General features: G+C 42.6%; 3 protein-coding genes across 20 annotated transcripts; 1 reads left to right on the forward strand and 2 right to left on the reverse strand.

Annotated features, from left to right (window-relative positions):
• Positions 1-10923: 10923 nt before the first annotated feature.
• Positions 10924-17325, reverse strand: ZCRB1 (zinc finger CCHC-type and RNA binding motif containing 1). 4 transcript variants are annotated; one of them, XM_053406277.1, is made up of 9 exons: positions 16884-17325; positions 16054-16132; positions 15324-15413; positions 14714-14742; positions 13985-14096; positions 13784-13891; positions 12708-12832; positions 12531-12606; positions 10924-11160 (listed from the first exon to the last, which is right to left on the reverse strand). In XM_053406277.1, the coding sequence occupies exons 3-9, from the start codon at positions 15405-15407 to the stop codon at positions 11032-11034; spliced, it is 663 nt and encodes a 220-aa protein (XP_053262252.1). In that variant the 5' UTR covers positions 15408-15413; positions 16054-16132; positions 16884-17325; the 3' UTR covers positions 10924-11031. The 4 variants fall into 4 exon arrangements, with proteins under 4 accessions (XP_053262252.1, XP_053262250.1, XP_053262251.1 ...); XM_053406275.1 differs by having other exon boundaries at positions 16054-16135; XM_053406276.1 differs by lacking the exon at positions 16054-16132.
• A 255-nt stretch (positions 17326-17580) lies between these two features.
• PPHLN1 (periphilin 1) lies at positions 17581-46125 on the forward strand. Of its 13 annotated transcripts, XM_053406262.1 has the most exons (14): positions 17614-17682; positions 18204-18305; positions 19329-19374; positions 20577-20744; positions 22076-22161; positions 24414-24449; positions 24989-25054; positions 27672-27845; positions 28533-28594; positions 37119-37369; positions 38874-38956; positions 40853-40972; positions 41644-41784; positions 45436-46125. In XM_053406262.1, exons 4-14 carry the CDS (start codon positions 20666-20668, stop codon positions 45625-45627), a joined length of 1290 nt encoding a protein of 429 aa, XP_053262237.1. In that variant the 5' UTR covers positions 17614-17682; positions 18204-18305; positions 19329-19374; positions 20577-20665; the 3' UTR covers positions 45628-46125. The 13 variants fall into 13 exon arrangements, with proteins under 13 accessions (XP_053262236.1, XP_053262239.1, XP_053262244.1 ...); XM_053406261.1 differs by lacking the exon at positions 18204-18305 and having other exon boundaries at positions 17581-17682; XM_053406264.1 differs by lacking the exon at positions 18204-18305 and having other exon boundaries at positions 17581-17682; positions 37119-37330.
• A 786-nt stretch (positions 46126-46911) lies between these two features.
• On the reverse strand, positions 46912-120721 carry PRICKLE1 (prickle planar cell polarity protein 1). Of its 3 annotated transcripts, none has more exons than XM_053406258.1 (8): positions 120518-120721; positions 61217-61403; positions 60149-60262; positions 58411-58548; positions 57886-58089; positions 50908-51094; positions 49458-50315; positions 46912-48711 (listed from the first exon to the last, which is right to left on the reverse strand). In XM_053406258.1, exons 2-8 carry the CDS (start codon positions 61334-61336, stop codon positions 47867-47869), a joined length of 2466 nt encoding a protein of 821 aa, XP_053262233.1. In that variant the 5' UTR covers positions 61337-61403; positions 120518-120721; the 3' UTR covers positions 46912-47866. The 3 variants fall into 3 exon arrangements, with proteins under 3 accessions (XP_053262233.1, XP_053262234.1, XP_053262235.1); XM_053406259.1 differs by lacking the exon at positions 120518-120721 and adding an exon at positions 69798-69996; XM_053406260.1 differs by lacking the exon at positions 120518-120721 and adding an exon at positions 69794-69996.
• Between the last annotated feature and the right edge of the window lie 23458 nt (positions 120722-144179).

Consider the following 144179-nt stretch of genomic DNA (forward strand, 5'->3'; position numbering starts at 1 on the left):
CTTAAGTTGTTGCCACTTCCTTTGATTACAATAATTAGCCCAGACTATCCTGCATTTATATAAACCCAAGAGAGCAAAGGGAGTCAATGAGGCCTCTTTTAAGTTCCTTCCTGCCTTATCTATTGTGGCAGGTTGGTATTCTACAGAATGATAGGCACAGTCTACAAATGAGTTGGTGACTGTGGGATTGCTTGCACAGGTTTTGCATCTTCAAAAGGATATATGGAAAGAGTTGCATTTTGGTGGGAATATGGGATTGCTTAAATTACACTAAAGTGGAAGATACTGCATTTTATTTTTTTTGATCCGCAAAACTGATGTGGAAAACATAAAATTGTATTTAGCATAAATGAAATTTATTTTTTTATCTATTATTTAGTTGAAATGATCTGTTTACCAATTAAGTACATCAGCAGGGAGACATCGTCTTTGCATCTCACACATCCATTCATCCTCTGATGTAGCCTGAAGCGATGATGATCAATTATTCAGCAAGGCATTTTAAGCTGCATCCATCCTTTCATAGCATGTCATCAGCTAAATTGCAAGCCACAGCAAAAGAAAGAAAACAAATATGATATTTCCTAAGCCTCTCTGAAACTTCAGTTGCTAGAGGAGGGTTTCAACGGAGTCATCAGCGTTGCTAGAAGAGAATGCATTCCCAGTTTTTATGTGCTATTCTCAGAATGAAACACTGCTTCCAGTTGTCCAAACATGCAGCCTTATTAATTAAAAGAAACAAAAAACCCATCAGTCACACTGCATTATCTCATATCTTTGCCTCCAGACAGAACTGACGGCATACCAATAGGACTAGAAGGAATGGATTTCAGAGTGACTGCTGGTCTTATTTGAACAAGGAACAGTAATAATCCGTCCACCTTCTAATGTTACAGACCTTGACCTTGTAGGGAAAACTGTGCTCTGATTGTACAAAAGGCAACATCTTAAAGTCAAGTAAGCTGCACTGATGATTATTTTTTTTATCTGCACCTCCTTCAATTACATATTGTGCTAGACTTGTTTTAGTTTCTGTTTGCATTAATAAATTTAAAAAATGTATGCAAGATTAAAATTAGCCAGCATATAAATGGAAATTGACAGCTACAGATAGGTAAAAGGTAACGGTAAAGGACCCCTGGACAGTTAAGTTCAGTCAAAGGTGACTATGGGGTTGTGGTGCACATCTTGCTTTCAGGCCAAGGGAGATGGTGTTTGTCCACAGACAGCTTTCCGGGTCATGTGGCCAGCATGAATAAACAGCTTCTGGCACAACGGGACACCGTGATGGAAACCAGAGCACACAGAAACGTTGTTTACCTTCCCCTGCCGCAGCGGTACCTATTTATCTACTTGCACTTGCATGCTTTCGAACTGCTAGGTTGGCAGGAGTTGGGACAGAGCAACGGGAGCTCACCCCATTGAGGGGATTCGAACCGCCAACCTTCTGATCAGCAAGCCCAAGAGGCTCAGTGGTTTAGACCACAGCACCACCTCATCCTTATCTCTAACCCAGGGTAGGGCCAGAAAACCATCATCCCTGAGCATTGGCTGTGCTGCCTACATTGATGGAAGGCCAACAGCATCTGGGGTTGTTACAGGTTCTTTGTCTCTGCCACTAACACCCTGCCTAAAAAAATAGTAATTTTCCCTATACCTCTGGAAGATGCTCAGAATAAAACTAGAACGAGCTAGGGAGCTGCCACAACAAATGCCTCTAAGAACTCTGACCATTTGCTCAGTGGCTCTGCTTCTTTCTGCTTGTATATGATGTTCTACTTTGACTTTCAGTACAATGAAATGATAACAAAATCAATTATGGGATTCTTTTGATTCTGTCGAGAAGTAATCTGGGATGTTATCTTGTGCAGTTGTTTTCTGTACCCTCTCCTTGCCAGTTTCTGTTGCCCTTGTTTTTATTTGTAATTTGTGAGAGTTCCCAAGTACTCCAGAAGCAGCTAATGAGTCTCCTGAAATATTTTTACAATTGCTTATTGCAGAGGTTTTCAACCTTTTTGAGTCCACAGCTTCTTTGACCAGCTACATTCTTTCTGTGGCACCCCTGTGGGGCTCAGGAGCCCAGTTATGTCAGCCCTTGCTTGCAGAGCTGACAGCCCCTCACCCCTTTTTGAACACCCCCCTTGTGGAGTGTTCCCTCAGCCTCCTCTCCTATCCCCTCGCCTTGGGAGTCCTCTGGGAACCCACTTCCGTCCCAGTCTCTGAGCTACCGCCCCCCCCGCCCCAAAGAGGGGTGCCTCCTCACACTGCCTCACAGGTGTCTAGAAAGAGGATGCCCCCAGCCTTAGTGGCCCTACAGTGACTGGCCAAAGGTGAACATGAGGCCAGCACCTTACCTTGGGAAGCAGCAGTAGCAGCAGCAACAACAGGTGCTGCCAGGCTTGCATGGTGGAAAAGCTCCCCTTTGGTGTTGGACGCTCAGCTCCCAGGCAGGCATTGCACACAACAAGCACAAGAAAGGCCAGCACAGTGTCACGGGCAAGATGGCGGGGTGGGAGCAGGAACAAGAGTCCAGAAGCCAGGGGCCGAGGGTCAGGAAGCAAGGAGTCACGAAGTCAAGGGTCTGAGGTTCGAGAAGTCAAGGGTCCAAGGGTCGAGAAGCAAGGAGTCAAGAAGCCGAGGTCCGAGGATCAGGAAGCAAGAAGCCAAACGCAGCAAGGCAGGAAAAGAGTTGCTGTGGCAAAGAGCCGAAGGGAAATGCTGACCTTATATCCCTTCCTGGCTCTTGCCACCAGCTGCAGCGACATACCAAGTGGCCTCCCCTGTGCGGCCACGCCTTGCCTCTCCAGAACAAACTTAAGAAGGCCCTAGTCCTGCGAAGCCCTACAGGTCACAGGGCCTGGCTCCTGCACACACTCCTGACACACAGGGCCTGTCTGTATACCCGGCCTCCCACTTGTCTGTCAGTTCCCAACAACAAGGGCTGGTGGACTGGCTGGCTGGGCTCCCTCACTTGCTTACTCCAAGGCCGCCTCAGCTCCTGGCAACCAGCACCCCTTGGCCAGCCCCAGAGGGACCATTCGCCTGGGGAGCTTGTAGCCAGGGCTGCTGCAACAAACAGCTGTGCAAGCCTTTGGGAGGCAGAGACTCAAGAGTGCATCAGAGGAGGGAGGGAAGGAAGAGGGACAGAGGCCAGTGTTTCCTGGCATCACCCCTCCCCATCATTCAATGCACCCCAGGGTGCCACAGTACACTGGTTGAAAACCACTGGCTTACTGCACAATCCTATATGATATGAATCCACCTAACCTCTATTGAACTCAATGGAACTTTATTCTGAGTGGGTATTTATAGGATTGCGCTGTTAATTTGAGTTCACATAGTTGTTATTTATAAAGTGGCATCAACGTCCACGGCACTTTCTAGAGTGTCATAAACAAACAATCAGACAAAAACCAGACCCCTCCCACCAAGGAATTTACAATCTAAACTTCAATTAATTATTTTTATGAAATTTCATAAAACAGTTAAAATCCACCTTCCTAATAATAATTGTAAATCATCACCCATACAAACCTAGCCACAATGTTTAATCAGTCAGCAGCGAAAAATACAGTTAAAAAAATATGTATAAACATTTGTTCAAGCTGTATTTCACAGCCTTTCGATATAATGTGAATTCTATATACCTGTTAATAGCCACAATTATTATTATTATTTTGCAAGGAAAACGCACTAAAGGCATAAAAGGCTCAAGGTCCTTCACAAAGATAGATCTCTTTTTCTCTTGCAGAGCCAAATTGCTTTTCTCTACCTTTGAGGCATCAGTATTTTTCACACGTTTAATACAGATCTTTGACACACTTTCCCCCACCCCTTTCATGTATTATGTTGCCATGGGTGTTCTCGTCTTTTGCCTGAAATGCCAACGTGGATAAGTGGCTATTATCTTCCTAAATTTATTCACTTTAGTAATAAACTCTGCTTGAGCTGTTACAGGTCAGCCAGCCTCTTTAAAAGCTATTAATATGTGACAGGCATTAAATTAACCTTTAGAGTAAGGGGTGGCTAGCATGCAGCCTCCCAGATGTTGTTGAACTCCATCTCCCATCAGCCCCAGCCAGCATGGTCCATGGAGTCTGCAGTAACATCTGGAGAGAGACAGGTTAGCCATCTCTACTTTAGGGTGAAAAATCTTATTGACTCTTAATGGAACAAATACTGCCACAGGTTCATTTTCAGGAAGTCAGCTGTGAATTACATCTTGCAAATACTGATGAGAATAAGATTGCTCTGTGCAAAACCCTGTAAGGAAGCCAGGTGTTAGGAGAGCTCTCTATATGTCAAGAGCGGCTCCAAGGCCAATACAAGCATTTCCAATCAAGCGTGCCTCCTCTTGAATGAATAACCTGGGATAAGGAAAGTGATAAAGGTGTCCAACCCACTGAGTTTGGTTAGCCAGGACTGGGTGGCTGGCCAGGGCTGGCCAAAACACACAGCTAGAAACAAGATGGTGGCTAGAGCATTAAACTAGGCTCATATCAACAACATACTGTATATTTAAAACCCAGTAACAGTGGTACCTCGGGTTAAGTACTTAATTCATTCCGGAGGTCCATTCTTAACCTGAAACTGTTCTTAACCTGAGGTACCACTTTAGCTAATGGGGCCTCCCACTGCTGCTGTGCCACTGCCGCACGATTTCTGTTCTCATCCTGAAGCAAAGTTCTTAGCCCGAGGTACTATTTCTGGGTTAGCGGAGTCTGTAACCTGAAGCATCTGTAACCCGAAGCATCTGTAACCTGAGGTACCACTGTATATCACTTCAGCACTTGTGACAGGGCAGATAGATAGTCAAAGCTGGGGGAAAATTTGGGAGAATCGTACATTGCAAATGCTGTCTATAAGAATAAAAGAAAATGATTATAAATTAATTTGGAGATGGTATTTAACACCAGTCAGATTAAATCAAATAAACAAGGCATATTCGGGGTTATGTTGGAGGGGATCCCAGGAAACAGGGAATTAGGTTCACGTGTGGTGGGGGTGTAAATATGTACAATTTTTTTGGCAAAGGGTGTTTAAGGAGATAACAGAAATCACTGGGTTAAAGCTGACCAAAAGTCCAGAGGTAGCATTATTATCAATTTACGATGGGGTGGAAGGTTCACAGCCCATGAAGGACTTGCTTACAAATTCATTGACAGCTTTACGAATTATTATAGCTTTAAAATGGGGCAAGCAGAATATAAAATGGAAGAATGGTATAAAGAGGTGTGGGATATAGCTATTTTTGATAAATTAACATGTGCCGTTAAAGTCGGATGGGGAATATGCAGGAGAAATGATTTTGAGGAGATATGGAGGGTGTTTGTAGAATTTGTACTGTTAAAATGGAAAGGGGTCAAACCATCGCAAGAGGGGTTGAAATTTTGGGAGTTTGGATAGTTACAATGGAATAGTCTTGGTGGTGGGGTGCACATTTTTATTCTTATTGATTTATGATTATTACTTTGTCAAAATAATAATAACAATAGAAACACTCATGGCTTTCCCTCAAATAATCCTGGGAACTGTATTTTAACTCTCATAGAGCTACCATTCCCTGTCCCCAGAATAAACTAGTTCCCAGGATTATTGGTGGGGAAGCCAAGACTGTTAAGATGATAGATGAGTGCTTTAAATGTATGGTGCGAGTATCATTTAGGACTTGGGAGACATAAGGTCATAAAGTGAACCAGGATTCCTCCATGGCCCTGGTTCAGTCTCTCTCTCTCTCTCTCTCTCTCTCTCTCTCTCTCTCTCTCTCTCTCACACACACACACACACACACACACACACACACACCTGTTGTGAAAATAAATGTTATTTGGGGCTTTTTTCAGCCAGAACTTGCCGGAACTCAGTTCCAACACCTTCCAGGTTGGTGGGGAAAACTCTGTAGGCTGCTTTGAGCTGCCTGGGGGTAAAAATGGGAAATAAATTATAGCTACACTTTGAGCTGCAGAAAAATCAGTATAAGGAAGTCAGATCTGTAAGCTTGGTATTCAAATAAATAATTCAAGTGAACTCTAAAGACCCTGTGCTACCTAAGGGTCTCGCATCCTCCCCGCTAACAACTTTCACAGTTCACCTCAGCCTCTATGTATAGGGATATTGGAGATGACATTAGTTGGGTAAGGACTGACGGTTGTGTGGGTGCATTATTTGTGTCTGCTGAGACACAGAAAAAATTGTTTGGGCTCTGTCGAACTCCTAAAACTGCTTGTGATCTGTTTTACTACAAAAGTATGCACATGCTCATCCCTTCTAATCATATGCATAACGAATGAACTGAATATTTGAGAGTAAGTTTTGACTAAACCAGATGATTAGTGCGAAAAGATGGAGAAATGTAAGCAAAAGTTGAGCTTAAGTAAATGGATAACAGGGAAACAAAACAAAACATTTAAGAAAGCTCAAAGGGTAAGAAACATGACTGTGCTGTTAACAATGTTAAAATAGAAATCATATATAATAATAATAATAATAATAATAATAATAATAATAATAATAATAATAATTTATTTATTACCCGCCCATCTGGCTGGGCTTCCCCAGCCACTCTGGGTGGCTTACAACAAAATATTAAAATACAGTAATGCATCAAACATTTAAAGCTTTCCTAAACAGGGCTGCCTTCAGATGTCTTCTAAAAGTCTGGTAGTTGTTGTTCTCTTTGACATTTGATGGGAGGGCATTCCACAGGGTGGGTGCCACTACCGAGAAGGCCCTCTGCCTGGTTCCCTGTAATTTGGCTTCTCGCAGTGAGGGAACCGCCAGAAGGCCCTCAGCGCTAGACCTCAGTGTCCAGGCAGAACGATGGGGGTGGAGATGCTCCTCAGGTATACTGGGCCGAGGCCATTTAGGGCTTTAAAGGTCAGCACCAACACTTTGAATTGTGCTCAGAAACGTACTGGGAGCCAATGTAGGTCTTTCAAGACTGGTATTATGTGGTCTCGGTGGCTGCTCCCAGTCACCAGTGTAGCTGCCACATTCTGGATTGGTTGTAGTTAATAATGCTCCATAAATTATACCATGCTCATTTACCATATCCAGGATCAGAAGACAGCAGATAATCAGTTTCATGTGGACACTGGAGATTAGGACTGTTGTCTGAAGTGCTATTTTGGCATGCCTAAAAGCTTGCGCATAATTCCCGTCCACCTAGTAGAAAAGTCTCCTATGTCATGCCACCTTGTCGTGCAAAACGAGTGGTTGCTGTTCTTTGTAATCCAGGCCTATAGACCTGCCTTTCTTTCAAACATCCCCCGATGGATTATTCCAAAGTGCAGCAGCTTGCAGAACTGAATCTTTTATCTGCTGCCTTGTGAATTATAATAAACGCAGTTAGTTCCAGGAAGTCATGTGATCGCTTGCAACATATCACTGTTGCTATGATGTCTAAACTTGGATGTCCTCTAACTTCCCTTAGCTGCATACTGATAAGAAAGGGCTACAGGGGATTGGTTCACTCTGGTACAGGATTCTTTCCCCACTCCCCACTTCCAAACAGTTGCCTTTGATGGTCTTATAACCTTGGTGATGCATTTGATCTGAAACTCTCCCGAGGAATCATCATATTAATCAGACAGGAAGATTCCTACATTGATGTCTCAGGAATTGCTTCAAGCTAGTATGACCTCTATGTCTCACCAGGGACTAAGCCTTTCATATATGCTTTTATCTCATCCTGTTGACCTAATTGCTATAACTCGCTGCTTGCTGGTTTACTGACTTCATCTCTCACTCTTTTTTGGGGGAGGAGAAGGACAGGAGAAATACACCTGTGCAAAAACACAGCTGCTAAGAACACATCAGAGAGCCAGGATATATAACAATTTGGCATAGTAGAATATTAGTTTTCAAGCTACTAAAATTTTATGAAGCAGGAGCCCCTCTTAGTACCGCTGCTGATACCTACAGAGTATGGGAAACCCAATAGAATGCAGTCGTTTTACAGTTGTGCAGGTTATCCAGCATCAGTCCTGAGCCTTCTTTTTCATGTTTTCTGTTGCCTTCTAATAGGAGTATGGAATCTGTGACCATCCAGATGTAAATGGGGGTTTATAGAGCAGTAAATTCAAGTGCATCAGGTTGAAGCCTTTTTGGCTCACAACTCACACAGCACCACAGAAGTTTCACTTGGGCCCTTTGATCTCTTTTATTTCCCATTAAAGTTGATCTAGGATAAACTGGAAACACCACTTTGGCTGGGATCCAAACAATGCACAAGTATGGCAAGCTACTCAGTATGTTTTTGGATTTGATATCCCCGCTTTATCACTACCCTAAGCAGTCTCAAAGCGGCTAACATTCTCATTTCCCTTCCTCTCCCACAACAAACACTCTGTGAGGTGAGTGAGGCTGAGAGACTTCAGAGAAGTGTGACTAGCCCAAAGTCACCCAGCAGCTGCATGTGGAGGAGCGGAGACACGAATCCAGTTCACCAGATTACAAGTCTACCGCTCTTAACCACTACACAATGTCCACCTCCTTTTCGGCCCCCTTCCTATCACGTTCCCCTTACGCTACCGAAGGCCACTTCCAACCCCTTCCCCATTTAGGAGAAGCTTGCCAAAGTGACAGGGGTCAACTTCCACAAGCGAGGGGTTTGTATGTCGAGCTAACACATTGCTACATAAAAATCCCAACAACAAAAACAACAAAACTGTAAGGGGTAAACAAAAGATAAAAACCAGCAAAAGCAAATGTACACAACTAAATGCCTGGATAGACTTGCTAGAACAAAAAAGTTTTCAGCAGGCATTTAAGATAGTACTGTTAATAGGCAGGACCTTCCAATGCATAGGTACTGCCACATCTAAATGTTGGCTTCTCACAGACGGGGGACAAGCATTATGCAACATCTGCAAAAGTGCAAGCTTTGCTGATTGCAGAAGTCGAGTATTGAACTTGAATTAATTTGATGTTAATTTGTTAATTTTTTTGAAAAGAAATAAAAATTAATTGGCTAAAATATAAAAAAATAATTTGGATCTAATTTTAAATGCCTTGATTCGGAAGCGCTGTCTCCTTCTGAATTTTATTATTTCAAGCTATATGTGAAAGGGGTATAGATCTCACCAGCAGAAAAGTTTGCACGCTGCAAAGAGCTTCCAGGCTAACAGCTTGCTTGGGTAAGGACCCATATCTATGCACATTTATTTTAAATCAAGGGTGCACACAACCCAAATCAATCAGAGGACCATTTTCACAGTGTCAACTGTGGATAGGAAATCTACTGCAGTTGTAACTATTTCGAAAGCTGTTCTATTGACCTCTTTTCTCTCTGCCGTTTACTCTTCCCTTTATATGAAAGATCTCCCAAATTCTTCCCTTAATCCTCTTGTCTTTTCTCTCATCCCATCCACAGTGCTCTTGTACTTCTTAGCTTGCATTCTTTATTCTATAATGCAAGTTCCTGTTTCCCCGCTTTCATTTCACCACCAGACATCCTTTGCCTCTGCACCCCATGTTACCTTCTTATGCACCATTGCCTACTTTTTCTTCCTTCAGTGTTTTTTTGCTCTGTCTCCACCAACCATATTTCCTCACTGATTTCAGGGGCAACTGATTTCAGAGCGGCTTTCACTCTCACACCACAAGGAGCCTGCATACTGTTTGCAGAATTATACTGTACACTCTGCTTTAAATATTTAGAAAAAATGTGAAATTCTGAGTCTGCTTCTTTAAAACAATGCCCAGTTCGCACGAAGATTTCTATACCATTCACCATGCACACTCACATGTTTCTGGTTTTTGTGAATAACTATGAGGATTCTTTTTTAAAAGTGAAAGCAGGTTCTCAATACAACCACAAACACTTACCGGTAAATATGCTTTAGAGCTAGCAATGCCACAAGACACATGGGCCACTTAGGACACCACAGATTTAAGTCCAAAAATTTTGACATCCATGCCCTATATTAAAGAGGTATTAGAAAATACAGATAATTGTTCAAGGCAAAACAATTAAATGGGTTATTGTCCTGCACAAATCCAGGGCTATGAAAAATAAACTGATCTTTCTGCTCACCTTGTGTCATCACAACCCTTCCTCATTAGATTTCCTTTTTAATTTGATGCTTCCAACAGCTGGGTGGTCAACCAAGTGTTAACTTATTGTACTATAGTCGGGTGGTGGTGGAGGGAAGTTCCTCCAAGAATTAAATTATAGGTTTACAGAACACCACTCTCAAGGCATAAGGATGGGTTGGGGAGACCAATGACTGAAACTCCTGTTGTCTTTTTTTTTGGGGGGGGGGTTGTAAAAGCAACCGTGAGTTGCCCAGTGGTGGGTGGCTGCACCACGGAGGAAGGAGTGATGGTTAACCCTTTGCCCCAGGCTGTGGCTCTGTTCCTAGTTATCTCCCACCTGGTGTTATTAGCTTTAGATGTGGGGAGGGAGGGGCAAAGGGGAGAAAGACACATTGCTGGTTTTATTATTCAAAGAGGAAGACACTGTGACAGCCATCCCACCTGTCATATTTAGTTCGGCCCTCAGATTTCACATACCATGTCCAAACTATAACAAAGAACTGATTTAGATGTATATTGCAACACAGATCTACAGCATAATTTCAGAGTTATGTGATTGTAGCCAACTAAGCCCTACTTAGAGCAGACCTACTGAAATTAATGGGCCTAACTTAGTTGTGTCTATTTATGTCAACAGGTCTACTCTGAATAGGACTAAAACTGGATGCAACTGGAGTTTACATTATGTCTCCAAGAGTGAAATTCTCTAGGTATGCCTTAAGAGCTTAGAGCTGCTTCTTCTAGAAATAAATGCCATGTTTACTGTAGCATGTTTGAGGATGACATAGAAACAATTTAGTTCATGGTTTTAAAATAAGATTACAAAAACTGATAAAATGCTGTGCTTTTCATCAGAATTTATAAAACAAGAAATATCTGATGTCCTCAAATTACTGTTATTTTTATTTACAATAGGAGAGAAGTCTTCATAGCATCACAAACACATGTAGAATAAAAGAAGCCTACATTTTATAAATGTACATGGTATATGAATCAGTCACTAAGTTCTTCCTCGTCGCTAAAATATGCACTTTTTTTGATCCGCGGTCGTCTTGAATCAGAGGTTGAGGCCTCTTCTTCTGCCTGCACCAATTTTTGCTGCTCTTCCTCAATTTTGGCTTGCTACATGACAATTGAAGACAGAGAGTTACATGAAATTATGTAATTCGAAATATACTTATTGACGAGCCAGTCCTTTCCTTGGTACTACACATTGCTTGAATCTGCGCCATTGCCTCGCCTGCAACACTGAGCCATTCCCTCTTATGCAATCTTCCTTTTGGAAGGATTAGAAAAATTACTTCCCTGGCCATGGAAAGATTTTCAGTGCAAGATGAATTACTGTTGACAAGTATTGTAAATAACTAACACAAAATAGATCCCACTATGAAGGCAGATGGCCTCCTGCTTGTACATGATGAATGTCTGTCACTTACTTCCCACCCTGAAGAGCTGCTGTAGATGGTCCCTTGGCCATTTGGAGTTGCTTTTCGGGAGATGACGAAGGAAGATGCTACTCCACTTGCTATGTGACTAGAAGCATCTCTCACTTGCATAGCAGGGTATTTTGACTCAAATCACTGTTCTGAAGTCACACAGTTTAACAGAAGTGTGGGATTTGCATCTTGGCTTCTGAATCTTTATTGCTAACACTATAATGATAATGATTTCTCCAGGAACCCAACGAAGCAGAATACAGTGTTTTCTAAAACAACAACCCACACTGAACTAAACAAAACCCCATTGCACCCAAATGTCAGGTTTTAAAACCATAGGATAGAGTCAGGGCATTTGATCAAAATCTAGTCCCAGGCAACTGGTGATGCATAAGAATTGTTGACCTCCAATGGGAAAGAGAGAGAAAAGAAGGAGAAACTAGTTCTCAAGGAGTGTCAGCTGTTATGTTTTACTGCACCTCGTGGCATTGTGGAACTGAAGGTCCTTTTTCAGAAGCTGTCTTAGACTTTCTGTAGTGGCCTGCACAAATATCTGAAGCAGTTTGCACATGCACCATGAGGAAGAATTTGGGAAATCCACTTCAGGAAAAAAATGTGCTTCAGGAAGTCCAAGATTGCTCCCAAAGAAAGAAGTTCAGTTCCAAAACATGTTGAGAACTACAATAAACCTTAATAGCTGGCACTTTTCCAAACTAGTTTCTCCCTTTTTGCATTCTTTTTGTGTTTTTTCTTGTAACTAGCCATTTAACCAGGGACAAGATGAGCATCATGATGTGAATCGTGATAAATCCCCAGTTGTCCACTGGCTACATGTACAGATTATCCTGGAGAGCATAGAAGAGTTTGGATTTGATGTCCCGCTTTATCACTACCCGAAGGAGTCCCATAGCTTTGGAAAAGAGACTAGCACCAATTATGACACTGAACAGAAGCAAGCAGAACAATCCCTTCCTGTACATTCTGGATCTCTCCAGCTTTCCTTTAAAAATTAGAATGCTAACATTTAATTAGAATCAAAATAGGTATTTTTAGTACCTGGAAAGCTATAGCTTGACTGAGGCTATCAAGGGCAGGGTCTTCTCCTTCCTCTTCACTTTCTGGTTCTCCCTCACTATGCAGCAAAGAAAGAAAGGAAAGACACCCAAATATATCTTATAAACTCAAAAGAAAAAAATGGGGAAATGAAAGCTGCTTCATACATCTTGCACTTACATTTCTTCTTCTTCCTCTTCTTCTTCTTCAATTGCTTTCTTTCTTTTCTTCTTTTCTTTCTTTTTTGGTGGCTCACGCTCCCCTAGCATGTTCTTAGGACATGCATAGCTTAAATGCCCCGTTTCCTTAAGAGAAAAGGTATATATATTTGTGAACAGAATTCACAGAAAAGCACAACAGCACAACAAACAAACCATTATGCTAACTAATTATTTATTAATTCTTGAAGTGTAAAGAGGTTCTAGGGTTTCCCTGTTAGGAAGTCATTCATCCAGAAATGGAGAAGATTCCAGAATAGTCGTATATAAGTGGGAGAGGCACTCTGAGCATGTGTAGCTTCAGCTGGAAGGGCCGATAAAAGGAGAACTTTCGTTTTCACTTTTTGCAGACAAATGACCACCAAATGCTATCTGCAAACTGATGCATCATGACTGCCTATGGACTGTGTTTGCCTACATCGTTGCTAAAAAGAAACAGGAACTGAAACTTAAGTATGCCATTACAGCTATTGCTATAATGATTATAAATAGTGCTACCATGATGCGTTTATGACCAGTCAAGCAATAAATCACTTGACTGAGTTTTATGGTGTCTGTGAGTGTTTCTTCTCAAAGTGTAGCTTCAATTGCTGACCACCGCTTCCAGAAACTCTGCTAAATGGAAAGCTTCTAACGAGGTGCCTACACACGAGTATACTCATGCAGCAAAAGTGTGAAGGACTGTGACCTTTAATATTCCCCACCTCACAAATGCATATTTTGAGAAAGTGGGCTTATGCCTCAGGTATGTGTTACTCTTTGGAAGAGACAGTGTAGTATTTGCAAACACTTAAAAACAAAAGCATGAACTAGAGTGCATGTGAATATTAGCATACGAACTGTGATAAAGCAAGAAGGAATTGCCATCTGCAAGCTGACTTTTGAAAGTTATAGTCACTGCTGGAAAATAATTCTAACAATTTATCTATCAATTTAATAGTTGGCAATCCAGAAGTGTGCTTCAAGCTGAACTGGTTTAAGAATAAGAGCGGGACCAAAAATAAATACTTCTGCTAGAGACCTTATAAATATACTCACTCCACATTCATAGCACTTTGATTTGTCATAGTAGTTTCGCCTGCGGATGAATTCTGCAGCTCTTCCATTGTCAATAGCAATACTTGCTTTTATTACTCTTCCAAACAGCTAAAAGCAAGTGGCAAGAAAAGCAAATACAACCTTAAGTTTTCTGAATGAATCAAAAGCTTCCTCATAACAATGTATGCTGTCGTCACTCACTTGTTTATTGTTAAGCGTCCGAGAACAGTTCTGTGCTGATTCTTTATCCAAGAACAAAATAAAAGCAACCCCTTTGCTCTTTCGTGTGTCTTTGTCTTTCATAATTGTCACTCTGAAACATAAGCAAGTTACTAATATGAACAAAAGAACAGTGTGTTTACATATCACTCAGCATAAAACTGCACTTTTTGAATTATTTGCTCTTTAACTCGTTTTATATGTAACGATCATTACAATACAAAGCTTGTTAACAGTTCATATATCATTGAAGTCCTAAGTGGTTTGAGACCAGGTTATAGGAAGGATCACCTTCAATAGTATTAGCCGGCTGAAGCTTTAAAGCAGGGAGAGGAAATCTGTGCCCCCCCCCAGATGTTGTTGAACTCCCATCAGCCCCAGCAAGCATAGCCAATGATCAGAGACAATGGGAGTCAGGGTCTATCACCACTTCAAGGATCACAGTTTCCATATGTAAAAAAAAAAGAATTCTAGCCATCTAAAATACGTCTGGATGAGAAATAGAACTGCTCATGTTTCTCTAGCAGGACAAAAAAAATCATTATCAGATTGCTCATGAATGCATAAATTCCTATTCCCATTCAGAGATAATGCTGCTGGCTTGTAAATTTTAAATGATCTACCCTAAATGTTACATGTGAACTAGCTCCCTATGTTAATTGTCACAAACCATAATTAAAAATATGCAATATATGTCAAATCTATACTCACTTAACCACTTTGCCATATTTGGAAAAAATCTGAAAAAAGATATAAAAAGGGATTTTAGCTGTTTAGGTAAGGCAATGTGTAACAAGAATGCAAGTAAGTGTTTTTTCCGCAAGACGAGAGAAACAATGTAACATGCAACCTACGGCTATGCACAAAGTAGCTAAAACTTGATATTTATTTATTAAATCTCTATACCACCCTTCATCCAAAGAGTGGCTCACAACATAAAAATACAAAATGCGAAGACAAAATACATGAAAAACAAAAACAAATCAATAACCCCCCCTCCCACAAACACATTTAAAACGCCACAGATTGTCTCATTATAGAGAAATGCCTAAAGATATGTAATGAAGGAGCCAGGCAAGCCTCCTTGGGGAGAGCATTCCACAGATGGGGAACCACTGCAGAAAAGCCCTGTTCTCGTGTTGCCACCCTCTGGACCTCTTGCAGAGGAGGCACACAAAGAAGGGCTTCAGATGATGATCACAGGGTCCAGGCCAGTTCATATGGGTAGAGGCAGTCCTTGAGGTACTGGAGTCCTGAGCTGCCTAAGGCTTTATATATCATACTTAAACTTCATATGTAATTTCGAAGTATTCGTGCTTACTCTGTATAAGTCACTGTTTGTCAAAGAGAAGGGCAAGTTGGACACGTAAACTGTGCTTTTGCTTGGTGCTAGCCCTCCACTCATTTTTTTCTAGAGACCAAAAAGAAAAAATTAGTTAACTTTAACTTAGCTAATTAACACACCATTTTATAAACTATAGTCATGTACAAAATTATAGACAGCAAAGACTTCATTTTTTTTAAATTTATATTTACATGCTTAACCACCCAGACCAACTATCACTCCAGAAAGAGGTCAGGATAGGAGGCAGGAGATAGGCATCTAGCCTGTCCAGACACCTCCAAGTGAGAATCCCGCTCCCCAGCAAGCCAACTACAATTCTGGCTGCAGTAACATCTAGGAGCAGAAAGGTAACAAACCAGTTTTTCATTCTTTTCACCATGGTGTTATGAGGAAAGATTTGGGCTTCTTAGTTTAGAAAGAAGGCAAGTGGTGGGGATGTGATGAAAGCTTATGAAATTATGAAGAGCATAAAGAAAATGGCTAGAGGGAAGTTTTTCTTTCTCCCATAATACTAGAACAGGGGTGGGGAACCAATGATGCACCAATCCATTCTGAACAGCCCATCAATCTCCTACTGTTTTTCTTGGTGGCAGCAACATAAACACCCACCCACACAAACCAGCGTCCAGCATTCTCTGCAACTCCTCTTTTTCCTGCCTTTATGAGCAGCAGTGGCAATATAAAAACTTTTTTAAAAAACACAAACCTGTCCAGTCAACAGGGAACGTTCAATGGTTGGCAACTTGCAGTGTTCTCAGCAGTCTAAATTAAGACATGGACGGAATCTTCTGAAATGAATAGACACCAGTGTCACTGCTTGGAGGACATCAGAAAGCTCAGCCAACATTGGAGATTGTGTTCTGTACCCTGCCTTTGCTCCCTTTTTGATGGGGCTTGGTAGGGCAGCTTGGTTTCCCTAACACTCTGTTGGGAAAGGTGATGGCCTCTGCTTCAGCTGAGTGGGGGAGAGATTGCAGGGAGATGATCGCTGTAATCTCTCCACCCTGAAGAGGGATTGTGTTTTGACCTATACGTATGAGACTTACCCTGTTCTAGAACCTTGAGTTGTTCAAAGAAGCCGAGTGGTAGAAAGGAAATATTTCTGCACACAACATATTGCTATGCTGTTAAAATTGCTGATGGTCACCAACTTAGTTGGCTTTAAAAGTGGATTAGACAAACTCATGGAAGTAGTCAAAATTGCTATGAGCATGCCTCTAAATACTAGTTGCTGGGAAACTAAACTTATGCTCTGTGGTTGGATTCCCACAGGCATCTGGGTGACCACTGTGGGAAATTGGATGTCATCCACCAAGCAGAACCTTTTTCACAGCTTCATGAAGACGACATGAGAGCATGCGGCAAGTAAATATTCACCCCCATTTGCGCCACAAATAGTATGCAACTGATCTGTTAACAAAGTCCATTCAAAGATACAAGCAGTACCGTTTGGCAATATCATGGGTAAATCTAATGGCTTGATTTTGTTACATATTTCAGCAGTTTTAAGTGAGTAGTTAAAAGTCTGAACCCTACCCCTGGAAGCGACAGGTGGGCTTCATTAATCTCTGCTTCATTGGACAGCAGACTTCACAAGGCTGTCACGAAGTGGAATTGACAGCTCGATTAGGTCTTGCTTCCTCAGATGTCAAGTCCCTCACAGGGATTTCGATGAAGACTTGAGGGTGACGCGCTCTTGCAGGACTACTGCGCTGGAAGGGCTTTTAAGAGATGGGGCGCCTGGTCTCTACTCCAAGTAAACCCGGAAGCAGGAGGGTCCGAAGCACCCACTGGGGATGCGAAGGGTTAAGGACGCCGCCGCACACCTCCGAAGGTAGGAACTGAGGGACTCACTGCAGCCCAGAGAAGCCGCTCAGTCCGGCCAAACCATCGCCCTCACTTCCTCTGGAGCCGCCTCCCCCTCCTGTGGTCACGAGCGTCGCCCTCCCTCTAGGACGCCTCACGCCTGGGCGCCTTTTTGATGACGTAATAAGCACGAGACTCCCTGTTAGGGTAGCGGCGGGAGCGGGGGGGGGGAGCGGACAGACTCGGCCATCCAAAGTCTATTCGTTTTAAAGGACCCTCGTTTCCGGGTCCCCTTTGAACGCCGCCCTATGCGAGGCAGCCGCTCCTTTCCCGCAACTCTATGGCCGCTCCTCTTTGTAAAGCTCTATTGCGGGAGGTCTATTGGCAGGGCTCTCTAGGGTAAACTTCTCGGTTTGGGACGGGCGACGAAGGGACGCGCAATCGACGCGCGTTTCCGGTGACGTCACCTAACGCGCCGGAAGTGGGTTAGGGACAAGCTCCGTGTTGTGGCGGTCTTGACAGGCGGCGGGTGAGTTGGTTGGTACAGTACAAGGGATTATGGAGGGTGGGTGGGGGGTGGGCGGGAGAGAGAAAAAAAGGAGCCCCCCCTCCAATTTCCCATGGCCGGACTCCTTTTTTGGGAGGCGCACGCGCAGAACGGCGTTGCCCGGCGCTTGGGGATCCCTGGGAGCTCACTCCGACTCCTGGATGATGCCTTCGGTTTTCGCCCGGTCCGTTGGCCCGGCGGGGCTAAAATCGCCTCAGGAGACAAGGGCCAGTTCGGCTGAGGTGATAGCCTTGAGCCAGTCGGCCGCAGCCCTGCGCATGTGTCCTCGGAAGGAAGCCCCGCTGAGGGGAATGGGATTTCCTCTTGCGGCAGCGTGGCACTTCGGGAGCCGCCTGCGGGCGAGCGGATTCACGTGTCCCTCACTCAGACGTGGTGTCAGGGGCGCAGTACTACACGTCTACTAGCAGCACGTCTTTAAAAAACACGCCGGCTGCACGTTGAGTCCCTTTGCTGCTGATTCCGTTCCTGGGTCTCTTTAACAGGAACCCGCCGCCTAGAAATTCCGATGAGACGTCGAAGGGTTGAGAAATGTTCCACCCGGTGAACTTCTGTTGCAGCCGCGTCTGTGCAGAGTTGCAATAATAGTATTGATTTTTTTTAATTTATAAGCCGCCCATCTGGCTGGGTTTCCCCAGCCATTCTGGGCAGCTTCCAGCAAAAATACCTGAAACGTGCCTTGCATACGACAACAGAAGTGGAAGAGGGGAGAGCTGCGTTACTCTTAACAGAGCCCAAGTTGCTTCCAGTTGCCACCCTCCTCCTTTTCTGCCTTGCTGCAAACTGAACACGCTTGTTGTAAATTAAACACAATTTATTGTTTGTGTTGGATAATAAATGTGGACCACCCACAAGCCCTTGCCCCATCTAACTAAGGGAATCCACACACAGATCAGGAACCAGGGGTAAAATAGATGAACATGCATGCATTAACTTCGCATGATACTCTGCTTCATGGAGCCAGCATACTGGCTTCCAGCCTTTGGCTTCCGCTTTGTGTGTGTGAGACACACATACCTGCATACCTCAGCCTCCTCGCCCTTTTCCTGCATACCTCAGCCTCCTCGCCCTTGTACGAGCCTATTCTCTTGGAGCTTTTCTTGACACAGCCATCTCATTTTTATATGTGTCATGTTACTATTAGGGGAGTAATACTACTGACCAAAAGGCTCTGCTCCTCAGATGTCTTCTTTTCCTGCATGGGGTAATCAGTGTTATCGTCCACCCACCCCCATCAGCAGCTCCTCAGATTCCTGGAAACTGACTCCAAGAGATAGATGACCGTACAGAATTACTTTTGAGGAATTCTGGAAATGAAATTGCTTTTTTGGCTTGTACAGATTTTAGAACCAAATCTTGGTTCTAAATGGTATATATGTGCTGAAGCAGGCACCATATTAGAAAAGATATCCCTACTGGTACTGGAGGGTTCTGTCTCCTGACTGTCAGTAGTAGCTTTTCAGAAGTATTGTAGAAGGTAAGGGAGAGTGGAAGAGTCCCCTTGCACAACTGTCTTCATGTTCATAGTTCTTTGGCCCCAACTTAATGTTATTTTGCTTTTAATTGAGATAGATTCATTCCCCCTTTACATTTGTTTTTAAAATACACAGGAACGAATTTATTGGGATTTAAAACATTGTTGAAGAAAGAACAAAAGTAAGTGATTTCAAATGCTATGTCTGTTGAACTAAGATTAGTTCTGATAACAAAGCTCTTTATTTTACACAGTGGGCAAAAAGTTTTTTGAAAAAAATAAAAGCTATAATTGTGGTGTGTTTCAGATTTTTTTAAAGTTCTGCTAATGTTAAGTGAAGAGTTGGGAACCATCCTGGACAGATTCTGGGGGTGCAGGGGAGAAGAGGAAGGGGAAGTTCTGTTATGTCAATGGAAATCCATTCTCCTGGCACACAGATAGCATTGGATTCAACCCACGGCCTCTTAAAAATGTGTTAAGTAAAATTAAATCATACCCAAACATAAACATGTTTGCTCTCATCTGTTAACTGAATTGATGTATTAGCCATCAAAAAATGAGTTAAATGCTGCTCTTCTGTGTAAAATATGTAACAACCTTAGTAAATACAATGACACAATAGGTCACTTAGAATTTTCAAGCGAATATAATATCTATTTACCCGATCAATCATCTTACATGTCAGATATATGTAGTATTTGGTCATTGCAAACAGATGTGCTTTAATTATTACATAAATTATTATGCGCACCAGGTCACAAAGTTTATGTGGCTGGATTCAAACGAAGGTGAATCCATGGAAGGAAGAAGTCCTTCTGTGAATTCAAGGGCCTATGATCCAGTTGGGGCATCTACTCACAGGAAGGAGGTAATTTTAACCAGTTCTGCCTCTCTTGTGAACCACCCACATGTTTTAGAAGACCCCCAAGCCCTTGGGAGAAAGCCTTTAGTTTAAAAGATAAGTGAGTGAAAACTGACTTCCTCTCGCCTTTCTTTAGCAGGGACTGAGAACTCTTCTCACAGATACTTTGAATAAAACCTATGTAATTACGGGGCAATGTCTCACTTGCATGGGGGTTCTGTTCTAGGTGTGCATCACTGGGACATTGCAAGCTAGGATTCCCCTGTTCTGCTCTCCCTGTTCCCTTTTGACATGTGTGTCAGCGGAAACATGCACAAGTGGGGAATTGCCTGTATGATGTTCTGAAATTATTTAAATCACCTATGTGTGCTGAAATAGAAGAGCAGTGGACACAATTGAAAATGTAATATTAGAATTTCACTGTAAGCATTGAAATTAAGATGAGATAAGCCATAATAATGAACAAACCTAAATAATTGTTTGGCTTTTTCATGCCGTCTTCTCTCTTTTCCCATATGGTAGTGCCAGCCTGGACAATACAGCTAGATTTGGACTAGCCACAAGGCTGCAAGTTCAGTCAGTGAGTTTTGATTCAGTGTTTTACTACAAGAATGCATACAACAGGTACAACAGTAGTTCTACAGGACAGCTTAAGAGTGGGTTTAAAGCCTACTGACAGCTTATCAAAAGGTAAAGGTAAATTTAGTAAAAGGTAATTGAGTCATTGCAGAGAAAATGAACAAGCCTTGTGTAGTGTATAATAACACTTTTAAAACATGTAAAGTTATTTTACCCTTGGGAGTTTATCTCACCTAGACTGAATAGCAGGTAATAATTACGGAGGTTGTGGCATGTCAACTTTTCTAGTTACATTTGGTGAGACCAATTTAATTTAGCTATCTATAAATTAAAACCGGCCCACTTGTTCCATGAGAGCCTACTGATTAGTCACATTGCAGGAAAATGCGGATATGCCCCAAGGATTATTATCAGTTCTCCAAGGCACAGATAATTGCATGCCCTCATCTTTCACACCTTTGACAAATCCTAGTTTGCATTTATGTCATAAATGAGAAAATTATGGCTTGTGCAAATAGCAGACCATGCTTTAGTATTACAGTATGTGAGCAGGCTTTATTTTTACAAGCTCCCTCCTTGCCTCATGACACTTTTAGTGGAGTTCAACAAGTCTTAAGCTCGTGTCCTTTGCCACTGCTGCACCAAGGAGGAAACAAAGCAAAGTATAGCTTCTTAGGGGAAGTAACCCCCAAGCCAGAATTTGGCTTTTTTTCATCTATAGCAGCAGCAGGAGAGGAGCTGTGTGAGAACTTTTGAGGAGCATACACTAGCACTCTGCTCATTCACATTAAATCATAGTTTATTTTAAGCTATAATTTAATGTGCTATGCAAACCAGGCCAAAGAAGCTTTGAGTTAATTATGTGTAAAATGAAAAATTGGCATATTTCAAATCCCGTATTTTTCACTCTATAAGACGCACCAGACCACAAGACGCACCTAGTTTTTGGAGGAGGAAAACAAGGAAAAAAATATTCTAAATCTCAGAAGCCAAAACAGCAAGAGGGGTCGCTGCGCAGTGAAAGCAGCAATCCCTCTTGCTGTTCTGGCTTCTGGAATAGCTGTGCAGCCTGCATTCTCTCCATAAGACGCACACACATTTCCCCTTAATTTTTAGGAGGGGAAAAGTGAGTCTTATAGAGCAAAAAATACGGTATATAAATTGTCCTAAAATTCTGCACCAGCAAATCATGTCAAAAAAGGATCCTTGAGGTATACTGTTGAATATTTACAGGCAAATGATTAAAAAGAATGTTAATGGCATTGAGAAAGTTTTATTGAAATCAGTTGATGCTCCCAGATAAATAAGTGTCAACTTGGTGTATTAGAATCTTGGGTTTTCCAAGTATAGGACAATGTATCTCATGAAAAGTAGAAGATGTATTCAGGTACTTGTACCATCACCCAAGTTTTGACTTTAGGTAATAAAATCTTTATCTTTAGTGGCATACAGAAGAGATGATGTGTGGTCTGATGAACGATATGATTATGATAGACTTCCGCGAGAGCGGCTTCCTCCACGTCCTGATGTAAGTATAGTGCCATTAATCTGCATTACGTATTTCCTGCTCATAGTTCTTTGTCTTTATCGTTTTCTTTTCCCAAATCTTTTATCTTGGACTATACACTGAGGATTTCTATTAAAGACACCGAACATGTAACCAGGGGATGCGAGTCAAACTCAAGCAGGGTAATATAGATTGATGTTATGAAAATTGGAATAGGAATCTTGATGGCAGTTCAGTGTAAATTTATCCCATATGTTTGGAAATTCAGTAGTCATGGGTTAATTTAATGCAGGAGCCCCCTTTTAGGGCTCAGGGACACATTTGGAAATCTTAGAAACTGTCGCGAGCACCACAAATTATTTATTTAGACTTTTAATTCTCACAACTTGCCATCAAAAACAGGAGGCAGCCAATCCCCCACCACAGAAAGAAAGAAAGGCGCCAAAGGAGGTGGCTGAGGGTACCACATGGGGACGCTAGGTTTTAGGTAAAATGTCCTTTATTGGGCTGTATTGGATCACTGGGGAATACTTTACCTCCTCTACCTCAGTCTACCTTTTGGTGGATGTTAAGAGTAGGCAGAAATGAATTGTTTTGGGGGCAAATTGCTAAAAATGTGGCTAGATTTTGTTAAATTGCAAAGAACAGAGTTTTTGTTAAGTTCGTTCCCAAATACCCCTGTTGGGCATTGTGAGACTTTCAAATGGTAGTGAAGCCGCCACCTAATAATAGCCATGCATTCTTTGCGCATAGGTCCTCTCGCTATTTGCTGGTCTGTGAATCTTTCTTCACACCCCATTTTTTTTAATGATACGTTTGTAACCTGGAAGAAAGGATGTGAACTGAGAAGTTTACAGTTGACAGTAAAAGGCAACATTGCAAAGTTTATATATATCTATGGTGTGTGTGTGTGTGTGTGTGTGTGTGTGTGTGTGTGTGAGAGAGAGAGAGAGAGAGAGAGAGAGAGAGAGAGAATTATTGGGAGTTGTAAAAACTTAAACATAAAGCAATTTTTATTTAACAAAATTTATATACCACTTGAAATCCTGTAAGCAGTTTACAAAATCAATATTACCTTTCTCTTTGAAAACATGGTTATTATATTGGATTGAAGAATTCAGAGAGTAGATATTGGCTCTTCAAAAAGCCAATTAAAATCACATTTGCATCCCAATCCTCGGCAAGTCCATTCAGAAATAAATCCCACTGATTTCCATGAAATGACTCATGAGTACTTTTGCTCCCCAGGCTCAAATCCTTTCCAGAAGCAGAGGGCTTTTACCAGTCCTGTCCTGAGGACAAATACAGCCTAGCATAGCTGCAGAACTCATATTGGATCAATAGAGTTCTGAAATAGTTCAGTACTACCCAATCCATTTCTGAGTTGGTTTTCTCTGATGCCTTAAATGTAAAATGGCTATGTAACGCAAGGGAGCAAAACATAGAATATCTTAGATGCAAAGGTTAGGTAAGAATACAAGTCTGATTAAAAAAACACCTGTGTGATGGTTTAGGAACCTTGCCAGTTTTATATGGCAGACTTGAACATTTGGATGGTTCAAAGACTCCTGCCTTTAGACCTCACTTGCCTCCCCAGTTACATCTTTATCTGTGTAGAAAAAAAGTCATATCAGAATTAGCCTTTATAGGGAGAAAAATTGGAGCAGCAATGGAAATTTATAATATTTGCATGTTTTACCCCTAGTCAAGATACAGTTTTGACATACTATATCTTAGACTTGAATAAAATGTCAAAACTGTTCAATATGAATTTCTTCTATGAAGAAATTAATATTAAATTAAAAAGGGCATTGTTAAGCAAATCCCAGCCCATTTCCAATGACAATTCAAAGTGGTGGTGCTTCCTTTTTAACGCCCTACATGGCTTATCTAGCTGAACAAAGGAGTGTCTGTTGTCACATCTGTCCATGCCATGAGGTCATCTATAGATGTCTGTGTTCAAGAACATTTGATGTAAGACCTCTTGGTTGTGGCACCCTGCCTTCGTAATTCCATCTACAGGAAAGGTTTGCCTGGTGCTTACATTATCATTTCAGTTCCCCATGCCTCTCAAATCATTTAGTTATTTAAATGTTGCTTCAATTTCCTGTTTTATCATTGTTTATATGGTATAATTCCCAGAATTCCCATTTTGAGAACTGTTGTTGAAAACGTGGTATAGAAATATCCTAAATATACGAATTCCTTTAAGCTTTAGTGATAACAAATGGGATTTTTAAAAAAGAAAACTTTCTAACTTTTTTCATTTACAGTGTTTGACGAAAGTATTTGACAGCGTAGAACACCAGGTATTCGTACTAGGTTGTCATTCTTTTTAAGTTTTTAAGGTGGCTTTTGGTAAATCTTGATGGTTTTACTTTTGTGCACCTTTTTTTCTGGCTTTCACATATGGCACTGTTTGTCGTTACCAAGACAAACTGGTAACTACCATTTGAGCACTCTTCTTTGTCAGGTGTGTTACTCTGGGAGAACTGGGCACTAAGGTTCCTCTGCAACTGTCCAATATATCTGCATGTTGTGACACTTGGCCAGGGGTGAGCAGCGTAGAAAGGCTTCAGAAACCTGGAAGAGGTTCTGGCTTCAGTCTCTCCCTCCTTCTTATACACAGGGGAGGGTACATAAGCTTAAGGATCCTGTAGTGAGACTAATTCCTGAGAGCCCCCAAGGGCAGAGAAGCTGCCCCATCAGCAGTAGCTGGAGTGGGAATTTTGTGGAGACTATATAACTGCAACACATTAGGGTAAAATAAATCAAAGGAAGTAAAGGTCAAAATACAAACTCACTGAATTTTCTTCTGGTTTGTGATGCTTCTTAATTCCTTTTACAGGAGTCAGAGTGCTCTTCTCATTTTCAACGGGCTGGAGATTGGATGAGATTGAACGACATATATCTAGTCAGTCAGTTTTTTCTGTTTTAATAGCTAAGCAGCAGTAGGATGTAAAAATTGGCAGAACTGCTCTTTGACTAACAATTACTCATTCTATGATGACAGTAATAGTTTACAGAAGCATTTTTTAGCTAAGGGTCAGTGCATTTCAATAATTATTAAATGATTTTGAGGGATCTGCTTTTGGTCCTTTAAATGGTTTTATGTTTTCAATACAGTGTTACCTTGGTTCTTGAACTTAATTCATTCCAGGAGTCCATTCGACTCCCAAAACTGTTCGAAAACCAAGGCACAGCTTCCACTTGGCTGCAGGAGGTTCCTGCACTCAAGCGGAAGCTGTGTCGGACGTTCGGCTTCCTAAAAACATTCGCAAACCGCAACACTTCAGGAGCTGATTTGTTCTGCAACTAAGCCGTTCTGGAACCAAGGTTCCACTGTACAAGAAATGCACATAATTATCGCTAAGTTCAACTTTATGTATTCCTGAATATTTTCCATACACAGAATAGTGGATGGATATCTATCTTTGCTATCAATATAAAAATTAGATGTCATGTGTTTTTTTATTTCTATTCCCCAACTTCCTTTAAGGCAGAAGTTATACTAGTTTTGAAAAGCTTAGAAAAATCATTCACAGTAAAAATGTAAAATGTGTATTACCAAAGGATTGGGTCCAGATTTCCTCCTCTGAAAACTGTAAGAGCTCTTCAGTTTGCAGAGGGAATTGGAATCATGCAGATGCTCACCTCTGAATGAAAGATGGGGAGAACATTTTCATGTATTAGCCTACTGTCAGGGAACTGCCATCGGAGCCAAGAGTGGAGGTAAAGCTCCCCAACGATGCAGGAGAAGGGACCAGCAGGGAGAGAGAGAACACTTCCTTTGGGGAAGGAAATCGGCGTGACACCAGGAAGAAAGGGGAGCAGGGAAGGACTTCGGAGAGATGGCTCCAAGACTCTTCCACAGAGACCAGCGGGGAGAGCCCAGGACCTCCGCTGGCTACGCCCACTCTGCGCAGAAGACTTCCGCGCAGGGAGGCTAGGCGGAGACTTGGCGTAAAAGAGCTTTTATGTTGGAAGAAGTTCAGGAAACGCCCACTGACGGATTCTGCCAGTGACTGACACAGCCACGGAGAAAGGGCTGTCCAGCCAGGGAAAGGTTTAGCCAGACAACGTTGCCTAGAGCAGCAGCCCCCTTACGCACGAGCAACCCCCAATTCCCTTTACACCTACTTTGCACAGAGTTCAAGAGAGCAGGTTTTCCGGACTTCGCAGAGGGGAAAATAAATTTGTGATAGTTTTCTCTCTGCCTGCTTCCTCTACTGCAAGCATAATCTCGCTGAGCACAATTCTGGATCCAACCCAATATATTTTATTAGTTTGCCGAATTTTGCACTTCTTTTAGAAGAGCAGTTCTAAAGGATGAAGTGCCTTCCATCAGCTTCAGCTGGTGAGCCACCTGCACCCCTATCTGGACAGGAATAACTTTAACTTCTGTGGTCTGTGCTCTTGTAACCTCTAGATTAGATTACTGCAATGTGTTATATATAGGGCTGCCTCTTAAGACTGTTTGGAAACTTCAGCTGGTGCAGAATTTGGTGACCAGGCTGCTAAGTGGGGCAAGTCAGTTGGAACATATTATATTGAACCTGGCTCCACTGCACTGGCTGCCAGTCAGTTTCCGGGCCCAATTCAAAGTGCTGGTTTTGACTTACAAAACCTTTAGTGTATCAGGACCGCAATACTTCAAGGACTGCCTCTCCCTATATGAACCAACTCAAACCCTGCAATCATCATCTGAAGTCCTTCTTTGTGTACTTCCCCCATGCAAGGTCTGGAGGGTGGCAACACAAGAACGAGCCTTTCCTGTGGTGGCTCCCTGTGTGTGGAATCCTCTCCCCAGGGAGGCTCGCCTGGTGCCTTCATTAAATACCTTTAGGCACCAAGCGAAAACATTTCTGTATAACCAGGCCTTTGGCTGATTAACATTCTGTGGTCTTTTAAATGTGTTTGTGGTGGTAATTGATTTGATTTGATTTTGTTTTATTATCTGTTTTGTGTTCTCATTTATCTTCGGAGGAAGGGCAGTAAACTAAACAAGCAAACAGAACAAGTATATAGTAACATTAAATTATTGAAAAGGAAACATAATGGAAGAAGTGTGTAATTTTAGATCTCAGGGTGTGAGTTCCAGTGTCATATCAGCAGCGAGGTTCTCCTAAATCTGCCCACAACGTCCCCCGTGCCCTCAAAATCCGCTCTGCTCTGGAGAGTCCTTCACCTCTCTAGAGTAGATTTTGGATGGTATTGGGAAGGCAGAAGGGGGAAGAGGTGACACTGGAAGTCCCAGTGGATTTCCGTTGTGCAAGCAGATAGATATAATTAGACATTGCCCTAAATATGGGAAGGCAACTGTAAATTAAGTAGTGGTAAAATCTTAATAGAATGGTGGAAGAAACTGGGCTATTTTGGCATAACTACTCTTTATCCTGATCGGGTATGTGTGTGTGTGTGCGTGCGCGTGCGTGAGGAGGAGAAAAAGTGGAAATCCCTGTGAGTTGCCTTGGGTGGGCTCTCACTGCCCTGAAGTGGCTTAGAAATAAAACACCATTTCACCTTTTTAGGAAGACTATGCTCGAGAAGTCAACTTTGCAAACAAGAAACCACCACTTCCAGAGAGACCTGGGGAAGGAAGCTACAGTAGATATGAATATAGTCATGCTCCTGTTGGCTATAGAGATTACGGAGACGGCCGCGGTTTTGCCCACGAAAGAAGAAGTGGACCACCACACAGAATGGTAAATTAAATTTTTGCCCCTCGCTGGAAATTGTATGCTCCTGATGGGTTTTTTGGGCTTCTATCTTAAATTAACCAGCTCAAAGAAGTGGTACCTGAATTTGCACCTCAACCACCATGAAACTTTTTATGTAATCACAATAGGAAAGCAACCACAATGCTTTGATTCTATTTCCTAAAATGTAACACACTAGGGTACCCTTAAAATGGTGCATCAAATCTAGCCTCCTTTTTGCTCATTTCTATAATGGATTTTCATAGTTCCAGGGCACCTCGTTTGGAGGGTGGCTATTACTGTTGTAGAAGTATTGTCTCGGTCTCATCAGTCTATCATTCTGTGTGCCTAATGAAACAAGCTCATCAGCAACATGCAAATTAAGATCTAATCTCTGGATTTAACATTTGATCAGTGCATTCCGCTCCTTGCCCCTTTGGGGGAAATAATTTTGGTTTCATAATACTTAGCAACTTCAGTGTCTGTGAAAGACCTATAGTGTTTTATATATTGTTGAGAAAGATTCTCAGCAAAGAACTGCTCTAAATATTTGTGAGAGGTGTGGTGAAATTGAGAGCCCTACTACTATGTGGATTGTGTTTAAGGTAAGGTAGAAGACTGATGAAGTTTTAATTCTTCAAACTGTATCTTGCATTATACTCAATTTTGCATTGTACAATTTCACTTTTATAGGATGATCCTGGATATAGATGGCAAAGGGACGACCATCCTGCTAGTCGTCAGCCTGATTATAGGTAACTGTGTTTTTAACATGAAATAATTGTGTTTTAATTGCATGCACTCCTGAATTTTTTAGAATTATTTTGTTGATATTAAAGATCAATTTGTGCATAGCAATTTGAATGCCAGGTCTACAAATATCTATCATCTATCTATCTATCTATCTATCTATCTATCTATCTCTCTCTCTATCTATCTATCTATCTATCTATCTACCTACTATCTACTATCTATCTCATTGGCACTTTAAAGCAAGGGTGGTAGTATTCATACTGTTCTGCAATGACGCTATAAGTTCCTGAACCATCTTTACCGCTAAATACCTTGAATTCTACCCATGTTTCTGTGTCTTTGACAGTATTTTTTTATTATTTTGATTGTTGGTGTGCCATGCATCAGTAGTGAGAGCTATTTTTGATATTTGCTTCCCAGCCACAGAGCTTTCTGGGACCTGAATCCAATGTTTGTTTGGATAGGATGGAAACTTTTAATCTGATGGGGGAAATAACTTTATTGCTCTTGTTGCTACTGTACTTGATTGGACTCTGCATAGTGGATGTTGGGGAGGACCAGATAAGATTGAACACTCCCTCCCCCCCCCCCCCGGTTTGGTACAATATGGCCTGGGTGCCATGGCATGGTAAAATGCCTACCTACCGTGTCACCTAATTCATCGGGCTCTAGGACCTATGAATGCATAAGCTCTTATGCTGCCTGGAACCTTGATTCTGAAAGCTATGCGCGCCAGCTATGGCTGCAAGAGTTGGTAAAAGCATTAAAATGTGTTTTAGAGGTATGTTCAAAGGGAGAGGAAGAAACGGTAGTTCTTCCACTCAGTAACGCTATTATTGGAATGGCATTATACGATTATCCATTGCTGGAAGCCACAGGAATTCTTGCAGGTTTCCCACAGGGATATGGTTGGCCCTTCTTGAGAAATGAATGCTGGGCTAGATGGGCCATTGGCCTGATCCAGCAAGCTGCTCTTGTGTAAGGATGATGAAATGTTAACAGGTACAAAGAGAAAGGGGGATCTCCTATAAGCCGGTGTGAACTGGTGAGAAATCAGGATTGTAGTTCAAGGTTGGTCAGGTAATACCTGCCTTAAATGAGTTCAAGTTCTAGGATTCCCAGTTGGTTAGAGCATGGTGCTGATAATACCAGAGTTGCAGGTTCGATCCCCTTATGGGACGACTGCATATCCCTGCATTGCAGAGGGTTAAGCTAGATGCTCCCCAGGGCCTTTCCAAATCTATTTCCAGTTCTATTATTCTAGTGGAATGTGCAGGTGTACTCTTGGGACTGCTGTCTATTGTCCTTGAGACATCTTTGACAATGGGTAACTAACTTCCAAGTCCAGAGATACTAGAATAAATTATAAATCAGTTTGTAAGCATTTTGATCCCAGTGTAGTGATTAGTTGATGGCAGCATGAATTTGTTAAGAATAAATCCAGCCAGGACGTCTTTTATTTTATTGGGTTCCTAGCTCAGTGGATTATTGGAGTGCTGTGGATGTAATTTATCTGGATTTCAGAAAAGCACTTGGCGGAGTTGCTCACGGCCATTGGGCAGGAAGTGCAGTTGAACAACCGTGAGAGGGCTACAGCTTAGATCAAATCTGTGCGTAGATAAAACTTCACTGTGTTTTCATAGCTTGCCAAGAGATTTCAGCTATTTTTATCTGCAGATCGTCCAAGTGTGTTTGGTTTGTAGTTCAGACTTCAACCTGTGGAGGGCAGTGGTTGACTGGCAGAGGGGCAGTTCTGTTCTGTCAGTTTTAATATAAGGGACGCGGGTGGCGGGTCAGTTTTAATATAAGGGACGCGGGTGGCGCAAGGGACGCGGGTGGCACAAGGGACGCGGGTGGCGCTGTGGGTTAAAGCCTCAGCGCCTAGGACTTGCCGATCGAAAGGTCGGCGGTTCGAATCCCCGCGGCAGGGTGCGATCCCGTTGCTCGGTCCCAGCGCCTGCCAACCTAGCAGTTCGAAAGCACCCTAGGGTGCAAGTAGATAAATAGGGACCGCTTACTGGCGGGAAGGTAAACGGCGTTCCGTGTGCTGCACTGGCTCGCCAGATGCAGCTTGTCACGCTGGCCACGTGACCTGGAAGTGTCTACGGACAGCGCTGGCCCCCGGCCTCTTGAGTGAGATGGGCGCACAACCCCAGAGTCTGGCAAGACTGGCCCGAATGGGCAGGGGTACCTTTACCTTTACCTTTTTATCTGCATCAATGTGTGTGTCTACAATGCTTTATAACTCGAGGGTAGATAGAAGTGGCTGCCTGTGAGTCCCATGTTGAAATGGATGCTGTTAGGATTGCTGAAAAATTAAGGAAGAAATATATCCATCATAATTTTACTAAAATGCATCAATATCATATATATTTAAATATATTTAAAATAAGAAGAACATTCTGTGCAACAAATATCATGATCATGATCATGCTTTAAAAAAACAGAAAAAGAAATGAACTATTTACTCAAAAGAAGAAACAAAAACAAACTGTATTCTAGAGAATATTAACAATTATTGGTGTTTAAATGAAAACTGCTCTTTGATTTCTAAAGTAATAGCAATATTTTTCATTCTGTGTCCAATTTTAGTATCTCCACAACAGCTTTACCAGTATTTGTATATTGTTTTACTATGCAGATAATTAATAAACTTATGCCAAACTGTCCATCTTCATTAGAATCCTGTGCTGGTTAGCTTGTTTCCTTTCTTTCATAGGTGGTGCCTTCTGTCGTTCGTCCCCCCGCCCCATATTTGGAATTAAAATTATTGCTGCCACCAGTATATTCTTTCTGTCACCATAGTTCTTTCTTTTTAAAGCCCTCTCTCTTAGGTTTCCCAGTAGAATAACAGTAGCGTTTAATTCGAATTTCTGATTTCATCTGCCTTCCTAATTACTTCAATTTTTTAAAAAATGGTAAAAGTTTTCTATTGCTTCCACATCTGTAGAATGTTGTGGTCTTTCTTGGTATATAAACATTTCCCCCAGCTACCTTTGATTCCTGATTTTGTTTCATGTATTTTCGTTAGACTGTTACAGATTTTTGACATTTTTGTTGAAATTGTATTTTGAATTGTATTATGAGAGGTATGAATTAATTAGAATTACCCTGAAGTGACATTAAGCATCATTTCGTTTGTAAACATGGCCTGTTAAACTGTAGGGAGTTTTTGTTTGTTAATGTTATGTATTTTGGTATTTTTATATTATAAACTGCCTTTTGATCTTCGGATGAGTGCAGTATTGAAATTTAACAATCTGACAAACATTTAATAGGTTTTATTGCTTATCTGAATAAATTAGTTATAAGAAACTGCATTGGTGGGGGGATTTGGTTTGCTTCTAAGTTCATTCCAGATATAATTGTATCCATGACTATATTGGATAGACTACCCTCTTGGACTTAATCCAATGTCCATTCCTTCAGTGATACCCCTGTTTGCTTTTCTGCCTTGTGGACTTACAGGTGATCAAAACTTTAAGGACTTAACATCATTATCTATTTCCTAAAACCTACCACTTCATTAAATGTCATAGATTGAGTGTTTAAAGAAAAAAAAAATGGCATGCACTTTAAATCTTTGTCTTTTCTAACTTAAAACTGGATCAAATGGTAGACATTGTTTGAAGTGCAGTAGTGACCTCCAATGGCCAAACAGAATAAATATTACATTTGAGCTTCTCTTGATAACAGGATCAAATCAATAAATACAAATCAACTTTGAATCAGTGTCTGTGAAGTTATACTTAAGATTCCGTAAACCTGATGCATTTCTGCTGCTTCATGTGAATAGTGAAGCTTCCTCAGTTTTGACTACTATATTTCTCAGTCGTAAGGAAAATCTCTTCCCCCCCCCCCTCGCCAACACATCATGAGTTCAGATGAGGGTCACTCATTCCAGGTGCATTTTATTTACTTCTGTAATAGCAAAGTACTGTATGCTCTTAGCAGGGAGAAATTGGGATGGAGCTGATTAGGATCTTCGGGGAAAGGGTGGCTAATAAATGCCATTGTGTGATTTATTGGCATGTGGATTGGCCTGCTCTCTCATCAGATGAACAGTTTTAACAAGCCTTGGAGAAGTGTTTTTACGTCTAAAACCTTTTGAGAGAAAGGAGTTTTTTTGTGTGTGTTGCATACGTGAATGCCAAAAATGGTTTTGGTGCTTAAGGAAACCAGCGCTTCCTTTCCATCTTTCACATACTGTCACAATGTCTGGATGCGTTCCCTGGGTCTATTCCATGACCTTGCTCCTAAAAGATGCATTTGCATGAAGACTTGCTTTGTTAGCAATGGAGTAAGAGGCTATCAGCAGTTACTTCTCCTCTTTTTGTGTTTTCTGGATTACTTGACGTGCTTTAAAGACTAAAAGCAGTTCCATTTTTAGGCAAAGAGCTAGTTTATATAGATTTTATTTTGGTAGTGTTTAGCTGGTGAGAAGCCATTTAATATTGATATTAACAGTACAAGATATGAATTCTGCTCTTTATTAATCCAAGGCCACTAATAGTATTTTTATGTTTGAAGGCTAGAACTGAAGAAATAGGCATATTGTTTAGTATTCCTATTCCATGGTTGACTCATTTTTGCAATCCTAAAGATGGACATATCTGCAAAGTTGAAATTCACACTGGAAGTTTTTTGGGGGGAGAGAGAGAATATTAGATTCTATTAGGTGCTTTTATTTAGAATTTGGCATGCTGCTACATTAAGTGCTTCATAACAAAAAAAACCTTGTTAATGTAGAATGTTTTAATGCAGTGCATTTAAAAGTAGCACAAAAGGGATCGTTTTCTTCGCTGCCGCCATCAGCAGCTGAAAAAACAAGAGAGTGAGCAAACATTTGGAGATCCAAGTGACTTCTTTAAAGAGACTGTCACTGCTTCCAGAGCATTGGCTCTGGGAAACACAAACCCTCTTTGTGGAATGAGAGAAAGAACAACACTTTCAGCACCACAAGCCTGTAAATTTAAGCAGCTAAGGGGATGTTGAACATCTAAGTAAAGCTATTCCCACCCTGCCAGTAACTTAAAATGCAGTCCCAAGTGTGTTTACTCAGAAGTAGGTCCTATTTGAACACAGTGGAAGTTGCTTCTTAGAAAGTGGGACCATCGTTTGTCTTGTCTTGATTCTGCTTCCGCCAACTTGCTGGCATTCAATTCTGCTTTACTTATTAGAGCAAGCATGTGACGAGGGCTTGAGCTTTGTCATAAAATGAGTTTATTCATGTTGTGAAACCTAGGTCCCAACTATTTGCTCCTAGAGCTTAGTTGCCTTTTTTTTAATGCCAAGCTTCCTTTGCTAATTGATGCTTGCCCCTTTAACCAGTTTTTGTTGTTGTTTATTTGCCAACCATATTTTTCATATGCTAAGAGGTGTTTGTGGTATCTGAGATAACGCATATGGCTCTCATCGACACCTTATAACTCTTGTGAGAGAATGAAACAGACTGTGTGGAAGGTTTGTAGGCAATTTCCTTTTGAGGAAAGTGAGAAATTAGTTCAGTAGGAAATAAAACCAAGATTCTAAGGAGGTGAAGACAAAAGACAGAAGCGATAAGGCGTGGAAATGTGAAGAAAATGCTCCTATGAGCAAGGGACAGCAGGATGTAGGCAGAAAATGGACGGATGGGAGGAGACTTCACTTTGTCTCCCTACCGCTGTCTTGGCAGCAAGAGAATGCAGCCATTGGTTGCAACCAAAATGTCACAAAATAGTGACCAGGCTTTCAGGTCCTTTAGAGCACATTGGGAAGTGCATGCATACCTGAAACTGAAATTGATAGATACTGGCACAGTTATTTTTGTATTAGTGGTGCAGACTGTTCATTGCATTCCTCCCCAGAGCCTAATGCTTGCATTCAGCATTGAAGGCGCTCTGCAAAGTGTACACTAGAGGGCTCTTTCCCCCCATTTACCATTAATTTAACTGCTGCATCTCCATGTGGCTCTCCTTGGGTCATACACTTAAAGCACAAACTTACAAAGAGACTGAAGTAAAGCAATAAAATAACCCATGTTTCAGTTTGCTTTAAATATCTCCCTTTTATTGCATGGCAATATAACAGCTGTAAAAGCCCAGTGAAGATGTGAAAAAGTTTCAGGTCACTTGAATGTATTTCCTGGCTGGTCCATGGACATTCCTAATCTAGATCTAGTTGGTGTTGGTTTCCACACTTCTAAACTTTATGTGAATCTTCACGGTTTGAAACTTGACTCTAGTTTTTAATGCAGTTTTTTCCGGTACGCTTGAGTTATTGCCCAAGTACACCCCAACTTTTGGCTGTTGGATCTTTTGATGGAATTTTGTTTTCATAATCTTTTTTTAATGACCCTCAATCCAAACTAGTGTTTCCCAAACTTGGGTCTCCAGCTGTTGTTGAACTATAGCTGCCATCATCCCTGACCACTTGTTCTGCTAGCTTAGGGATGGTGAGAGTTATAGCTTATAAGATATGAAAATTTCATGTTTCTTCTCAAGGTACCTTATTTCTAGGAGGGATACATTAGACTGCCCTATTGGAAACCAACAAGGCTACACCAACCTATGCTAAATGTTGATCTCCCTTTGGATGTTGTCAGTTTAGCCATATGAGAAGATGAATGTCTATTTCAACTTGAGAATGTGAAAATATCCATGAGTTTGAAAGGAAAGATTTGCAGCTATGACAGATCAAGGGCTGTATACCGCTACGTTCTACTCTGAATAGACCTGTTGAAATTAATAAGGTAAAGCTAAAAAGGTAAAGGACTCCTGGACAGTTAAGTCCAGTCAAAGGTGACTATGGGGTTGCAGTGCTCATCTCGCTTCAGGCCGAGGGATCCAGTGTTTGTCCACAGACAGCTTTCCAGGACATGTAACCAGCATGACTAAACTGCTTCTGGCGCAACGGAACACCGTGACAAGTCCCAGAGCGCATGGAAACACTGTTTAGCTTCCCGCCGCAGCGGTACCTATTTATCTACTTGCACTGGTGCGCTTTCAAACTGCTAGGTTGGCAGGAGCTGGGACAGAGCAACAGGAACTCACTCGGTTGCGGGGATTCAAACCGACCGATCGGCAAGCCCAAGAGGCTCAGTGGCTTAGACCACAGCACCACCCACGTCCCTGGCTTTGAAATTAATAAACCTAAGTTAGTTGTGTCCATTAATTTCAGTCGGTCTGCTCTGAATAGGACCAGCATTCATTGCAATCCAATGAAGGTTGCTATTTATCCTTAGAAAGGTAAAGTGAATATGGAGAAGATGTGATTTACCAAATAATAATAATTTATTATTTATACGCCACCCATGTGGCTGGGTTTCCCCAGCCACTCTGGGCGGCTTCCAACCGAATATTAAAAACAATACAGCGTGTTTACGTCTCAGGCTGCCCCTTTAGAGTGTTTATCCTGTCTTCTGCACTCATCTCTGCGCTCTGTGCACTGCACTTGAATCAGCCTCTTGACTCCCTGAGAATAATTTTCAGCTGAAGAAAATCACAAGTAGAGATGTATAAGACATTAGAGGAAGTTGGAGGAAGAGCTCTGCTGGATCTCACCATCCTGTTCTGGCCAACCAGATGCCACGGGGAAGCCCACAAGCCGGACCTGAGTGCAACAACATTCTCCCCACTTGTTTTCCCCAGCAACTGATACGCAGAGACACACTGCCTCTTGACAGTGGAGGTTGAGCATAGCCATTGTTCCTAATCACCATTGGTAGCCCTACCTCCCACAAATGTATCTAATCCTCTTCTAACGCCATCCAAGTTGGCAACAATCACCATGTATTTTACACCGATGCTTTTCCTTCTCGGATAATACTAAATACTTTAAAGCCCTTCACGGCCTAGGACCCTCGTACCGACGGGACCGCCTCTCCCGGTATCCCCTGTGGAGGACCTTAAGGTCCATAAATAGCAACACCCTAGAGGTCCCAGGCCCTAAGGAAGTCAGATTAGCCTCAACCAGGGCCAGGGCCTTTTCAGCGCTGGCTCCGGCCTGGTGGAACGCTCTGTCTCATGAGACCAGGGCCCTGCAGGATCTGATTTCTTTCCGCAGGGCCTGTAAGACAGAGTTGTTCCGCCTGGCCTTTGGCTTGGAATCAACTTGATCCCCACCCCCTCTTTCCTTTATCCTTCTGTGATGGCACTCCTATTTGGGGACTTCCCTGGCTTTTTTCTGTCCCATGTAGGATCAGTCTGAATAGTTGGCCTTGGTGAAGATTTGACGTTTTCATCCCCAAAAAGTTTTTGATTTGAGTTTCTATTGAAATGAGGCTGCATTTTAATGTTGTATTTTAATCTTGTTTTTAAGTTGTATCTTAATCAATTGTTTTATATCTGGTGTTAGCTGCCCTGAGCCTGGTCTTGGCTGGGGAGGGCGGGGTATAAATAAAATTTATTGTTATTATTAATAAACTGATTTGTCTTGGAGGAACGATTCAATAGAAGATGGGTACTTGCTTCAGATATTTAGTTATGTGCTCCTAGAATTTTGACATTTATTAAGTAATTTTAATTTCTTCTTATGGGACTTTGAAAGGGACCTGAGAGACGGCATGCGCCGGAAACCCGTCTATCCTCACTATGCGAGAGATCGATCCCCGCATAAGAGAGATTCTCCTTACTTCAGGGAATCGCCGGTCAGCCGAAGGGATTCCCCCCACAGCAGATCTGGGTCCAGCGTCAGCAGCAGAAGTTACTCTCCCGACAGAAGCAAAGCCTATGCCTACCACCAGTCCCAGCATAGCAGAAGTATGTCATCTTTACCTAAAATAAATATTTCTCAACAAGGTAATAGAGGATGGATGGAAACTGACATTAGTGAGCTGGCACTGACTTCCCCTATATACAAGGTCGCAATGCTAAGCGCTTGAGGGAATTCAGCTCCTCGCTCTAAGGTTTGTAGTTAGTTGCAGACCTGCACTTTTTGAGAAGGCTCTTTGATCCACAAGTTTCTATGAGTCCAAAAGAAGGCAGGAGTTGATTTTTGCCCAGTTCCACCTTCTTCTGCAGTTGCCATGTATTAAAGGTAAAGGGACCCCTGACCATTAGGTCCAGTCGTGACCGACTCTGGGGTTGCGGCGCTCATCTCACTCTATAGGCTGAGGGAGCTGGCGTTTGTCTGCAGACAGCTTCTGAGTCATGTGGCCAGCATGACTAAGCCGCTTCTGGAGAACCAGAGCAGCGCACGGAAACGCCGTTTACCTTCCCACTGGAGCGGTGCCTATTTATCTACTTGCACTTTGACGTGCTTTTGAACTGCTAGGTTGGCAGGAGCAGGGACCGAGCGACAGGAGCTCACCCCATCGTGGGGATTCAAACCACCAACCTTCTGATCAGCAAGTCCTAGGCTCCGTGGTTTAACCCTCAGAGCCACCTGCGTCCCATTATATCATTACAAAGGCTCCTCAAACTCCTTTCAGCAAATTTTGGGCTGGTGCGTGGTCAGCACAAGGAGAAACTGCCCCAAATTGCCTCCCCTCACCTCTTCTGGTGCAGAGATCGCATATCACATCCTTTCTCTAGAACAGATTTTGGGCTGGTGCAGTGGGAAGGCGAGGAAGATGAAGTCCCATTGTATGAGTGAAGTCTGTCCGACTCATGTGCAAAAACTGCACAGGATAAAAGGACATGTCTATACATCATGGAAGCTTTGGGTTTATGCAGATTGAACCAACCAATTTTGCTAGTATTTTATTATGTGTGATCATGTGATTTATAAAGGCAGTGGAATGCATTAAAGAATCGCTTGATAGCGGAAGAGGTGATCACAGGAAAGCATTCAAAGTCTGGAAGCCTCACGTAAGGGATATTTTGAGATCCTTCATTTGCTTTGGGTTTACATTGAAATTGCTTTGCATGCCTAAAAGTAAACTCCTCTGCTGATTTACCCAGATGCAAGTCTCACCAAATTCAATAAGGCTTACTCACACAAAAGTGGGTCTAGTATTACCCAGCTGGTGAAAAGGTGATTCAGAAATATTAATTTACCGTACGTTTATTTTAAAAGTAAAGGAACAATCATGTACATTAACAACACAAGTTTTCAGTATTTTAGATGATTTAAGTCCGTGGAGGTCCAAAGTTCTGTCCTCACCCCACCCCAAAATCTGATAAGTGGGCTTGGATGGATAAAAGTCCATTTCAGGTTTTTACAGAGGAAGGAGAGACAGTCTAATAATCCACCATATAACTCAAACAGAACCCACTGCCATTACGCAGCTGTGTAACAGTTTCATTTTCAAATGCTTTTCTTCATATGACTAATAAAACACTTATGTTGTTGTCCATTTAGGTAAAGAGAAAAGCGCCTCTCAGTCCTTGAAAACGTCAAGAGATGTCTCTCCCTCAGGAACAGCAGCAGGGCCACCTTCAAAGGTGAATTCATTAGTAGACTTCAATAGTAAAAGATAGTAAATTAAATGCAGGAAGTCTCCGTTACATCCTGGCCTCTTTGTTTTAGATTTTTTCGAATATTAGACCTGCATTTGTTTTTGCCTTTTAAAGTTCATATTTATACAACTCTTATAATGTGCATTCTTAAGGTGTAAGTTTGTTGGTTGTGCTAAGGGAGGGTGAATTCCTTCACAGGTCTTAGCAGATGTTCAAAAGTTTGATTAAGCTCTCTCCCTGGTCCTATCCTTTTTGCAGTGGTTGTTGGCAAAAAGTCCTCTACAACCTGGGACTAGGATAGCTAAAATATAATCTCGCCCATTTTATACCCAGCTGATTGCTGCATTCTTTATTGAGAGGGCCTCAACAAACCCTCTTAAGCGGAGAATTTTATCCAAGTCTGTTGGATTTGAAATTGTTTTTATTGCTGATGGTTTTTTATTGTTCATTTGCTTTAGGATGTTTCATTGGAAGTGAGTCATAAATGAAATGAAGCAGGCTTAATATTTCAGTAGTTGTTGAAAACATTTCTTTTCTTCCAAGTCTTCCTCGGTTAGTCTTCCCCCCCTCTGCCATTTTTAAATTTTTGCTGGTTTATATGTTTTAAATAGTGTTTTTATTATTGGTTTTCTTTTATATTTTATTTCTCTACCTCAATCAGCCATTCTGTAAATGTAGTTTATAAATTTTGAAATAAATAAAATGTACTGTTCTCCGCCTCCTAAACATGATAAGTAGATGGATCATGCAGGAGACCTAGTCCCCCCCATGTCTCCTGTACTCTTGTCCTTCCCTTCATTGGTTTGCTTTACATCTTTATCTTGCTATCCAAGATTGCCCTCTTAATGTGAATTTGAAACCAACTTCCAACACTGGTTTCAAATTCTGGTTATGAAGACAACTTGCTGGCAGTAACCATAGTCAGCAATGTTTTTATATTTTGCAGAAAGCTGCCCAAGAGTGGCTGGGGAAACCCAGCCAGATGGGTGGGGTATAAATAATAAAATTATTCTTATATATATTCTCTATAAGGGGAAGGAGCATGCAAGCCAGTTCGATGCTCCTGAGCTCTTAAATGTTCAGTAGTTTGGGAATACAATGTCAACTCTGAACCATTATTTGGTACTTACATTTAATTTATTGCTCATGGGTTGTCCTTGAAAAGTATCATTGTATCTCTGAAAAATTGGACCTTTTGTATCTTTCACAGAGTCCCTTCAGCTGTAAATTTCTTTTTCTTTTTCTAGAATGTTAATATAGAAGCTAGTTTTTGTAGCAGTAACGTTTTGCAAGTATTGGTTTTTTAAAACTGCCCCTTTAAGCTTCTCTGTGTATTTCAGTGCATTTGATGTGGATGTATTATTATTATATATATTTATCTTCCTTCTGACACACCCTCTCACCTTCTGGGCTCTCACCCAGGATCCAGACAAATTCTCCGCTCACCCACAAAAGTCTCACAAAGCGGAAAGTCCCTAGAAACAGCGGACATCGCCCTAGTCTCTCACTCGAGACTTGCTTTTTATGGGCAGGCCGGGGGCACTTCCTCAGGCTGCCCACAGCTGTGTCCTATTTTGCTGCCCCTCTCCACACCCAAATCCAGGTACAGCAGGTTTGTTACATTAGCAGCCACACTCTGGGCACTGGCGGAGGAAGAGGAGTGCCGGGGGGAGCACACAGCCCCTTGGCAGCACAATCCCGGTAGGGTACCATCGTGGCAGCCCCCCGCCCGCGCGGGGCACCACGCTCCTGCAGGCGGCGTGCTCCACCCCCAGGACACATGCCACACCCCCAGGACACGTGCCACACCCTCAGGATGTGTGCCAGCTCCGCCTCGCCTGCTCTCCGCCACTGACTCTGGGGTTTCTTTTTTCTCACTAGGCCTTAGACAAAAGTAGCCGCTTGTCAGAAAAGGAGCTTGCAGAGGCTGCAAGTAGGTGGGCAGCTGAAAAAGCAGAGAAGACAGATACAAGCAGCGTACCTGAAATTTCAGATTATGAAGTAAGTTAAAAACAATAATTTGCCACTGTGCAGTATTTGGCTGTCTTACATTTTCATGTACATCCAAATGAGTGACTGAGCAAAACTCCAAACTGGTCTGATAGCAGAGCCATGTAACCGGTATTCAAGTAAGTTCTACTCAGAGTAGAGCCATTGAAATTAATGGACCTAAGTTAAGTGGCTTAATTTGCCAACTTTATACTATAACTACCTTTGGGAATTACACTATTCTACAAATTTGGGTCTGGAAACCATTGCCTGAATAGTGAGTCAGACTTCTTGATAGTTCTGATTCAGCAGTTTCACACTTTGAAATTCTTGTTCCTTTTCTGCAGTAAAGGAATTTCAAAGAGAGACTTTCCTGTCATATTCCATATGCAGCCTCTCAACTAACACTGTTTCTCAGTTCTCACTCCGTCAGATCCAGAATACAAATCCATCCTCATCTGAAAAACTGGTTTCTCTGAGATTTATCTAGGAAAGAAAATCTCCAAAATGCTGAGAGCGCTCCTCCATAGCAGGCACAAGACTATAACTCTTTGTCTTTTTGCATCCTAGATTCAACTGGCTTTTGCTGCATTGTGTCAATTATGTGTTTTCCTTATTCTCTCATTCCTGCCCTTACACAGATTGTACATTAACTGCATCAAATTACTGTACCTTTCTTAAAGGCTGCATCCTCAGAACCGTTATATGCAGAACGCCACGAAGAAACTGGCGCCAGCATACCAGACAATAATGAATTGTTTGAAGACACCCCACATGTTAGTCGTTCCAAAGCAATCGCAGCAAAGACAAAGGAGATTGAACAGGTAAACCTCACCTCTGGTAGTTGTTCTCTGATTCTTTGTAATTATTGTTTATTTCATTATTAAGTTTATTTAGGATGGAATCCTGAAAATCCATAAGAAGAAAAAAATCCTTTTTAAAAAGACTTGCATGGTGGCTGCAAGTGCTTTAAAACTTGCATGAAGGCAAGTCTCAGGGTTAAAAAAATTGTTTAATGACTAAATGAGTCACTGTAATGGGGCAAACATGGGTGCTGCCATGTGCTTCTTTAGCACACATTTGCTTTTGCTGGACAAAATTATATTTCATAGTTTTGCTCCATAGTTTTGCTAGCTAAGAATGTAAATGACTTGATGTTATTGCTTCTGTTAATTTTGGGGGAAACTGTTTCCATTCCAAAGCTACAAAGACCAGAAACTTCTCACAGTGTCTATACAGTAATCTCTTTATCATAGGAGTGAAGCTGCAAACCTCAGATATTTATGCTTCTAGAACAATAAGATGATACTCTTCCACCCCAGTTGTCCAGTCCAGACTGTTCAGCAAATGCAGGTGCCTATTCTGAATCCTTAAATGCTTCAGAATTAAGGAAATGATGCAGTCCATTACAGAAAATTAGTAATGACTAGCTTTCACAAACATTGCATTTGTATTTTGCTCTTTTTAGTTCTAATCTGGTATTTGAGGTGGCTTGCCACCTAAAGTGGAGTCAAGAGTGTGTGAAATGAGGAAGGAAAAATACAGCGTATATTAAAAGCTAATCATTCTAAGTCTCTATGGCATGTGTGTAGTGGTAGGCCTCATAAATACGTGCTAGACTGAATATATGTTGTCAGCAGCAAATTGCATTTCTCCATGTCTGCTAAAAATGGGCTGCTTTTGTTTCCATACAAGCACAATAAACCCCACCCTCACTTAACCTTTGTTCTCCTTTAGATGAAGTCTAAATTAAATTTTCTTCCTGTGAGGGGGCTATAAACTTGAAACCAGAATCATTAATGCATTTCTAGCTATCAAATCAATACTAAGCAAACAATTTTTGTAGATAAACGACACCCTTCCTGTTTTCACAGAGAAGCAAATTCTACTAGGAAACGGCGTTGGTCAGTTTGCTACTTTTAAAATAAACCATTGAAGGGTGGGGTCCTTCCTGCAGTCAAAAGTTTATTACTCCCTAGTTGTATTTTGAAATGTTTTGAGTAAAGCTGTTTGCCCTTTTGGAAATCTTTGGAAATCGCTGGAAGTGGTTTAATCAACATTTTAAACTGTTGGCTCAAGGATTGCTTCTTGGTAGCGTAAAACACTTTTGTGCATGCAAGCTGTATTACCAAAACATAGGTGGATGACCTGGGCAGAGTAGATTTGACCTAGTCAGGTACTTGGTGTAGCACAAAGCAAACTATGATTGTGTCTTGCCAGGAAACCCATCTCTTCTGGGCTGGGATATAACGTCTATGCCTAGTATTGGGCCAAAGAGAGAGAGATTAGGGCTGCTATTGGTGTGCTACCCTTCCTGTTTCCCTGGCTGAGGTGGTCTTGGGTGTGGTGTTGGACAACCCCAAGTACATGATATCTGTAAGAACTGTGAAGCTGTCTTGTCGCCGAACACTGCACTGTTCAGGCTCTGAATTCTTTAATTCAAAGTGTTTTGTATTTTCCGCCAGGCTCCTGTTGGTAGAATCTGTTGGTAGAATCTTAGTAGAATCAGTGGAGAAATCGAAACTTAAAAACAGCCATGACTCGCCTTGTAGAGCCAGCTCTAATTAGATCTTTGTAGATCCCTGAAGTCTGTCCACCCCTGGCTTACAACCACCCTGCAGTTATTCATTGCTTTTGCCCTCCATGTTTCAGACCTCCACATTTCAGCTTGAGCTGAGAGTAGCTTGAAGCAGGCAGAGCAAATATAGACCAGAGTTAAATATTGCAAGTCAGGAAAAACTGAAGCGGAGGCTGGTTTGGATTCCTAATCCCTGTCTTCCACATCTCTCAGTTTGCAGCAAATATCAGTTCTCCCCAGTCAAATCCAGCACTCGAAGTTACATATAGAAACTTTGTACTCCATTGTCTCACACTTTTTTTTACATGTACTAAAATAGGGAGGAAACTGTGTCCAAAGAGCAGAGACTAACATTTGAGATTTTAGGCAGAGTATCAGGGCACATTGCAACATTTTGTGGCTAGGCACCTTTTATTTGTGTGTAATACAGTTAATTAGCTGCAAACTTCATACAGCTATTTATGTAACTTGTACATATAGATCTTTATATAGATCTCTACATCTTTATAGATGTTTTGAAAGTTGGACTTAACGTGTTCTTAATCTGAAATCACCCTCCATTTGGCCTGCAGTTTCGGCAGAACTGTGTTCTTTTTATATTTTTTAACCAGGTCAAATAAATTCAACTGCAGTACTAAATACATGCAGTTTGCATGCATTCCCATTTTACATATTCAAATTCTGTTGTGTGCCTCAATAGCAAGCAGGTGGGATAGTTGAGTTGTGGTGGTTTCTGGAAATGGACAAGTAGTGAATCAGACAGACAGGATGAAGGCCAATAAACAAACTAAATCCTGACCACCCAGAGTTTGATTGTGGGTTTATCTGGCCAGAGAGATGTATTTGCATTCCTTCTAAAGGATCAAGTTTGCAGCCCGGGTGCTGAGATACAACTTTTCACAGGAGGCCTAAGCAGCTTCTGTGCCATGGACTTAATCGGCTGCTCCTGGGTACAGGTTTGTGCATGATCTGGAAACCTTCATATTGAGCTGTTGCAATGTGTTGTACATCATGACTTCTCCAAGTTTGGAAACTTGTTAGTTCAAAATACAGTTGCAGGGTTGCAGACTGGAAACAGCTATAGGACATATCTCACCAGTTCAGATCTCTTCAGTGGTTGTTGGTCTTTCTCCATGCCACTTCTCAGTATTTGCCTTTTTTGCTGGGCCCTAGGTAGCTAGATTGAGATTATTCTCCCACCAAACTATGACACTCTTTGGGAGCCCTTTTCAGAAGTTAAGCTGCTGGTAGTAACCAGAGAAGGTGGCTCAGCAAAGTCCTCAAAGTGGCCTGTCTAATGCTGTCGCCTAGTTTTGTTTTTTCAAGGCTAGATGTTTGGCTTTTGTTTTCTCAGGTCTTTGAAAATTACAAATCAGTCTTTTGGGTTTTAGTCTGATGCTGTTATTTTCTGTATGTAATGGGGAAATACACACTACACCAGTGTGGTGTAGTGGTTAAGAGCCGTAGATTCATAATCTGGGGAACTGGGTTTGTGTCTCCGCTCCTCCACCTGCAGCTGCTGGGTGACATTGGGCCAGTCACACTTCTCTGAAGTCTCTCAGCCCCACTCACCTCACAGAGTGTTTGTTGTGGGGGAGGAAGGGAAAGGAGATTGTTAGCCGCTTTGAGACTCCTTAGGGTTGTGATAAAGCGGGATATCAAATCCAAACTCTTCTTTAATGTTGTCATTAAGTTGTACTGTTTGGGGAAACTCCAGCCATTACTCCTACCTTAAGGGGAAAGGGCACAGAATGACAGCTGCCAGTTTTTGGAAATTGAGATAAAGTTCTGTACTTTTCTGGAGAGTGTCTGTTGTACCAGTTAGCCTACTGTTCTTTAGTGTGGATGATACATTAATATTGCTGTATTTCATGAATTTCAAAAAAATCATTTCTAGGTGTACAGACAGGATTGCGAAACCTTTGGTGCTGTAGTGAAAATGCTGATTGAAAAAGACCCTGCGTTAGAAAAACCCATCCAGTTTTCCTTGAGACAGAATTTGCACGAGATTGGTGAGAGATGTATTGAAGAACTTAAGCACTTCATTGCAGAATACGACACCGTCAGGCACGAATTTGAAGAATCGTAAGATCAACTTGGGATTGTCCATATGTAAATTGGAAACTATTTAAAAATTGATTTCCCATCAGCATCTGCACACTTGACTGCATAATTCTTCCTTTGTAGTAATCTATTTTATTATTAACAGTTAAGTAAATTCCTGAAGAAGGCGAAAACATGTTTGAGGTATTGTTATGGTCATTTCTGAATTTCAGTGCAGATGTACATTCCATGTATGCAGTATACATTAGAACATGCTTAACAAAGTGACATGCCCCATTACCAAAGCTAGCTACGTATATACAGTAGTAATGGTGGAGTAAATTTACATATGTGTTTAGGGTAGTTTTTTGTTTTGTTGTAAAACTAAACTAAAAAGTAGCCTTTTGTAAACTGAAATTAAACAAAATACTTCTGAATAAGTTGGCAATTTGCCTTTTTAAAAAAATTCTTTAATCCTAAAAAGAATCGAAGAAAAGGTATGCTGTTCGTGTTTTCATTTGTGTACATAAAAACATATTTCAGATTTTGTGTGTGTATTTTGTGCGTATATATGTGGGGTAGCATAATCACTTGAAGTGGTATTATACGGACAACTATTTCCAAAAGTGTCAGGGATGCTTAATGTGTGCATTTCTCCCCTCCACTGATACGGGAGAGTGAACATGTGTTACCTTGCTCATAGCTTTCACCTGCAATATGGGATTAAGTAAACTACCTCAAAGGATTTGCCAGTGTGTCACTTAGTGTGGATGACATCACATTAGGATCAATTAAGTCATAATTGACATAATAGTTGTCCACATAATCAGTATAGGCAGGTTGAGCATATGCTTATGAACTGTTGACATGGTTGTGGTAGATCAACAGCAAATAACAGATTGCAAATGCTGCTAAGACGCAGACTTTCCTTGGGTATTAGACAATGAGCTGAAAGATGTCAGTGCCTTTCGTAGGAAGAACATCTGCATTCTCTCTCTCTCTCTCTCTCTCTCTCTCTCTCTCACACACACACACACACACACACACAGTCTTCCTTTGACAGCATAGGGGCCATCTTTACTGCCTTTTGGTGGCTTGGTTGCTACTAGGAAACCTGCTGCAGAAAGTGGGACTCTATAGCCCAGCTATCAAGCAGCTTTTAACACTACCGTGTAGCTGATTTAATTTTCAACTACTTCTATACAACATGGGCTATTTCACCTAGTCACAATGGTCAGATGGTCATTTTAAAGCGTATTATTAGATTCAAGCCTGTCATATGGAAACAGTCAAAATGAAGTGTTTTGTTGTAATGTTGCTTCACACTTAGTTGTCTTAACCCATAAATAATTCCTTTAATATTACGTACCATAGCTTAAACAGTATTTACATAGCTCCTATCATGCAAAACAGAGCTTTTCCGTCAAAAATTAAACATTTCACTACTTTAAACTTATGAACATTTAACAAACCCCTGCCTGACTCAAACTGCTGTTAAACCCTCAAACAAAACAAATGGTATTTTAAACAAATGTCTTGCAATTCAGGGATATAAAAATAGTCTGTTAAATCTCAACTTTACAATATGTACATTATTTGCACCGTTAAGTTACAAATACAGATTTAGCTATGAAATACTACATTATAAATATCAGATGGCTCTAATTTTTGCTTATATGCTACATTTGGAACTTGGGGTAGTGTTTCAAATATACAGGATTCTCAGACTCATTTTCACAAAAGTTTAATATAAGCAGACTCACTGACTTAATGCAATTAACTTCATAAGTAGGGGCTGTAGCTTACACCATATTTTTAAGGGCAAGGAACATCATATATTTAAATTAATTTAGCTGAGGGTCACTCAGATACAATGCAAAGCAAATAGAATAGTCAATCTGATACGCCTTTTACCCTGTACAGAAACAGCATTCTTGCTTAGCATCAAAATGGTTGGGCTACAGTAATATCTATAGGATGAATAGGGTTGCACACTATAATTGAGATACTGTGTCTTAGCTAGGCAACAGAAGTAGCAGGCAAGTTCTAAACCTAAGATACTGACTGGCATTCTTGCTGGTAAGGCCCTCTAAAACCACATCTGACCGCTATTATAAACTCTTTCAATTTATTCTTCTACTACTCCCTCCTGATTCAACTGATTATTGACTGCAAGGCCTTTATAGAGAACATGGACAAGAGACTGCCCCGTTACAGGTTACACAAGTTGTTTTAACCATTTATGTACATAACATTTGAAGAACAGTGAAGAAACAGTTCAAAAGTTAAGAAATTATACAGTTTTTGCCTTTGGGAGGTTTTCTCTTTTTCGATTTGGTTACCCTCTGTCCAAACTGAGAACTGGGGAGTTCAGCAGTCGGGCTGGAAAGGATATCTGTATAGTAGGGGTATCTGACTGGTCGGGGCTGTGGAATGGGCTGTCCTAAGAAGTACCCTTCTTCTTCAGAATCGGAGGAGGAGGATGAAGACGAGCACCAAGAGTCTTCCTCCTCTCCAAAAAATCCAAGAAACTGGTCCCTCTGGTTCCTCATTGTGTAGTCAGAGGCAATATGAGTATATTGGCCGTATGGGTTTGGAGTGTATGCTCGAATGGCATGACCTTTATTCTGAACAAACTTATCATAATCCTGAGGAGAATAAAAATTAAGTCTTTCCTTTGGCGGAGATTTTTTTTCTGCAACCAAGTGAAGCGCATTATCGGACCTGGACTTCCTACTCCTCCTGCGGCGATGCTGGTGTCTCTTCCCAGGGTCTTCAAACTTATAAACACGCCTACGAGTCCTTTCACTCATAGGAGGCTGGCGGATTTCGAGATTCTCGTAACTTCCATTATCGATGACATCATCTGAAAACTTGACTTGCTGAGGTCTGGTCTGCGATTTGGATCTTCTCAGTACTGGCACGTGCATTGGCTTTTCCTCTGGCAGCGTCTTGCCTTGGCATAATTCAGAACTTAAACTTTTTAAAGACTCTGTACTCCTATGAAGCATTGAGGAGTTCAGAGTGCCCATGTTGCTCATTTTCTCACAATCCTCTACTTCCAGCTCTGGGTAGGTTTGTAAGGAATACAAGGAAGGTCTTGGTTTGACTTCTCCATCAGCTGAAGCACCTAAGAGGAATACATTATAATGAGGTAGGTTTAATGAATCCACCACCATTATTTCCCAACAGTTCAGGTGCAAGTGTTTATACATTTTAGCTCTCGCTACGTTACTCAAGTATGGGTTATGAAGGATAATGACATAAGAACGGTTGGTTTAATCCGGCCCCTGTGGCAGTTTATTTCCTGGGGTAAAATCAACAACTTCAACCCTAAAAAAGCTTCAACAACTTTGGAGTAAAATCATAAAAGAGCTCAACAACTTCAATCCTAAAAAAATTGTTAACAATTGGTCGGCCCTCTCAGCCCTTCACTTCATCAAATCTGGCCCTCATTGAAAAAAGTTTGGACACCACTGCCCTATAGTTAGTAGAAATCGTAGGTCCTTATCTCCCCTACCCAGTTTTTCCCCTTTGTCAGGCTCAGCTAAGGCAAAAGGGAGGAGGAAAGCAGCAGCGGAAACTTATATGCAGTGTTCAGCTGGCTAGTAATGGAGAGAGAAGAAACCTGTATCAAAAGACTCCTATCTCATCAAGTCCCTCTTCCGTGATCTTAAATTCCCATGCCTCAACACAGGTGGTATCTGTACAACAAGCACAAGAGAAAGAAAGAAAGCCTTGCCCGGAGCATACCTCTCGCAGCCTACTAGTAAGAAGCAAATGTGTTGGGATGAATGCTAACTATAGATTAGGCATCATTGGTGCTTTCTAAATGGAAGTGCAAATCACAATATTACGTTCTCTTGATCCTCTTACCTGTGATATTAGATAAAGCCAGGGAATCCATTGAATCCCGAACACACTGCTCTTGTTTCAGGTTTGACAATCTCTCCAGCGAGTCGTCATACCATTGCTTTTGGTCATGTTTGTACCTAGTTGCGGCATGTTCCATGTCCAACTCCTGGATTTTCCTGCTGCTGGCAGGGCCTGGGTGGCTACCATATGCAGAGTCGCCTAGGCCATCTTGGGACTGTGCCCAGTACATATTTGAGTGGTATTTCTTGCTCGCTAGGCTCTGACTGTTTTTCTTCATCTCTGCTCTGCCTTTCACCATGCTCTCGCAAATCCACTGCTCGTTTGATCTAACATCTGCTTCCACCGGCTGCTGAAAAAGGCCTTTGTCGCCAAACTTTAGGAGCAGCTGAGTCATGTAGTCTTCATGCTCAGCCCATTCTTCTGGATCATCAGGCATTTCCTCCCGCCTTCCTTTCCAGAGCTCTTCATCAGCAAAGCCTACTCCTTGCCTTGAAAGACTTAAGTCATCCAGCTTCCGTGAGAGTGTATCATCAGCAGTGCTAGAAAGGCCAGGGAATTTGTAGTTCAGGGCTGGGGACAAGAGGAGAGACTGCCTGCACTGATCTGCTGACCGGCTGCTTTTCCCCATGCGAACGCTTCTCCTGGAGTCTCTCGAGCGGGCAGACTGGAAAGCAGAGTCGGAAGAGTCCGAAGCATGAACATCCTCTCCCAGACTGCATGACTTGGAGCAATAAATCTGTCCTTGCTTGGGAAGGAAAGGGCAGCCAAGTAAGGAAACTTTGCAGTGAGCGCAAGAAAAGCATGTTTCTGTGGCATGCCAATGTTGTCCATCGTAAGTCATCTGAGCGTGGTCAACCCCTGGTTAAGAAAAGGAGTAGTTGAGATTATTATTTTTTTGTGCATGTCTGCTAGAACCATGCTGGTGTCAATTAAAAAAGAAAAAATCGGAGCCACCCTGCTGAAGACTAACAGATCTGTTGCAACAAAGCTTTTTGTGGCACCAGAACCCACTTCACAACAGTGGATGGATGAAAAGTTTTCACTTGGCGGTATACCAGTTTTCAGAACGAGCTGTTCTATGCTAATTTAACACAGCTGAAGTAATAAAAGAAACTCATACTTCATATTAAATCAAATTGAAATTGCCGGCAGACTAGTTCGGCAAACATGCTGGAGCTTCCCCTTGAAGCCTTTCATCGAGTATGGTGACTTTGAGGTCATCTTTCTGAGATTAAAGTCTACTAAATGTTTATCTTTTAAATTAACAAACTTGGGAGATTAAACCCTGCCCCCTCAAAAAACAAAACTCTAGATGCCAGCTGTCCCCCCCAAACAAGCAACACTTTAAACATTCATCTTCAGAGACCCCTTCACCTACAGATTAGAAACTTGAGCTTCTAGCTTAGTTTGTAGTGTACCCATTATTTTTCCTGTGTTAACATACACTTACCTATGTGTTCCCCACAAGTCTCACAATACTCTGCGTAGAGGGACTCAAAGCAGCCACAACAGAATGGGCGCCCGTCCTTCATAATGTATCTCTGTCCTCCAAGAATGGTTTCACACTCAAGGCAACAAAAGTGTTTCATGTGCCAGTGGCGACCTTCCGCTTCTGTGCATTCATCAGCAAAAATAATCTAGGAGGGGAAAAATAGTTTAGGCAAAGACGTGGATAGCACAGTTGCAGCCACTATATTTAACAATATTCTTTTGCAAGGAACATTTCTTCAATTTACTGGAAAAGTTAATGTGTGAAAAGTCAAGAGAATCTTAGGGCGGTATTCAACGTTGTCAGAGGCTCAGGAGCAGAAGAGCAGGGGAGAGAGCAGATAGAGAGCGGAGGAGAGGAATCAGAGGGGAGCGTAGGGGAATATGACAGTGGACCGAGAGATTCCATGAGCTTCTCCAGCGAATCAGAAGATTCCCAGGAGAGGGCGCCTATGGTAAGGGCGAGGCGAATCCCAGAGGGGACGATCCATAAACAAGGAACCAGAGGGGAGTCCCAAAGGAGCAGCGGAGGAGTAGGGCCAGTTTCCCCACCAGAGCACAGTGGGGGGGAAGAGTCACGTGAGCCAGGTCCAGCTAGCCTCCCCGAAAGGGGGAGCAGTGACACAAGTGTAACGGTCAGAAGGAAAGTGGGAGGCTGCGCGCGCGCGCCAAGTTCAAATGTGGAGGAGCGCGGGACAGCAGAAAACCCGGATTGGGAGCCAGGTCCTAAAGCCCGAAAAGAGGGGGGGGAGGAGTCGGGAGAATCAGCGTCAGAAGAATCTCGGAGGGCAGAGACTCCGACTAGCAGAAGGACCCAGAGAAAGAAGGAACAGAGGAAGAGGTGGAGTAAAGCTAGAATCTTAAGCTGGTGTCAGGGGGGAGGAGATTCAGATGGGACTTCTACGGTCTGACGGATAGATGTAGCGTTGCGCGCTGCGCGTCTGGAAATGAGACTGAACTTCAATAAAGACTTTTAAACTTGAGCAAGAAGCAGCGTTGGTCTTGTGTGAGCTGGGACCTTGGGCAGCGCTGACAGTAAGTCCCATCTCAAAAAAACTCTGCAAGCTCACGAAGATAGGCAAAGATGACTACAGAGGAAAAAATCAAGCAATTGCAGGAAGCGGTGTCAACGCTCTACGCAGAATTGGCTGCGTCTAAGAAAAAAGAAGAAGACACAGCTGCGCTCTGCCAGGATCTGCAAGCCAGGTGGGACAAATGGGGAAAGGAGGGGCAGCTGGGAGCCAAGCCGGAGGGAGTTGCCCTCGGGAAAAGGGGGGCGAGCCTTGTGACCCATTTTGACGGGAACCTGCAGCAGTACCCTAACTTCAGAGCAGAAGTAGTTTTCACGCTCAATTTGCTTCGGAAAGATTTTAGAGATGAGGAGGAGAAAGTGGGTTTCATAATCACTCATCTGCATGGGGAAGCTAAGTCGTGGCTGCGAACCTTGTTACGCGAAAATGACCCCGCCCTCAAAGATTCAAGCGCCTTTATTGAAGCCATGGACGCTTGCTTTAAATCAACGGTGGATGTGGATGTCGCTAGAAGGGAAATGCATGGATTGCGGCAAGGAAAAGCAACGGTGCGCCAGTATCATTCCCGCTTTTTTGGGTTAGTAAATGTGCTGGGCTGGCAGAAGGACTCAGCTGCCGTCAGGGATCTGTTCTGGGAGGGGGTGAATGGAGCCGTGAAAGATGAGCTGGCGAGGGGAGAGAGACCCCAAAATACAACAGAAGTTGTCCAAAGGGCGCTCGCAATTGGGGTGCGCCTGGAAGAACGCCCGTGGAGCAGGGAGGAGGGGGGAAGAGCAAACACGTCAGTTAGAACGACTCCCTTCCTACCCAGAGAGACAGAGCGCGCTCAGTCCACGCCTGCTCTGATGAGGGGAGAGGAGCCAATGGAAATCGGAGGTGCAAGGGCTCAGACAGCAAGCAGAGCCCAAACACCAGGAGCAGTCAAGGCGAAGGCTCCTAGAGGGAGCAGGAAGTGTTACATCTGCGACAGTGCACTGCACATGGCCAAAGAGTGTCCCCAGAGGCTCCAGAAGCACACTGCAGCCTCAGCAACTGTAAAAGGAGCAATTCAGCAGGAGGAGCTACCCCAGGGAAACGGAGGAGCCTGGTTGGAGACAACAGCACTGGGGGTCAACCAGGCGAGTCAGTGAAGCAGCCCCCAGAGATTTTGCAGCCCACAGACCTCCTCCCACCCAAACCAGTGGTGCAACTCACCGCATCGCTCCAGCTGCCCGATGGGCTCACCCTGGAGGTCCCTATTACCATTGACTCTGGTAGCAACGCAGACTTTGTAGGGTTGGACTTCGTCAAGCAGCATCGCATAGCACTCCTGCCAGCCACGACGCCCCTAAATGTTGTCACGGTAGATGGCAGGAAGATACTGGGAGGAGAGGTGGTACAGCAGACACCGCCTCTGGTGATGCAAATTGGGAACCACCGTGAAGTCATCAGTTTCAACGTCACCCACCTGTCGGACACGCCCATAGTGTTGGGCATGAGTTGGCTGGATAGGCACAGCCCGGCATTAGCGTGGTACCAGCGGCAATTGACCTTCTGCTCTTCCTACTGCGCAGCGCATTGCATCCAGACCTGCCAGGAAGAGGAGGGGCAAGAGGATGCACCGCAGCTACACCTAGGCATGGTGCAAGCGGTGCCCAACAAGTACAAGGCCTTTTTGGAAGTCTTCTGCGAGAAGGAAGCAGACAAGCTGCCTCCCCACAGACCCTACGACTGCAAGATTGACCTCCTGCCAGGGGCGACGCTGCCGACTGGGAGACTGTACTCCATGTCTGAAGACGAAATGCAAGAACTCAGGGAGTTCATAGATCGCAATTTGAAGCGGGGATTCATCCGGGAATCCAAAGCAGTGGGGGGCAGTCCCGTGTTTTTCGTGAAGAAGAGAGACACGCCCGAACGGAGGCTCATAGTGGATTATAGAATCATCAATTCCAGGACAAAGCCCACAGCATTCCCCATGCCCAAAATTGACGACCTGCTCGCGACGGTGAGGAAGGGGCGGATCTTCACCAAGTTGGATCTACGAGGGGCCTACAACCTTATACGCATGCGGGAGGGCGACGAGTGGAAGACAGCCATGTTTACGCCTTTAGGAACCTATGAATACAGAGTCATGCCGTTTGGTCTCCAAAATGGCTCCCATTGTTTCCAAGCTTTCATGCACCACGTGCTAGCGGGACTCCTCTACAAGAAGTGCGTCTGCTTCTTAGATGATATCCTGATCTTTTCGGACTCGCAGGAGGCGCATGAGAAGGACGTCAAGGAGGTCCTGCAGAGACTACGGGAGCACAGACTTTACGCCAAACTGGAGAAGTGCCAGTTCGACACGACAGAGGTGGATTTCCTGGGCTACAAGCTGTCCGACAAGGGACTTGCCATGGACAGCGCCAAGGTCCGCTCAGTGTTGGACTGGAAGAGCCCGCGCAACCGGAAGGAGGTCCAGAAGTTCGTCGGTTTCGCCAACTTTTATCGCAAGTTCATCAAGGGGTTCGCGAAGGAGACGGCGGCCATCACGGACACCCTCAGCTCCAAGAAGAAGTAGTTCACCTGGACGGACCAGGCGGAGCAGTCCTTTCGGAGGCTCAAGCGTCTCTTCGCGTCCGAAGAACAGCTGCTACACGTAAACCCCAGCAAACCGATGAGGGTTGAAACGGACGCCTCGGACAGAGCGGTGGGGGCGGTCCTGTTGCAGCAAGATCCGCAAGGGGACTGGAGACCGTGCGCATTCTACTCCAGGAAGCTCAGCACGTCGGAGCAGAACTACACCATCTGGGACAGGGAGTTGCTGGCCATTCATGCAGCTTTCAAGGCGTGGCGGCACCTCCTCGTCGGAGCCAGACACACAGTGCAGGTTCGCACGGACCACAAGAACCTGGAGTACTGGCGCACGGCGAAGTTCCTGAACCAGAGACACATCCGCTGGGCGGAGTTCTTTGCAGATTTCGATTTCCGGATAGAATACATCCCGGGAGACAACAACGTCATGGCGGATGCGCTATCCAGGAAGCCGCAGTACCTCGAGGAAGCGGCACCGGCAGCGGCCAAACACATTTTCGCACCAGAGGTGTGGGCGTGCGCTTCAGCCGCAGTGGACCTGGATGCAGTCCGTCGCGCGCTATAAGCGGATTCGTTTGCGCAATCCAAGATGGAGGAGGTGCGAAACGGCACAGCGAGGGACGACGAGTTCCAGATACGCGACGGACTACTCCTCCGCAAAGGGGCTCTCTACGTACCGGGAGACGACCTTCGCGCGAGAGTCTTGCAGCAGCTGCACGACGCGCCCAGCGCTGGGCACTTCGGCAAGGACAAGACGGCGGAATTAGTCACCAGGGACTTTTGGTGGCCCAAGGTGCGGGGAGAAGTTGCGGATTACGTTTCCAGGTGTGACACCTGCCAAAGGGCCAAGCCAGTACACAGGAAGCCGGCGGGTCTGCTGGAACCGCTGCAGACGCCGCTCGAACCATGGGAGAAAGTGGCCCTGGACTTTGTTACAGATCTGCCCAGTTCGCACGGCAAAACAGCGGTACTCGTGGTCGTAGACCTCTTCACCAAGATGGCGCATTTCATTCCGTGCGCGAAGGTGGCCACAGCGGAACAGACCGCCAAGCTGTTCATAGACCACGTTTTCAAAGCTCACGGCCTGCCGCGGTCCATCCTGTCCGACCGGGGTCGCCAATTCATCTCGAACTTTTGGCAGAAGCTGCTGGGCATCCTGAACGTCAAGATCAACTTAGCGTCGGCACGACACCCGCAGACCAACGGACAAGCGGAGAGGGTCAACGCCATCATGCAGCAGTACCTGCGATGCTACGCCAATCAACAGCCCTCGACCTGGGTGGACTACCTACCGCTAGCCGAGTTTGCCTACAACAACACGAAGCACGGGTCTACAGGGGTGACACCGTTCTTCGCCAATAATGGGCGCCACCCCAGAACCTTCCCGGGGTTGGAGACCGAGGCAGAGGGGGAGCCACGGGGGGCAGAGCACTTAGCCGCAGAGTTACAGGAGGTCCATGAGCAACTCCGAAGGCACTTAGAACTCGCGAAACACGCCTACAAGATGCAGGCAGACAGGCACAGGAGGGTTGGGGAAGACATACAGGTAGGGGACTGGGTCTGGTTAGCAGCTCAGGCAGTGCCGGCCAGAACGCTAGCTAAGAGGAAGCTAGGACACAAGCAGCTGGGACCTTACCAGGTCGCGGCACAAATCAATCCAGTGGCCTACCGGTTGACACTCCCGGAGGGCTCCAGAATGCACCCAGTCTTTCACAGGTCAGTGCTCACGCCTTACAAGGCGCCCCACAGGTTTCAGGCGCCAGGGACCGCACCAGCTCCACGTAGCCCATCGCCAACAGGGGAGGGACCACAGAGGGCGACGCCACTCAACGAGGTCACAGAGATTTTGGACTCCAGATGGGGGGAAGAGGGAGTTGAATATCTCCTCGCCAGGGAGGGTACTCCGGCCAGCGCCAACGAGTGGGTGCCGTGCTACGCCGTGGAGGAGCACTATCTCAAAGACGAGTTCCATTCGATCTTCCCACACAGACCCATGCCGGCGGAGTATTTCGACGACTGGCTTTTCACACCCACACTGTCAGCCAGCACGTTCCAAGGTTTCTCCTCAGATGAGGAGCCGACGCCGGGGATGAGCTCCCCGGAGGGGTCGCTCTCGGGGTTTGCCACGGACCACTCCTATTGGTGGGACACTCAACCAGAAGTGGGGTGGAGCAGGGAACTGCTGAGGGGGCCCTTGCACACAGCCTCACCCGAGGGACCGGGTGGAGAGGAGGATATGGACGTGTGGGGGGAGGATCTTGGTTTTGAGCACGACAGCAGAGAAATGGAAGCAGAGGAAGTCGACGTCGACGAACCCATCGTGGGGGGGCCTGATCCCGCGGGCCGGTTGCACACCAGGGGGAGAGAACAGAAGCCAGCACTCACACCCCCAGCGCTGGAGCACCTGGAACCCACACCCGAAGAGGGGGAGGGGGGAAGGGGGGGCTTCGAGGGGGGGATGGATGTCAGAGGCTCAGGAGCAGAAGAGCAGGGGAGAGAGCAGATAGAGAGCGGAGGAGAGGAATCAGAGGGGAGCGTAGGGGAATATGACAGTGGACCGAGAGATTCCATGAGCTTCTCCAGCGAATCAGAAGATTCCCAGGAGAGGGTGCCTATGGTAAGGGCGAGGCGAATCCCAGAGGGGACGATCCATAAACAAGGAACCAGAGGGGAGTCCCAAAGGAGCAGCGGAGGAGTAGGGCCAGTTCCCCCACCAGAGCACAGTGGGGGGGAAGAGTCACATGAGCCAGGTCCAGCTAGCCTCCCCGAAAGGGGGAGCAGTGACACAAGTGTAACGGTCAGAAGGAAAGTGGGAGGCTGCGCGCGCGCGCCAAGTTCAAATGTGGAGGAGCGCGGGACAGCAGAAAACCCGGATTGGGAGCCAGGTCCTAAAGCCCGAAAGAGGGGGGGGGAGGAGTCGGGAGAATCAGCGTCAGAAGAATCTCGGAGGGCAGAGACTCCGACTAGCAGAAGGACCCAGAGAAAGAAGGAACAGAGGAAGAGGTGGAGTAAAGCTAGAATCTTAAGCTGGTGTCAGGGGGGAGGAGATTCAGATGGGACTTCTACGGTCTGACGGATAGATGTAGCGTTGCGCGCTGCGCGTCTGGAAATGAGACTGAACTTCAATAAAGACTTTTAAACTTGAGCAAGAAGCAGCGTTGGTCTTGTGTGAGCTGGGACCTTGGGCAGCGCTGACAAACGTGTTTATTTCAGTGGGTCTTAGTTTGAGCAAATGTTAGTAGAATACTACCCTTAAGTTTTCAGTTGTCTTCAGGAAGCTAGCTGCATAACTGAGCAAAGAACACAATTCTCATTTCGACCTCCGGCTTTTAAGTGTTATGGGAATGTGGTATTACCTCATCACATGCCGAGCAACGCGGCTTGAGTAGTTCAGCATGGTGCCTTCCACAATGAATTTTTCCATCTTGGTAGAAATAGATTAAGTCAACAAGTAGTTCATTGCATGTGAAACACACAAAGCAGGATGGATGCCAGCAGACTCCAGGCCCAGCTCTTGAGGCAAATACTGCAACTTCACCTCCACTGATCTTTGTACCGCACTGAAAATAAAATACAAATGAACAGGCAAATTCAAATTAGTTTTCTGTTGTATGAATGTTGAATCTTCACCATATTTTATAGCCTAATTCCATCCTGCTTTTTTCCAATTAACATAATTAACAGTTTATTCTAGTTCAATATTTACTTGCTCTTTCCATTTTAACAGAGCTGAACCGCATACCTTTTATGCAGCCTTATTAAATTTGTGCAGTTTTCAAGCTTTAGTCCATTAACTTTGGTTCTTATGTAGATTTAAATATCCACAGTTGAGCTTCACACAGGTCCAACACTATTTTTAATTTGGGTAATAAGAACATTACCTGCTCACAAAGTGCATGCATCACTCCTCTTGAGAGCAACTTAACCGTGCCTCGTCCCAGAGCTTCCTTCTTTCGTTGTGAACTAAATATCTGAAGTTCCTTCTTCTCTTCTTCACTTAGAGACTGACAGTATCTCACCTTCACCAAAAGGAAAGGATAACAACTTTAAGATCTATGCTAGTTATATTGGAAAGAAACGCACTTTTATATATATAAAAAAACCAGTCTGCCTTTCCTCAGAAATCTATCTCAGAAGTGACTATGTCCATCAAAATGGAAGAGAGCTGAAAACAGATTCCTTCTGACATTTTCACTCCTGTTCAGTGATTCAGGTCTTTGGTAATGGGAACTGGTACAGTGACATGAGACAACCATCACAAGATGTGAGTGCAGTTCTACCCTATATGCAGACATTGCTTTTTGGAGATGGTATAAGGGCATTTAGTTTTACAAGTTAATACAATATGCTTTAAGCAGAGTTCCTTCCAGGATTTTTTTCTTTTCGACTATAACAGTGAAATAAAGGGATGGAAGAGATTAAAACCTGATTAGGAATATACACTGCACGAGCCTCAAGCTTTTGTAATTTAGGATTGTTTGGGAAAACATTACTTATATCAGCACAGTTAACACAATACACTCAATGGAGACTTAGCAAACAGTACTTGCCCCAAGCCTTGACAGTAGCTTCTTGTCTAGAACCTTTAATGAGATACTACAAACCCAACCTGCCCAGCCCAAACCTCTACTTCATCCAGCACCTATACTCACTGTACCAACATAACGATTAGATATCATTAAGCAAGTACTTTTCAAAGGAAAAAGCTAAGAAGTTTGGTTACTTATATCCAAAGACATTTGCATTCAGTGTACAAGAGAGCTACTTGCCTCAGAGAACTTCACCTCCTGTGTTTCTGTGTCAGTTAGCCTTCCTAGTTTACTCCTTTTCAGGTCATTTTGCTGTGTCTCTGCATCTTTGCACCAGGAATGACAATCACAACAGATGCAGAGATGCAGCAGTATTACCTGCTCTCGGAATAGTTCGCTGGCACACCAGAGCAGGGAATCATGCAAATACACAGAAGGTAGATTCCTCTGTAGAGGGGAATCTTGTGATCTCTTGCAACACACTTTTATTTACTAAATCTATACAACATTATCTGGTGAAGGGCTTTTGACAAAGTTAAAATATCATAAGCCACACAGTAAAGCAACCAGCACATACAAACAGCCAGCAAGATTGTAAAATGCCAAATGCATTTCAAAAGCCTAGGATGTTTTATTTAATAGCCTGGTGCCGAAAAGATAGCAATACTGGTGCCAGGTAATCCTCCCATAAATTCTAGTGTCACCTACACCCCTAACAGAGGAAGAAACTTCAGGTAGCTATGTCTCAAGTCATTCAAAGTATCAGTGCCCAGCCTCAGAAGTGAACAAGAAGTGGAACTCTTACTACCCAAATAAACTCTGCAGTCAAAATGATGACAGCATTACGTCGTGCATAGGTCTGCCTTTGAAGACAGTATATAGATGTTTCAGTTGGTACCAAATATAGCTATATTCTGTACCAACTGAAACATCTATATACTGTCTTCAAAGGGAGACCCAAGCATGATGTACCACAGTAATCCATTCAGGAGTTTGCCAAGGAATGGAGAACTGTGGTCAGATGTTGCACATTCAGCAAATTGGCCCCTCTGCCCGGACTGCAGGGCAAGAAATGCTTGACCATATCTACCTCATTATCATGGGGTGGCAGCTGATACAGAAGCTGCTTAATTCGGTGTTTTTCTCCTGGACTGTTAACGTAAGGGATCTTCTCCTCAGACAAACAAGCAAAGTAGAGCTGTACCTGAACAGAGACCAGAAATATACATAATGACCCATGCGCTCCCTCTTATCTACTGCTGTTATCTTAGGGTTTTGTTGTTGTTGTTTAACAAAAGACACTAGGATTTTCTTCTTTAGATGTTCGGCAAAGTTTGCATTCCTCTTGCTAAGAAGAGCAGGTGAGCCAACTCTGCGAAACTGGATTGCCTCAGATAGCCAGCACCCAGCTGTTGAATTGCTGTTTCGGAATGCTATTTGCAGTGACAATTAGGGGTGCCATAAATTATGCACATCTAATTTCCACATCCTTCAAGGATTGTCAGCAAGTCTGTTAAAATTCCACATTCTCTTTCTGCATTTTATCACCCAACGTGTGAAGATATCCAGAAAAAATAACAGTTATAATCGACAGGCTTTAATCTTACAGGTTAAATAAAGAAACAAACATTGTTTTGTAACTTAATTATTTCCATGTGAACTTTGCTAGAAACTGTTGAATTTTTATCTTTGGAGAAGGTTGGAAGAAACTCCATTTCCCATCTGATAAAAGTGGAAATCCACTAAGAACTTGTCCTTTTTTTCAGTGTAGGTCTCAAAAAATAAAATTATCCCACCAAAAGTTTATTTTCCTCTGGATAGTATTGTTTTTAAGTTAAGATTAACAAAAATACTGACAAATCCCCAATATAAAATAAGGTCTTTTACTTCATCTACACAGTTAAGGTTAAGGAGTTCAAAGTTTGATTATCATTTCCTGGAGAAAATCATGAGAATAGCGCTGGCTAAGTGAAAGGAAATTGGGTTAATCTTTTGCTTTTGGACCACTGACTATGCATGTCAGCACAAAAGGACACTTAAGGGTCAAAGAAGTTAAAGTCCAACAAATAACTTGCTGTAGAAAATGTTTTAAATCAAATTAACAAATAAAAGAACCGCCTCTTTTTGTAAGCTTGAAATGAGTAGTTTCTGCTCTTACCTGTTCAGGTCTAAGACCTGGAGGAACCCATGCATATTCTTCTAGGGCACAACCAGAGTCATCATCAGATGTTGAGCTTCGCTGGAAGCCAAATGTCAGGTTGCTCCCCTTTGGCTCCATTTCTAAAACACGCGCGGTCAGTGGGGAAGTGTCAGGATACTCAGTTGCAGTTCATCAATTAAGAGCTCTGAAAACAAGTCGGAAAGTCAAATGTTACAACAAAAAAATCTTGGTTGCTGTTTTCAAAACAAAGAAATGTCAAACTCTCTGGTGTGCATACATATTATGTGATAACAGCCCAAGGGGGTTAAAAAAAAAACCAAGCCTGTTTTTCAAATAAACAGTTGAGGGTTTTTTAATCACGTGTTTCTAAAAATTTAAAGCCCAAACCCACAAAAGCTCTACAGACTGAGCAGCGGTGTAATGGAGAAAATACTACTATAATCTATATACCTGGAACATAAATAAAGATACACAATTAGCAAATGGGGAAAAAATGTCAAGGAGAAATGTATGGTGTGGTTGGGTCATCATAAACAATCCCAAGGCAATTCTTACATATACTCTGGGACGTTTTAGATGCTTGTTCGCAGCATCTCATGCTCAGTGGCATAATGATAAATATTTGTGCTTCGCTGAACTGCTTGCTTCTAGCTGCATGATTTCAACTTGTAAAATGCACTGGGCTATAACAAAAGATCTCAAACTAGACGAGACACAACTTTTAGCTTTTAATTAGAAATGCAAACACACTATTGGAAAGAAGTGTCACTATTTAAACTATTTAAACCACTAAAATGAACTTCCCCAAGCAAAAATGTGCTTTGGGGTTCTATGGTGGTACTGATAGCTACTTACAAAAGAGTTACAGACCGCAATTCTTTAATAATCATGCTGAGTTAGACCCTGAAATATGTGTCAATATACCAGACCCCAAGCTAATTTGAGAAACACAGGGCTGTATTAAACCAGTTAGTTCCAACTAGCAGAAGCCCACACAAGGACTTCCACTAGCGCAAAAATACTTCCTATTGCCCCTTCCAAAATTGGCTTGGTTGGGGTTGGGAGAACCCCTAAAACAGGGCACAGACAGGCAGCAGAGGGGAAATGCTGTGTTGACTTCTGATGGAACGTTTGCCTTAGCGCAATGCTGAATTCCTCTCATACACAAATTTTGAGATCAATAAGAACCATCACTACTTATAAACAGGGTTATCACTGTGGAAAGTGAGTCATCCCCTTCCATCAGATAACTTCTGCAAGTTAAATCTATAGCACAGAGATACAACTGTTGGAATTATTACAAGGGGCAACTCAATGTCGTTTAAAGTACAAATTTGTTTTAACCCTGGTAAACCAATCAGTGCATGCTTTTCTAGGCAGTGAACTGCACATTTTGGACAGTGAAAATAAGTCAAAATCAATAGGTTTGCCAAGATTAAATTTGGTCCATGTGTGAGCTACAAATATACCCCCTATTGTTCTCTCACCTCTGCCCCTCCTTTTCCTTTTGTTGTCTTGAATGAACTTCCTGTCCTTCCTATACAATCAGATAGCTGTGTGTGGTAGAGAGACCGTCTAACAGTCTATCTCCTTCAGTTTCATGTTAGTAGAACAGATTTTGCTAACTCTTATCTCTTGGTGTCATTTGCAAAAATTTAAGGGAGGAAACAAGTAATACTACAGTCTCTTGAGCATTCAAATCTGTCTCTTTTCCTTGAATGCAAAATGCTAGATAGAAAGAGATCAATATTATACATATGCAACAAATCTTCGCAGTAAGTTTAATTTTATTCAGCGCATTGCTGGTAGCAAAAATAATTTGACATTTATGCCACACTAGTTACCTCCATGAAACTGCTTTTCAAGCTGGTAAGACTAATATCCATTTTACTGAGCTGATCAAACCCCCATTTTTAAACTCATTGTGGCACAGTGTCAAGTTTCATTACAGAGTTTAAGCACATGGAAAATATTAATCAGTTCTAAAACAAAAATTTACAGAAGTAAACTAGGCTGAGTTCAATTGGACTTACTCCAAGGAAAGTGTGTGTTAGGAATGCAGTCTCAAAAAAAGAAAGTGCTAATTAATACTTTAATTTATATACTGAAGATCAGCTATGCCATTTTATTGATGTATTCTACAGTAACTGGAAAGGAACCATTCCAAGAATATAGAGCACACTGATGGTTCAAAATATCATTAAATATACAGGCATTCATTTGGATCCCAAAGATGCACTTGCAATCATATATATTATCCATAGATGGGCACCTTTTACATTTTGCCCAAGAGTTTTCCAAGAGTAAACTGAAGCAAAACCCAAATCATCTTCTGCTTGTGTATGCTGAAGCAAGAGAACTCAAAGACAGTTAAAAGCACTGGAAATAACTTTGGAGGTAAACTCCATGCTCTGCAGTAACTCTACAATACAGCCTCTGCTTAAAAGCCACCAATGAAGAAATAGACCACTATTGAGGCTCTTACTGATTGGGGAAAGCTTCCTATGTTAAACCAAAATTTGGTTTCTATCCATTAAAGTAAAGGTAAAGGGACCCCTGACCATTACGTCCAGTCGTGACCAACTCTGGGGTTGCGGCGCTCATCTCCCTTTATTGGCCGAGGGAGCCGGCATACAGCTTCCAGGTCATGTGGCCAGCATGACTAAGCCGCTTCTGGCGAACCAGAGCAGCGCACAGAAACGCTGTTTACCTTCCCGCCAGAGTGGTACCTATTTATCTACTTGCACTTTGACGTGCTTTCAAACTGCTAGGTTGGCAGGAGCAGGGACCGAGCAACGGGAGCTCACCCAGTCTCAGGGATTCGAAACGCCGACCTTCCGATCGGCAAACCCTAGGCTCTGTGGTTTAACTTACAGCTTTTAGAGAAAAAGACTGCAAGACAGCCCTTCAGATATCAGGAAACAGTTATGTCTCCCATTAGTCTTTTCCAAGCATGCTTGTCTCTTTCAGCCATTCCTCCTGAGACTTGCATTTCCAGAGACCTTACCAATATGGGTTTTGCCAGTTTCCTCCTTAAAATACAGTAGCCAGAACTGGCCACCCCACATGAAGCTTGACCAGTAAGTGCATAATAGAACAGAACTATGACTTTTCTTTTTGCAGTCTAGACACTTGCAATCTAGACATTATGTTTCTATTTAAGCATCCAAAGACTGCATTAGCTTCAGTACTATACAGAGCTTACCAATTACAGCACTTAACGAACCAAACGTTACTTTCCTGCTGCTCAGTTTCTTTTACCCAATCCACAATTTCAAAAACAGCACTTTAATAATTCTACGTTGTTGTTTTTTCTTCACTAGGAAGCTTAAGTGCACTGTGCTGGAAATTTCTTCTGCACAGTTTTCAACCATTCTCTATTAATGAGGGGGAGAAACACTGGATTTTATAATTTTCTAAGAAGAGAAAAGTTCTTATGGATGAAGTGCAAGGCATTTACCTTACTATCAAGGTGGCCACTGTTTTTGGTGACTGCCCATTCCTTCACTCCAGTGCTTTTTTTTGGGGGGGGGGTCGCAGGGGTAAGCATACCCCTAAACATATTGTGATTTTTTTTTGGTATTTTTGTCCATTTACTGTATTTAATTTTCCCGATTTGAACTATAAAATGGTGGTTTTCTTGAGTCAAAATGAGAGTACCCTAAACACCTTTTTTTTGGGGGGGGGTTAGATCAGGAAACTAATGGGCAGCTGCAGGGAACTGCAGAGCACTGAAGAAATGGTCCATGGAAAGAAAAGCCATACAAAACGAAACCTCATGAAGATTAAATAAGCTCAATAGCAGGCTTCTTCAACCTCGGCCCTCCAGATGTTTTTGGCCTACAACTCCCATGATCCCTAGCTAGCAGGACCAGTGGTCAGGGATGATGGGAATTGTAGTCTCAAAATATCTGGAGGGCCGAGGTTGAAGAAGCCTGCTCAATACCAACCAAAATTATACATTTAAAAATTATTTATTGAGCAGTCTGCAAAGGAGGCAGAGAGAAAAAGAGAGAGAGAAGAAGCCTCTCTTCGCAGGGAAAGAAAATTAGAGGACAGGTTTTGGCGGAACACTAAATAAGACTCATTAAGTTACCTTGCTGCCTCTCTGGACACGAACACATATTTTGGCCAGCATTGCCATTCCGCTAGGTTAGACAGTCCCAATGTAAAAGACTGAGAACTTGCTCAGCCTCCTTCACCAATCTTGTTCAATAAGCAACATTAAATAAGAGAATATTTGAAAAAAGTAAAAGCATGCTCTTAAGCCACTAAAACAAAGTGCCACATGAACCGGCCCATTCACAATTTCCATATTTGGAAGCCGTGCTTTGGGTACCCCCACATTCTGTAGTGAGGAAACCGGGAACTGAGCAAAGGGCCTTCCCAGCTGTGTCACCCTAACCTTTGGAATGCTCTTCTGAGGCAGCTTAGCTTGCCTGGAAGCCACCATCATATATTGCGTTCCCAGCATCAGGATCTCTCCATTTCTCTTAACTTTTATAAAAAGGTTGGAGAACATAAAGGCCATCCAGGTGGTTGCTGACTTCGATTTCCATCAGTTCCAGCCACCATGGAATAATAGGAGCTGCAGTCCAGCAGCATTTGGAGGACCCAGGCTCCCATCCCATTATAAAAATTATGGTTAAGTTAATTTTAGGCTGCATTGCAACCCTCAGATTTTACTATTATGTTTGTTTTAACTGTGTTGCCTTTTGTTTTGATAGACATTATTGTATTTATTTATATGAGTTTGAGTATATACATATAAAACGGTGGGAGAAAAATAATTTAACAAAATAAATATAGTCTTAAGAGTATCTTCGTCTGCACTGGAGGAACTGAAGGCTAATGTATAAAATTGCTTATTAAAATGTGTTTTTTAAAAAAGAAAAAACCAACGTTGCACACATTCCAGGTACTGTTTCTGCTTAAGCAGCAACAATGCTTGGTACTTATAAGTTAATTTTAAATCAAGTTTTAGAACTAACTATATTCATTAAAAAACTAAAAAAACCTGTACACTATTTAATATATGAGTGAAGAACAGGCTGAAAGTTTTTATGATTGAAGTTCTCATCTCATGATACCATTGTAGATTGTGTTAAACATCTACATAGAAGAAAATACTATGTGACATCTTCCTGCTCTCTTCTGCAGAACATGAATGACCTTAAGTGCCACCTCTGTATAAGTGCTGACTAACTACTAAAGCTTACAAAGAGAATCCTTGTACTGGTGAATGAGCAATTATTAACCATGTAATTGGATTAAAGGGTAATTTGATTATGACGTTTAGATATACACCAGTGTAAATTTCACCTATTGTCATTTAATAAAAAGCTGTTCTAAAGGCAGAACTCTTTGCATAAAAGCTACCAGAGAAACCCAGTTTCTAAAAGATAGATGTATCCTTGTTCTCTGGGCAACAGTTGAAGCCATGTGTGAAACTAGCCCTTATGTTAAGATTTCCAGCTCCCAGAGTCTGTATGCTCTGTGGTCACCTCTGACCAGATCGTAAGAGGTCACAATTCATAAGGCCAGTTACACAAACATCCTTCCCTGCCCCCTGCTGTTTAACTCTGTCCTGCAGGGCAAATTGTTTAACAACTTTTTGTTAAACTGCTTGTTAACAAGGCTATGGGGAATTCAAGATGCATATCACACCCCTAGCTCACAGTACACTGCAACTATAACCCAAAGGGTCAGAACTTGAGGTTAAAAAGCAGGTGTCTTTGTTGCTGTTCTAATGTGCATGATATTAAGAGAGCAAGGAGTGGCAATATTACCAAAGCTGGATATTAACATACATATATTTCAAGTGCAAGAGGAAGGGGTTATAAGGAACCAGACTTATTAAATTATATATTGAAATAATTTACACCTTAGTAACACTTGAGAAACAAAACAAAAAATAGCAAAAAGATCTTAGATGTTGATTAAAATATTTCAGTTTCTCTTTATCTTCAGATATCACAATGCACATTATATTTGTCCCTCTAAATCTCTATAGGCATGATCCAAAGTGCCACTGGAATAGATTCAATGGCATAATTCTATATATGTGTCTACTCAGAAGTAAGTCCCATTGAGGTCAATGGGATTTACTCCCAGGAAAAGACCCACAGGAAAGAAATGAGATTTTAGAAATGCTAAACTTGGCTGTATCTTGCAGAGGAAAAGCACTGACATATTCATTAGGATGGAAACACACAAAAGGCTTTGTCTCAATGGAAATTAAGCTCAACCAAACAGTTTAGGGTAGGAAAGCAATATCCCAAAGAAGTAATTTTTCCTCTAACTTTTAAAAATATCCCTATTGATATATGCTTTACATTTCTCTTTAAACAGCCACCATAGGAAACGGCGGCCAGAGTTTACTCCAGTGTAAATATATACTCAGGTTTCACTCCCATCACCTGTTGGCTCTTGAACACCATACTTCTTTGTTAAAACTTACCACTCTAACTTTTGGGAGGGAAATCATTTACAAAGAAAACTGTTCAAGGAAGTAGTAAAGTAAGCAGTAGATTTGCATATAAATTAGCCCTGATTATCTTTAAAAAATAAAAATAAAAGCCAACATGTGGGGCTTTATTTGGAGTGGGAAGAGAATGCTTTAACTTCACTTTAAAGGGGAATCTTATTTGTGTCTACTAAGAAGACCCAGTGAGGGCCTTACTCCCAAAAGTCCACAGGATGCAGTCTGTACAAACTACTTCAGTCAGGGATAGTCTCTCTGAAGTGTTCAAGACTCCTTCTACCAAACCTTAATTATGAATGACTTCCTCTTTATTTTATTTTTTTAATGGCTTGAAGATTTCGGCTTTAAACTTGGAAGATGTTTGCTACAATTTGTTCAAAGCTGCCTGCCTTTTTAAAAAAATAGTCATTTCCAGCAGGAAGGTCTGATGAATTAAAGGTCTTCCATCTGTGGCATGTCTACAGGAGCAAGAGGAGAGAAACTGACACAACAAAAATGCTCAGGGCTCTGGGGCAGAAATGCCAGGATGCCCTTCTTCCTCAGAGGTGCAGGCAAAAAAGAGAAAAGGTGCCTAAGAAGTAAATTACTTCTGTGTGACATTTCTATCCCAACTTTCTGCCACAATGGAATGCACTGACCTTTTAAATGTTGATTAATGAAAACTGATTCAGATAGGTAGCTGTGTTGGTTTGACATATATATATATAAAATTGTCCAGTAGCACCTTAAAGGGACGCAGGTGGCGCTGTGGGTTAAACCACAGAGTCTAGGATTTGCTGATCAGAAGGTCGGTGGTTCAAATCCCCGTGATGGGGTGAGTTCCCGTTGCTCGGTCCCTGCTCCTGCACCTAGCAGTTCAAAAGCACGTCAAAGTACAAGTAGATAAATAGGTACAGTACTGCTCCGGCGGGAAGGCAAACTTCCTCTGGTTCGCCAGAAGTGGCTTAGTCATGCTGGCCACATGACCCGGAAGCTGTATGCCCTCAGCCAATAAAGCGAGATAAGCGCCGCAACCCCAGAGTCGGCCACGACTGGACCTAATGGTCAGGGGTCCCTTTACCTTTAGCACCTTAAGGACCAACTAAGTTTGTTCTGGGTAGAAGCTTTCATGTGCATGCACACTTCTTCAGGCACACTGAAATAGAAGTCACCGATGACTTAATGCGTATGGTAAACCCATATACCCATCTCCTACTACCCTTCTGAGAAAACCCCACCCCACCCTCCCACTATATATGAGTGTCTGGTGACTTCTGTTTCAGTGTATCTGAAGAAGTGTGCATGCACACGGAAGCTTATACCCAGAACAAACTTAGTTGCTCTCTAAGGTGCTACTGGACATTTTTTTAAAAAATTATAATAAAAACGATAAGCCTCTCGTTAAAAAAGGAGGGGGCACGGAAGCAGAAGCCCCCCCCCCGGGAAGGCATCTTCATTACAAAAGGGCAAAAAAAGAGAAAAAGAAACCCCAAGCACTTATCTCTGTTTGGGACCCAGACAATAATCCCCCCCAAATGACAATTACTTATAAAGCTGGGACTTATGAATGGGGAACTTGTGCGGGGCGCGGAAGAAGGGAGATGCACTCCAAACCCCGAAGTAGCCCAGGCTTCCTCAGGCTAGGGAAGCTCGCCCCCTTTGTCGGTGAGGCAGGAGGCTGCCCTTCCTACGTCAACTGCTTTGCCTCCCCTCTTCACTCCGCGCTCGCTCCTCCTCCGCTCCCCTGGGCTCGCCAGGGACTGCAGCGCGGGACTCCTCGCGACCAATGAAAAGCGCGCGCAATCTCCGCAAGCTCGAAGCACCGCTGCAAACGCCACAGGCTGCTCTGCGGCCCTGGCGGGGCGGAGGGCTTCACCTGCTCCCGTGCGCAACGCCTCAGGGGAGCCGAAAAAGCATAAATTATAATAAAAAGAAGAAGGGGAGAGCGTTTCTTTCGGGCTCCCTCCTCTCACACCTCCCCGCTAACACAAAATTCCTCAGACCCCGATTCCCGCCCCCCCCCTAAGCTACCGTCGCTCTAAAACGGATGGCCATTGCACCCCTCACACGAAGCACCGCAGTCAACGTACACGGCGCGCAGGCAGGCATACCTACCAAGGGGAGGAGGGGGGGTGGCGGCTCGTCTCTTCACTGCATCGGAAGCGGCCGCCTTCACACGGAAAAAAACTTCCCGGAGGAAGAAGCCTCCCTGCTGTCCCCCTTCGACAGCGCTTCCAGTCAGCCCCCTTCCTCTCCGGTTCCCTGGGCGCCCCCGCCGCTCCTGCCCATTTCTTCGCGAGACCGGAGTCCGCGGCGGGCTTCGCTCCTCCCCGACGTCCCCCCACCCCTCACAGCCGCCCACCCCCTTCGCCGCCGAGCAATCCTCTCAAGGGGCCTTGACAAATCCCGCCGAAGGAGCGTCTTCAGTCAGTCGCCTCCACACGCACACACAAAATCATTCCTCAAGGGGGTTTTACTCAAGAGCAGGACACGCAGTTGAATGGGGCGGGAAACGGCCCTCTTTAACGCCAAGTTCAGCTCTTTCACTGTGAAGAAGCGAAGGAAATTCCTTCACTTTCTGCTGTCAAGTCTTTGCCCACTTGGAAGATCAATTGCCCCGGCCGAGAGGGAGACGGGTCCATTGCATTTCCTCAGGGAGGAGACACTCAATTTCCTCTCTCAGGCAACTGAGTCCGAGGCAGGATATTTTCAGACACAGGAGGCAGCTCACATCCTGAGGGTGGGGCCGTGCTGGAGAAAAGTGGTGGTTCTTTTATGGTGTTCATGTTAAGTTTTCAGTCTATGTCACCCTAACTCCACCCTCCATTGTGCCTAAAAGCCCTCCTGGCTACATATCTGAGCTGACCCCTGTGCAGTTTCTAATTCCTTAAGCGCCAGTCAACGCTACCAATCAATCACTGGTGACCCAGTATGAACTACAAGTGGCCATAAAAGCTGGGGAGAGGAGCAGTGAGTCAGTCCTGAAACACATGGGTGCGTAAAACCAAAAAGATGGGAGGCCTCATCAATTTCCCCTTTCTTCCCAGGCACTCCCTTCATCATCGCACAACAAGGAAGTCAGCAAGAGGATGCCACTGGGTCAGAAATTAACAAGCATATGGCTATTCTGAGAAGGGAAGCATTTCCATATGAATCGCCTAAGCATTCCCTACCATGTCAGCCAAGGAAGGTTAGATACTTCTGGAAGGAAAAGCATTGCTCCCCACCAGACAACAAAAAGCAACAATGGCTTGGAACTTCCATGTTTGTCCGCTTCTCATCTCCCTGTGCATTGGCCATGGGCCTTACAGCAAGGTTCAAGATCTCTCCTAATTCAAAATGTATCTGCACATCCCATTACAAGCCTGGATATACGTGTTAAAACTATACCGCCTAATAATTATACACCTTGGGGTAGAAATATAGAAGCATGCCTCACTGCTTCTTCAGGTCTCTATGAACCTTTGATCCCTTTAACAATTATAGTCAAAAGCGATTAAGTAATTCTCTTTCAAAGCTCAAGTATTAGCCTCACAACCAATTTGTGAAGTCACAAAATCCTCAGTTTGTGGGCAGGTGGCATAAGCGGCTTACTGCACGACTCCAGGAAACCAGGTATTTCATTTTAGCCCTGTTTTTGTCCCATTAACTTTGGTAGAACTAAACTCTAGTGTAGCCGAATAGCCTGGTTTAGCTGGGCTGCAGATAGAACTCTGCTGTTTGCTTGTGTTTAACACAGACAGCTTACTTGTATTTAACTTGGGAGCAATCCTATTGCTTGATCAGTGCTGCTGGCAAAGAGTAGGATTCAGTGGTGGCAGGCCCCTTCTGCACCTGCATTCTGAAGCAGCCAGCAGAATGTCTCAAAATGGGACCCTGGGGTGGCAGCAGGGCCAGCGATGGTCCAGGTTCCGTAAACTGACACAGTTTGGGCCTCTGTGCTGTGCCAATCCAGAGCTGCCATAGCAAAATAGGTGCAAACACTATGCTACCACCTTCTGCCTGATCCAGTGGTGAATCTGCCATGCCATGCTCCCTCTGCCCCAGTCTGGATTGCTGCCTTAAACATTACACTGGCCTTTGCCGTATTAAGATACTTAATAGGGCAGTCTTTTGCATGTCTACTCAGAAATACTGAACTTATGAAGTTCAATGGGACTTAAGTGTGTATAGGATTTCAATCTATACTTCAGTTCCTACAACGGGTATGAATAAATGTAGTGTAGGGCATCTGTAAAGACAACAAAGTAAGGAAGGTGGAGGGTTATAGTTCCTGAAAAAGCAGGTATATTAGTTTTCTGCAGCAAGTTGTCAAAGGTTTATATCAGGGGTGAGGAAACTGTGGCCTTTCAAATGTCGCCAGTGATTAATTTGTATTACTGCTGAACAAGCCTCTGCAACATCTGAACCTATAAACTACTGATTGTGAAATGACTGAACTACCTACAATATTGGAGTTTAAACATATGTTATCTAAGAACTTGGGTGCAAAAGCTGTCTAAACAAACATTTCCATTCAGCCGAACAACAGACCTCATTGTAAGCTTCAGTGTAACATTGCACACTTAGCAGCGAAGAGTTTAGTAAAGCTTAACAGCTCAGAAGTAGAATTGGGTTTCCAGTGCCAAGTAACAGGGACACCGGCGAAGAATGTTGGTATTTGAGCACAGATAGCTGAAGGTTAAGTTTGTAAGTGCAACAGCTAGCAAGACTTGGCCCTGGTCAGACAACAGTATTTATAATTCAGACGTGCTTGGCAAACAGCCAGCACTGAATCAACTTGATGAACTTTCAAAACGGGATGAACTAATGACACGGCTGCTCCTTCTTTGTACATTTTAAAGTGGAAACTTTTTTCCAGCTCTCATTTTAGATATGATTTTTCAGGCTTCAACAGCCTTCAACAACTAGCCTGCCATTCACTCTAGGAACCCTGCAGCATAACTCTACTAGGTATGCCTGACATTCAATCTTTACCAATTCCAGTATAGAAGTGGATCCACAATAATTTGTGCACTGGAACATAGCTGTCCGCCTTATTTTGCGATTCTCTACACAGTGCAACAATTTTCAGGTCCCCAACTTCATAACAGTGATTTTTAATTGACACTCTTGTGAGATAATATATGTTCTAATGTATATGTTTAGATGGTTTTCAGTGCAGTTTTAAAAAAAAATTAAATACAGATACACATGCAGATTTATCCACCCTAAACTCTACTCAAATAAGAGCCAATTTATTTATTTTTCTGTTTAGCCTCTGTTTGTTGGTTGGTCAGAAACCAAAACATTTTCTTGAATTCAGTTAATCTGCATTGTTCTTTAAATGATACCTTGTGTCACACGCAACTTAAAATTGTGCACAGCAAACAAATTATCACTTGGGGGAGAATGAGACAAACAGATCCTGCCAGAGGAGAAGATAACAGAGCTTGCAGGCATATCTCTCTGATGATTAATCACTCCCAATACCTGCATGATGGCAACTATTTAGCCGTATTACTCCCTTAGATCTCCAATTTACTTACATAGAAGAATTATTAGAGAGAAAATGTTAACACCTGAAGGTGAACTTTTTCCAACAACCCATTTCATCTGTAGCTGCAACTTTTCAGTCAAAGATGCAACAGAGTTTTTAAAAAGCATTTTAAAACAAGCATTTTAAAACAATATATATTTAAACCTAAAAGAATCCCAAACATCTGTTCATGTTTGGTATTCAGGAAGTTTGTGGATAATAGTCTTTGATACATACTATAAAAAAACTCTCTTTGGGGTACCAAATTTCTTATAGGGAATATGAAGTGACTTCTCAACTTCAAATTCCCTGTGAGAATGCATTATCAAGAGTATGTAGTGCACAACACATATTGCAGCATTATCCGTAAGACAAACACAGCTGCTAACTAATCCCAAATGTGACTGACCACACACATTTACATTATGTGGCTATGTTTTATATACAGGTGAAATTTTTTTTATTCCTCTCAAGGAAGGAGTTTATGTACCTTAAACAAGAATGTATAGTTATTTAAAACAATTCATGTAAAAATCAGGCATAGGCAAACTCGGCCCTCCAGATGTTCTGGGACTACAACTCCCATCATCCCTAGCTAACAGGACCAGTGGTCAGGGATGATGGGAATTGTAGTCTCAAAACATCTGGAGGGCAGAGTTTGCCTATGCCTGATCTAAATCCACACATGAAACATTATTTGGGTGCGGGGGAAGTCTATGTTAATTAAATGTGAGGGGTTTTTTGTTGTTTTTTGTAACAAAGAACACCAAGCTAATTGTAACTCAAAGCAACAGCACAGCTATCCCTCTGGAAATTGTTAAAATGGAAAGATAATGGGAGGAAACAAAGATGGACTCAGGGCTGGTCTTTCCATATGATTCATTCAGGTGACTGGCAGGACACCATTTTCTTGCTTCCAGTCATTAATTTAAAAAGTGACAGCAGGGAGGCAGAAGGGAATGTTGTGTTTGAGGTATATTAAAAAATGGCTAGTATGTACAAGGAACTGGGGGCTGCTTAAATCTATTCCATGTGCAATGGCACTACAATTTTACAGCCTGCTATTTTGGGTGGCGCTGTGGGTAAAACCTCAGCGCCTAGGACTTGCCGATCGTCAGGTCGGCGGTTCGAATCCCCGCAGCGGGGTGCACTCCCGTTGCTCGGTCCCAGCGCCTGCCAACCTAGCAGTTCGAAAGCGCCCCTGGGTATAAGTAGATAAATAGGGACCGCTTACTAGCGGGAATGTAAACGGCGTTTCCGTGTGCGGCTCTGGCTCGCCAGAGCAGCTTCGTCACGCTGGCCACGTGACCTGGAAGTGTCGTCGGACAGCGCTGGCCCCCGGCCTCTTAAGCGAGATGGGCGCGCAACCCCAGAGTCGGACACGACTGGCCCGTATGGGCAGGGATACCTTTACTATTTTGGGTGGGATGAAGAAGTCTGCAGAAACTTCCTACAAGATTCAAAATTTGAATGAGGCAAATTTATCCACAGGATGCTAAGAGGAGTTAATCATGTCTCAAATGCATTGTTATTGCCAAGGGTGAATCCATTCTTTTTGGGTTTGTTTTGTTTTTCTCCATTCTTAAAAGGAAAAGGTTGTGCGTCACAAGGTCCATCAAGGCCCAGGCTTATTTCAGTGGGGAAGTTTAGCTGTCCCAGAGTTGGCAGCTCAGCAGAATGAATTCTGTTTTAACAAGCTCCACCCATTCCTCCTCCCCAATCCTTGGAGCCTTCATCAATAAAGATAAAACTGTTTGCCTCATAAATTATCCAAGAAGAGTATCATGAAGTAAACTACTGGTAGATGACATTTGTCAGGCAGAACAGATTTAAGAGCACATAGAAAGACTGTTGTTACAAGCAACATTAAGCCAAATTCCATGCAGCTTGGCAAGCACTCCCCACTTACAAAATTAATTGCTGCTTATGCTATATTACACCTATTTATAAAATTTGATCTATATGAAGCCCATTTCTATGTAGAATCCCCACCTCAAGGTTTCTCTTAGCAATTGTGATTCCAGTGTGATAACACTGGGGCAGAACCCAACCCCTATAATGTCCTGTTTGTTGCTATTATTGCCAGGTTCCAAGTAAAGTAGGAGGCTATACAGGAGTTTGTGGCACAGTAGCAAATACACCATATTGCAGCCCACACTCGTCTTGTTTGAATTATTTGGAACAAGTTGCTGATGGAAGAGCTCTCCCACATTTGCGGCAAAAAGAGTAGTCAGCTAATTGAGCTCAAGAACCTGGGGGGAAGGGAAGCATTTTGATCAGACAGGGAACATTTCTTCCTTGTGGGTAAGCTTCTGGGTGCAACATCCCAGGAGAGAAACGCAAAGCACAGTTGGAGAAACAGATGTTACTCTTACTTTGCACATTAATCTACATCCCATCCATGCAAATGTCAGAGGGTTTCTGCTTCGAAAATGTGCCCGTCCTCCACCCAGGTAAGCAAAAAAGGAATTGCCACAGTTCAGGGGCACCATCTAGATAGGCAAAAGCAGTTGAGGGTTTGGAGTGCAGGATGCAGCCTGGGAAGAGTCCCGAAGAGCCAGACAGAGATGTCTCTATTCCAGAGGTTCCTCATGTAGATATTATCACCCGGAATTGTGGCAAAATAGAGGCAACGTTCTAGATGACAGGAGAAAAATTGTGCACTAGAACTCTTAAAAGGGACTTCCAAGTTTTTTGTTGTTCTTAAAGAGTGTTGGAAAGAAACATGAGCAGCTCCAACTGGAAAAGCATTTTCTAACCCAGAAAACATGACAAAATCTGGCTCATCGGTACGGTTTTGCTCCCAGAAGTATCGCTATACATTAAGTTCCCTTGAAACATCAATGGTGATGTCCATGCCTCTTTAGAGAAAGATAATATAGTTGCACCTTGGTTTTCGAACGGCTTAGTTCTCGAAAGTTTTGACTCTTGAATGCCACAACCCCGGAAGTGAGTGTTCTGGTTTGCGAACTATTTTTGGCAGCTGAACATCCGACATGGCTTCCACGGCTTTCGATTGGCTGCAGGAGCTTCCTGCAGCCTTCCTTCGAAAAAGTTTGCTGACCCCTGTACTATGTCATCTTTCTTCCCTTTAGATTGAAAGCTCCTCCTGTTTTGTGTGCATAGCTGTCAACTTTTCCCTTTTTTAAAGGGAAATTTCCTTATTCCGAATAGGATTCCTCACAAGAAAAGGGAAAAGTTGACAGCTATGGTTTGGGGGTTGATTTTTATTTTTTAAATTTTCTTACTTCCCTTACTCTGTTAAGTGCCATGTACATTGATGGTGCTTTAATACATTAAATTGATGGCTTGCTGCTCACCACGATTCTCTTTCTATCTTACATTAGAAGGATGATTTAATCATGTTTCAACTAATGATTTAATGGGACACCATTCCTCTCTAGTTTGTGCAGCACTATGAAGGAACAGCTAGCATCTTTGCCGCTGAGGGCATGAATTCCTCTTTTGTCTTTCTTTGCATTGTTAATTTTAAAATGACAATGGAATGAGAGTTTATACATGCATGCATTGTGTTTTTATATATGTTGGAATCCACCCAGAGTGGCTGGGGTAACCCAGTCAGATGGGCGGGGTACAAAATAACAATAATGACTACTACTAGTAGTACCACTGCTGCTGCTGCTACTACTACTAGTAGTAGTCTTCATAGTTGTATTAATGTTACTTTTGGTTCTGGCTGCTGAAGCACATCCAGGTCACGAGGAGACTCTCTTGTCTCTCAGTACATGGCAGAGACTTGGAATAAACATTGTATAAACATCCTTATCTAGACTAATCACTCCGCTACTAGACATATACCTTCAGGCTAGAGGATCTCTCTCTTGATAGCAATCAGCCTACATCACTGATGACCAGTTTAAACATCACATACACATTATCCAGGTGCAAATTGTGTATTGCAGGTCACTTCCTAAGGGATGACTGGACACCCTGGGGTGAAATAGCTACACTTGTAAACAAGTTTTAGCATTGCTGTTTTGTTTTAAAACTTGTTTTCAATGACAATGGAAATGCTTTGATTGTGGGACATGTCACATGCTGCTGCTAAGTTTAAGACATTCTTTTGAAAAAGATGGTGAAGTTGTTGCCTTAGTGGGTTATTATAGGAAAAGATGTTTTGGATTGGCATTCCAAAGTGCTGCGAAACAAATCTGCATATGCAGGGAGTACAGAACACTAGACAGCAAAAATAAAAAGTTCTGGCCCAAATTCTCATTCAGTTCTAGTAATCCGCATAAAGTAACTACTAACTTTTGCTTAGGCTTGTTTTTCCACACTGCTTTTTGTATCGATTCTGACCTGAAGCAAAGTACTGTAGTGAACTACCAAATTGTTCTGGCACAAATTTCTCAAAATTAGGCGCAGGAAATAAAGTTGGAAGATGGTAATGTATAACATGGGTTTTAGGTCCAGTGAAGAGTAAACCAAATTAACAAGCTGAAAACTGTAAAGATAACCAGAATGCACCATAAACATTATAAATGTTAATACAGCATTTAAATACTTGCGGAAATGAAACCTGAATAGTCACTTTGAACAAATATTTCTCAAGTATATTTATTTTCAATCTTCACACTTCTACCCTCTTATAATAAAGGGAAAGAACTACCATAGACAAATTATTTCTTCTTCTTCTTGGGGGATTTTATTTGCCTTCCAATATTCAGCAAACACCAGCTAAAAAGGCCACAGGATATATATTCCCATTCTTTTTACAGCAACTTTTCTGTGTATGTACACAAACAGGAGACGATACAACTTTAGCTGTGGCCCTATAAACCCATTTATTCTTCTCCTCCCAACAGTTTGCTCTAGGACACATCATTAAACAAAGAAAGTTCCTACATCTGGTCCACATCTGCAACATACAGAATTGTAGTTTCCATCATCACATGTAATCGCTTAGCAGTAATATACTTCCTGGTAATTAATTTAATAATTCCCTTTAACTCAGCGCATTGCAAGGGTGTAGGGGCGTGTACACTGTATTTCCAGATCTTGACAAAATATTGACTTGTGACCTTGTTCTTTGAATTTAATCCAAATTCATAACTTGGTTTGCAGGGAGCCCTTAAGACACAGTTTCCCATTTCAGATGTCATGGGAAACTGTGGTTTAAGAAAACAAAAACCACCTCACTAAAAGCTGAGCATAAAAGGGGAGAAAAGGGTCTCTGTATTTCCCTTCAGCTTGTGCCCTGTGCTCAGTGTCAAGGAATATGAACAACTCTTATTAAACAAGGAGAGGGGAGGCACTGGGCAGGGATACTGAAACTTCCCATTCCCTGAAAGTGTGTATCCATTGAATGAACTTAACAGGGAGATAAATAAAAACAATGATCTGTTATAAATAGCAGTCTATGGAATTTTTTCTACATGGAAAAAGATTGAACCCAGACATCAAGGTGATTAAAAGTCACTGCCATTTAAGTTCCTTTTTAAAATGGCTCAGTCCATTCTGCTCTTTTCGGGGGGGGGGGCATCTACTACCAATCTCTGACTAGCTATTATATTTACACTCTGCCTGTTTGAAATCTTAACTCACATATTTGGTAAAGTGGCAGTTCTAAATGCAAACTTTGAACATAGAGCTATTATGTCAGAGTAGTCACATACATGCTATTCATAGGACTTGGCTGAAATACCTTCAGTCTGTTTCTTAATCAGGTTAGTTGAACATAGGAAGCTGCCATTTTCTGGCCCATCTAGCACAATGCTGTCTACAACAACGGACGAGTCTCTCTCAGCCCTACCTGGAGATGCCAGGGACTGTTTCCATGCAAAGCAAGCATGTGTTCTCCCCATGGAACTACAACCCTTCAAGGTGAAGAATAAATGCCATTCAGAAAACATGCTCTGCGCTGTTGATCAATGGAAGCCTCTTGCGGCCACTTCTTGTTGATGATGTGTTGCCACTTCTCTCTTGCTTCTTTTCACTAGTCTCACCTTGAAGCCTTGCTGGTGCTACTTCAAATACCTTGTTTCTGCCCACTCACTTCTCCCTACTCTTTTCACAGCGCAACACACAAACACCAGATTGGCAGGTGGGTGTGTGGGAAGTGGTTGGAAGAGCACTAGCAACACTTTCAACTGGTTGCCAAATTCCCTTTGGACTCTCAGCTGCTGTTAAAGTTATTATTATAGGAGAGGAAGCAGGAAGTGCCCTTCCCACAATGGAACAGCTGGTGGTGCTGGTTTTTTTGGCCCCCCTAGGGCAGGACCCACTGAAACTGCAGGTCTGTTTATGGCTGGTTGAGTGCCAACAACACTCACTCCCTACTATCAAACTCAAATCAAACTGAGACACACATAGAATCACTGAATTGTAGAATGGGGAGGGACCCCGGCGGTCATCTGGTCCAGCCCCCTGTAATCCAGGTAGCTTTTGCCCAATGTGGGGCTTGAAGCCATGAACCTGAGATTAGGAGTCTCATGCTTTACTGACTGAGCTATTCCAGCTCATTAAAAAACAACAACACCTTATTGGACTGAACCACTAGTAGGTTCAGTCAGAATAATGAATTTAAACTCTGGTGTTATCCGGCCCAAACACAAAAATATATTGTATTGCAGAGAGAATAGAAAAGGGGTGTCAGTTATACTGAGATAACAGTTATAAGCCATCTTGGCCCCATGCTGAGCAGAGATTTCCAAAATGCATCACACACAAAATACTTTTCCTTGAACTTTTTCATACATGATTGCCGGTAGCTAAGTAACTATATTATGTTTAAGGTGAGTTTCACGGGTATCATAGGTATAAGGTTGTGAAGAAATCCAAGAAAGAGTCTACCAACAGAAAAATCTGAAAGCTAAACTTGAGTTCCACCTTAACAGGGATATGACCAACTTTCTGCTTGTCAATTTAGCTTACATAGCTGTCTGGATCCTGTTATGAGTAAAGAACAGTTATTCACTCACATCTTTCCTGGGGGGGGGGGGTTTCCTTGAAGTTTCCATAACAGGAGGAGGTCATTTGTCGGGAACTGCAGGAAAAAGTCTGAACTCAAACCTTTATTTCCAAAACATTCATGCTGTCTGTTGCTGGGACGTGTTTTACTGCTGCAGTTCAAAAAGAGTCTGAACTGAAGGCTACAGGATTAAGTGCACTTATAATCTGCCTTCCTTCTATCATGGAGCTTGAGGCAGCATACATGGGAGTTCCCAAGCAGTCTCCCATCCAGGCCCTAACCACACCCATACATGTGTGTAAGGGAGCTGCAACACAATCATGCCCTGGTAAGTGAAGCATGGGCTTTGAGCCAATTGGGTTTTTCCAGAATTCAAGGCAAGCAAAACACATTTGCTAAGAACAGAACTGCCATCTATCCAGAGCCAAATTCTAAGAAATACGCAATTATGCCGACAAGCTGACATTTATTCTATCATGAGCTAAAGGTAAAGGGACCCCTGACCATTAGGTCCAGTCGTGGCCGACTCTGGGGTTGCGGCGCCCATCTCTCATTACTGGCCGAGGGAGCCGGCGTACAGCTTCCGGGTCATGTGGCCAGCAGGACTAAGCCGCTTCTGGCGAACCAGAGCAGTGAACGGAAACACTGTTAACCTTCCCGCTGGAGTGGTACCTATTTATCTACTTGCACTTTAATGTGCTTTCAAATTGCTAGGTTGGCAGGAGCAGGAACCGAGCAACGGGAGCTCACCCCGTCGCGGGGATTCGAACTGCTGACCTTCTGATCGGCAAGCCCTAGGCTCTGTGGTTTAACCCATAGCGCCACCCGCATCCCTAGTACATGAGCTACTCAGTGGTAAATCTATAACACTCTTCCTAGTTAGTTCCATCTTCTTTTCCCTCACTAATCAGCAAGAGAGCTTCCTCCATGCTTACTTGGTCAGATGTGAGAGTTATTGAAGGTGGTAGCCAACCAAGATGTACTTCAAGTGGACTAAATGTAGTTAATGGACCTAAAGTAGTCGTGAGCAGGGAGAACTCTGGGTACAACTCCAGAAACTTATTTTCTTGCATTGCCACTTCACCTCATATTTATGCCAAATAAACAACAAGCTGGATGCAGACTAACAGTGCAATACAACTCTACACAAAAGTAAGCCCCAAGTTCAATGAGTCATACTCCCAGGTAAAGGAGTATAAGGTTGCAGCAGAACACAAGTTCCATTAAAATCAATGTAACAGGTTAGCCATGTTTTAATTTTCTCAATCAGACTGAGTTAGTCTGGATCCGGGGAGTCCAGGTTCACATGGGTGTCAATGAATAAGACTCCACATGATAAAAAGGATGCAGGTGGGCAATTGTAGCAGCTCCTACACCACTATCTGCTCTCCCTCCCACTCCAAAAGTGACTAGCAACTTCTTGGATGCAAAAGCAGCAGCGATGAACAAGGAAGTTGTTGTTCGGTGCACAATATTACTAGCACAGAAGCATCAAAGCCTGGTTGAAATTCTGTTATCTTAGTCGCTTCTCCAAATCAGACAGACTATATTCAGTGTTACTCAAGGTCAGATGGCCTATTCTTGGATGTCAATTTCTGTTACCTCCTACAGAGAGACCTTTAATCCACTGTTGTGTAGGTTGCAGTGACGCTATTGTTGGTTGTGCACCAGTCAAAAAACATTAATCATTCGTTTTCCTTAATCTTTCAAAACAATCTTTGGATTGAAACCCTAGTTTTTTAGTATTTGTACAAGGATGGCTATGATCCTGAGCACACTCTTATGTGGTTTTAACAATATTAACTTCCAAATAAATGCTAAAGGTATCTCAGTATTCCATTTGATACAAGCAGACAGGAACACTGCAATCACTCTTTGTAAAATATATAGCTGATGGCGCTATAAGGACCAAAGGTATGACTCAGTATAAGACAACTTTCTAGGTTCCCATCCACAGCCGTTTCAAAATCTGAGAAACATTTTTCTTACCTGTACAAAAGCAAGGCAGTAGTCATGACCGATCCCTAGAATTGATCCCTAGATTCAACAAGCACATTCTGACTTCTCACACATTTACCTATTATATACTGGGGGTGGGATATGTTCCCCTGCTTCCATGCACAGAAGCAGTTTGCTGTTTTCAAAAACTGACGCTCTTTCCAAAAAAATAAGAATAAATGAGTGCTGATACAGTAGTTTAATTCTACTAAACTGCTTCCAGGCACAGACCATATTTCTTCCCATATTATATACTTATGGTTCAGTATAATTAAATTAATGCATCATTCTCATTTTGAGCCACTTCCAATTTTTTTTAAGTAACATGTTTTTCAATTTCCTCAAAGCTAGTCATCCCAAAGGCACCCAGCCCCTAATCTGAAATTTTATATATTTCTTAAGTCCTCCCAATTATCCTCTATCAGAACAACGCCCTTTTGAGTAAGTTGAAACAAGATTCAAATTATTAGCTCAGGGAACATTTCCCAAGGCTACACTGGAATGTGTTAAGATGAGGGGGGAAAGGAGTTCTGTCATATGCAGTGACAGCCGTCTCAAAGGCAGGACACTCCTGGATAAATTGGCATGCATAGCTTAGGGTTCATCTCCTCCTCTAAGCTTAATCTTGAAAGGGTGACTGGAAAAGATAAAGAAAATAACCTGAAGCAACAGACATAGAAGCTCTCACCAGTACAGAGAACCGCTGCCTTATACCAGGCCAAAACAGTTGTTCTCTTAATTCTAAGCCTGGTGTTGTCCACTATTGATTGACAGTGGCTCCCCAGAGGTCTTTACCCATCATCCACTAACTGATTTAACTGGAAATATGTCAGGGATTGAATCTGGGGCATTATAAATGAAAAGCATGTGCTGTACACACTGAGCTATAGTCCTTGGCCAAGAAACTGAGGCTTCTGTTCCAATAGAAAACCGATGGGGTGTGGCGGAATTACAAGAGGTCTGCAGCCAATAATTGCTTGGGAAACTCCAACCGATATGTTCCATTTAGTCCCCCACCATAATGTAATCTACTTCTTTGGGCTCCCTGGTCCTTCCTCCTCCAAAATCTCCCTGTTGTGCCCACTCTAATGGCACAAAACCTCTCCTGCGCCAAGACTGTGTGGGGAAGTTCTTCGCTTCATTTCCAGCTCCTTCCAGGTCCTCCACAGACACACACCTGAGATTCCTCCTCCTTAGGAAGGAAGCAACTGCTGTTATGGAAGACAAGGGAGAGCAGGGAGGCGCCTTGGAGTGTTGCTGCTAAAAGAATGGAACTTCTTGTTCCAAGAACTCTTGATTAAGGAGCATGAGAACCGACATGCCTGTGAGAATGCGTGTGTTGGAATCGCCATCATGTTCCATTGCCTAATGTCAAGCGAATAGCTGAGCATCCAGATGACACTCCTGGTTAGGGAGTGCATCAGCTGCTACATCAGTTATACCAGGGATGTCTAACCAGTCGAAGCGATCTAGCGGTCGATTGCAGGGTGTCTGTGGTCGCTCATGGAATCCTGATTGATCGCCCCAAATGAACAACCAAAAAAAGGGGGGTCAATCCAATGGGTAGATCACTGCCAATTTATTTATAGTGGGATTAGATCACTGTCTCTTGGAAGCTGGACGTGCCTAAGCTATACCATTACAGAGGATGCTAAGCCATTCCTCTCTCAATGGCAGCTACCTCTGCTAAGGATGATAGGAGGAGAGATGGACGCAACCCCTCCAGATATTCCTTGTAACTGAGCATTCATCATGATTTGTGTTACAGAAAGGTAGCCGTGTTGGTCTGCCATAGTCAAAACAAAAATTTTTTTCCTTCCAGTAGCACCTTAAAGACCAACTAAGTTAGTTCTTGGTATGAGCTTTCGTGTGCATGCACACTTCTTCAGATACACAGATTCTTCAGTGTGTATCTGAAGAAGTGTGCATGCACACGAAAGCTCATACCAAGAACTAACTTAGTTGGTCTTTAAGGTGCTACTGGAAGGAATTTTTTTTTTGTTTTGATCATGATTTGTGGTCACACTTTCAGCACCATTGGCTCCTTCCATGGTTTCAGGTTTGTTTGCAATAGGTACATGACCTGTAGTAGTTTCCTGCTAAAATCCTGTAACTTTTCATACCACAAATGTTCCATAGGTTATGTTTGTTTGTTTGTTTGTTTGTTTGTGTTTGTTTGGTCAGACTTTCATTGTGCTATAGTTCAAGGGTGCCTCTCCAGATGGCAATTATGTGGCAAACTGGGGAAGCTTAGCAGAACTGTTGCTAAAGCTTCCCCAGTTTGCCACATAATTGCCGCCTGGAGAGGCACCCTTGAACTATAATAATGAAGAATGTGTGGATGCTCCAGTATAAAACAGCCAAGGACCACCTCTCCCCATATGAACAGACCTTGCAATCATCACCATGAGAGGTCCAGAGGGAGGCAACATAAGGAGGAGTATTTGGCACAGGAAAAATGCATCTCTAGGAGAGGGATTGCAGACCTGTGGGCCCTCCAGATATTGTTGGACTACAACTCTCAACATTTCCTACCATTGACCATCCTGGTTAGGGCTGATCAGGGCTTGAGATCCAAAAACATTTGGAGGATCAAAGACTCCCCCATCCCTCCCCTGGGACAAAGAGACCCTCCTCCAGAAAGCCTATCTACTCTCACTGAGATTTGCACTAACCTTGCACTACCAAGACAGGATTGAGGTAAGAAGCATTTTCATTGTCCTACTTGCTCTGAACAAACTCCAAGGATCATAAGGAAGTGGCAGATCCCGAAAGATGTATATTGTGTTATCTGCATCCCAGCAGAGGTGAGAGAAAGACACTTATTTAGCAACCAGACTGAACTTTTAAATGCTGAACACACCAAACAATAAAAGTTTAGGCATTTTTATCACATCACTTGCCGCTTATCTGAAGCATTCTTCCCAGTTAGTTCAAAGGGTCAATTTCACACCAGGATACCAGTATTTATCAGCCTACTCTCCACCAGGGGCCTCATAATCGTAAAGAGAAGTGTTGCCTTCAACTGCTATGACAATGGCACAATCAAACAGGCACTTCAAAAGATATAGCGTTGAATTGACCACAGTCTTCATGTTAAATTCCAAGAGGCTTTCTTCATGAAGAAATCTGAACACACCCTTCAGGACTATATATAGAAGAATGTGAAAAGTCAAAGTCACAAAGCTGTGTCAAATTGGACACAAGGAACCTATCTATATATACACCCTGCCATTGGTATATAGAGTATAGACATAGTCTTGGTAGTGAAATGCAAAAGGAGTATTAGCATCTAAAGATGATAGTGATTAGCAGTCAATAGGTCCCTCTGTTTTGCACATTAAAAGTCCATTGTCTTACTACTAGCAAACACCTCTGGGAAAGGCAGCAGGTAGAAAGAAGAAAAAAAACACGAAGCCCCCAGCCAGATCTTGCCCACCTGCACAAGTAAACTTTTAGTTATGTAGAAATAGCCCAAATAAAACTTTTAGTTATGCAAAAATAGTAGAAGACACACAGAGCCACCCACCAGCTATAACCAAGCTCACCCAGCCTTGTCACCTCACCCTCTCCCCATGTGATCACAGTAACAAAATCACCCACACATCTTATAAACTTTAAATATGCAGCATCTCAGCATGTGAACAGATCCAGTCACGCTAACAGGCAATGCAGGTAAACTGCCCTCAGGTGTTCATAAAAGGATGCTTTGCTGCTGCTTTGTAGATCAGGACCATGCCCTCTCCACCCTCCCCTAAAAAATCAAATCATGACACCCCCTTCCCCATTGTAACTGCTGCAGTAAACATCCCTTGATCTCTCCAGAGTTGGAAACTTAACAGTGATGCAAAGCATCTATAAAAAGTAAGTGCCAGAGCTTGGCTATTTCACTGCCTGTTTACTTGCTTTGTTTGAACAGGAGGCTCCTGTTTGTTTGCTTCAGAGCCTAAGCGCCAGGAAGAATGCCACTCTGCTCCCTTTTTCTTAACCACTCCCTGATTTTCCAACTTTAGCTCAAACACTAACAGACAAATAGCATTGTGCACATGACATGTTCCTTCTCCCAGAAACTTGAATTAGGAAAACCACAATGGGTAGATTGGGTCTTAAATTCTTCTCAACTCAGTTTAAAAAAATAATAATTCATTATCGTCATAATCACATTTGTATTGGGTTTTGTTTTTTTTAATCTGGCCTGGAATTTGGTAAATTTATATATAGTAATAAAGCTTGCCAGTGCTCTACTCTTAAGTACTTTACTTTTTGGCCTTTTTAGGGTTTTGGAACTGAAACAGAAGGAGGCTGGAAAACATATGCCCTGCTGTATTATGACAAATAGTTTTACATCTGGACAAAGTGCTTTTACATCTGCAGTATCAAAGTTAAAGCATCTGTAAGGTACTATTGAACATAAATTGTTTGGGTTGAGATCTGGTAGCAGAGACAACACCCCCAAAATGGAGGCATATAATCTAAACTCTCTTCAGCCACAGTCAGCCAGTGATACATGGTAGTGAGGGTTGTAGTTTGAACAGCATCTGAGGGGACACAGGTTGCCCATTGTCATTGTTCACCTTGATCTCCATGGAGGAAAGGTGAAATAGAAGTTTACTCAGTGATTCAAATATAGGTCACTCAATGCAGGTAGCAGTGTTCCAAGATTTTAGGACTATGTAACAGATCATTTGTAACAGAATGTAACAGAAGGGACGTGGGTGGCGCTGTGGGTAAAAGCCTCAGCGCCTAGGGCTTGCCGATCGAAAGGTCGGTGGTTTGAATCCCCGCGGCAGGGTGCGCTCCCGTTGCTCGGTCCCAGTGCCTGCCAACCTAGCAGTTCGAAAGCACCCCCAGGTGCAAGTAGATAAATAGGGACCGCTTACTGGCGGGAAGGTAAACGGCGTTCCGTGTGCTGCGCTGGCTCGCCAGATGCAGCTTTGTCATGCTGGCCACGTGACCCGGAAGTGTCTCCGGACAGCGCTGGCCCCTGGCCTCTTAAGTGAGATGGGCGCACAACCCCAGAGTCTGTCAAGACTGGCCCGTACGGCCAGGGGTACCTTTACCTTTACCTTTAACAGATCATACCAACTGTTTGGGCATAGGCATTGTTTTGTCATAATAAACCATCCTTTCCGTCTAATGACTGTCTAGCCCTTTCTGGACATGCTTGTGGGGAATGGGAATGTTGCTTTTCTGATGTGTGGCCAAGAAAAAGGTAGACAACCCATTTGTTTCACTTGGTCTCGACTGGGAGCAAGAACCATCCAAGCCGGTTTATATAGTACCTTAAGCAGAGCAATTCATTCTGAAAATCTTAGGTTCCCACATGGAACACATTTACCATGTGGATGTTGGAATAAATGGCAGTAGAAACAAAAGAACTTAAAGAACACGATCTTTCGGCATTAAAATATTCAAGATGTAATTAAAGTGTTCCACAGGAAACGTTTGCCACAGCCCTAATTGCCCAGTTAAACCTGTTTTTGCACACTTACAGGCAGTCCAGTAGAAGAACGCTGCAGATGGCAGAGGTTTAAAACTGGCAACTGGTAATATTTTACATACACAACTCAAAATTACTATGGTTAGGTCCCTTATAAGAGTCAGTGGTGAGTGAGAAAGTCACCTGTTTGTCAGATATAGTACTTTAAGTACTTTACTTGTTTCCTCAAAATGAGAAAATAAGTTGGACAATATTCAAGGGTGGGGTCTGGGCCAACTTGTTCAGCAGTACGGAGGTAAAAAAGAGGTAAAGGACCCCTGGACGTTTAAGTCCAGTCAAAGGTGACTATGGGGGTGCTCATCTCGCTTTCAGGCCGAGCGAGCCGGTGTTTGTCCACAGATAGCTTTCTGGGTCGTGTGGCCAGCATGACTAAATCGCCTCTGGCACAACAGAACACAGTGACGGAAACCAGAGCACACAGAAACACCGTTTACCTTCCCACCGGAGTGGTACCTATTTCTCTACTTGCACTGGTTTGCTTTCGAACTGCTAGGTTGGCAGGAGCTGGGACAGAGCAAAGGGAGCTCACCCAGTCTCAGGGATTCAAACTGTTGACCTTCTGATCGGCAAGCCCTTAGAGGCTCAGTGGTTTAGACCACAGCGCCACCCATGTCCCTACAGAGGACCTGTGAATAGTTACACAACACACTGTCCTGGTGTGGCAAGAAAAATCCCAGAGAGATAAGATGGAGAACCTATCACCTGCATTGTAGATTCATGGTGACCAAAAAACAGTAGATTTCAAATATGTAGTTTAGATATGTACATTTAGTTTTGTTTGTGGGGCTTTTAAATAGCGATTGCTGGGAAGCGGGCAAAGGGAAGGCTCGATCAGGACAGGAGCAAATAGGAAGGTGGGATTTAACTCTTCTTCCCACACTGTGGTCCTGATGAAAATTTAGCCCCACCCTGCAATATTTAGCATAGAAGAAGAGCAGCTGTTGGTCCAGAGGAGAGCTTCTCTTCCATATTCAATAGGAAGGGGAATTCTTTTAGGAAACATGGTATGGGGAGGAGGAGAAAACTCCTTCCTTTGCACCACAGTCCCCATTCCTAGTTCTCCCTCCCAACAGCCACTATTTAAAGGTTTTAACAAATAAACGTGCACAGCTGAACTTTGTGTAGCAGCCCTGAGCAGGTAACATGGTCTCTGCTTCCCATCTGTCTAGCAGGATCAACAAAAGGTAAAAACTACGAAGCATTTTGCAATTACTGTAGAACAGGATGGCTGCTAAGCAGTAAGTGCCATTTTCTGTTCAGCATCAGGAACAGTTAAGTTACCCAGCTGAGTGGAAGGCATTAACTGCACAATGGTGCAGAAATAGAAGGAAAATGGAGTTGCTGGCAGGAAATAAAACCTGGAGTTTCACGGGGACAGGTCCACAAAGCGCAGTGGTAGGACATCTAATTTGCATGCAGAAGGCCCCAGGTAGGGCTGAGGGGGAGGGACTCCTAACTGAAGCTCTGAAAATTGTGGCCAATCAGTGTAGACAATACTGAGCAAGACGGACCAATGGTCTGCCTTGGTATAAGGCAGATTTCTATGTTTCATGAAGAATTCTTCTCAAGAGTCTTCTAGGGACAGGAAATAGTGAGCCCAGTTGTGCTTCTCACAGCCCTGTTCTTGACACCATGACAATATTGCTCTTTATGTCAAGTCTTCCTGTAATTGTAGCATTCACACAAATACACACAAGCCAACCGAACTGCACAATTTAACGGAGCCAGTGTGGATGGCAACCCACCCAGCTGACTGCCAGTCTGCAGCGCTGGAGCAGCAGAACAACCGAGTCTGAAGCAAAATGGTTAACTGCAACCATTTACTTTCATTCAGAATTAATAGAACCCATCTGTTTAATGATAAGCAAGCTCTGTAATTACTTCTATTGCTAGAGGGAGAGAATGCAAAATAGCACCAGGGAGGAAACATGACAGACAAAAAAACGAAACCCACCCCTAAATCAATAGCATTCATTAAGCTTAAAGGGCTGTTTTGAGTTCTTATCAGCTGCCTTTGAGTTTTTTCTCCAAATTTATCAAACACTATTCTTGATAATGTATGCCTTCACACCCTTCAATTTTATAGTTATATTATGTTTAGAAGCTATAATTGCAGAGACATAACACACTGAATATATTTAAAGCCCTTCTTTTCAGAGATGTATGTCACTCTCTGCGTAAATTATCTGCAATCCTAAACCAAATATCCATGTTTGGCATAAATGCTCCTTTTTGAGAAAGAAAAGAACCACAAACATTTCCAACTCACCCTTCTCTTTGAACTAGGACTCTCTCTAGACTCTTAGCTAAACTAACATTCAGGACTTCTAAGCAGATGTGAAGGGGTCAGAGAAAGATAAGCAGGTTTTGAGCTCTTTGTTGGTTCTCAGCAGTGAGAAACATCTATTACCCTGACGGCTGTCAATATTGACCCACCTATAAGCTTTAAGGATGAGGCATAGACACAAAGATGTAAAATATGGTTCAGGCATAAAGGTAAAGGGTAAAGGGACCCCTGACCACTAGGTCCAGTCACAGACAACTCTGGGGTTACGGCGCTCATCTCACTTTACTGTCAGAGGGAGCCGGCGTACAGCTTCCGGGTCATGTGGCCAGCATGACTAAGCCACTTCTGGCGAACCAGAGCAGCGCACAGAAACGCTGTTTACCTTCCCGCCAGAGCGGTACCTATTGATCTACTTGCACTTTGACGTGCTTTCAAACTGCTAGGTTGGCAGGAGCAGGGACCGAGCAACGGGAGCTCACCCCGTTGCAGGGATTTGAACCGCCGACCTTCTGATCGCCAAGTCCTAGGCTCTGTGGTTTAACCCACAGCGCCACCCGCGTCCCTTTGGTTCAGGCATACCTGTAGCTAATTTTGTAGAAGTGCAAGAAAGGCATAGAAACACCCAGAATAGACAGGTAACAACCAAGGTAAACACCCACCAACTTCTTGTCATTTGTTTGCTATAGTCCAAATTAGTTAACATTATTTTAGCTAGATCAGAGCACTTGCATTAAGGTTTCCTATGGTTCACAACAGGTTGCTATTAATATCACCTCAAAGCCCCTACTTGACAAAGAAGTAAAAACAGAAACAGTACTGAACGGTGTCAAAAGCAGCTATTACGGCTAATCCGGGCTAACAGGGTACCTTCAGATGTCACATTTTGTCATGCAACAGAGACTGCAGAATGTGCTACTTCTCCAGTTTTGCTCTAGCTAACAGCAGCAGATCTATATCATACAGCAAAGTATGAACTCATGAGATTTACTCTCACTGAACAGGTGCATGTGGCCCCCAGTTAAAGAATATTTTGAGGTTAAATTGCATGTTTGACATTTGTTCATTGAATATTGAGTCCATCCATATACAGAATTTAACCATACTTGGCAGCCACTCAACTTCCAACTTGTTGCACATTTAATGAATTTTAATATATACACCAGAAAACCAGTACCAAGGCAAATGTCACTGAGCCAATCCAGGGCCAAACAAGGTTATGTTAAATACTTTGTGTGCAAGCTATTCCCATGAAACCATTGATCACTTCCTAGAGAATGTTCTTGCAATTCCTGCCTCCTGTAGACACTTGACCCTTCCTATCGAGTGTCTATCAGTTTGAAGATGCGTGGAATGGTTCATGAAAGCAGCTGCCCTGTGTCTTCTCAGAGTACAGGGTTTCACCTCAGAACTGAAATAGGAGAATGGTTTAGTATGGCATCAGCCAGTACAGCTACCCACCACATTCTCTGTGAGGAGGTGAATTGGAATACATCATAAACTCTAGAATGCATTACACATAACACAAATAGAACAAACAGCTTTCACACATTATGAAGTTATATGAAGAATCTGAGTAGCTAATTAAAACACAGCAACTCATACTTTCATGAATGAACACTGGGAGAAAAAAAAGCACTTTAATAATGCCCTTGAAAACTGCTCAGTTTCCCCAAAGTGATGAAATCTCAACAGCCCCAGCTGGTATGACCAAAGACGTCAAGCTAGGTTTCTAGCACAAGAGCAGGGAGAAGAGAGGGAGGTCTAGGGCAGAGTCTGAAGCTAGGAGTAGCGTGAGCAAATGGCAGACACCAGTTCAGCCTCCCATTGGCTCAGGGCAACAATATATGATTGGCTACACCAGATGCTCCTCATGTGCAGCAGCCAATTCATGCCTCTTTGCAATTTGCATCCACAGTTGATACCACTGCTGAAATCGGGAAAGACTTACACCATAATCTGACAACGGTTTTCTATATTTCTATCCAAAACCCCCATCCAGGTGCACCAACTCTATGGGGCAGAGGTGTCTCCTGCCCCCCAGTTTGTCTTGGGATGGGGCTGAGCCCCTCCAAACGGTCGGACTCCTAGTCATGGCGGCAAAAGGATGGCTCCCCTTCTCAGACGCTGCGCTGTCTCCCAATGGGTCGTCACCTCTGCCGCGCCTCCTGGCCCAGAATCCACGGTGCGCAGGGGCTACAATTCCCACCATGCCTTAGACCCCTCCACCAAGTTCACTTTGTCTGCAGGGCCAGCCATGGCAAGGCCAGTGGGCCAGGAGCCGAGAGCAACTCAGCACCTCTTCCCCCACCCTGTCATACGCCTAGCCCCAACCAGAAGATCATATGAAGAAACGCTTATTTGTGTTCTTCATCTTTTTTATTTTTATTTTTTAAATATAACTATTGAATAGTACAAAAATGTCAATTCAGATTTCCAAACATATCTACTTAAACACAAATATTTACATATTTGCCAAACGGAAACTGTAAAAAAAAGATAAAAAGAGAAGAAGAAACGAAAAAAAGAAAGAAAGAAAAAGAAAAGAAAAAAGAAAGCTGCTTTCCATAAACAATAATACCAAATTTATACTTACACACATTATAAAAAATTATTCCGCCGCCTAAACCACACGTCTTTTGTTATCTAGTTCACCTTTACCTCTGTTCTTCACTTCCATCCCTTAAGATCTTCCATAATCCATTAAACTCTTTATATTCTTTATAATCCGCACAAGGTTAGTCTAAACACAGCCAAATTTTCGTAGTTGAGCCCTGTTTATGTACATATTAAACAATCCCACTGTTTCTGTACCATGGTTTTGGGTTTTCGTCTAATTAAGTCCGTCCATTTAGCTAACTCGAGGTATGTTCTTCATCTTTTTATTAACCTTGATGCAGAGATTTCTTAGCAGCTCAAACACAGGTTATCACCCAAATGCTTTTTCTGTCAAGCACTTTGCAATCCAATATGAGAATGCACGACTGGACTTTTCTTCTTAAATGTGCCTAATAGGTATCCTTACTAAACTTTTGGGGATGTATTGTGTTCAAGAATCCAAAAAGGATATGGTCTAAGGCTGAATGTTGACCAAACCTTTTGTTGCTTATTAAGCAATAGAATTCTAAGGATCGCAGCCTTAGAATCACCACAAATCTTTGATTCAAGGACAGTTGCTTGGAAGTAAGTTTAATCGTGATTTGAAACCCTCCCCTCAGTAAAAATGTTTCAGTTTGGAAGGGTAATAAACTAGGAGGGAGGGAGAGAACCTACCTACGAGTAAAAAGCTTTAAGAGAATCTTCTTAAGGAAATGTGAAGGTCAAATCATAAATTCAATAGGCTCAAATACAGTCAATGGAGTCTTTGTAACCAGAAAGTTATGTAGCAAAAAAAGTATTTTATGCACACTTTGCTTACAATTAGTTTATGCTCACATGACACCTTAGCTTAATAAAAACAAACCTGCTTAATAATTCCTCTTTATCCATTATGCTGCTTTGAAATGAAAAAAAAACCTAAGAGCATGGTAATAACTTATTTAAGAAATGCAAATTTAATTAAGTATAAAAGGTACAATGTTTCCCTTAAGATTTACTACCCTTTTTTTCCTGAAGACTAGGCTTTCTGTAAAACTCCAGATGCTAAAATTGCCTCAGGAAAATTCCAGTAGCATTTTCTCTTGTGCAAACTGTAGCATTTGACTATTTCTAAACAGAACCTTTATTTGCCTGGTTATTCTGTTGATTTACATTGCAGAGCTATTGACTGACTTTATCAGCCACTTCTGCCATAACAACTTTTTGGGAAAGTGTCTTGTGTCATGGAAATGCTACAACACATTCACTACTCACCTGCAGAACTCCCAATACAAGGAGCATCTTTACATGTGCGTATGAGCTTTCAAATGTGAATGGAGCATTGCCACACCAATTTCAAGTCTGCTCTTAACCAACCACAGAGAGAGAGAGAAAGAATGTGTGTGTTTGGATTTGATATCCTGCTTTATCACTACCTGAAGGAGTCTCAAAGAGGCTAACATTCTCCTTTCCCTTCCTGCCCCACAACAAACACTCTGTGAGGTGAGTGGGGCTGAGAGATTTCAGAGAAGTGTGACTAGCCCAAGGTCACCCAGCAGCTGCATGTGGAGGAGCGGGGAATCGAACCTGGTTCACCAGATTACTAGTCCACCGCTCTTAACCACTACACCACACTGGCTCCTTATTTACAGTCAGTCCAGAGCATGGCACCAGCCACCAGCTTTTTCGCCCTTTGCCTGTGTTGCCTTGGTAGAATTCAGCAGAGAGGAGGATGGGGATAAAAACAGAATTAGCTGGGTCCACCAGTCATGGTCCACAGTTGCCGCCCAGTCTTCTGCCCTACCAGTCCCAATGGACACCATCCGCCACTGGGACAGGACTACCATTTATATCCCTATGCACACCGGGAAAAAGAAGACAGTGATCTGGGAGGAAAATGGAAGTGTAGAAATACTGGAAATCATTTGGAGAGGGAGGAGAAAGTATTTGAACCAGACAGAATGACAACTGGTTTGGGGCTATGATTCTAGGTAATAAAAAGCTCATACTTAAGTTGCAAACTAATGTGTTTAATTGTCCTCGCAAGCAATTAGAGTGAAGACTTGTTCAGGAAACGGGAACTTTTAGTTTGAATTGCTATTTTTTATTAGCAATTTAGAAGGAGCCATCCTCTAAACAAACCACTAAAACTCACACAAGTAAGTTCACACGGATCTGTTAGCAGAAACGGTATTACTGCTGCAACGCAGATGTCTCACACTTTGGTCTTTCCTGAATGTAGCTAGGGGTTGCGTACACTAGCAGGTTTGAACACAAGCATGAATGAGTCATGTTAATACACCCTCAGGAGTTCTAGAAATGTATTTGCGTGGACAGTACAACACCCATTATCAAATTCTGCCACGAAGTCTTTGGCTACCACAAAACATTTATCATACTAATATATCTCATAGCTCTGCCCTACTGATGTTAAGATCGGATCACATCTTTGTTTAATTTAAGAACATAAATCCACCTTCAAGTGTCCAGACTCCAGATCACAAGCTTCCTGTACCAAGAGCCAATTCACATGGTTCATTCCAACCTATACGCCTATGTTAATAGTGGCTTTGGAAGAAAAAGCTACGTCTGATGTCATGCATGAAGTATGATGTGAACCTTTATTCTGACAAAAGAACAGGTGTAAAACTGAGATCCGCTTTCCAATATTGGGAGGTCTTTCTACCTGGAGTTTTCCTGAAGCTTCTAAATGTGGTTATGAACTTAGGTCATCAGAGAGTGGACTAAAAATGGCATAGCTGAAATAGCTCCAAGTCTTTTATTGTTATCAGTTGAACAAAACAGCCTTCATCTCCATCTGTTGCTATCCAAATATGTTGGACTAAAACTCTCATAACCCTTGGTCATTGGCAGTGCTGGTCGGGAAGGATGCGAGTTTCTGTCACTAAATATTCCTAACACAAACCCAGCAGTAGTAAATCTAGCATATTATGATTTATGTACAAAAGCATTAGGAGGTCAATAAAAAAAATGGTTTCTGGAATAAACACGTGAGGGGGTGAGGAGTCTGTCTGAGGTTCTTGAAGAGGAAAATCCAAGAGCTGTAGCACCACTACTGAGAAGGAGCTTTCTCCTAGTTACTGCACCAACCAACCAGATATCTGCTAAAGATGGCCCAAAGAGCAGGCTTTTTGTTGCCATTTGAAAGGTTCAGACAAGTTCATTAAGATGAAGGCTGTCCTTCAAATAACTCTGACTTCAAGGGCTTCAAAAGTTAGTATCGGCACTTTAAAAATGAGCACAAAAAACTAACTGGCATGAAATGCAATTTACAGAAGTTAGCTTTGGTTGGAGAATTCTCTCTCAACACTTTAACCTGCTGTATTTTGTCATGTGTATTTTATCCTTTCCACCCAATACATGTGGAATGCTTCCAGTTCAAAGAAAAATGCAGGATAAAAGCAATGAAAGCTAAAATTTAAAATCCCACTAACTTCTTGCAAACATGTCAAAAAGCCACACTTGAGCTCTGCCTGGAATCTTTTGAATGAGCATGTGAATCAAAATCCATTACGGTTCTTGAAAGGTTCAATAAACATATTGGTTAACTGTGTGCATGTGTTCTCAAAAGATATGTCACACAAGACATGTGTTCACAAAGGAATGTGTCATATAATGGCATTTACAGAGATGTGAAACTGCTACATAGGTATAAGTATTTGGAAAGCTTGCAATGTCCCTCAAGGCATGTCATACTGCCAGAGAAAATTAGGTTGAGAAGTTGGGTAGGAAAGGGGGGGGGCTTCTTGAATACATAAAAAGGTTAATGTAAAAGGAGGATTTTAAGGTCTATACCATATCAAATGACACTCTCCAAATCCATAGCATTAACAGCATTTTAAACCAACTACTGTAGTTTTCTAAACATATGGTTGTCTAAAGAATGTGCAGACTTGTCCTACTACAGTACCTTGGTTCTCAAATGCCTTGGTATTCAAACAACTTGGAACCCAAACACTGCAAACCCGGAAGGTTTTGCAGGGGGTTGGACTCGATGGCCCTTGTGGTCTCTTCCAACTCTATGATTCTATGATTCTATGATTCTAAGTGTTCCGGTCTGCGAACTTTTTTTGGAAGCCGAACATGCTCCGTTTTGAGTGTTATGCTGAGGTCTGTCTGTTTTGCTATTTATTTTGCGTTTTTGTTTTTGTGACTGTGTGGAACCCAGTTCAGCTACTGATTGATTGTGTGACTGCATTACATTGTTTTTTGCTTTCATTTTATGGACCAATGGTCTCGTTAGATAGTAAAATTCATGTCAAATTGCTGTTTTAGGGGTTGTTTCTAAAAGTCTGGAAAGGATTAATCCATTTTGCATTACTTTCTATGGGAAAGTGCACCTTGGTTTTGAAATGCTTTGGAACAGATTAAGTTTGAGAACCAAGGTACCACTGAACCCGGAATATAAAGATATGGAATTGGCAAATGGAAATGGTTCTCAGACTTAATCTGTTCCGGAAGTCCCAGTCCTCACTGCAGATGCCACTAGAGGGACCCCACCCCCACCAGAACAAAGGGGGCTATGCTGAGCTGCCTGCCCACCCAGTGCAGGGGGGAGCCTGGCTGGCTGATACACCATTGGGCAGGTGGAGTTTGAGGGCACCCAGGACCATGGCAGCCCTGCCACCCCCATGCTATGCCCCTGCTTCTGTTCCAGAGCAAACAGCAGCTTGAGGGAGGGGGATATTTGTCAAAACAGCACAAAGGGAAAGGGTTATTTGGATTTATATTGGAGATCCCATAGCTGTAGTTTTTTAAAAATGAAAAATGTGATAATGCTTTTAACTTAAAGCGGCCCCTATGATTTCAAGAAGAAATACTCAGCGCAGATCTACACCAGACATTTAAAGCACATGATCTTCCACAAAGGATCCTGGCAAATATAGTTTCATCCCACAGAGGCACAGTGTTCCCAGGACTCTTTGCATACTAGTTTGCAGGATTCTTTTGAGGCAAGCCGTGTGCTTTGAATGCATTATGGATGTGCTGTGCTCCCCGGCCCACCCCAAACTCTGCAGCGCTCCAAAGTGCTTAAGATTGGGTAGTTTGTACCAGACTTATTTTATGAAGCCTATGCAAAAGCATTTCTTTGGTTGTTACCTCCAAAAATGTTGAGTCTTCAATAAACTACATTTGCTTGAAATGAGTCATTTTTATTTCTCCCAATTCTATCTTGAGAACAAGCTTATATAGGTTGGGCTGCTCCTCATATGTATTGCCAAAACTTTAAGAAGCAATTCCACCTAAAAGCACCGCCTCTCTAGATATACTTCCTGCAGCTGAAATTACATACAGGTTAAATTTTAAAATGACAGTGATTTCATGGGACACACACACACACACACACACACACTTTATCTGACTCATCTATCCTTTGTTTCTGCTATGAACTTAGAAGTAGTGTTAATGTTTCTTGTAACTAACTATTCAGAGAACTGGTGCTATCCTTTTACAGAACATATGTGACTGCACGTGCCCTCATCGCTTGTGCACATACAACAAAGCAAACGTTTCTATATACATTGGCAAATCTGGATTGAATTTAAGGCGTTCCAACTCTTAAAATTTTAATTGCCAGCATGCAGGAAGTATTTTAAGAGGAAGAGGGCCTCTCTGGACTAAGACCACCTCTACAGAAGCTTTTCATGCTCACCACATTAAAAACAAACAAACTGTACCATGATCTTCCATAAGTATCTCCAATTGTTGCAGGGGAAACAAGTATGGTTTACTACTTTCCTTACAGAGCAAGTGTTAAAGGTTGTTTTTGACATGACCATGAAGCAAGGAGATAGGAAACATGAGGCTCTTCTGCTTCTTGTTCCCCTGCATCTCTATAAAAAAATATACCGTATTCCTCTCTCCACTAAGTCATCACCATTCAATATCCTGCACTGCTTATAGCAGAGGAGGGGAGCATGTGTTCCTCCAAAATGCTGCTAGACTCCAACTCCCATCATCCTTAGCTACAATGGCTAGGACTGATGGGAGTTAGAGTCCAACAGCAGCTGGAGGGACATCCCCAATATAAACCATTAAAAATGTGCTTAAATTTTTCCTCTCAGATATTTCAGGTCAAATACTTGTAGCATATTGGAACAAAATATCAACACTGGGTACTTTTTTAACACTCTTGCTTACCAACTACAAGTAGAATGAATGTACAGTGGACCCTTGGGTTATGTTACCTTCGGGTAACGTAACTTTCAGGTTGCAAACGTGGCAGAAGTGCTCTATCACACCGCATGTGTGCGCAGAAGCAGCGCCTCTTCTTAGAAATTTTCAGGGTGTGAACGGACCCCTGGAATGAATTAAATTCGTATCCAGAGGGTCCACTGTACTAAGAGTTGGCTTGCTCCCCAGGGCATTAGAAAAATTTCCAATGCAAACTGCAAATTTCCCAGTGAAAATAACTGTACACAAATGTGCCTAGTTTGCATAGGATTTATTAATTTTTAACCCCAGGTCACTGCTTTTGCAGGAAGGAAAGGCACCCTGTTTTAAGAAACAAATTCAGTGATTGAATTTTGCCTTGTTTGTGCCATTCTTTTTTGTATGCTAAGGGCTGCTTTATAGCAGAAAGAAACCTCAAGAGAATCTAAGCCAGGGGTCAGCAAACTTTTTCAGCAGGGGGCCGGTCCACTGTCCCTCAGACCTAGTGGGGGGCCGGACTATATTTGGGTGGTGGGAGTGGGAAATGAACCAATTCCTATGCCCCACAAATAACCCAGAGATACATTTTAAATAAAAGGACACATTCTACTCATGTAAAAACACGCTGATTCCCGGACCGTCTGCGATTGGGCCAAATCCAGGCCCCGGGCCTTAGTTTGCCTACCCATGATCTAAACTCACCCACTGAATTTCAAGCAGACCTTACTTCTAAACAACTGGCATTCAGCATGAGATCTGAGGCTATGCAGATGGTGGTAATCTGTCTGCAAGTAGAGGAATCCTATGTAAGGTCCCTGGGACATATAAGAGATTATATTCCAAGAACATTGGCTTTGCAATGAGAATGCCTTAGAGCAGGATGAAATTTAAAGGTTTAGGAAACATTTTCCTATATCCATTTAATAGCAAAATGAAGAAGCCACCAAAGAAGGGAGTTAGTAGGGGGAGGGCTGGGCAGGGGAGACTTACAGTAAGTGCTGGGGAACTATGAAAGGCAACAAAAGTCAAAAAACAGACACACACTTTTATTATGTTATTCAGTTTTGGCAAAGGATGCATCAGTGAGCTTTTACATCTGGAAAAGTAACGATTCAAGTAATTTAATTATGCCCCCACCAATGCAAGCCTTACAGCTGTCAACAATTTAACTATACAGTAACCAAAATTAAAAATAAAAGAATACAGAGGGAGAGAACTCACTTCAATTAGATGCAAGTTTTAGTTCCATTTGTTTGCAATAAACACTCCCTTGTTCACACATGGAAGTTGCTAAATTTCAAAGTATTAATTGACTGTTGTTTAACTCAGTATTCGTTGTCGTCGTTTAGTCGTGTCCGACTCTTCGTGACCCCATGGACCAGAGCACGCCAGGCCCTCCTGTCTTCCATTGCCTCCCGCAGTTTGGTCAAACTCATGCTGGTAGCTTCGAGAACACTGTCCAACCATCTCGTCCTCTGTTGTCCCCTTCTCCTTGTGCCCTCCATCTTTCCCAACATCAGGGTCTTTTCCAGGGAGTCTTCTCTTCTCATGAAGTGGCCAAAGTATTAGAGTTTCAGCTTTAGGATCTGTCCTTCCAGTGAGCACTCATTCCTTCAGAATGGATAGGTTTGATCTTCTCGCAGTCCATGGGACTCTCAAGAGTCTCCTCCAGCACCATAACTCAAAAGCATCAATTCTTCAGCGATCAGCCTTCTTTATGGTCCAGCTCTCACATCCATACATCACTACTGGGAAAACCATAGCTTTAACAATACGGACCTTTGTCGGCAAGGTGATGTCTGCTTTTTAAGATGCTGTCTTCCCCTTCTATTGCTTTCTTCCCCTTCTATTTGCCAGGAAGTGATGGGCCCAGTGGCCATGATCTTCATTTTTTTTTATGTTGAGCTTCAGACCATATTTTGCACTCTCCTCTTTCACCCTTATTAAAAGGTTCTTTAATTCCTCCTCACTTTCTGCCATCATAAACATTTAGGATCAAGCTAAATCAATTACTGATTTCAGGACAGAACAGGAGATGAATGATAGGACAACCCAAGGTCAGTATGCGAACCTTTGAGAAGAACAATGACATCTTATTTAATAAAAGAGGCAGATATGATGGGAAGGGGGACGGAATCTAGAACAGAGAAGAGGTAGGCAGAAGAAGATGACATCCCAGAACTCTGCCCACAGCCATATTGTGCTGACTTCAAATTCCAGAAATGAAGGCACCGTTAAAACCAAGTTAAGCAGATTGAGCTGGTTTCCCTCATTGCTGGGTTCGGAAATGCCCTAGGGCAGCGGCAGATGAAGTCATAGGCAATAATTTCCATCTGTATGTTACCAAGACACACCCTCCTGCCATGCATTCTGCTATAAACAGAAAATTGTTTATAGCAAAAGGCACTGATAGTATTATCCTCTTTATTAGCTCATTACCTTCTTTTACTGAGAAAAACAGTGTTAAAAAAGAAACGCGCCACATTTGGAGCAAGAGGGAAGATAGCGGCAAGACTGTGCCGTACGCACAGCAACCATGAACCAAGTTCAGTTCTCAAGGAGGAATCAGCTACAGGATGGGTGGGTCACAATTTGATGCCAACATGGCACGAACTCCAAGTCTTGTGCCGTACACGCAATGTTGTTCTCCTCGTAAAAATGTGCTTGGGAGGCCAGCTCTACTCAAGAAGCTCACTCGCCCTTCTTGGTTCAGTAGGTGGTAAGTAGCACAAAACAGAGCTGTGAAACCCTGGACACCCATTCATCTTGCAGGTAGCCATGGGAGTGTCTGAACCCATTCTTCTGGGCTCCCAGAAATCTTTCTGGGAAGGCATATGCCCACAGCTGAAAGACAGAATGCTATCTGTATAGGTGCTGATGCAATCATGAAGAAATAATAAACAAACAAACAAACACCAACAATACCAACAACATATTATTTATACCCTGCCTATCTGGCTGGGTTTCCCCAGCCACCCTGGGCGGCTTCCAACAAAATATTAAAAATACAATAAAACATCAAACATTGAAAACTTCCCTAAACAGGGCTGCCTTCAGATGTCTTCTAAAAGTCAGATAGTTGTTTATTTCCTTGACATCTGATAGGAGGGCATTCCACAGGGCGGGCGCGTCTATTAGGAAAGGATGTCCTACAGTTTCTGTTTGTAGAGTTGCTTGTTGTATTATGGATCTATTACAGAAAGTTTTTAATAAAATTATTTCACACAGACAACCCACTTTGTCCATCTGGAGACTTATATGCAGCAAGCATTATGCTGTCAACACATTTGGAACCAAGGAATGTGGGTTGAAATGCACCCTGTGCAATATATTTTGTTTATCAAATACTTTTAGGGAATCTGCTTTTGATTATTTCTTCACTGAATTTTCACATTCCTCACCTTTAAAAATATGTCATAATATTATTAGCACTGGACATGGGAGAACAAGGGCTTTGATTATTATCCGTTCTGAAACTGCTTCTCCAAGGTACAACATCCCTGAATTGAGCTTTTTAATTTTTAGAGTTCTCTTCCTAGTTCAAGTAGTTAGGGAGAAAAAACACACACCAGGAGTCATCATTATTGCTTCATGTTTTAAGAGTGCCATCTAGCGACTCCCTTTCCTCCCTTCCTTAAGGAAAACTTTGATAAAATTATACATGCATTTTCTTCAGCCTCAAAAGCATCCCTTGACTTTATTTTTAAAAAACCAAACAGTAACAGCCCTTTGCCAAAGATCTCACCGGTAGCCTTAGTCGCAATGGCAGTTAAGTAGCATAACTACTGGATAGTTGTGCAACCACGAGGACGGTAAAAAGAAACCCCACACACTTGTAACCGCTAATCTACAAAGCTTAAAATTAATTATCCCCTGCAATTAAGCAAAGCTCTCAAAGCAAAGAACATCACAGCCAGCTCTCCCTATGACCTCATCTCAAGTGTTAAAAGGGGGAAGCGAATTAAACTTGATCATCCAAGATTCGCAAAATTCCAAAACAGTCATTAGAAGAAGCCTACACTCTCAGAAGAAAACTTATTTCTGGACCAAACCCTCAACCCCAATCCAGTGCTGCAGCGCACATGTGAGTGCATACGTATATTTGGTACAAAAAAAAAAAGATTGCCCCAGCATGGATCCAAATGTATTCTTGGAAGCTTGTAAGGCAGCCTTCTTTAACCAGGTGTCCTCCAGATATTTGAGACAATTCCCCATCAGCTCCAGCCAGCATAGCCTGTGGTCAGGGATGATAGCAGACGTGAATCACAACATCTGGAGGGCCACAGTTTAGTCACACAAATGTGTCTCTGAGAAAGAAGCCCAAGTGCAGTGACTTGCAGAAATCATGGCATGCAGATACTATGACACTCCCAGCCCTGAAGCCCTTCCATTATCAGTGTTTAGCTTGGGTGGGGGTGGGGAAACTGCTCTAGACAATTAACATTTGGGAAGGGCTCCTTTGAGTCAAGCCAACCAGATTTTTTTGAGACAATTCCTCAGATGTTTTGTTTGTTTAAATAAAAAGAAGTATTGTAACAAACTGTTCAAATGGCTCCAGTTCTTTGCTATTCTGATTTTGAAAAACTTAACCTTAGTTTCAACGGCAGCAATAATACTTTTTTTTGGGGGGGGGTGCGTGCCAATTTGTATGTTTGTCTAACAAAGGAGGCTGACTTATACAGAGTCACCAATGGGTCTGGCCAGTTTGGTCCACACCAGTGTTTCCCAGCCTTGCGTCTCCAGCTGCTTTTGGACTACAACTCCTATCTTCCCTAGCTAGCAAGACCAGTGCTCAGGGATCATGGGAATTGTAGTCCAAAAGCAACTGGAACCACTGGTAGCAGGCCCAGAACATTTCAAACATCAGTCTGTGACAGGCCTATCTGGAGATGCCAGCGATTGGACCTAGGCCCTTCTGCATGCAAAGTACCGTATTTTTTGCACCATAACACTCACTTTTTTCCTCCTAAAAAGTAAGGGGAAATGTCTGTGCGTGTTATGGAGGGAATGCCTACGGGTGGCATGCCTACGGATTTTCCTCCTCTAAAAACTATGTGCGTGTTATGGTCGGGTGCGTGTTATAGAGCGAAAAATACGGTAGATGCTCTACCAATGAGCTACGCTTACTTTTTAAACAGATTCTCATCCGCACATGAGCAATGCCAAATCACCGGTGAAACTGGCCCTGGCCCAGTCACAAAGTGAGTGTCTTCCATCTGTTTTCTTGCTACATCTGGCTTTTCCCCATTACTGATCTCGATTGGGTTTTCACACTGATGATTAAATGTGGTTTTTAAACATAAAAACACTTCCCACAGATCATTCCATTTGTAAGGTTTCTTGGTTCAAGCTTGCTTGCTTTGGGGCAACCATCACTTTTGTGTTGGCTGGAAATTAAAATTGGATTCAGCGTTGTTATTATGCTTTTTCCTACAGCACTCTGATGCCACAGAGACAACAGGTCGCTAATTAATTTGTTAAGATCTGCATGCTTGCAAAAGGCATCAGTTTCATGTCAGGTAAAATGAATGTGGGAATGTACGGTAATCATTTTATTGGCAGGCTGTTCCCCTTTTAAGTTATTTACTTACACATCCTGTCCAAGAAGCAAAAGATCAAAGTAGTAGGCCACCTTTTTTACATTATGTGAATTTTTTTAAAAGTCACCCCTGCGCAACAAGCCAGTTTTCTTTGTCAACAGGCATTTTCTTTCATATAAGCATCTCAAACAGATTTCTGCTAGCTACAGTTAAGAGCTTTAGCATGTTCTTACGCTCACTGGGTTATTCTCCCCACCCCCATTTCCCTCTGCACTGAACAACATCACCCTGTGTTTCCATTTCTATACATCCAGTTTGCCTAAATGCTCAGCATCAATGGCTACATTTTGGACTCACAGCTGTCCATGGAGGTGCAAGTCAATTCTGTGTCCAGGGCGGCTGTGTAGCAGCTCCATCTGGTATGCAGGCTGAGACCCTACCTGCCTGTGGACTGTCTCGCCAGAGTGGGGCATGCTCTGGTTACCTCCCACTTGGACTACAGCAATGTGCTCTACGTGGGGCTACCTTTGAAGGTGACTCGGAAACTACAACTAACCCAGAATGCAGCAGCTAGACTGGTGACTGGGAGTGGCCGCCAAGACCATATAACACTAGTTCTAAAGGATATTCGCTGGCTCCTAATACGTTTCTGAGCACAATTCAAAGTGTTGGTGCTGACCTTTAAAGCCCTAAACGGCCTCGGCCCAGTATACCTGAAGAAGCGTCCGTACCCTCATCGTTCAGTCTGGACACTGAGGTCCAGCTCTGAGGGCCTTCTGGCAGTTCCCTCACTGCGAGAAGCGAAGTTACAGGGAACCAGGCAGAGGGCCTTCTCGTTAGTGGCACCCGCCCTGTGGAACGCCCTCCCATCAGATGTCAAGGAAATGAACAACTATCTGACTTTTAGAAGACATATTTTTAGAAGACATCTGAAGGCAGCCCCATATTGGGAAATTTCTAATGTAAGCCACCCAGAGTGGTTGGGAAAGCCCAGCCAGATGGGCAGGGTATAGATAATAAAATAATAAAAATAATACATTAGAGCATAGGGCAAATATATTTCCAGGAAATATCAGCTTTAAAAATGTTTAGAGTAAAGCCCCCTTCAGGAGCACAGAGGTGGTTATTTGGCACCCAGGACACCCAAAACCCCATCCATAGCATTATTATTAAAACAGTGCTGCATATCCAACAGTAGTTCTTGACTCATAAGTGCATAAGGAGATCCCTGCTAGACCAGGTCAAAGGCCTATCTAACTCAGCATCTTGTTCTCACAATGGACAACTAAATGCCTCTAGCAAGTCCCACAAAAAAGAACCAAAGGCAACACCGTTCTCTCCACTTGCGATTCACAGTAACTGGTATACAGAGACAATCTGCCACCCCAACAGTAGGAGAACCTAGTCTTATCCTCCAAAACATTTCAATCTTCTTAAATGTCAAAGATAACCAGAAACACAATTTCACAGGGTTCCAGTGCCACGAAGAAAGCAAAACAAATGTGGAAGGGTGAAAGATTTAGGCAGAAGTTGTTACATCATTAGAGAGCGCATATATATATTAACTCCCAACAGTTTCCTTTGTTGCAAGCACAGAGCAGAGGTGTTCCATTTAAAAATTAAGATAGGACAGTTATTCCCAACCTGATGCCCTCCAGATGTTTAAGGCTACATCTGGAGAGAGAGACGTGGAAGGCAAAAACCGGCTATTCCTGAGATTAACAGCATAATCTTATGAATGTTTACCCAGGAGTCAGTCCTGCTGAATTCACTGGGCTTGCTCTCAAGTGTGCATATTCCGTTGCCAACACTGCTTGCTACAACGGTGTACAAAGGCACCAGGCAACTGAAACACCTCTGTATAGTGGCAAAAACACCAGGAAGAAGCAGGGTAACAAACCAAAATCACAGCGTTACACTGATTTCAGGGAGCATAGCAATTTTTAAACACAGCAAGACACTTCCTTACATTCATCTTTTTAAATATGTATCTGCAAACAGAGGGCAATCCAAGGTTTTAACTTTAAAAAGTTAAACTGAAGCTTTTATGATCTTCCTTCACAGTGAGAGTCAAAAAATGTGGCAGGCAGCGTATGTGTGGAGAATATACTCTTCCCTTTGGAAAATGAACCCAGGGCTACTCCACAGTAAACTAGTAAGCTATTATAGTAAAACAAAAGGAAATTGTAAGAGGCAAACAAAGCTTTCATGTGCCTTTAGGAGTTCGGCTGTATCAATTAGGGTTTTTTCCCCCTCACACTAGATTCTGTCAGCATTTTTACCTTTGTAAAAAAAATGAGCCACATGTAGAGATTGCTGTTAAGTACTTCCTCATGAATAAACATTTCCAACGGCAGCCTAACAGTGATGGGAGAGGACAAACCAAAGACCAAGGCAAGTTTATGGTGGGACTGGTGCTCTTGCGAATACATGTTTTTTGCAGCTCCCACATGACATTGCTGTCATCGAAATGCCAGACCTGTTTTTGCCATATAATCCAAATTTACCCTTTCCATGGAAATCTGATGAGTTCACACAAAAATAAACCCTACCACCAATGACTCATTTGCAATTATGCTAATGCCTGATATACAGTATTAAACTTCAGCACAAGGCAAAGTTAGTTCCGTTTTGCAAAGGTTGAAATTTCCCCTCACTAGCCTGGTTTGCATGTTACAGTAAGCCAAACCTTGTCTTATCTAAAATGGGAGTAAAAAAAAGGCTGGGGAGAAGCAAAGTGGATCAGAGTTTCTCTCAGAGATGCTTCTGCAGTTCTGCTAAGCTATAGTTTATGGTGTCGCAAGCCACCGCCTACAAACAACTTCTAGATCTATTTCTGAACCATGTGCTTTTTCTCAACACAAGAAGTTTCAGAGTGTGAGAACACATTGCACTGGCAAAAACTGAGCTTTCTAGAAATCAAGCAGCAACAGGTCTAATCTCTTGGAACTGAACAAGTAAGGCTTTTATTTTTATTTTAAAAAACTACAAATAAGGGAAATAATAGTTTAGAATATAGAATCAGAAAATATCAAAAAATAATTGGCTGGAATATGGTATGCAATTCAGTAGTGTCTCTCTGAATACCAGTATACCTGAAGGAGCATCTCCACCCCCATTGTTCTGCCTGGACACTGAGGTCCAGCGCCGAGGGCCTTCTGGCGGTTCCCTCGCTGCAAGAAGCCAAGTTGCAGGGAACCAGGCAGAGGGCCTTCTCGGTAGTGGCACCAGCCCTGTGGAACACCCTCCCACCAGATGTCAAAAAGAAAAACAACTACCAGACTTTTAGAAGACATCTGGAGGCAGCCCTGTTTAGGGAAGCTTTTAATGTTTAATAGACTATTGTATTTGAATATTTTGTTGGAAGCTGCCCAGAGTGGCTGGGGAAACCCAGCCAGATGTGCGGGGTATAAATAAATTATTATTATTATTATTATTATTATTATTATTATTATTATTATTATAATATTTTGTTGAGAATCACAAGTGGAGAGGTTGCTGCTGCATTCAGATTTTGCTTGCAATCTTCCCATGAGCATCTGATTGGCCACTGTTAAGAACAGCATAATCCAGTTTATTTCAAGTAACTGAGAGAAATCTTTCTATGTATCCTTTTCTTGTCCCAGATTCAGATTAGCCAATTGGGCAAAGTTATTTTTTGAACTGTTCAACTAAGAAAAAAATTCAGTTGGGAATCCTGTTTAGGGGTGGTTGTTTTTCAAACTCCGCTAGCTAGCGGTGAAGAGCTTGCTCCTGATGAATAAGGGGACTGTTTGGGGGTGGGAAAACAAACTCAGACCTAGTGTGGATATTTTTTTATAGCATTGCTGTATAATCAGAGTCAGTGATTTGAGCACAGATGCCAATTAAGTACCTCCATATATTGCCAAGAAGTACACATGTACCAGTATCCAAGCAAGACTTGTAGCAATACTGAGGTTTTTATGTAGCTGTTCAGCAGACACTTCCCCGGGATTAACTATTCAGAGAGAGTCTGAAAAAAAGAAAAAAAGAACAAGTTTTCCATTTATGGAAAAACTTGTGGCTAGAAAAGGCAGGCGGCGGACGGTATGGAGACAGCAAATTGAGACAGGTTTTTCCCCCCCTAGAAGATTAATTCTTCATCACCATTAGTTGAACCTCCTTTAAAGAGCCAAGCCTACAAACAAAATGACATTTTAAAAAGTTACAAAGTACTACTCACATACTGTTAATGTACAAAATCCCCAAACTGGAGCTTGAAAGGAGGCAGAGTTCATGCAAACTATGAGCCCAGAATTTTCTAGTTACAGTGTAAAGAGTTAGAATTGCATACGCAGCCAAGTCAATACAGTATAGACACTGAATACATAATTATATGGATACATTTGTAGTTTCAAGAGTGTGTGATTTGTAATGTAAATGCAAAAATGTAACACTTTTAGGGCTTTTTTTTAATAAAAAGGATGCACCTAGTCTCATTGGTATAGCTCAGGGTTTCCCAAACTTGGGCTTCCTGCTGTTTTTGGACTCCAGTTCCCATCATCCCTGACCTCTGCTCCTGCTAGCGAGGGATGATGGGAGTTGTAGTCCAAAAAAACAGAAGGAGACCAAAGACTGGGGAAACCCTGGTATAGCTGAACTATGAGAAACCCATCTCGTGGAGCTTATCTAGTAACCCCATGATGTGCAATGGTAAAGGAAAGCAGAAAATAATGAGTAAAAAAGAACACTGTTAGGCAAATAAACTGCTTTGTGTTGGCCTTGCTCCTGCATTAACTATTTTATGTGTGCATCATGGCAGACTAATTCACATAGCCACCTCTCTCCAAGACTAAATGATCTTACTCCTTATCCATATCCCTGGATTTTACATGTCTTAATTTGAGGCCAACTACTGTATCTTGAGTGTTAGCATTCATTGTCAATTTCTTAACTGGTTTTAAGGTAAGTCACTTTCAGTGACCTCTATAAGAAAAGCAGCTAACAAATACTGTACAATGAATAATGGTTTTTTTCCCCCCAACAACTTATGTCATAGCAGTTATCTGTCTTGAGTTATTCAAGGCCCAGCTTGGTAGTGACCAGTTAGCAGATTTCCACAAGTTGGAGGTCAACCATATTTCCAGTGGTGCGGGACAGGAATGGAAACTTCTGTATACAACTCTTTGAGAGAGACAGATATTGGCACTCAAGCACTTCCTTATAAAGGCTTACAACACCTTGAGTTGGGTTGCAACATCTATGCTGCAGAAGTACAATTTGACCAAGGATCCCTTGTGTAGTTATCATTTGCAGGACTGTGGTTTAACAAGGAAAATCTTCCAAGCAAGCATAAAGAGGTAACCAAGAAGATTTCTTCCACTTAAACTTTGAGAGCCTGCACAGCTAACCATTTGTAGTCAGTGCATGCTGAAAAGTGGGGAGTTCAGCTCCCCACTATCACCGTTTACTGCAGGCACAGGCAAACTCAGCCCTCCAGATGTTTTGGGACTACAACTCCCATCATCCCTAGCCAACAGGACCAGTGGTCAGGGATGATGGGAATTGTAGTCTCAAAACATCTGGAGGGCAGAGTTTGCCTATGCCTGGTTTACTGCAACATTATTAGCTGGGCCCAGATAAAGAAAGCATTTAAATTCAAGGGTTGGGATTTCAAAATGCCTCTGAAAAGTCCTAACTGCTCCTAGTTACATTAAGGAGCATCAGATGATAAGCACTGCTAATTCTAAAAGACTGACTCCACAATTTAGATAATCAGCTCTTACATTACTCATTACCAACTGAATCCATAAGGAGACCATAAATACAATAATGCCAAGAACAATTACAATGCTGACAAAACCTCAGTCCCAAATGGTAACACAACATGTCAAAAGGATTCCAAATTAATGCAAGTCCACAGTGCAATAGAGTCCATTTTGTGTGTGTGTGTGTGTCTGTTAAATATATTATTACATTTTATTGTCATGGGGGGAGGAAGTTTACAATGCTGGCTAAATCTAGAGAAGGTTACCTGTGCTTAGCCTCAGTTTTCATCAACAAGATGTGTATTTAGCAGTATTTAGATGGCTTCAATCGAAAGCTCTGCTTTCATCTAAAGAGGGTGGAGGCGGAAAGACTGACCAAAAATGATCCAATGTTATAAACCACTGAAATGGCAGCACACCATACATTTCAAGGGCCTTACTTCCCCTGGGAAGTGTAGTTTTTACCCCCTCACAGAGCTACAATGCCTAACCTTAAAAAGGGAGAGGCTGGAAGGGTTTGGGAACAGTCTTTCTCCTCCAGGAGTATGCCTGCCCATTTTTCCCCAGTTGTCAGTAGTGTGATCTAGAGATGTTGGCAGCAATTTCTATATTGTAGTTGTTAGAGCCAGCTTGGAGACATGATTGTATGGGAGTGCTTTCTCAACAACCTACCACAAAGCATTAGAACAGTGTGTCAATCAATGATATGGCAACATCATTTGATCTTCAACAGTATTCGCCACCCCAATAAATCAGGAGTTCAGAACAAGCCTTTTGAAAGCACAAGGGAAGCCTATTGAGATCTGGACTTCTTAGCCGTTAAGACTTTACTCTTCCGAGCAAAGCAGCTTCTGGTTTAACCTCTTTTGTAAATAAAGAATTTATTTCCAGCATAGGCGGCCAGTTGTCTTGTTCTTTCAAGCACACTGGGCAGTGAGAGCAAGGACATTTTGTTGGCTTTTAGCCCACCAAGCTGTCTAGACTTATAGAAAGAGCACAAAGGAATTTATAGGATTACATTTTACTAAAACAAACAAATGTACAATATTATATTATTCCTTTCTTCCACACGCACAAGAAACAAAGATCTAAATCACTTCACTGATCAGCCATAAACGAAAACTATATTTATCACTTCAGAGCCTCTCTTTGTGCCTTGAACACAGGCAGAAAGATCTCACAATGAAGTTCTCCATAAGATAATCATGATAAACAAAAGGAACAGAAAGCCTTCCAAAATTCTTACGTTTTATTACACAATCCACACATTTCAGGAAACATCTGCGAAAACACAAGACAGGGTTTCATGCCAAACTTAATTCCATTTAGAAATGAGTATGTATATTATAAGTCGACACAGACACATTAATTATTTCTTCGAAGGCATGTAATATAAACAAGAGGAGGACCTATTCAGATGTGTGTGGGCTACTTTGGTTGTTTTTTTTTAAAAAAACAATTGTTTCCCTGTGGTCCACCAAGTGTTTCAAATTTTACAAAGAAAGAGATCCCAAGTATCTACTCTTAACAGGCAAGGCATAACTAATCAGCGTTAAGGGATCCCAGGCATGCACTCTTGCTTCTGAGCATAATAAGTATCTTGCCTCTTAAGAGGCTCCACTTAATCCAACTCTCCTTACAGAAATCTTAGGAACCAGCAGGTACTAACTAGGCTGACCATCAGAACATCAGTGGACCATAATCAATCTTACGAATGCCCCGATTTAAACAAAATGAAAATGTTCTAGACATGCAGGCCATCGAAACCACCAATAAGCTATACTAAGCATTTTTGGCTGAAACAAAGAGAAGCTAAGCTCTTGAACAGATGAAGGGCTGGCATTGGCTAGAGCTAACTAGATTGGCTGGATACTTCTGCTGCAGATCACAGGTGCTGAGCAAGGGCCTGTCTCTCATTTCTATTCTTGGACTTCAGATATTTATCCTCCAAAGCCCATCAAAGTCTCAGAAGGCAAGAAGCTTGGCTTGTTGGAAGGATTGGCCGCTATTCCAGTTAGCACTGCAATCCAGCACATACTTAACTTTCCAGACGACTCACTGAACCTATGAGGTCTGCTATCTTAGCATAACTACAGATCTGGTTAAAAAGTCCATGGCAATAGGAATAGAAGGCCAGGGCAAACACCAAACTCTAGAGTCTACATGCCTGCCATGCTATGTTTCCACACTCTTGTCTCTTCCTTCCATCCCTAGAGTTATACCCATTATCAACTATAGTTCTTCGGGGCACAGGTAATTAAATAGAATATAAAAGATACATCAAAACTAACAGAGTTAAAATTACAATTCAGTACTACAAGACAATAATTAAACTTTCATTCTGAAAAGGTTCTGCTAAATTAAAAAGTCTTAATTATGCATCTAAATGAGCTGTGTTGCCCCTCTTTTCCAGTAGTTATGAACTCCACATTGAAGAGGCCACTGAAAGTACTACTGGTGGAATCAAGGTGAATTGTCTAGGTGCAGAGGCTGTTAGCAGGTGGAACAGGAGCCTTAACAGTTTCTCAATTGAGATGTAATGCCAAACCATGGTTTGCAAACACATCTCAACTTACAGTACCCAGTTCTGCTTTGTTGATAGATCACAACCATGGTCTGCTGTAAATCAGACTTCACATCAAGCTTCCTTAACCATGGCTTGGCATGCTGCCTAAATTCAGTATGAGAATGACACTGCAGTTTTGCAGCAGTCAATGAATACCTTCCAGAACTTTTATTTACACACAAACCTCACTTATCTCATATGGGTATAATCCCAGTCTCTTGTTTAGGAAAAAAAAGCATCAAATACTTTAGACGAATATAACTTTTAAGTCCTATCCTCTGCTTAAAAAATCACTTTTACAGCAGGTGTTTAAAGACATGGGTTTCCCTCTATTACCGGTAGATCTGTCCTTAGTTTCAACAAGTCTTACAGCAAATGGGCATCGTGGGGCCATTTTCTGTAAGATTTAAAAAGCAATGGGTGATATCTAACACTATGTCAGATTCATTAATGGACCCACCGAAAGCAATGGGCTTTAAGTTGGATGTTGCCCATTGGAGCTATTGGGAAAGTTGCTTACCAAAAAAAGAAGTAACAGGAAACCAAGAATCCTAATTCAAATTAAATACAATCACAATTGCATTCTCTGAAGGTTGTTAGAGAAGCTATCTTTTTTTAAATACACAGCTGCTTCAGGCTGCCAATATTGTGCATAATTGGCAGTAGTTCAAAACAAGAGTTGTTACTGAAGGCAAAGACCACAACTGTAAAGTGAGAGATCTGCAGCTCATGTTCTTTCTTTTTTTTTAAGGCACAGCTGAATGTAATGTAAGCATGCTAATGTCTTCATAGATTTGCTTGCATTCCTGGGCATATCCCAGAGATTCTGGCTTACAGACCAAGAGAAGGGCAGTAAAGTGAGGTAGAACAGAGCAGAGCAGCTCAAAAAGCTTCCATACCTTTGATGGCAAGATTTAATGCATTTATTTCAAGCAGACATAGCCAACTGACAGGCAATGGACTTCATCTTGCCTCTGGTCTGACCTGCACTAAGTTAGAAGCCTGCACCAGAAGACATTTCATCTAACATCAGAAGAAAGATCATTCCAGAAGCTTCTGAAAGTCTTCAAATTAGGTGTTGGGAGAGTCATTACCAGCTTGGAAGAAAAGCCCAGCTATTTCATGTGTGGTGTTTTTTTGTCTGGGCAGGGAATACAGTTGTACCTTGGATCCCAAACGCCTTGGCACTCGGACGATTTGGCTCCCGAACGCCGAAAATCCAGGAGTGAGTGTTCCGGTTTGCGAACACTCTTTGGAACTCGAATGTCTAACGGGGCTTCCCATTGGCTGCAGGAGCTTCCTGCATCCAATCAGAAGCTATGCTTTGGTTTCTGAACGTTTGGAAGTCGAACGGACATCCGGAACAGATTCCGTTCAATTTCCAAGGTATGACTATAATCTGCAAGTGCCATCCCAGAATAAGAAGTGGCAAGGAAACCTGTGGGGCATCTCCTTTTATTTTGACAAAGTAACCTGCCAACAGCTGCATTGTCAACTGTTCACAGTGCTTTATATAGATTATCCAATTTACAACAACCCTGCAAAGTAAGTAAAACTAGTATTATTTCTATATCGCTAATACGAAACTGAGGGTATCTTGCCAAAGGCCATCTAGTGAGTATATGGCAGAAGCAAAATCCAAACCAGGGATTTCCTTATTTGCAGCTAAGTCTCTTAACCACTACAGCACATAAACTCTTCACTGCTGCTTGCAGTGTCAGCATGGAGAGGGGCTTCTGGGTAGATAACTCCAGCCTCTAAACAGCTTGGTCAGCAAAAGAGAAGTGTTCTAAGAAAACAATTTTTAAGAACCAGCAAAGTTTGTTGGGAAATATCCTGCAGGTTAACTTTATGGTATTATCGTGCCTTTGGTCATCAGTAATTCAAATTATGGCCACAATCCAACAGAGTTAGTTGCACTTGGGCCAGACATTTAAATGTGTTCAAGTACATTTAAGTCTGTGAGGACTTGTAGTCAGTGTTGCGTCTCCCCAAAAAAGCGGGAAGAGAAAGTGGTTAATGACAGCACCTATGTAGCATTTTATTATTATTATTAAAGACAGCTTTAAGTGTTTGAATGGGCTGATGCATCTTAATTACTGTGCATATTGTGGGAAATCTGTCTGCAGATAAAAAAAAGCTGTAATGAATACACACTGCATGGTCATACCATGTTCCTGGAGTCTTCCTAAGACAATTAATTCAGTTAGAACAAAGTCTAAACATGAATGTAATAGAAAAACAAAGTTAAGAGTTATTACAGGGCCCTTGAGAAATTTATCTCAAGAACTGGAAATACCCTTTGACAATGGACCAAGAATGAAGGAAACCGCATCTGGAAAGACTGTCATTTTGGCAAGGAGGAAAATGATCTGATTAGTCTGAGTACTGCTGCCAGAAATGTCATGACATCAGTGTGCTATAAGTTGTAAAACATGTTGCTTCTCACCATTCTTCAGCTTGATGAAGAAAAGAAACTCCCTCCCTCCAATTCCTGTTATGGCAAATCCATAAGCAAGTGGGGGAAGGCAACTCACCTGTATACCTGTATACCTGATGCCCCAAACAGGTAACTTCAGGTTACCTTTTCCATTAAACCAAACAATTAAAGCTGGCCGAGTTAACAAACTTGTCCTTACATAAAAGCCTTACACAAATTGTTTCACATGGTTAAATTCTGTTCAGATTTAGAGAACACATATCCAACAGCTATCCCACAATATTCATGGCAGCTGCAACGTCAGATGCCTCAATTGCATGGTTATACTAGAAATTCCACTACAAGACAAGGAAAAAGGCGTTTTCACATTTGCTACTGAAAGTTTGTTTGGAAACAATGACAAACTATACATGAACAAGCCTCTAGGGTCCATCGTCAAAGCAACTGCTAACATTAGCCTTATTGTTCAAAACTTAATCTTAAAATGATGCCACAAGTACATCTTATAAAACTAGTGCCTTAATAGTGTTGTAGAGTCACGGAACATCTGTGAATATTCCAACTTCTGAGGAGGAAAAGGTAATAATCACTGTGAGGAGAATGATAAGTCAGTCTGGCTAAGATAAAAAGCAAACAAAGGCGGTAGATAGTAAAGACAATAAAAGGTGAGAAAAGGGCAAGCACACACACATATACCCTGATATGTTATCTAGAAATTGGAATGGCTGTATGTTGCTAGTGTGAAGCAACTAGCCAAGTATTTGGTTGCATTCAGACAAGCGTATTTCTGCTTATTGAACTGAGACATGGACAAGCCTTTCCATTACACATGTGTGTTTAAACCAGGAAACATGACCATAACCGTCTGTTTTATCTGACACAGGAAACTATGGTCAACTGCTTCAGAGTAACATAGAAGTCTAAACCACAGTCTGCAGCTGGTTTAGGAATCTGGATGGTTCCAAACCTGGTAGGCAAAGTTACTTGGTTCAGACAAAACGGAGAGCAGGCAAAAGGCTCATTCATATCAAGGCACAATAAGACCAATCATCATCATCATCATCATCATCATCATCATCATCATCATCACAACCTACAGTTTAGTTTTAAGATTACAATCATTTTGGTCAAATGGTGAGACTAGGTATGCTCACCAAAACACAGAACATTCCTTATACCAAGTCAGACCACTGGTTCTTCTACCTCAGTATTGCCTACAATGAATGGTAGCAGCTCTCTGGGGCAGGTAGGCTTGGGAAATCTTTGGTCCTCTAGATCTTGCTAAACTACAACTCCCATCATACCTAGCCATTGGCCATGCTTACTAGGGCTGATGGGAGTTGCAGTTCAGTAACTTATGGAGGGCTAAAGGTCCCCCACTTCTCTAAGATTGTAGACAAGGGTTTTCTCCAACCTAACCAGAAAATGCTATGTACTGCCTTTTGCATCCAAAGCCTATCCTCTACCTCCTTTCCCCTTGCCACAGCCACTAGTCAGGTACAAATCAGTATGTTTGTTCACAGGCATGATGTGAAATAGCAAACCCAACTTCTGGCTGGGGAGCAGCATGGTCGAATGAACTGGAGAAGCCACCACTACACCCAAAGCTCTGCTGCTCACACTGGTCAAGGCAGAGGATAGTAGGTCTTCCCCTCCATTTTGGAGTGGCTATGCCAGAACTGGGCCCATCACCAGTAGCTAGATTGACTTAGGATTCAGCAGATCCTTGGCTGGTTCATCTCTACCTCTAGTTCTGCCTGCCCATACTTTCAATGGGCACAGTGGGGCTTTTCACTGTGGCAGAGGCCCTCAAGCAGCAGGGATGTCTCCACAACATCCAAAGCCCCTCCAGGATGTCAGGTTGGGGTTTGAATTTCTCTGTTGCTGACTCCCATACCACTATTGGAAAATGTTGACCCTACTGCAGAGGGTGGCAGGTCTACGTGTGGCATAGGCCTTTGACTCACTTTCAGTACCTTAGCTTTCTACTGAAGGCCGAGTATGTGTTAGCCCAATTCCTTTTTTTTATATTTTTCATGTGAAGCTGCTGATGCAAATGAAGTCATTCCTACTGCATATGGCAGGGGTAGCAAACATGGTGCCCCACAGATGTTGTGGGATGACAACTTCCATCACCCTTTGCCATTGGCCATGCAGGTTGCGGCTGATGGGAGTTGGAATCTCACAACACATGAAAGACGCCCTGTTGGTTACCCATGACATTTGGTGACTGTTGCTCAGTTAAGCACACGTGTACAGCAATGAGCTGAGGTTCATGCACAATTACCACAAGGCCCTCTTTCCCCAGTTAAAACTCCCCAGAGCCCCCTGGCCAGTTATGAGCAAATAAGAGATTCCAATGTACTTAAGACACACTAAACCCATGGATTTTCTCAGACGATAGGGGGAGACAGGCCAAACAGTTAACAACCAAGGGAGAAGCATTTGTTTCGCCAAAGTACGCGTCAATTATCCAAGCAGCAAGAAACAAAATATTTCAACATCTCTGACAAGTATCATGTTCTCGACTAAACATTTTATTATCAATAGTCTCTAATAACATTTTCTACTCACGTGGATGTAACAATTCTACATCCTAGTTTTCTATAGTGGCAAACTTTGTCATTTAAACAAGAAAATTCTGGGATTACTTTCATTTCTGTGCAAAAATCTTCGCATACTGCATGATTTTAAAATCTCATCTTTACTTCATTCTCAATTTACCACTGCATTAAAGCATTTTGGGGTTCCATTTAGCTTTTCTTTTTTAAAGTTCTAAATAGAAACTGTGGATTAAAGAAAAAAACCTTTAAAATACAATTACCTTTTCAGTTATACTACAGGATATTAGGGAAATCCAGACTCCCCTGTTGCTTTTAGCCACATCTGACTTCAATCTTAATAGCTCAGCTATTAACCCTGTAAGGTTTCCTCCACCACCCAGCTGATGTTAAAGTTTGCCTAGGTAACTAAGGCTGACCCAACTACAATATCTGTTAATACAAAGAGAAAATAGCCATGTAGCTCCCAAATTATAAAATCTACAACTTGCATTGTGATCCTAAGCAAAGTTAACTTGGAAGTTTATGTCTTACAGAGTTAGATGGGACTCATTCCCAACTAAAGACGCCTAGGATTACAGCTTTAGGCTTACACAGTCATGAGGCCACCTTTAGTGCAGTGGGACTTTTTCCAAGTAAACATTCACAGGATCAAGCTGTAATTGTTTTTAACTTTCTACCAGCTTTTGCTAGAAAAAAAATGGGGGGGGGGATCCATGTCTGTTGCTGGAGTATTTACTTTTAGAACTTAAGCATCAATAAAGACTAAACAATTCCTTCAGCAAGCAACTGAAAACAGAACTGAAATACTTGGGAAATGGCAGAGCCAAATGAATCTTAAAAACCTAGATTCTGCTAAATTTGCTGCAGGCAAAGTGGGTGGGGAAACAGCTAGCTAAAGGTCAGTGTTCTCAATCACACCTCAAGCTATAGAAAAAGGCATGATAGCCATTTATTTTTGTCACCTTTTTGTTTTAGTATGTGGGAAATACACAGGGCGAGCCTTTAAATCTTCTGCATCAAGATTGCGCTGGGAGTTGTAAAATCTTCCCCACTGTGCTTCAAGCTTCCCAGTTGATGGCATTTAAAAACACTAAAGCTAGTACAAAAAAGAGCTTTATTTTGTTTTCCTTAACCCCCAGCTGTGGGAACAGTGACAGATTTCTGAGCTAGGCCCAAACATAGCCACATATACACCTTAAGATGAGTGCCTCTCCCCCCCCCCCAGCCAAGTCAGCCAAAATAAATGGTTACTGCTTTAAGTTTTAGATCTCCAAGCTAAGGCTCAATGTTGTCTGGAAAGGGGAGGGGAGATTAATGTTCCTTGCACTTTCTAAGTGAAGTAGTGAAGGCTAACTCTGTACCTTAAAAACTGAATATTAGATGGTTTTCACCTTCAAGAGTTAAAAAATGTTCCTCCCATCCCTTTACAACTTTAAAGAACCAAGACCCAGACATATTGTTAGGGATCGCCAAAGGAACTCCCGCGGGGCTGCCCTCTATATACAAAATAATAGGAGGGAGTTGAAACATTGACACTTGACTGAGGATAATGGAGAAAGCAAAGCCTTGCTTGTGTTGGGGGGGGGGGGGAGCCAGTTGTCACCCAAGTGACAGACAACAGCTGAGCTCACACATCTGGAGCCTGATTCAGGCAGACTCCCTGAAACTCACACCCATCTATAGCCATGGCCCGCTGCTAGAAAGACAGATGGGAGCTTTCCTTGCATGGACTGTATAAATAAATATATAAAGTGGCAGATATTCCGCAGCAACTGCCACACTGGCTGCGTGCTCTTTAAACGCATCCTTTTGATCGCAGCGAAACAGTTTATTGCTATAGGCATAAGAGATAAATATAGCTTCTTTTTTTAATAAAAAAAAGTGCAAAGAGATTTAATTACACACATACCCAGACCTTGATATAATAAATACTTTCACTAGTTCCTAATGCTATGTTCCATTCCTGATACTTATATTTCTTCGTGGTGGTTGGGGGGGGCATGAAGAAGGCATAGCCATGCAAAGCTAAAAATTAAAAGCTGCTTTAGATCCTGCTTGAGAAAGTTACAGCAAAAAGTTGCACCAACCCCATTCTGGACACGATTCTTCTGCAAGCAAAACCTTCCAAATTCTGGGTTTGCACACCCACACAGCAATGCACGCATAGTCCTTTCTTCTTGCAGATCCAACTCAATGGGTGCTTACTCAAAAGTAGGCTCCACCGAGTTCAAAGGGGCTTACTCCCAGCAAAAGTGGACTGTCTGCGGCGTTAGGGGGTTCAACCCTAAAGCACTCACCCTTTTCCAAAGAGAAGCAACGGCGGATTGAACTGAATACTGTATCCCTTACACCGAGAAAGGAGAGCACTCTCTCGCTATTCTACCCCAATGAGAGTTAACTAGTACTCCGTGTCTCGGTTCCATAATTCACCTTGACCAGCCCGAATCAAAATGCACGTATATAAAAGAGGCGAAGTAACAGTCCACGCAAGACGCAGTCCACAGTGGGGTTTACCCCCCCCCCACACACCTCTCTTCTCCCCCAAACTTATACTATATACAACATTAACGTCTCACATCGAAGATAACCGATCTGTAGAAAGGACTTTATGATCTGAAAACAGAGACGATGGCACTTTTGTCACCCAAGAAAATCTTCAATTAAAACATTTTTTAAACAAACAGTGGGATTTACTCTTAAGTAAATGGGGTGTGTGTGTTTAAATCCCTCATTAAGTGCAGCCTAAAACTTACCACTAAGGAATTTGAAAAGATGATGATCACTGGTAGAAGTTAAGGGTCTGTGGAGGAGGCGGGTTGCTTGTTTTAGCTAGATTTCCTATTCCAATAACCAGTTTCTGGGGACTTTTCTTGGAGAGTGGCAGGAGATGCTAAGAGGGCGGGGGGGGGCGATCCTGCGACCTCCTTTGAGGGATTCTGCATAAAGTGCCCCACACCACAGAAAGCAACTCCGTTCCCCACCCCCTCTCTGTCTCTGCTGCAGCACAGACTCACCCTCGACGAGAAGGACTCCGGCCACGAAGCTGCCCAGGTGCTCTCGTCGGTACGCCGGACGGCGATCCCCACATTGGAGGCAACAGCAGCAGCAGCAGCAGCAGCGCCTGCCTGGTTCCTCGCTCGGCGGCTCTACCCCTCGCGGGAAATCAGCGCACGCCGAAGCCGCGCATGTCGAGCGGAAACGCGGCGGCGGCGAAGAAGAAGAAGCAGCAGAGAGCGAGCAGCGACCCCCTCGGCGGCCGACCCTCTTCCCCTACTGGAACTCCGGCGCCCGGCACCCGCTTGCCATGAGGAAAGCCTTCCCCGCAGCCCATTGGCTGCAGCTGCCCGCGCCAGCCAATCGACGAAGGGCCTCGTCCCGTCGGCACTCCGGAAAACCCGGTTGGGTGGATCGCGTCAATGGAGATGGGTGGGCTGCGCCCGCGACGCTTCCTCTTGGTGTCGCAGGGAAAGGTTTTGGGGGTAGGCGCTGCCCGTCCCCCAAAACAGGAGAGGGTGGGGGGAAGCGGGGAGGAAGAGAAGGAGGAGGGGCCCCGCAAGACTGCTGCGACGCGCTCTAAAAGGACAACTTCCCATAGAAGCATGGAAGGGAACCTACCATGTCATCTAGTCCACCCTCATTCAATGCAGTAATAACAACAACAACAACAACAACAACAACAACAACAACAACAATAATAATAATTTATACCCCGCCCTCCCCAGCCAAGACCGGGCTCAGGGCGGCTTACAAATTCAGGAATGCCCCATAATAGGAATCGAACCTGCATCCTTTGGCGTTATTAGCATGACCTTCTAACCAACTGTGTCGTTTGGTGATTAGCGTTTTGCTCGCCATTTGAAGTTCGCCCAGGCATGGCAAAAGTTTTAAAGCCTTTCCCTTGATGGATATGCGTCTAGGAAAGGGGCGGAAGAGCTGGCGTTGCCAATTTCCTCCGGTGAAATTGACAATTAGCTTCCCCCACCCCACACACTATTGCTACTAATCTTGGGAGAGGGAGGCAGTTGGTGGCTCCGTTCGGTTTCTATATTTGCCCCAGGCATCTCTCCGCAGATGTGCCCAAGGTTTTTTGGGATTCTGCCATAATATGCATACAAGTATATATCGGACCCACCCGCTGGCATACAGAAAAAGTCGCCGAGATACCGTAATATTTGATTTCACCGTTTGATGTGCTGCCAGTTGTATGAACCGCGAAGCATATGGCTCGTAACGCCGTTTACTTGGAAGCAAATCCCACGGAAGTCAATGGAATTTGCATTCAGGGAAGTGGAGGAAAGACACCCCCCATGTTAATAAATAAATATGCTAAAACAAAATTATTCTCAAATGTTGCAAGCTATGCTCAAGATTTTTCAGTCAACTGCTAAATTGGTTTAATGGTCAACGTTCACCAATGTTGTACATGTGGAAATTGATGGATTAATTGAGCAATATGCACATTAGCTATATATACTGAGCTTTTCAGGCATATATTGCTGCAACATTGGGGCAGGGAATGATCTGTTTTCTGAATAAGCGGTATACAAGTCTGGCTTCTTAATAAGCCGACACAGTTTTCAGCCATGAGTCTGTATGTAAGCCAGTTGCATGTATTCTTCACTCAGACTTCACTTTCTACATCATGTATGTAACACCGAAGTGAGCCTAGGAAGCTGCCTTACGAGTTAGGGCTTTAATATGTGTAAATTGGAGGAGTTGGACTAGATGACCCTCAGGGACAAAAATATTCCAACCACAGGAATCGTAATGAAGTCAAGTAGATTCTTCCAGGGTTTCTGACTGGCCATTTTCACAAGGGACATTAAAATATAATACCTACATTGGCTAGAATTGACATTCACTGTTAAGATAGATTTCCCCCCCCTTGTTAATCTACATGGATAACAAATGAATTACCCCATATTAAAACTGCAATTCAATACACACCCGTACTCATAAGTAAGTCCCACCAAGTTCAGTTAGTATAGGAATGTAGCTTAAATGAGTTTCTTAGCATCGTTTGTAGACTGCTTTTCCTTGACAAAAATAGGCCAGACATGATTTGAGGGGAAATGGATAACATTTCTCTCACAAGTATAGTTGCATGTGGTTTGCCACAACAAAAAGTATGTGTAATCATTTAAAATAATAGTCTAATAACCTTCCTGTATATTAAATGCAGAAAATGAATGCACTAATTAAAACAATCAGGCACAGCTTTGCTTCAGGAGAAGAGTATGCTTTGTTTCCCAGTGTTTTAATGCAGGATCTGGGTCATCAAAATAGAGCAGAATACTTTTATCAATCACGGCGTAAACCTGGGCAGATCTCGCCTCCACTGAGATTTTCTAATTGAAGAGGTGGTGTACATTTCATTTGAAATTCAGTGAGATCAATAACATCCATAACTGTGATCTAGAATTAGCATTTTAGGGGGTGGAGGGGGGGGGACTGAAAGATTATGAAAGTTTCAGCTAATATCCTGAAACATCATACCCTAGACGAAAATGGTTCAAGGATTACCTAGTAAGGGAAACAGATAGTGGGTGGGGAGGAGGAAGACTGCAGAAAACCTTATCAGAACTGTTATGCTCTGTTTGCTCCTAATTTATGCCATGTAGATTCTGCTCTGTTCTTTTGCGCTGTCTGTTCAAGCATTTCTGAAACTCTTATCACAGCAATATCTAGGCACCTTCAGATCTACACTGCTGTATTATTTCCTTCACTTGTTTCATCCCATATTGATCTTGGCTAATATAGGAAATTAGATGCTTATGTTTTTTTAAAAAACAAGAACAGGTTCTTTGTTGTGTTTCCAGTCATATTAAGAGATTTATCTCTGGGGTGTTTGATTATCTTGCTCTTAAAATAGTTCTTTGCTACTGTTTTTATGTTCTACATTTCTTTATCTAAAACTCAATTTAAATGCATTTCATTATGATGAAAAACCTTCAGCTTCCATTTAACCCCGCAGCATACTAAAAATGTTGTGAATAGTGGAGGCTTCCAGATAGTTGAGATTCAAGGCACTGGCAAAATACACATGAGATCCTACATGTATAGGGGACCCCCATTTATCATTATATTTCAAGCATTTGTTAGCTGTTTGCTCACATTCACAAAAATCAAGAAATGTGTGATGTGAATTTTAATGGTATGATGGCGCTGGAAATGAGATTTGGCCTGCTTCCCTATGTGGTCATTTGGGGTTGGGGGTGTACAGGCAACAACCAATTTACGCACATCCAATTGACGTGTGATTGTGCACATGCGCATCACAGTGACCTAGAAGTGGCTGGAAAAGGGGGATGTAAGGGGGTGGGGGCATAATGGGGCAGAGCAGGCTTATGCATGCCCTGCTGTTGTGCATGATGACCCAGAATGCAATTCCCACACATATTGAGGGTTGCCTGTATATTGTCTGCTTTTTAAAAAATGTGGTTATTTGTTTGGTGTGGGGCTGGAAACCCCTCTTCTAGAGGATAAATGCAATATACTCCCACAATATCATATATGTAGTTTTCTACATGAAAACATACCTTCCATATTTTTTACTGGAAGCAATATACGGGAAACATAGTAAGATACCCATTTACCCGAGAGAGAGCTCCATTGACTCGGTGGAATTTACCTTTGGGTAGGGTGGCGCTGTGGGTTAAACCACAGAGCCTAGGGCTTTCCAATCAGAAGGTCGGCGGTTCGAATCCCCACGACGGGGTGAGCTCCCATTGTTCGGTCCCAGCTCCTGCCCACCTAGCAGTTCGAAAGCACATCAAAGTGCAAGTAGATAAATAGGTACCGCTCTGGCAGGAAGGTAAACGGCGTTTCCGTGCGCTGCTCTGGTTCGCCAGAAGCGGCTTAGTCATGCTGGCCACATGACCAGAAAGCTGTATGCTGGCTCCCTTGGCCAATAAAGCGAGATGAGCGCCTCAACCCCAGAGTCGGTCACGACTGGACCTAATGTTCAAGGGTCCCTTTACCTTTACTTTAGACTGCACTCCACACAGGATTACGGTAACTAATTCAGATACGTAGTCCCATGAATTTTGTAGCTCTCAAGAAAAAGATGACATTGCGTTCTATCTCAGCTGATAGTATGGCCACTTTTCTTGTACCATGCCTCTAGTTAGTCATACTCTTTGATGCTTCCAGTTATGCTGCACTATGGAAGAAAAGGATTAAGGTGACTTGGAAGCAATTTAGGATTGCTGTCGAAGAGGTTTCACAGGATCAGAGCACTGCATCAGCTCAGTAGCCAGTGCTCATGGCGGAAAGGGCAACGGCAATCTTCGAGACAGAAGTAAATGTTAAAGCATTAAAGATCCACAGTGAAAGGTTACACATATATATTCAGAAATAATAAACCATTGGATTCAGTGGGACTTATTTCCAGGCAATGGGAAATAAGGCTTACAGCCTCAGGAACTTCCAGACTGTTGTCGTTTTCAGGTGGGATTCCATCACATACCCGCAAATTCCAGTTGCACAATTATTGTTGATTGGGAAACCCACATTCCCCGAAGACTGAACTTTTTGCGATAACAACAGCGATGAGGAAGTGGCCTGGAAAGTGTGGGATAACCCTTGCTTTGAAGCAAGGTCATCTAAGCTCCCTGCAAACAAATCCAAATGATTCTCAAACAAATAGGTTGTCCAGTATCCTCTCATTCCGAGGCGAGGAGAAAAACGATTGCTCCACATTAGGGGTAGGCAACCTAAGGCCCATGGGCAGGATGCGGCCCAATCGCCTTCTCAATCCGGCCCGCGGACGGTCCGGGAATCAGCGTGTTTTTACATGAGTAGAATGTGTCCTTTTATTTAAAATGCATCTCTGGGTTATTTGTGGGGCCTGCCTGGTGTTTTTACATGAGTAGAATGTGTGCTTTTATTTAAAATGCAGCTCTGGGTTATTTGTGGGGCATAGGAATTCGTTCTCTCCCCCCCCCAAAAAAAAATATAGTCCGGCCCACCACATGGTCTGCGGAATGGTGGACTGGCCCACGGCTGAAAAAGGTTGCTATATCAAAAAGGTTGCTATATCATGTAGGCTATACATACATATGAAGTATGTTTGGCTTCCCTTTCCAAGAGGCTCTTCTGCCTCCAATGGCCACATGGCAAGCAAAAGCTGCAGAGAATCTTTTCCCCCTCGGCATGAATCTTCAGGAAGGAGGAAAGAACCCTTACAGAATTTCATCCTGCCACGCAGCTATAGATTAAGAAACATTTCATTGTGGGGAGGCAAGGGAAGGAGGAAAAGCCCATCAAGTGTAAGATGACAAAATCTTACATTTGCTCGGAGATGCATTCTTCTTTGTTTCATTTTCTTTTTATCTTTTACTTTCCATGTTCCAAGGCCGGGATCTGGTATTGAAACTGGCTTACTTATGGATTGGTGTCAAGATGTATCTGTATTGCCAGGCTCTTACTTCAAAGAATAATTCACAGAGGTCCTTTCCTACCGCCAAGTATCGTTTTCTATATATGTGATAGGTGAGATCAATCCAACACAGATGCTGTGTTGCACAGCGTAGCGCTTGATGTTTAAAGGCCCACTTTATGCTGTTACCTCCATTGTTATATTTATGAGAGTCCTACAGAGAGGAAACATGGCTCAGGGGCAGTGCAGCTGGTTTGCATGCAGATGGTTCCAGGGTCAATCCCATGTGCCTCCAGTTATATATATATATATATATATATATATATATATATATCAGGTAGCAAGTTATGGGGAAGACCGCTGTCTGAAATCCAGGAGAGCTGCTGCCCATCTGAGCAGGTAGATTAGATCAGGGATGGGCAACATGTGGCCCTCCAGATGTTGTTAGACAACAGTATTCATCATCTCTGATGAAACCAAGCCTTATGAGGAATGGTTGAAGGAGCTGGGTATGTTTAGCCTGGAAAAGAAGAGACTGGGAGGAGATATGATAGCAACCTTCAGATATCTCAAGGGCTATCACACAGAAGAGGGAACAAGCTTGTTTTCCCCTGATCTGGAGGGTAGGACTCGAACCAATGGCTTCAAGTTACAAGAAAGGAGATTCCGACTAAACCTCAGGAAGAACTTTCTGACACTAAGAGCTGTTGGACAGTGGAACAGTCTCCCTTGAGGTTGTGGACTCTCGTTCCTTGGAGGTTTTTAAGCAGAGGTTGGATTCCATCTGTCCTGGGTGCTTTAGCTGAGATTCCTTCATTGGAGGGGGTTGGACTAGATGACCCTTTGGGTCCCCTCCAATTCTACGATTCTATGATCTCACCACTGAGCATGCTAGCTTGGCCATATGGAAGCTGATGCCCAACAACCTCCACACTCTTGGTTTGGATGGACAAATAGGCTGATCTGGTATAAAGCAGCTTCCTCTGTAATAGTCCCATGCAACATATTTTGCTAGCAAATATAATTGTTGGAGCGTTGTTGTTAAGTAGGCAGGGAAAAGAGAAAATGCGACCTTTTTTTTTTTGGAGAAGCCAGTAGGAATCACGCCGAACCTGTCTCAACTGGAAAGTCATTCCTCGCATATCTCACACACTGTATAAGTATGCCTCCAGACACCATAAAAGGGGAAGAAAGGCATTTTCCACCAAAACAATATTTATACTCTACAATAAAACCTTCCCCCTCCCTTTTGCTATACATTACGTTTGCCTAAAATTAATTTTATGTGACCACAATCCTCAAATCACACAATCTAGAAGAGTGTGATCAGCTTCCGTGAGGCTGCTTTGGAGGATAATAACCTGCATAACAAACCCATACAGAGAAGTTTGGAATCAAACATATTTAAAGTGGATTGCAAGCCATAACATTGATTTCCCCCTTGATTAGTTTTTGTCGCTTTCTGCTGCAATCTCGAACGTTTTTGAAAACGAAGTCTTTATTAACTAGACAGGGTATCGTAATCTTTTTTGTTTCCATGCAGATTGCTAAACAGCATCGCTAAACAAATTGACTGAATGCCATTGATTATTCATCAGATTAATTGTGGCAGATCGTGAAATTCTTTATTTGCCGTTCTTCGGGTGGGAATAGATGCCACAAAAAAAGAACGGCAATTAAGGCAGACCATAAGTGGATTCCATGGTGATCTGCTTTCATGCCACAATTCTTGCAATTATATAAAAATGGAAATTAGACATGAGCATCTTGATGAAGGCACTGAGTAATGATAGTTCAGTCTGTGTAACCGAAGGGGCCTAGCACATGTGGGGCGACATGAGTGACCAAATGATGCTTCAAATGTTTCTTTTTTCTTTCACCTCTTTTATACTAACTAAGCTTACATCTTCCAATATAGCCCAGTCAACGCTAACTGCTTTAATAGTGGAATTATATGCATCCAATGTCCAGTGAAGGAGCAGAAGCTGAATTGCTTGCTTTCCTTTCCTTTCCCCATTCTTTTTTCCTTTTGTATCATATCTATTGATATTGCTTTTACCACATCAGTAGAGTGAAAGGCAGAATCTGAAGCTTGAGTAAGGTAAGAAAATAGCAGACACAGTTCTGTCTCCTGTGCGTTCAGATTCTGAGCAATTTATGACTGACCATGCAAAATGCTCTTCATGTGGAAAAGTAAATACATGTCTCTTTGCAATGTGTATCCCCTGTTAATACAGTGGTACCTCGGGTTACATAGGCTTCAGGTTACATACACTTCAGGTTACAGACTCTGCTAACCCAGAAATATTACCTCGGGTTAAGAACTTTGCTTCAGGATGAGAACAGAAATTGTGCTCCGGCAGCGCGACAGCAGCAGGAGGCCCCATTAGCTAAAGTGGTGCTTCAGGTTAAGAACAGTTTCAGGTTAAGTACGGACCTCCGGAATGAATTAAGTACTTAACCTGAGGTACCACTGTACTGTTGTAGGTTAATGGTGAAAGTCTTGTTCATGTCAGGGGGACAGTTACAGAAATGCTTAACCTTCCAGTTAAAAGGTTAATCAGACAGGGCTGAAGAACCTTCCCATAAATCAGGCAGGGGTGAAGAACCTGTGGTCCTCCAGACTTCCCTGGACTACAAGTCCCCTCACCAGTGGCCATACTGGCTGGGGCTGGTGGGAGCAGGAGTCCAATAGAATCTAGATTAGGGTTTACCAAACTTGGGTCTCCAGCTGTTTTTGGACTGCAATTCCCATTATCCCTGACCACTGGCTGGTCTTGCTAACTGGGGATGATGGGAGTTGCAGTCCAAAGACAGCTGGAGACACACATTTGGGATACCCTGATCTAGATGGCAGCAGGTTCCCTGTCCCAGAAAACAGGTTTTAAAATGCTTACGGCTGCAATCCGAGGCACACTTACCTGAGAGTAAGCCCTGTTGAACATGGTAGGCCTTCTTTTTGAGTAAATCTGTGTTGGATTGTTGCATTAGATTAGCTGGTTGTATTGGCCTTGTTTTCCTTCCAGAGACTGGTTACAATCACTCTTTTTCAGAGATCATTGAGAAATGGGGTTCAGTGGCTCTTTCTAGCTCCCCCCCTTTTAATTTTCATTTTCTATGGTGCCCTTTGGACTGGAAATAATGGGATATTAAACTTTTATATAAGTAAATACAAATGCCCATGCCCATATAATTTAATTAAAATGCTACCCTTGTTTTAAACTCTTGAGATGAGTGGAAGTGCTTCTGTACCCCTTAAAAGTGCAATTGCTATGTCTGTTGATTCAAAACTGTGCTCTTAACACCAGACCAAAAAAAGTAATAAACACCAGTCACTGCCATTTCCTTTCCCTCACAACATTTGTCTTCCCCTCTTTTGAAAAAAGTTGTTCTTCCCCTCTTTAGTGCTAGAGGACAAATTTCCTTTTTCAAAATAAAAACCAGTAAACAAAACCAGCAGGACTCCCAGCTTCTGTATCCCGTGGGGATAAGCTATTGCACCACCAAGTGCTAAAAGGTGCACTTGGAAAATTAACGTTTTGCAACCTGTTAATATTCTTTTACATCTCCATAAGAGCAATGAATTCCTCAAAACATTCTTGGGAGAGAAGACCACCATCTTATATGCATAGTGCATAAAAGACAACAGAAGTATCAAACACCACCAAGTAATTACTGTAGTAGCTTAAAAACAAAGAAGAGCAAGTCCCTTATTAGCCAAACCTTGGGGCTCACCAGCCTTTGGAAAATTGATAAACAGATACACTTTGTTGTTTGACCTGAAGGTCACAGATTCTTAGATTGCAAAGGCCAAAAGGGGATATTATGATCAACTGGCATGACGCAGACTTTTTGTCCAGTGATCTTTTGCACAGCATACGACTATTTTCTCTTTAATTTATTCTCAGTTGAATAACGACAGCACAAAATGTGAGGCTCCTGTAATTCTCTAGCTCAGCGGTTCCCAACGGGTGGTCTGCAAAACCCAGGCGGTCCTTGTAACTCATCCAGGGGTTCCATGGCCCCATTCACATAACAAAAACTACCATAGAGAGATCAACATTTTCAAAAGCAGGGGGTCCGTGGCTTGGCTTTTGAAAAACAGGAGGGCCACAGTACTTAGCTAATTGGCAACCACTGCTCTAGCTTCTTTTGAATGTGCATGCTAGTTCTTTTTACATTTGCCTTGGGTATTGTTGGGATAAAAGGCAAGTAACATCCTTGCCATTATTCAACCACAGGCATCCACAGACATGGGGACTTTCTCTTTCAGTAGTCCCGTGGAGCCTCTGGGCATCTGCTTATGAGAAACGACAGAAAACAGGAGAAAGATAGAGAAATGGGGAGGGTCAGGCATGATGCTATGTAGGAAGTAAAGAGAGAGTACAGGATTCCTTCTCTGCAAAACACAACATCCCATTCCCAAGCCCTACCCTTCTTTTTGCTAAAATAAAGATGAAAATGTTAGTGGACAAGGTGTTTTTTTTGGGGGGGGGTCATAGTTTTGGAGGGAAACATTAATCACCACAATGAGTTATAAAGAAATGTTCCATTGGCTACAATAGAAGGCTTAATTACAATGGAGAAGGGGTGATTTTTTTTGGGGGGGAGGGCAGCTTGGGAAAGCAAGATTATCCCTTCCCTTCCTAGCTCTTGCCCCCGCATCAAAAAATGCTCCCTACTGCAATTAGGCTTGAACCATTAGGCGTTTTCCCCAAGCCTAATTGCAATGGGAGATGGTGACTAAGGAGTGAATGGTTTACCTCTTCCCCATCAGAACAGTAGGCCTTTCTGAGGCCTAAATGCTGTGGAGTTTGAACATCCTAGAGATTGAAGCAACGATGGAAGGATTTGTGTGGCTGTGGTATGTGCGTGTTGCCCACCACAGGTTGCGTGTTCAGACCCAGAGACCTCCCCCCCCAAATAAACACACATTTGACTCAAATTTTAGTTTTGCTTTTTGGCGGAATTAAGGCCACAACTTTATTGATTACAGAAAAGTGAGTGGTTGCATAGGCTCTGGTTCGACTAGCTCCCTGCACCCTTGCAGGTAGCGCTGACCCAGGGCTCCAGCATAGGTCAGCCAAGGGTGAACACCTGAGGTAGGTGAAAAGCCTGGGAACAGACTCTGTTCACTCCCCAGATGCTCCCCTGGACTCAGGCACAGGCACAACCCCTTCTCGGGGGTTGACCAAACCAAGTTGAGTTCCTGGATTCCATGGAATACCCTTCACATAGGGATGGCGAGACCATTCTCCCATCCCTATCACCTGAACCAGTGCCTATCCACAACCTTACAAGTTGTGAGGATTTGCTACGTGGCAGGCGACACCCAAATGGCAACAGCCAATCAGCCAAGTGGGGAAAATTCCTGCCTTGCCCCTGTCCCAACAACCGATGACACACAACAGCATAGCAAGGTCAATGGCAAAATGCCCTAAAAATAGGGAGAGGCGGGCGGGTGTTTTGATGCACGAGCCAAAAGAGAAAGCTCTGGGTCACATGCATAGGCATATATAGGTCCCTTGATCCGTTTAGACTGCACCCCATTGGCCAGATTAAACCCAGCAATGAGGGACCTACCAATCGGGTGTTGTGACTGTCCAATATACCCACCCACAACCAGGAGGTCAGTCTCCAGGTCTCATCGCAACACGTGCCCTCTTTCAGGGAGTACACAATTTATCTCATTTGCAAATGAGCCCATGGCGCCCCCCCCAAATATGGGCAACCCCCTGAGGTAAATTTTAAGGGCTAAGAACATTGCACCCAACCCTCTACATGGCATAGATAATGTAAGGCCTGCAAGTAGAATTTACTCTCCTTGAAAGAAAAAGAAAGACTTTCAATTTCTTTTTCAGCTGCCATTATTACTCAGTGGAAATAAAAGCCATTCCTCTAAGGTTCAATAATAACTCTTGCTTGAAGAATTACTACAATCTTACAATATGGTGAAAACGTGTTAGCATTATATAACGAGAATTGCCACCGAAATGTTTAGAGAGCCTCTCAGCACGATTTAAACAGGAGAGAAAAGGGGGTTGCAAGAGTCCCATAAATTCTACTTTTCAACTATTACGGAAGATGATCTCTGTGTGCCAGATACTGTGCAGCCTCTACCCAGGGAACTGGTAAATCAATTTACGCAGGAATGTTGTATGTACTAAAGGGAACTGAGGGAGGTCTCGGCTGGCAAGGACTGAGGAACTAGTGCCAGGACTTCATTGTTCCTGCCAGTGAATGTCTGTGGTTCTTAAGAAAAGGGAACAATGCTACACTTGGATATTTAGCCAACCAGGACAGAAGAAGCAACATTTCTCCATTTTCAACTCCTAATTGTTTATTTATTAAAAAGGCCCACAACAACAACAATTTCCTCATTTGTTGCCAGATACTAGTTGCTGGCAATAATCCATGTGACTTTAGGCTGTCTGCAAGCCCTGGGGTCTTTCAGATCAGGGGTCTGTTATGCCAAGATTCTTCATTGCCCTATCAATAGCTAAGTAAAACGACACTGCTATAAATACATGGAAGGAGAGCGAAACTATCAGTCATCTGGAAACAATGGCATCCAAATACTGAGGGCTTGCCCTCCTGCCTTTGGACAACTGGTGTGGTTTTACTCACCTGCCTCACTACATCTTCCAAGATATCACTGAAAGGTGATGACGGGAATTGTAGTTTTAGGTTTCCATTCCAAACCAGGCTGCACAGAAGGCCCAAAAATATTTTACTGCCTAAGGTGAAGGACAAAATGGGCACCACAATAGTGAGGCAGGCTAGCTCTAAACATCTTCTCTCTGAGGTAGCTGTCTCCCTCTGTCTAATAGTTGGGCCGGCCCTGAAGTTGAAATATTGTATTTCACTTTCGCTCACAGGTCAGGGTCATCTACTCACTAGGCATTCACTATATTTCTGAGATTCCCAGAGTATGTATACATGTATATATGTATATGACGTGCATGTACACCCCCCATATAAAGTCAATGGATAAGCAGCATGAGAACAAACAATAACCTATTTGGTCAATATATATTTTGGTAAAAGTGTTACCATCCCCCCTTTAAATATAATTTTTAAAAAGTTGTTCATTCACCCAAGAAGTCATATATGTAAAGAAATACGATGTTTCCTATACATTTTGTTGCTTGATGTGTTTCAGCTCTTGGGATCTTGCACGATGGTAAGGATTTAGAGAGTAAAAATAAATTCCATGATACTTTACAATAAGTGATAATGCAACAATAATAAATACAATAACTGACAAACGGTAAAGGGGAGTGAGAACAACAATCACGTTTTAAAAGGTTCCAGCTTTGCAACTTTCACAAGTTTAATAATATGATGAAGATACATGCCCAATAAGCCCACTCAACTGTGCTTTTGACGTACAAATGATGACTAGTGTATTGTTGGAAGCAGCACACAATGGATTCATACCAGCTGTCAAGATTGGAGTCTATAGCAGGACCTAAAACTGAGCTTTTGGGCTTTCCGGCAGAGATTCACACCAGCAATCTCTGACAAAAAAGGGGGGATTGGAGGAAAACAAGACAAACTCATACAAACCATACAGATATCGGACAAACAGAAGTATCATACTATTTGACTAAATATGTTATTTATCAAAACTTTGGGGGCAAGCATCAGGAGAGTTGAATAACTTATCATTCAATGAGTGGAACATCAACAGTTGATACAAATTACAAAGAGCTACATATTTACTCATCTCCATAAGGAACATTTGGCATGGCCATGCATACATACTTTTATTCGTATGCCACTTCCCCCACAGTTAAAATCATGCTCAAGGCAGCCTGCAATATGAAAAAAAATACATTAAAAAGTAGTCATAAACAATAAAAATGTCCAAAGGTGCACAGCCAAATTGAAACAATTACCACATAAATCATAATATCTAAAATAAAGATGCAAAGGTACGAAAGCAGTAATAATAGCAACAACACCCCACCCTGCAACTAAAACCCTAAACAATATCCCAGCCCAAGAGTCTGTTCAGCAGCCTCTACTTTTGTAGCTGGAGTTAGCCAGGGTCCCACCTTCCTAAGCCAGGTAGAAGAAGGCCAGCAAGGCAGGGAGCAGGACTTCCAGGACTCACAGCCAAGATGGTCAGTGATAAATTGCTTTGAACCAATGAGAGACTCCACTGTGTCTGCCATTTGATGACCCTACTCAACTTCAGACTCTGCTGCTTTCCTGCTCATGTGGTAGAAGACTAGCTAAACACCAGCTTTGAATAATGGAACTGCCAGGAATGAACTTATTTTTTTGCTTGATTATGTGTCCAGTAGGACAGGGGTGAGGGACCAGTGGGCTTCCAGATGTTGTTGGACTCCAGTTCCCATCAGTCCTAGCCAGTCTGACCAATGACAAAGGATGATGGGAGTTTTGCTGACTACTATCCTTTTGAACACTTAATAGCACAACAATCTATAGTGGTACCTCAGGTTGCATACGCTTCAGGTTACATACGCCGCTAATCCAGAAATATTGCTTCAGGTTAAGAACTTTGCTTCAGGATGAGAACAGAAATTGTGCTCCGGCGGCACAGCAGCAGGAGGAGGCTCCATTAGCTAAAGTGGTGCTTCAGGTTAAGAACAGTTTCAGGTTAAGTACGGACCTCCGGAATGAATTAAGTACTTAACCCGAGGTACCACTGTATTTGCTTATTTGCTGTTGTTGTTTAGTCGTTTAGTCATGTCCGACTCTTCGTGACCCCATGGACCAGAGCACGCCAGGCACTCCTGTCTTCCACTGCCTCCCACAGTTTGGTCAAACTCATGTTAGTAATTCAAAAGCATCAATTCTTCAGCAATCAGCCTTCTTTATGGTCCAGCTCTCACTTCCATACATCACTACTGGGGAAACCATAGCTTTAACTATATGGACCTTTACTTCCATCATTTCTATAGCATGAGTGTGTGTGTGTGTGTGTGTGTGTGTGTGTAATATCAAAAACATTGCATTACAAAGCAAACGTGAAAGCACTGCCATGCTCCACATATACAGCATCATCAACTGAGCAACTGAGCAGCTAAACAAAAGCACTGAGTAGAAGCTGTGCCCACACTTTCCCACCCCAATAACATCTCCCACATGCATATTTAGCAATCTTCCACATACAGACGTCAGTCTCAAGCATACTCGCCAACCATACATGGATAACAGCTAATTCCCCCAGCCAACCATTTTTCGCAAAGGAAGGGTCTTGTCTACAAAAAACAAAACAAAAAAACACCAACCACCCGGCAGCATGAAACAGAATTTACAACCAACTCATTCATTCACCCACCACCATCTAGGGCATACCATACAAACAGCAACATCATCACTCCCTCGCAGCTTCACTATTTCTCACCCAAACAGGGCCACACTCTGTTTCAGCTCAATATCTCACACTGAATAAACTTTGCAACACACACACACACACACACACACACACAAATTTACAATGCAGGGTTATACCATACGCAGCATACCTTCAAAGTGCTTTGAAAGCACATTTCCCCAACAAAAATCCTTGTAACTAGAGCATATTAAGAGTGCTGAGATTTGTAGCTCTGTGAGTGGAAACCTACAGTGGTGGGGAGATGAACTTAAAATGCAGGGTGTGTACACAGTCTTATTCTGGGCAGCAAAAACACAATTCCAGTTAACATCCTGTAAGTACATCGTTCACTTTCTCTGCCCAAATAATAAATTCAGCAGCACATCATTTCTAACTCTGCAAAGCAGAGAAAGTGTGACTGGATTAGAGAGCTAATCCACACTTTTCATCTTGTCCTGCTGCTTCCCTGGGATTTGAGTGGAAAAGAGGAGAAGGCTCTGGAACAACCTACTCCCATAGATGATGATGATGATTTTATAATTTGTTTAATTTATATACCGCCCTATACCCGGAGGTCTCAGAGCCGTTCACAGAAAAGATTGCAATACATAAAATCAAAATAAAAACAACAACCCATTGGACCCCCCCCCCAAAAGAGCCACATTTTAAACGGTTATAGGATGTTGATCAGATCAACCAAAGGCCTGGTTAAAAAGGAATGTTTTTGCCTGGCGCCTAAAGGTATATAATGAAAGCGCCAGGCGGATTTCCCTGGGAAGAGCATTCCACAGACAGGGAGCCACTGCAAAGATGGCCTGTTCTTGTGTTGCCACCCTCCGCACCTCGAGGAGGAGGCACATGAAGAAGGGCCTCAGGAGATGATTTTAGGGTCCGGGTAGATTCATATGGAAAGAGGCAGTCCTTGAGGTATTGTGGTCCTGTAGCATCATTGATGTCTTTCTTGCAGGTGTTGAAGATGCACCTTTTTGCACAAGAATTTGGAAGGGGTCATGTTACTGAATTGTGGATCTTTGATCGATCGATGAACTATGCTATTTTATCTATTTCTATCACTACCCCCCCAAAAAAGGTTGACAATTTAGACCTGCACCCCAAAAAAGGTTGGCAATTACATCTCCCTAAAAAAAGCTCAAAACTTTGACCTGCCCCCCCAAATGGGTAGATCACTCCCAGTTTTTCATTCTGTGAGTAGATCACAGTCTCTTGGGAGTTGGACATCCCTGATGTAGAATATTATTACATAATTATTATCATATGTATAACCTGGGACCGCCTGGTGACGGGTGGGTTTTATATGTTTAGTCAATTCAGTCAGCCAATGCAAATTTCAATGGAAATTTTCACAGGTAAATTTTACTGACGTAAGGTTGAAGCAAAATGTGTAATTCTGCTATACACAAGGATATGATATCAGTTTTTGGGGGCCAAAGCTATAGCTTTTGACAGAAAGACTGCCCAAATATGTCTAATTAAAGAATGCATCAGAGTTTCCTTTGGTCTTTTGACCTGTGACCCCATAGCCCTCCTTGTCATAATATATCATGGTATTACATCTGTGAGATCACTCTCTATAGAAGACCAATTTCCTTTGTTTGTTAACTCCTGAGGCACTTCAGAATTAATGTTACAGAATTAAGTAGTTTCAAGATGACCTTGATTGATGAGGGACTTATAAGCCAATAGCTCAAAACCAATTTCCCAATATGTTTCACGTTTAAACAGTGTGATTTTTCCTGGATAAAATTCAGTTGGCAAAACGTTTATTCCATGGATGACATGTTAATGTTTTTTTGTCCTGCTGCCAGTGTAATATATCTTTCTCAATGAACAGGTCCAAAAATATGATCTATATAATATTGCAACAACAAAGAGTTCTTTTTAATATAAGTGCTAGTTCTTTTGGAGTCAGAGTTTATGTGGGGTATGCAATGTTAGATTAAATGAAATCTTATTAAAATTGTTATAGTTAAGAATACACACACACACACACACACAGAGAGAGAGAGAGAGAGAGAGAGAGAGAGAGAGAGAGTGTGCCAAGATGCTCCAGGAGAATATAGTGGAAAGTCTGTTTAATAGATCAGATTTCTGAGTGGTTTCTGCTGCTGTGAAATACTTTTTGTTTAAAAGTAAATCCACCGCAAGTTCTGTTTAGGGGATACACATTAAAATAGGGTGTGGAAATCAATAATTTCAATTGCCCTTTTGGATTTCAGTTTCTAGTTTGTGTCGCGTTTCTTCAACAGAGTCTTAGTGCTTGGCAAAACACCTTGGTGTAGTACTCAACTAAATTATTACTTCTCACTGTCTCCAGTTTCTTCTCTTCCCTTTTCTAATACTTACAACCTATTTGCTTTGTACACTGTCTCAAAGTTGTGTTGCATTTTGTTCTGTTTAACAAAAGAAACTACTTGTTTTGATTTCACATGCTTTGAAAAGCAGGGGCCTCCACATTCACTTATGTATGCCTCCACTACATCCCTTGCTTAGATTAAAACAAACAGCAACAAATTAGGCGTGCACATCAGTTTTGGATTAATCATGAGCTGAAAAGCAGAGTGCCTTGGAGGGGTGGGGAATTCTGGGCTTGTCTAAGGTGAAGCAGGATTTGTACAAGGCACCTGAAGTCAAAGCAGCCTCCCAAAATTTGTTTAAACTGTTAACTTTATTTAAACGTTAACTTCTAGCCACTGCAGAAGATTAGTAGTACTGGAGGCAGAGTCCCAGGCCAGCACCTCACCCAGAATGCCTTGCTCTGAGGAAGTTTCTGCTTCCCAAGAGAGGTAGAGAAGAGTGAAAGGCTGAAGCAGAGGCTACCAGTACCGCCACCTGCCACATTAGCAAAAAAATAATCAGCATGGTGTAGTGGTTAAGAGCGGTAGTCTCGTAATCTGGGGAACCGGGTTCGCTTCCCTGCTCCTCCACATGCAGCTGCTGGGTGACCTTGGGCTAGTCACTCTTCTCTGAAGTGTCTCAGCCTCACTCACCTCACAGAGTGTTTGTTGTGGAGGAGGAAGGGAAAGGAGATTGTTAGCCGCTTTGAGATTCCTTAAGGTGAGTGAAAGGCGGGATATCAAGTCCAAACTATCCCTCTTCCTCCTCCTCCTCCTCCTCCTCTTCTTCTTCTTCTCCTTCTTCTTCTCCTCCTCCTCCTCCTCGTAAGCATGGGCAGAGTAGAAGGACCTGTAGGAAGATGAGGAGGAGGAGAAAGGGGTGGCAGTGAAGCCCCTCACCTCAAGCAATGTCATGTGTTGTGCTGGCTCTAAATGTTTGGTATCAGCATGGGTTTTTTTTTCCCATTTCATCTTGGTACTGCCCATGACTGTATCTAGAAGAAAGACCATCCACCTCAGCTTGGTCACAGGGCCCAGAAAATTTAGTGTGAATATCATGTTCAACTGCTGAATGCCACCTCTCTGGAGCACAAAGTGACCCACTAGTTTTTGAGAACCATCTTGTTGAGTCTGTTGACAAGAGATGTTCAACAGGGCTGACATTAATAACCACAAAAGTTGATGCATCAAGGTTATAATAATCCAGACAAGGACTCTTGGTAAATATGGCTTTCAGATGCTGAAACACTGTTGCTTCATGAAACACATTTTGCAGTTAGCAAGCAAAGTGGTTCTGAGATATCTGCACAACCTGGAACAAATTTCAAAAGATATCCACAAGATTTCCATATTCTTTGGTTTTGGAACATTTAAGATAGTTACCACTGTGTTGGGGCACAGCTTGTTGCCATCTGCTGAAACAATATATCCTACTATCACAATCACATGAGAACAAAATGACCCTAGTGTATCAACCACCTTAGCGTCTTTGGAAGAAAAATGGGATATACAGTAAATGTAAAAATAAAACACTATCTTCCTTATCTAGGTCATCTCCATTCATACAAGGGGCTGTGGATTAAAAAGATCCAAATGAGCTGTGTTGTTAACAATGTTCCAGGATCCCATCACTAACACCAAATCATTGTGTCTCTTTGAGGTTTGCCTAACAATAAAATATATTTAGACATATATTTTATTCTTTATTCCTGTGCTGATTTCCGTTTCCTTCTTAACCTCCCCATGCTTGTTCCTTGCACCCTTTACTTCCTTATAGTTCCCTTATAAATGGGATTCGAACCGCTGACCTTCTGATCAGCAAGCCCAAGAGCATGGGTAGATAAACTAAGGCCCAGGGGCCAGATCCGGCCCAATCGCCTTCTTCTAAATCTGGCCCGCGGACGATCCGGGAATCAGCATGTTTTTACATGAGTAGAATGTGCCCTTTTATTTAAAATGCATCTCTGGGTTATTTGTGGGGTATAGAAATTCGTTCCTTACCCCCCCCCCAATATAGTCTGGCCCCCCACAAGGTCTGAGGGACAGTGAATTGGCCCCCTGCTGAAAAAGTCTGCTGACCCCTGCCCAAGAGGCTCAGTGGTTTAGATCACAGCGCCACCCCCATCCCATGCAAGTTCTCTTATAGAAACTGCTGGGAACTGTATAGATTATCTCCTGCAGATCTCAGGAGGCTATTCTACAGGTACAGAGAAGAAAAATAAAAGCTGGAATACCAAATTATTGCCTTTTATTACTCATGCAGGCAATTTTATCAAATCCATTCTTTTTGTATCTAAAAAGAACTGGGTGCTAAAACTTGAACACAATATAGAAATTGAATTAAACCCAGAAGTAGGGATGGGGACAACATAAATTTTTTACTTAATGGCTGTTATTTATATTTTGGCCTGTAGCGGGTCTCTGTCCTTCTATACATCATACAAAGGTGCAGCAGAGAGACTGTTGTCAACAGCAGTGCAGAGGCAGAACTGGAACAGGAAGACTGTTATTTGAAAGGACATATATTAGGAAGTGAGGAAGTTAAAAGAAACTACACTACTGGGTCAGCCTTAATTTATTTTGGGAGCAGCAAATGGAGTTGCTCGGAAAGAAATTGATTTCTCACCTGCTCTTGCAGTCAGGACCTCTATTGCAATTTTTTTTTTGGGGGGGGAATAAAACACTAGTCCTGGAGAATAGGTTCCAGAAGGTTTGGCAACTTTCCCTATTAAAGAAATGGTGTCATAGGTTAAAATGAATGAGAGGACTGTGCAAATGGGACTCATTTTTTCTCAATTTGTTTTAACTTTGCTCTCTATGGTAATAGATGGCAACATGAGAGGTCGGTTCTCACAGCATTTTGGGTGCCTTGGCAAAAAGGTAGAATATAAAGCTAAGAAATAAAATAAAGCTTTTGTTTGGCTATAATAGCATTAATGGTAATTGACTGGAACACATTGTCTTGGACTAGCGAACTTCAGGTTTTGTTATTTGTTTCAGTTACAGTTACATACAGGTCACAAACTTGCAAGGAAAGTGAGGAACGCACCTTGTAATACCCCTCCCCCAATTTGTACAGTGGCACCTCAGGTTAAGAACTTAATTCGTTCTGGAGGTCCATTCTTAACCTGAAACTGTTCTTAACCTGTGGTACTACTTTAGCTAATGGGGCCTCCCACAGCTGCCGCGCCACCACTGCGTGATTTCTTTTCTCATCCTGAAGTAAAGTTCTTAACCCGAGGTACTTTTTTGGGTTAGTGGAGTCTGTAACCTAAAGTGTCTGTAACCTGAAGCACCTGTAACCTGAGGTACCACTGTACTGAATTAATGTATAGGAAGCTGTACGCCGGCTCCCTCGGCCAATAAAGTGAGATGAGCGCCACAACCCCAGAGTCGGCCACGACTGGACCTAATGGTCAGGGGTCCCTTTACCTTTATATGATATATTATGAAAAATAAGAGAAATGTACCGTATGTTTCTCTACTGTATCCTTCTTGTCTATTTTTTTTAAATAATATTTATTAAATTTTCCAATTTTTTAAACAAACAAACAAACAAAACAAACAGAAACATTAAACACAGGCATAAAATTCATAAACCATACTTTTAAATAACAAATTTCTCAGACCTCCTCATACTTCTCCTTCTTGTATCCCAATTAAGATTATTTGTTCAGCAAATCCTTCATTTAAAGCATTACAGCTTATAACATTACCTTATTTTTCAAACCCTTTCTTTTCCCCATCTATGTTCTTATATATTATTGCAGCTAGAAACCTCTCAATTTCAATCCAACACCATCTAACTTTCTTAAATTTTACAATGTTTCTGTAAATAGTCCTTAAATTTTTTCCAATCTTCTTCAGCCGACTCTTCTCCCTGGTCACGGATTCTGCTCGTCAATTCTGCCAGTGTATCCTTCTTGTCTATAGGCTAATCCGCAAAAGATGTTTGTGTAGAGTGTGCCATTTGTCTTTTGTACTTCAATTATCCTGAAAACGAATAATATTATATATATAACTGCTCAGTGAATTACAGCTGTGCTCATTTTCAGTGTGAAAAATCAAACTCCCTATCCTTTTTTAAAAAAGAAATATAAATGACAAAGAAATATAAATGACAAAGTTGTGGTAAAAGAAATTACAACTAACCTTTGTGGTTTTCCCCTTGCTATTTAAATGTCATGTTTATCTAATAAACAGCATTTCAGGACTAAACAGTAAGGTAGTGTCCACGTTTCTGTTTTGAAAGGCAGCAGCTCCTTGCCCTGCTATCTCAGAAAGCACCAAATACCTCCAATGAAAAGAGATACTATGCAGCTGGAGCGAGGAAGGCCCTCTACAAGTCAGCTTCACATTTTCTTGCCTCTGGGTAGAGAAGAAATAAAGTTTTTCTTTCTTCAATAAATGGGAATACAGCTCCCTCTGTACAGGGAAGACATGTGCACCTGGATTCTAGATAATAGTAAGCTTGGGCAATTGGCATTATTTATTTTTTTAAATAGAGCAAGGTTTTAAAAAAGAAAACAAAACCTGCTTGCCGCTTCTCGGGGACTGTGGAATTAAGGGTGCTAAAGAAGGCAGGTGTTGTGCAGAGTGGCGAATGGGAACAGGAAGCAGGAGACAACTTTTGCCATGTGGCCGGCTGTTCTAATATCACCATGATCCTGGTTTTAAGTAAATTAGCATGCCAGGGATCTGCAACTTAGACATTTGTTGTTGTTTAGTCACTTAGTAGTGGCCGACTCTTCGTGTCCCCATGGACCAGAGCATGCCAGGCACTCCTGTCTTCCACTGCCTCCCGCAGCTTTGTCAAAGTCATGCTGTTAGCTTCGAGAACACTGTCCAACCATCTCGTCCTCTTTTGTCCCCTTCTCCTTGCACCCTCCATCTTTCCCAACATCAGGGTCTTTTCCAGGGAGTCTTCTCTTCTCATGAGGTGGCCAAAGTATTGGAGTCTCAGCTTCACGATCTCTCCTTCCAGTGAGCACTCAGGGCTTATTTCCTTAAGAATGGAGAGGTTTGATCTTCTTGCAGTCCATGGGACTCTCAAGAGTCTCCTCCAGCACCATAATTCAAAAGCATCAATTCTTCAGCGATCAGCCTTCTTTATGGTCCAGCTCTCACTTCCATACATCACTACTGGGAAAACCATAGCTTTAACAATACGGACCTTTGTTGGCAAGGTGATGTCTCTGCTTTTTAAGATGCTGTCTAGGTTTGTCATTGCTTTTCTCCCAAGGAGCAGGCGTCTTTTAATTTCGTGGCTGCTGTCACCATCTGCAGTGATCATGGAACCCAAGAAAGTAAAATCTCTCACTGCCTCCATTTCTTCCTCTTCTATTTGCCAGGAGGTGATGAGACCAGTGGCCATGATCTTCATTTTTTTGATGTTGAGTTTCAGACCATATTTTGCGCTCTCCTCTTTCACCCTCATTAAAAGTTTCTTTAATTCCTCCTCACTTTCTGCCATGAAGGTTGTGTCATCAGCAACTTAGACACAAAGAGATGCAAAGGAAGTTATATCACTTGATTTCATGTGCCACATAGAATGCTTGTTCTGCCCATGCCAGAAGACAATCTTTCAAATGCAGCAGCACCTATTCTCTGGAATACTCTGCCTATTATTTGAAAGGGTGTTATCTTTGGGGGAATCAGATTGTAGCGTCGGAAGGGGCCCTGAGGATCATCTAGTCCAACCCCCCACAATGCAGGAAGAGTTACCTTAATGCTTAAGCTTAGAGATATCTTTGATTTTTTCTCTTGTGTCTCACATTTTATGCACATTCCTCAATCACGGCCATGGAATTATACTCTGAATATCTGACCAGTTTTGTTTTGTTTTTTTAAAAAGTGCTTGCAAAGCACAGGAGACATATTAACTAGCACAATTAATCTCTAAACGATTTAGCAGATTGGAACATTGGTCATTTGTCTCAGGCTAGAAACGGAATGTGGTTTCAGGAACAGCATTTTCAGGCATTGTTGGAGATCTGCATCAATTGGAGAAAGGCTTGTGGTGCATGAGAGACACTTGAGCAGTTAGAACTGTGGGCTTGGAGCTGCGGTGGGTAGTATTGATGCAATTGGTAAGCAAAGAGTGAAAGGCAGGAGACAGACATGCAATTCCACACTGCTCTATCTAATAAGCCTATACCTGAACTCTTTACTGATGCAAATCTGAATGGTTTGGCTCAGTCCAGATTACAAATTCAGGCATTTGGGAGATTGGTTATGACTGGTCAAGCAATCACACAGAGCTATGGCAGCTTCCTACGCTAGGTCTTCTTCCAGACCAGAGCCTTTTAATGCTACTGAGATGTTTATGGTCCGTTATCAGTTGTAAGTGGGATTGAACAATAATAATTCCACATGGCCCCAAGTGAGGGAGGGGCACCTATATTTTTTCCTTCTTCTTCTTTTTTTTAAGTGCAATTGCATTCTTAACACTCCAGAAACGAACCAGGGTGGAATCTACACACATATAAAAAACTCTGTGAAAATGCTTTTAAAATGTTTTGAAAAATACACTGAATTTGACATAGCTCACTGTCACCATCTAGTGCCACATTTGTATATTGCACTTTACAACA

This window comes from Podarcis raffonei, chromosome 10 (genome assembly GCF_027172205.1).
Source record: "Podarcis raffonei isolate rPodRaf1 chromosome 10, rPodRaf1.pri, whole genome shotgun sequence".
Classification (NCBI taxonomy): Eukaryota; Metazoa; Chordata; class Lepidosauria; order Squamata; family Lacertidae; genus Podarcis; species Podarcis raffonei.

What these genes read in the sequence shown, in the direction of transcription:
- PRICKLE1 (XM_053406258.1), bottom strand. Translation starts at nt 61,336, where the DNA reads ATGGAGCCAAAGGGGAGCAACCTGACATTTGGCTTCCAGCGAAGCTCA. An exon ending in TGCCACCCCATGATAATGAG is followed by an intron (nt 58,549 to 60,148) that starts GTAGATATGGTC and finishes CTTTTGGTGAAG; the next exon opens with GTGAGATACTGTCAGTCTCT. An exon ending in GTTGCTCGGCATGTGATGAG is followed by an intron (nt 51,095 to 57,885) that starts GTAATACCACAT and finishes TTCCCCTCCTAG; the next exon opens with ATTATTTTTGCTGATGAATG.
- PPHLN1 (XM_053406261.1), top strand. Translation starts at nt 20,666, where the DNA reads ATGCATACAACAGGTACAACAGTAGTTCTACAGGACAGCTTAAGAGTG. An exon ending in GTGGACCACCACACAGAATG is followed by an intron (nt 27,846 to 28,532) that starts GTAAATTAAATT and finishes TCACTTTTATAG; the next exon opens with GATGATCCTGGATATAGATG. An exon ending in AGACAAAGGAGATTGAACAG is followed by an intron (nt 41,785 to 45,435) that starts GTAAACCTCACC and finishes AATCATTTCTAG; the next exon opens with GTGTACAGACAGGATTGCGA.
- ZCRB1 (XM_053406276.1), bottom strand. Translation starts at nt 15,407, where the DNA reads ATGAGTGGAGGGCTAGCACCAAGCAAAAGCACAGTTTACGTGTCCAAC. An exon ending in CAAACAGTGACTTATACAGA is followed by an intron (nt 14,743 to 15,323) that starts GTAAGCACGAAT and finishes ATCTTTTTTCAG; the next exon opens with ATTTTTTCCAAATATGGCAA. An exon ending in GAAGAGGAAGAAGAAGAAAT is followed by an intron (nt 12,607 to 12,707) that starts GTAAGTGCAAGA and finishes TTTGCTGCATAG; the next exon opens with TGAGGGAGAACCAGAAAGTG.